Raw genomic sequence first — 104,020 nt, forward strand, 5'->3', positions numbered from 1 at the left:
ATTTGTACCTTCTTCATACTATAGTAACCTTTATTTATAACTTAGAAAAATCACTTTTTACAGTGAAGTGCTTTGTCATGCAACTTGTTGGAAAAGCTTATTAAAAAAGCTGACTGGAACAACTGTAATTGACACATTTCTGTCCTTCTAGAATTATCAATAAATGGCAAAATAATGACTGTTTTTAAACAGGTTTCCACAAATACTCCCCCATCTGCCATTGGCCAATAAAAAGATAGCCCCGCCTCAAACTCACACCATTGGCTGAATTGATTATTTTGCTTCTTTTTTTTTACTGGCCCTCTATAATATTCTGAAAATATAAAAAAAAATGAGAAATGATACATACACATCTACGGACTGTTGGGAGGCTTATGGGATATAAGAGCTTTCTCTTTCTTTCTTTCGCCCTTTCTCTCCATCTCTGTTACTTGTGTAGCTCTCAGGGAGTGAAAGAAAACACATGAGAGGGGGAGAGGGGGACACGAAAAGTGAGAAGGGAAGGGGGGTAGGGGGGGACGGTGTTCGTGCTCTCATCTGGTTTCTAAAGCAGTAGGCAGAGAAAGAGAGAAACGGAGGGTCATGGGGCCACAAAAGGAGAGAGAGAGATAGAGAGAGAGAGAAAAGGGGAAAAGGGTGATATGAGAGTGGGGGGAGGAGGATTAAGGAACAATGAATCCCAGACCCCAAACTGAGGGCTAAGAGTTCTCAAGTTGTGGGCCGTTAAAATCATGTCTCAATGTGAAGACCTCGTCGTGCTCCGACTCAACACAAACATTTCGAAACATGCTTGTTTTCAGATCAAGATTCACTAGAGGAGTCTTTGTCAACTTTGTCTTCTGAACTCCCTGCTCAGTGAGGCTGTACTGAATGCCATTTAGCATAATCATTAATAATGTTTATCCTTAGTAATTTGCTCCTTCAAAAAGAAAAAAGTATGACTTTTTTTTTACTTTTGACATTTTTTTTTTTTAAATCAAGTGCACTCACATGAGATGACAAAAGCAGTTTTATTTTACATGGAGAGGGTCGCCTCATGGGGGCTGCCATATTGAGATCAAACGTCTAGCCAAAAATTACTCACTGACTATTTTTTTTCTCACTGAATAAATTAGCAATAGCTTACAAATTAATCAGTATGGCTAGATCTGATAAATACTCTGCACAACATACAAATAAAAAAACAATGAATGTAGCAATTATTATAATGATTCCTTTTTAAACTAATAAATATGATACTACAGGAACATTGTAAAATAGATAAATAAAAATTGAAGTTGTAAATAAAACAAATATTATTGCAGTATGCTTTAAAAGAAGGTACTATTTCAGTCTTTATACTTCTTAAACAATTCTACGTTTATTTCAGCATTACTTGCCATTCTTTGTTATTCATTGTTAAATTCACTATCAGTTGTTTTTCTGCATTCTAAGAAAAAAAGCTGTCACTGTGGCAGTACCTTTTCAAAAGGTGAACTTTTGAACCGTTTAGATACTAAAATGTACCTTTAAGATACCATTATGAACTTTTAGATACAAATGTGTACTTTCTGAAGAGGCTCCGCCCCAGTGACAGCTTTTGTACAAACAATTTCAGCTTCAGCGCAGATAGTGAGGAGCTAAATTATCTCTGCTTCATTACAGTTTGCACATATTTTTTTGTTGTGAACGTTGATCTGCCTTTATATGGTAAAAAAAAAATGGTAAAAGAGTTGCACGTTAACGTGCGTCATCACTACGACTTTACATCCTTTACTGCATTGGATCTGGCTTTTGTTCACACAGAGCTCATTCTGGAATAAACCAGGCATTAATGTTTCTAGAGCCCCTATTACACTGCACGTTGGTCCCGGAAAATTGCCGGAACATTGCTGGATTGCCTTCTGTGTGAATGCAAACACGTCCTGGGATTGATTCAGGGAAAAAATATGTGCAAACTGTAATGAAACAAAGATCAATTAGCTCCTCACTATCTGCGCTGAAGCTGAGATCGTTCGCCAGCTTAAGTGAAAGATTCCAGATTCCAGGAAATCACTGGCTGTGTGATCGCATTACCAGTGTATTATCTGGAATCTCAGTGTGAAAGGGGCTCAGGTCCCCAACCTGGGATCGATTCCGGAATCAATCCTGGGATGTGTTTGCGTTCACACAGAAGGCAATCCGGCAATGTTCCGCCAATTTTCCTGGAACAACATGCAGTGTGAAAGGGGTTCAAGTGTTATATACACAACATAAGATTACCTACATTAAATCTCATACACAAAATATTTCCTGATTCATGATTGTTAATTGTAAATTGTTAATTTACTATTTTTCTGTTTAGCAAGTTTAAAGAGATGAAGATAAACAAATCTGTCATTATTTACCATCACATAATTCCAAACTTTATGTCTCCAATGTTATTTGCTTACCAACATTCTTCAAATTTCTTTTTTGTCCCACATAAGTAAAAGTCATACAGGTTCAAAATGATGTAAATTATGACAATTTTCATTTTGGGGTGAACCGTCCCTTTAACAAAGCAAAATGAAAATGTTACCCCCTGAAATCTACTTAAATATCCCCTGGGCACACTTAGCCCTGCTCGGGAATCCCTGTACTAGAGGACGTGAAAGAGTGAAGAGAAATGAAAGAAGGAAAATAAGCATGGAAGAGGAGGGGTAATAGCTGGGAAGTAGACAGATGTGTCAATCAGACACAATTGTAAGCAGATGGACACAAAGACACCAACAGCCTTCCATGCAGTTTAACCGCACTCTTTCCCACCGCAACTTTGTATTAAAAGTTGACCTAAAACAAATGAATGAAGGGGAGGGGAGTTACTGAGATAATGATACAGGATTCTTCATCTCATATGAGTTAAAAGCACCTTTCTAATGCATTATTACACAAAAGTACATCAGGAGGAAATACAAAAGCATCCTTTTTACTGATGTCTGAGGATCAAGACATTATAACAATTGTACTCCACAGCAAGACATCTGTCTTTGGTTCAGGACACAGACTGTGAGATGCAAGTGAAGAGTTAATATTTAAACGGGCTGGTTGCTGGTGTGGAAGACGGGGGCGGAGCCACAGGATGGACTTCCATTGAGAATTGAGCTGCCTGAGATTGAGCTGAACTATTCTGGGCCGCGGGGGGAGGGTCTCGTTCTCACATTTACCTTCCTGTGCATGTAGTGTTGAAAATGTCCCATTACATATATTTACTGGTAGTCGTTACTTAAAAAATAGCTGTAAATGTGTGAAAACTTTCTCTGTGCAGGTGTAACGTCAAAACAATAGTTGAAAGTAATCCTATCACCCCTATGATAGTATTCCCAGCATCAATGAATGGTGGTAGATTTATAGGCTGGTATGTAGAAAAATACACTGTAGATTATCATAAAAGACCAGGCTATTAAAAGAAACCTTGGAGGTTTGTAATGAGTGTGTTTACGATTTCAACAACCTCAGCTGTCGTAAAACGGCAATATCGTCAAAGCAATTAAAGTTGTTTATGAAATGCAAACTTCCTTTTTGGTTTTGAGCCACAATCCTATCCCATCCAGACTTCGTATAGCAGCGATGCTCTTGAATCTGTTTCGCTACACTTTAAGATGATTCTGCACCAAAACTGATCTCGAGTCAATCCAAATTGAGCTGTATTGCTTCAGTCAATCAAACGCTTAAATTTGCTTTCATTTTCACATTAAAACCTCTTAACCGTTCAGCTTCACTAATGTTCAAAAGTTTGGGTTCCTTTTAAAGAAGTCAACACTATGTCCTTTCTCTTAATTTAACGTCACACTAACACCCACAAAAACAACAACATTATGTTAATCTTAGCATTAATGTAATAAACGATACCAAATGGGCCAGTCAACAGTGTTCAGGGCAAATCTGATTTACTGGACAGAGTAAGCTCAAAATGAGGCAGTTTCTAGCTGTCATTTAGACAATCGAGGCAATTGTATCCAAACACATTCCACTGCATTACAGGCCACTGCACATTTGGACAGTGTCCAGACAACGCTGTGAGACTTCATGCTGGCCGGGATGATCGCTAACATGCCATCAGCAGAACTCCACAGCCTGAAGGGGAAATGCAGGAGACGCAGGACGGCTCTGGGTGCGGGACACACATGGGATGGCAGATGCATCAGCAGGCGTTCTCCTGCTCACTATGATAACACGCTGTTTCATTCTGAATGCTGGGACACCACGTCCAGCACTGAAGTCAGGGGGGGCAATGCCATGGCATATGTCTACACATATCATAGGAGCCTTGGAAAGAATGTGCACTGCTTCAAGGAATTACAAGGCAAGAATATTTGATAATGTTGAAGTATAATCTAAAAAAAATTCTGTGTCTTATTCACTATTCTTTGTCTTCTTACAAAATAAAAAATAAAATATGTTTTGTCTTATTTTCCATTAAAATATGTATCTTGAATTAAGCCACCAATTTTTAACTTGTTTTAAGCATAAATATAATTGAAATTGAGTGACCTTTAAAACAAGCAGTGCTGGGCAATGATTAATCACAAATAATCGCATCCAAATTTAACATTTGTGTGTACATAATATGTGTGTGTGCACTATTTATTATGAATATCTAATTAAACACACATGCATGTATATATTTAAGCAAAATGTTAAGTTTATACATTCTATATATTTATATATAATTTATATGAATTTAAATGCATGTAAATATTTTCAAAATATATACTGTGTGTGTGTCTTTATATATATGTATATATATATATATATATATATATATATATATATATATATATATATATATATATATATATATATATATATATATATATATATAAACATTTATTTTGGATGTGATTTACCATGATTAATCATTGCCCAGCACTAAAAACAAGAATGAAAAAATTGCATATGGTGTAAGAAAAATATGTAAATTTATAAATATATAAATTTATGCATTTAGCAGACGCTTTTATCCAAAGTGACTTACAGTGCATTCAGGCTAACACCTGGGAATCGAACCCACAACCTTGCACTGCTAACACAATGCTCTACCACTTGAGCCACAGGAACACTAAGCTTTATCTCAACATCTTACAAAATAAAACTAGATCTTGTTTAGTGATGTTTAGACAAAAATACTGATTAAGTGCAGTTGATTTTTGCTTTAGTGCTTCCTGCACTCATCCTCAAATCCCGGTTTAAACACTTCAAGGGGAAAAATGACTACTAGATATTTCAAAGAGCTGAAGCCTTTTCCAACTCATTGTATCTTTGATATTAGATGATATAATGATCCTTAGTGCCCATATTGGAGCAGACCTTCTTTTGACAGAAATTAAAGAGCAACTTTTACCGTCACAAAATTTCTATCTATTAAGGTAGTTGAATTTGCCTGGATGAAGCAATAACGGCTCTCATTCTGGACTGCCGTCACAATTACTGTAGATCAGGGGCCGTATTAGAGATACTTCCTTTCTTAAGTTAAGACCTGACAAGTTCTAACTCAAATCGCCATAGTAACTAAACAGCTAAGATAGGATTTTAAACTTAACAAGCTTCTTTAATACGGCCCCAGAGGACAAGGTTTCTAGTTTATAGTATACCACCTTGACTTGTGGTGTCAGATATGGGAGACTTGTTTCACAGAGAAGTTGTCACATGGGTTTTATCTTAGTATATAGGGACAAAAGTGCAATTTCATGCTAAAACACAAATATCTGAACAGATTGGGGTCAGATCTTTTTTATGATTTTCGAAAGAAGAATCTTATGCTCACTGAAGCAGCATTTGTTTGACTAAAAATATAGTAAAACCTGTAATACTGTGAAATTTGATTACAGTTTCAAATAATTGCTTTATATTTAAATATATTTTTACATTAAATGAATTTCTGTGAAGCACAAAAACGTTCCCTAATGCAACATTTGTGTTCTTTACACATTATATAAAGGCTACAGAAGGAGGAAAATGATCCTCGGATTTGGAAAGAATCAACACTGTCCTAAAGGAGCTGCTCACTGTCATCATATAGTCTCTTATAAATCAATTATTTAATAACAGCACACTGATTCTTGTGGATCTGTTGTTTTCTGTTGCTTTGGTATTAATAATAGCAACAGATGAGACCATAATGTAAATAATTGATGTTTTCTTGCATTATCCAGACAGAGCATGCATTTTCTTCTGCATTTTGCTTTATCAGCTGAAATATATAATCGATAAAACTGTGATAGCTGTACTGAAGACTGAGTGTCCCCTTGTGGACTTTTTGAGGATATGCATTAGGGTAGATCAGCAACATCGATTTTAGGCCACAATTTACTCACACGCTACCGTTGTTGACAAAACGACTCTCTTTACAATTACTATTTTCCACATTTTAAATGATTACAGCTGTTCTTTACTTATGGGGAAGTATTTGAGTGTCTATTTTTAACACAAAACAGCATACTACCAGATACAGAGTCAATACAATCTTGCTTCCTCAGGGACTAATTTACTTGCTATCTTTTTGAAGGGCACACTTGAATGAATCACTGTGTTAAGACAGCTAAACCGTGTTCAATTATCTTGAATAAAATGAAGCTAAATGCCAGCTTTATGGATAGTTTTCCAGAAAAGAGATGGCGACAAGAAAACCATGAAACAGAAAACTGTCTGTGTGTTCTCAACACCTCCTTATATACCATTCTCACAGGCCTAGTACACGTTGAGATGGATTGATGTGAAGTGCAGGGTAAATTTGAGCTGGCTGATAAGCCTTAATCTTGAATAACTCCACTAATGCGACTCCATTAAAATCCATTTTGAGACCTGGATCTGGGTCGGCGTGTGGACCATAAATCAACATGCAATATTCAGAGGGAGCAAAGATCGAAGAGAATAACATAACCCTCAGGATACTACTTAATACAAAACACTGAATTTGTGAGAAACTGACCTTTCTAATTTTGCAGAAGAAAAAAATGTCCTGTTGTGACCGTCTGGCGACTTCAGGATAAGGTCTGGGTCACTTTTCAAGACCATTTCATATTTGCCTCCATTAAGATTCTGCAGAAACGAATCTTATAAAAGTGGGAAGTGTTTTGAATGTCAGAACATTCCAGATTGGTTTGGATAAGACACTACACGAAGGTTCTAATTAGATTCAAAAGAACTTTTTACTTCCTAGCTCCTTAAATCATCATTGGAACCAAGAAACCAATATGTTGACAGCAAAACTACTGTAATAATGTCACTTTTAAATGTTAATGTTTCAAAAGAATCATACAGTCTACTGAAGAACCATATATAGTTAAGGACTTTTTGTTTTAAGTCAAAACTTTTAGTGTAGCAAGCAAGCAAGCGCAAGGTTGGGGGTTCGATTCCCCGGGAACACATGATATGTAAAAATTGATAGCTTGAATGCACTGTAAGTCGCTTTGGATAAAAGTGTCTGCTAAATCCATAAATTCAATTTAATTTAATTTAAATTTAAGTAATCAACAGTCTTTTCCCCCGTACTTTTAAAAATGTACAAACTTCAGTGTAATCTTTTAGTCCTTACCAGTTTGTTTTGATGGTCCATGCAGAGATCTTGGTAGAAGAGACTGAATAACACAACATCTAATCTGGCACAGGCCTGGACCTCTTGACCTGACAAGACTGCGACACCCAGAAGGAAAAGGATTTTGACAGATAACGAAAACTGTGCACTAGATACAAGCTCAGCCTGGAGCTTATAAGCTTCAAAAATCATTGTAAACGACTCAAGCACTATAAAACCGAGTCATGCTGGCTTTGGGAAATGGATCAAACAATTCACACAAATGATCCAACTCAAAAAAAAAAGAACTGATTATCAAACTAGCGTTACTAGCGTTACTAAGTCTCACATGAACTCTCAAAGTGAGCTATAGCAGGATTTTCAGTGAATAATGGCTTTAATTTTGGCTTGTTTTGTAGTTTGGCTTCACAATATAATGCATGAGTCATATGGATTACTGAAATTACCAACTTTTTGGTTCTTATTTGTCATTTTAGAGCTTGACAAACATAGATTCTATTCTTACCTAGAAGGAAGAAACGAAGAAGTTACAACTATATCACATGAACTACATCAAATCACAGTATTAACCAGGGCATGACACAGCCATCACACTGCCCTCCAAGAGATAACATCTAACTCTGGCAGGGCCAGTGTGATATTTTGGTAACCTTAGGCATTTAATGAGCCTGGTTGCAATAAGACAATCACGTAAGCTTCCCAAGAGTCGTCCATTTATAACACGGACAGTTGTCGCATGAAATTCGGCCTCTCCATCAGCTGGTAGGTAAGTAGTAAGCAGATTTGGCATCTGCCGGGACAGTTATGCCTGCCTAGGGCATTGTATTACGATTCAGGAAGGAAAGAAAATCTACACCACTGATCCAAAGTTTGAGGTTGGTGAGACTCAAAACTACAGTAATATTGTAAAATATAATTACAATTTATAACTAGATAAAAAAGTTTGTCAAGACAAACTTTAAGTTGGCTTGAGAAAGCCTGACCAGAAAGTCTGAAAAAGTTAGAAAAGTTTGAAAAGTTTGAAAAGATTGAAAAGTGTAAGAAGTTTAAAAAGTTTTAAGTTTGATGGTATTCAGTGTGAGATAGATAGATAGATAGATAGATAGATAGATAGATAGATAGATCTAGGGTCCCCAGGAGTGGTTGCTAAGGTGTTGCTATGCGGTTGCTAGGGTACCCTGAGTGGTTGCTAAGGTGTTGCTATGCGGTTGCTAGGGTATCTGGGATGGTTGCTAGGGTGTTGCTATGCGGTTGCTAGGGTACCCTGTGTGGTTGCTAAGGTGTTGCTATGCGGTTGCTAGGGTATCTGGGATGGTTGCTAGGGTGTTGCTATGCGGTTGCTAGGGTACCCTGAGTGGTTGCTAAGGTGTTGCTATGCGGTTGCTAGGGTATCTGGGATGGTTGCTAGGGTGTTGCTATGCGGTTGCTAGGGTACCCTGAGTGGTTGCTAAGGTGTTGCTATGCGGTTGCTAGGGTATCTGGGATGGTTGCTAGGGTGTTGCTATGCGGTTGCTAGGGTATCTGGGATGGTTGCTAGGGTGTTGCTATGCGGTTGCGAGGGTATCTGGGATGGTTGCTAGGGTTTTGCTATGCGGTTGCTAGGGTACCCTGAATGGTTGCTAAGGTGTTGCTATGCGGTTGCTATGGTATCTGGGATGGTTGCTAGGGTGTTGCTATGCGGTTGCTAGGGTACCTGGGGTGGTTGCTAAGGTGTTGCTATGCGGTTGCTAGGGTATCTGGGATGGTTGCTAGGGTGTTTCTATGCGGTTGCTAGGGTACCCGGGGTGGTTGCTAAGGTGTTGCTATGTGGTTGCTAGGGTAACTGGGATGGTTGCTAAGGTGTTGCTATGCGGTTGCTAGGGTACCCTGAATGGTTGCTAAGGTGTTGCTATGTGGTTGCTAGGGTACCCGGGGTGGTTGCTAAGATTTTGGTATGAGGTTGCTAGGATACCCTGGGTGGTTTCTAGGTTGGTTTGGATAGTTGCTACAGTGTTGCTATGAAGATAGATAGATAGATTAGTTTTAATATAGATAGATGAGTTTGATGATAGATAGATAGATAAATAATAGATAGATAGATAGATAGATAGATAGATAGATAGATAGATAGATAGATAGATAGATAGATAGATAGATAGATAGATAGATAGATAGATAGATAGATAGATAGATAGATTAGTTTTAATATAGATAGATGAGTTTGATGATAGATAGATAGATAAATAATAGATAGATAGATAGATAGATAGATAGATAGATTAGTTTTAATATAGATAGATGAGTTTGATGATAGATAGATAGATAGATAGATAGATAGATAGATAGATAGATAGATAGATAGATAGATAGATAGATAGATAGATAGATAGATAGATTAGTTTTAATATAGATAGATAGATAGATAGATTAGTTTTAATATAGATAGAAAGATTTAAATAGATAGATAGATAGATAGATAGATAGATAGATAGATAGATAGATAGATAGATAGATTAGTTTTAATATAGATAGATAGATAGATAGATTAGTTTTAATATAGATAGAAAGATTTAAATAGATAGATAGATAGATAGATAGATAGATAGATAGATAGATAGATAGATAGATAGATAGATAGATAGATAGATAGATAGATAGATAGATAGATTAGTTTTAATATAGATAGATGAGTTTGATGATAGATAGATAGATAGATAGATAGATAGATAGATAGATAGATAGATAGATAGATAGATAGATAGATAGATAGATAGATAGATAGATAGAATAGTTTTAATATAGATAGATGAGTTTGATGATAGATAGATTAGTTTTAATATAGATAGATAGATTTAGATAGATAGATAGATAGATAGATAGATATAGTTTGAATATAGATAGATAGATAGATAGATAGAAACAGTAGATAGATAGATAGATGAGTTTGAATATAGATAGATAGATAGATAGATAGATAGATAGATAGATAGATAGATAGATAGATAGATAGATAGATAGATAGATAGATAGATAAATAATAGATAGATAGATAGATAGATAGATAGATAGATAGATAGATAGATAGATAGATAGATAGATAGATAGATAGATAGATAGATAGATTAGTTTTAATATAGATAGATGAGTTTGATGATAGATAGATAGATAAATAATAGATAGATAGATAGATAGATAGATAGATAGATAGATAGATAGATAGATAGATAGATAGATAGATAGATAGATAGATAGATTAGTTTTAATATAGATAGATGAGTTTGATGATAGATAGATAGATAAATAATAGATAGATAGATAGATAGATAGATAGATAGATAGATAGATAGATAGATAGATAGATAGATAGATAGATAGATAGATAGATTAGTTTTAATATAGATAGATAGATAGATAGATAGATAGATAGATAGATAGATAGATAGATAGATAGATAGATAGATAGATAGATTAGTTTTAATATAGATAGATAGATAGATAGATAGATTAGTTTTAATATAGATAGAAAGATTTAAATAGATAGATAGATAGATAGATAGATAGATAGATAGATAGATAGATAGATAGATAGATAGATAGATAGATAGATAGATAGATAGATAGATTAGTTTTAATATAGATAGATAGATAGATAGATTAGTTTTAATATAGATAGAAAGATTTAAATAGATAGATAGATAGATAGATAGATAGATAGATAGATAGATAGATAGATAGATAGATAGATAGATAGATAGATAGATAGATAGATAGATAGATAGATTAGTTTTAATATAGATAGATGAGTTTGATGATAGATAGATAGATAGATAGATAGATAGATAGATAGATAGATAGATAGATAGATAGATAGATAGATAGATAGATAGATAGATAGATAGATAGATAGAATAGTTTTAATATAGATAGATGAGTTTGATGATAGATAGATTAGTTTTAATATAGATAGATAGATTTAGATAGATAGATAGATAGATATAGTTTGAATATAGATAGATAGATAGATAGATAGAAACAGTAGATAGATAGATAGATGAGTTTGAATATAGATAGATAGATAGATAGATAGATAGATAGATAGATAGATAGATAGATAGATAGATAGATAGATAGATAGATAGATAGATAGATAGATAGATAGATAGATAGATAGATAGATAGATAGATAGATGAGTTTGAATGAGTTTGAATGGGTTAGTAATAGTACACAGAAGGGAAGTCTGATTGAGTCTAATGGGCTTCAGTGTGTTTAGATTTGAATTTTTGACAGTTGGAGTTCACGGAATGTTCAGATGAGCAGAGGCTTTTCAATGCAAGTCTATGGGATTTTTATGATTTTTAATCTTCAGTTTTATGAAAACCGTAAGTCCGATCAGTTAGAAAAGATATAGCACACCCGGCGAGATCAGTCTGAAGAACTGGGCTGAGTTTGGAGTCTGTAGAGTTAAAGCTCTAGGAGGAGTTAGAGTTGATAATTTTAGTCTCAGAAGAATAATAATAAGTTTAAATAGAATATCAGTAAGTTGGCTTTCTCAAGCCAACTTAATAACCATTTTAATGCATTTTAAAATGTAATTTATTCCTGTGATGCAAAGTAATAATTATCAGTATTGAAAACAGTAGTGCTACTTAATATTTTTGTGGAAACACTGATTTTCAGGACAATAAATAAACCGTTCAAAAGAAAAGTGGTTATGTGAAATATACATCATACCGTATTACATACTGTAATTTTTTATGTTTAATGAAACCCTGAAGATTAAAAATATATATTTTTTTTTTTCAAAAAATTAAAAATCGTACTGACCCTAAACATCAGTTTACAATAAACGGTGTATGGCACTGGAAAGATCAGTACACACATCTGGGACTGAGTGAGAAAGGTCATCAACTCATGACCTTTAATGCATGGGGGTATTTATTCATTTATAAAGATACTCCCTCCCTGGCAGAAGAACTGACTGTGATGGGAAAAATAAAATAGGCCTTCTAATGATTAGGTCACATCTATAGATTTTACTTTCAGCGCAAATGGATGTAAGTCGATAGGTCACTGCTGAGTTCACAGTGTACCTTTATTATGTATTTAGCGGAGGATGTCTTTAAAATGAGATTTGATTAATAGTGAGAGTGACAGTTTAAGTGGTAGATGGGTATGTGTTGAGGTCAGAAATAAGACAACTGATACGTGTGTAAGGAGCAAGAAAGCATACAGTATATAGAGGTCATAGTGGAAAAGAACCTAATTAAATCTATGATAAATGAACATCTAGTACCAGAATGTGAACAGATTAAGTCTTTTTTCATGGGGCAGGTCAGTTCAATTGGTTGTGCTATTTTCTAGGCATGCAGCTAGACACAGCAGCACAGACACGATTTAATGCTTTTTATACAAACATGCTTAAATAGTTGCTTAATGGCCAAACGTCAACATATCCAACCCTAAACAATATTGCTATTAACACCTAAAACTAAAGCTACTAAAATATTTTTTGTTAAATGAAGTAAAGCATAAAAAATATATAAATATTACATGAAAAAGTTCAACTTAAAAAAAGGCAACTAAATGACACAACATATTTAAGTTGAAGTACTTCAGTTAAAAAAAAAACTATTTTAGTACCTTTAGTCTTAGGTGTTAACATCAACAGTTTAGTCACTCGTGAGAATATTGCTCTCCTCCATTTGATGATAAAACCGGACGTGTAAAAACAATACCATCAATAAGCTTTTTGCTGATTGGCTTGCGCGACAAATCGTCATGCGACTTTCCCCAGAAGACACATTTGTGGCGAAAATCGCATGTTTGTGGCGATCATGATGTCCAATTGATTCGCGTCATTGCATTCACTTTGTATGTAGCTAATCTACTCCCGCAAATAATTCAATTCACTCTTTGTGTGCACACCATAAAAATAAAATAAATCTACAATTAAGTCTACTGTAAATAGAAGTATTTAAACAAATAAAAAATGGTAAAAGCACATAAACAAAATTACTTAAATGTACAGAAAATTTTAAATATAAAAGTAGGCTAGTCTATGAATTACACTATAACAAATCTCCCTTTTTTTTTACCCATTTGCATTCTTTTTGAATAATGAAATATAACTCGAATAATATATGCCATCTTGTTCATCAGCTCCATTAGCTCATCCTGTCACTGTTGCACCTCTCCCAAGTTACTTTCCTCTTCCTCCTGCTCTTCTTCATCATCAGCATGACCTTCGTGAAGCATCACCCCTTTCTTCTCATTTTTCAGGGGCAATTCAATTATGTGCTCCGCAGCTGAACTGTATTCCCTCCCTGTCCCAGATGATGCATCTCTTTCACATGCGGCGGGCCCCTGATGCGACTCAATTCCTTCCATCATGCCGCACTCGGCTTTGCTCACGAGTGTGTCGGATAGAGTGAGAGGCTTTCTCTTCTCATTCAAAGCAGGCCAGTGTGTCTGAGAGGAGCGCTCTTGAGGTGAGGTGAGAGAGGGGACAGGAAAGGATGGCGTCACCTCCATCTGTGTTTCTATGACCGAAAACTTCTGTTTTGCTCTAGAAATAGTGAAATAATACAAACAAACCTTAATGTTATATAAAACACGTTTGTGTAGAAATACAAATGAACAAACACCTGTTTTATTATTCCTACCTTCTTAGAGAGTTGGAGACAACAGTTTTTTTGGTTCATAAAATGAAAGTCGGTTGGGTTTAATGTTGTGGACTTTTACTGTAGGCACAAAAGCAGTAGAAACATTCTTAAAAAACTTATTTTGTATAGGAAAGAAAGTCTTGATGATGACCGAATTTAAATTTTGGGGTGGACTATCCCTTTAAGGCTTGAATGAAGTGTGAGATTTTAAAAGAAGAATTGAATTTACATTGAAAAGTAACATGTTTTACTACCTTTCAAACATTTGGGGTCAGTAAGATTTGTATTTTCTATTTAATTGTATTATTTATTTTTTGAAAATCATTTTATTTATTTATTTTATTACTAATTTCATTTAATAAAATATACATTAAACTGATCAAAAGTCACAGTATGGACATACATAATGTTACAAAAGACTTCTATTTCATATTAATGCTGTTCTTTTGAACTTCATCCTAGAATCCTAAAAAAAAAATCAGTTTCCACTAAAATATTAAGCAACTGATTAAAATACTGTATCTTGGGCACCAAATTAGAATATTTGAATGGTGTTCTGGTATTCTTAATAACATCATGAAACAATCAGTAACAGTGACAGAATAACTTACTGGGGTTTAAAGGGTTAAGGGTACAGCTTCCTCTTTATCCTCTAGTTCTTCCTCAACCAAGCAGCTTCTGTGTAGAGTTTAGAGTAAGGTGGCAGTGAAACTAACAATACGTATGTTGAGAAAGCCAGCAAGAAGATAGGCATTACAAAACAAAACACGGAGAAAGTCACTCAGTGGAAAATGACTTTTAAAAGTAATGCATTACAATATTGTGCTATACTCCCTAAAAAGTAACTAATTGCATTACATAGTCACTTTTTATGGAAAGTAATGCATTATGTTACTTTTGCTTTACTTTTTGTCACCTGGGCTGGGTTTGCGAATTTGTTTTTGTTTTTTAATAACAAAAAAAAAAAAAACAAAGTTATAATTTTGAAATTATAAAGGCCTTACACACAAAAAGTGAAATAATAAGCCTTGGGCTGAAGTAAGGGCCTCTGCATGTAACTCCCAATTTCTATCAACAATGGGACAGGAGAGGTGTCAGTTAATAAAAAGAAAAACATTTGTCACTTATTTGAAAATATATTTTCTTTTAAATTTAAATGTAATGCATTACTTTACTAATAACTTGAAAAAGTAATCTGATTATGTAACTCACATTACTTGTAATGTTTTATCCCCAACACTTTTGGGGATTGGAACAACATAAGGGTGAACAAATAATGACAGATTTTTTATTTTTGATTCAGCTATTCCTTTAAATTAGCTAGAAATGTCTTTTAAACCCTGTGTTTTTTTGTTTTTGTTTTTTGGTTACTGACAGGTTATTGACAGCAATACTCACAACACATCCTCTATTCCTACAGCGCACTTTGGGTCCTCTTTCTTTCGTTTGTAGCGGATTTCATTCCAATACTCCTCCAGCTTTATGCATGATCTTCCTGTACAAAATAGTGCCTTTCCATCAAAGTAACCCAAGGGCATGATTTGGGGTAAATACCATCAGAGTGATAAAACGCATTTGTTGAGCGCACCTGTATTTATCGGTGTCATCAAAGTCTTGTTTGTTGTGAGTGGGCTGAAGGAAATTGCACTCCATAACACCAATAAAACCCACACCTTTTCTTTCGGCCTGTTATAATCACAAACCATGGCTTTTAGTACTGAATTTATGGGTAAAGAAGGCAGAAGAAACATGCAATCATTTCTGGTTGCCTTACAGCTCACTTTCAAATATGGCTTTATCAGTCTGTTCTTATGGTACATCATTATCCCAAAATGTTCTTTGCTTTTGGTGTTGTATCCATATTTGCCTCTTTTTAAGAAAAACAAAGAAATGATAATGTATATTTCTACCAATGATTGCATGTCACATATATTTCCATACTACACTCTTGCTCACCTGTAAGGAGAATTCACTTTCTGGGGTCATGTTGCTCTTGTCACTGATGTTCGCCCTGATCAGAATGTCATACATATCTGTGTCAAAGTCGAACTCAGTGTCGCCATTTGTGGTCCTGAAAAACACACCATTTACACACTAGCTACTGTTTAAAAGTTTGGGGTCAGTAAGAGTTTTTTAATGCTTTTGGAAAAAGTCTCTCATGCTCAACACCGTTTTTGCCATGGGAAGAAAAGATAGAAACTTTTTTTGTCACATTTCTGAGTTTAAATCTCACAAACTTGTTTTCTTTTTTCTTTTTTGTTTTCTTTATGGAATTTTACAAACAGTTAATTGGGTAATTGTGACTTTATATCTCACAATTTTTCACACACACACACACCCACACACATTCAGACTTTTCTTCTCGGAATTGCAAGAAACAAAGAATTGTGTCACACTCTCAGTATTGCAGGAAAATAATAATAATTATAAGAATCAAAGTTGCATTTTTATTTTATTTTTCAGCAGAATCAGCATCTAGTCTTCAGTGTCACATGAGCCTTCAGAAATCATTCTAATGTGCTGATTTGCTACTCAAAAAAGTAAAAAAGGTAACTGCAGTTATTTGAAAGAGAATTATTCTGTAACACTAAAAATGCCTTGATGCCACTTTTGATCAATATAATGAATAAAAGTATTTAATATATATATTAAATACTACCAGACCAGAAAGACTTGAGTAATGAATGCTTTGGCATCTAAGAAATGAATAACATTTCATAATATTTGAATATGAATACAATTAAACTTAGAAAATATTGTACCACCCCTAAACGTCTAAACGGTACATCCACAGCAGTGTATCACACATCTGATCATATACTTTCATTAAGAGATTACTTAACCTGGTCGAAAGTTTTCACTAAAAAGCAGCTGCATTCATTCAGAGCATGATAAGTATAGTGACTACAAGAAGCCAATTAGCTGTCCTTAATTATTCTGGCAGTGGGCCCCAGCACTTCAGTGTTGGTTTAATGTTATAGGCTTTTAGTGCTAATGACATAAGACCACTGTGAATCCCTTGAATTAACTGATTAAGAGTTCTTAATTCTCTGGCATTTATAGCAACCAGTAATTACAGGTCCATTTCAAACCCTTTTTACTTGCTGTAGCTACTAAAAATGAATAATAAATTAGCTTAAGCGAAGGGACATGCTTTAAGGCTTTGTACCTGAGCATCTTATGTTGTCTGGCTCTGGTCAATCCCTCCCTGTTATCCATAAACGAGAGGCAGTCGAGTCCTCTGATGCTTGCTTGTCCAGTCCAGATCTATCCGGCATGAACGTCTGGGTCATAAGCATTATCTGCAACACAATATTTCATCTGACTGGAATATCTAATGAACTGTTTTGAACTACGGCAACACCAGAATGAGAAACCTAAAATTTTAACTTATTGACTAAACATGTTTTATCAAATAAGTCGACATACTGTAAGAGAGGTTTAGACAAGATAAAGCCAGGTGTGGCACGTGGAATCAGCATGAAGAAATTTTGGACTGATCTAAATGAAGAAAATGGGATGCTGAATGGAAAAATGCTAAAAATGTCATTTAAAAGTAATATGTCATTGCACGCATTTTGCTAGTTATTTAACATGAATCTTGCAATTTCTACACTGATTTTTCAGTAAAAAATTGTATAAAATAATAAAGATTACTGTATATTTTTCTTTGTACTTCATAATTTCATGTTTAACTCGTGTTACTTTTTATTTCTTCGTAATTACTAGTACTAACAATTTTTAAGTCTAAAAAATTTCTACTCATAAAAATAATTTCTATACATTTCATTATTTCAGTATATTTGTATGTAGTTTTAAACTATGAATATTGTCATAGAATTAATTTTTTTAGGTAAAATTTAATAACTAATGATTTTAAAAAGGTTTAGTTTACAAAATATTTCAAATTACAATAAAAATGCAAAAAAAAAATTTTAATATAACATTGTTTAAAAAAAAAATACAAGATTAAAACTGTAGCATTCTTTCACCTTTTTGAATCCAGGAAAAAAACTGACTTCTAAATTGGTTCCTCACATAATTTTTCTGAGCAATAAATGCTGGTACGAATGTGTAACCTGACACATCTTTATTTACTTCTTGGAAATGAAGCTTTTATTTAAGGTACTTTAAATATCAGTGTATATACTGTACTGCAGACATGACGAGAATGCTGGATATTCAGTGGCCTCTTCCAAACTTTGCAGACATATTCATCAAATGCATTTCAAGAAGAAGCAACACAACTAGGTGAGAAATATCATGGAATTTTATTTTTGTAATTCAGTTTTCTTTTCCAGATTAATTACATTTATAACAGTATTATTTATAAGTACAACACTTATCGGTTCCAACCCAACAAGATGACTGTTACAATCAACTGAGAAAATGAATTATTAATTTAGATTAAACGTTTGTATTTATGCATTTTGCATCTTCTAATATTTAAGTAGGAGTTCTAAACTACGAGTCTCAATCTTGAAAGGATAGCTCACTGAATTATGAAACTTTGCTAAAGATGTACTCACCTTCAGGCAGTGAGTTTGTTTCTTCATCAGAACTGATTTGGAGAAATGTATCATTACATCACTTGTTCACAAATGGATCCTCTATAGCGAATGGGTGCCGTCAGAATGAGAGTCCAAATAGTTGATAAAACATCACAATAATCTTCAAGTAATGCACATGACTCTAGTCCGTCAATTATTGATGAATCTCGAATAGCTACATGTTTGTAACAAACATAAAGCTGTTGGACTCTCATCATTACGGCACCCATTCACTGCAGAGGATTCATTGGTGAGCAATGCAATGCAATGCTAAATTTCTCCAAATCTGTATCAATGAAGAAACAAACTCACCTACAACCTGGTTGACCTCAGGTTGAGTACATTTCTGCAATTTTCCACTTTTTCGGTGAACTATTTCTTTAAGACCACATATTTTTTGGTAGTTTGCTGATATTCAATTTGTCAATTCACCAAAACTTTGATAAAATTTTAAAGCTTTTTGTGTAACATTTACAAGAATGCCCATTGTAACTTTTTGGAATACCTGAAGTCTTCTGTCAAGGGTTCAGTCTGAATTAAGCCCAAAACTTTCTAGAAATAACCTGTCTAAACCTTGATGGTTCACTCTGGTGTGTCTGAACTTGAATCTAGCTTTGCAACACAAACACACACAGCTCCTCTTTCTAGCTCTCACCACGGCTGCACTTTCTTCTCCGAAACAAACTGCCCATGGGGCTCTTTAGCCCCCGCAGGCAGCAATGCCAAGTACACTGGAGTGATGGCGCCCTCATCTGGTGACTTGGTTGCATTTGGTCCAGCCATGTCGGTCCTGACCCATCCTGGACAGCAGGCATTGCAGAGGATCTCATCTCCAGGCCTCTCTTTTGTCAGATTTCGGGCCAGGATTCTAGTCAGGGTGGTGAGGCCAGTTTTGGAGACTCCGTATGCAGTGTTAGGCCAACCTCGCTCTGCGTGAACCCCTTCCTGAGCTTCACGGACGAATCGCTCCATCAACCCAACTAGCTCTTCCTCTGTGATGTCATCGCTTCGGAAACGGGCCTGGAGTTCAGGACTGCAGCGGCTTAAAGCCACCGAGCCCATTCCACTGGAGACATTCACCAGCCGACCTAGAAAGAGATACGAGTGTTTGAGAGAAGAAAAGAGACAACACGAATCACCAGACGAGCAGGTTTAACTGACATGACTTACCTCCAGGTTTGATAATGGGCAGGAACACATTGCACATGTCTCTAGTAGCAAAGAAATTAGTCTTCAGTGTCACATCTGCTTGGATGCCAAAGGGGGTTGTGTCTGCCACTGCCATGAAGAAATAAAGCATTGTTTAAGTTTTTATTACACATAAGACAGTATATGATTGAATTTTGTTATTTCTCCCACCAGATGCTACCAATCTGCCTTCTATGCATTGGATTTAAACTACATTTACTGTTTTTAAATTATATATATTATATTTGTGTGTGTACACAGATGAGCACTGTAAAGTGCCGTTTAAATGTTTCTTCTAAACGGAGCATTTTATCTGCTTCTATGTGTAGGTTCAGTAATTTCACTTCCGTGGTAATGAATAGGTTCATATTGTTTTTTTCTGAATAAACCTCTTACTCTTGAAGGCGATGCCAGCGTTGTTGACGAGCACGTCGAGGCCGCCGTACTTCTCCGCGAAGAAGTCGCGCGCGGAGCGGACGCTGTCGGGGTCGGTGATGTCCAGCCGGTGAAAGAGCGGTGCTAGTCCCTCCTTCCTCAGACTGTCCAAGGCAGCGGTTCCTCGACCGTCATCCCGAGCTGTCAGGTACACGTCTCCGGCGAATTCCTTGCACATGGCCCGCACGATTGCGAACCCGATGCCTTTATTTCCACCAGTGACCAGAGCTACTTTACTGCTGCTCATAGCTGCAAGTGTCTGCAGTGGGAAAGCAACTGAAAATAAGACAATTTCCGTGACATAACAGCAGCCTAATTAATAAAATAACGCGATTAAATGCGTTTGGGAAACGTATGCATGATTAAAAGAAAACTCGTACTCGTACCTGTTCTACTCCGCGGTGATCAATTCACTTTTGTTTTTTGATGTGCGTCGCTTCTTACTGCGCATGCGCTGAGGAATAGCCTTGCATAAAGCAATGACATCTATATCATGTGCACCAGGTTCTGTGTGCTGATATAGCAACATGTATAAGCTGTAAATCCTGTACGTACTGCGATTGGTTCGAAGACAGTGACGTAACGACGGATGAAGCACGTGACCCGGCTGTGTTTTTGACCATGTGGATGTGTATTTTGTTTCTAACTGCGGTATATAATGACATTACACCCGATATAAGCTTTAGGTAGCGTCTTTATATGGAAACTTTACTATGAATAAACCTGGCTGCCGCGCTGGGAGAAGAGCGAGGGAAAAAAGACGGAAAAAAACACACGGATGTATACAACGGTAGCTATTCAGTTTCTATGCTGATCACTGTAACTTTGTAGTATAGTTTATGAAGTTTAAATGAATTTATCTGTGTTAACAAATTTATCTGTGTTTTAATTCTGTAGTGACTCTGACTCACGAAGCCCAGTTTGTTCTTTTGAGGAGATGGCTAAAAGAGAAAGGATTCACCTCACAGTCTCTCATCCCTGTCGACTTCCAAGGCAAGCAGATCGTTGAGAGCTTGAATAATACTTTTTCACACATAGTAGTTACTAACTCTTATATTTTTCCTCCTTAGATACTGGAAGGGGGCTTATGACAAATCAAACTATCAAGGTAATTATTTGTATGAACTTGTGTGGGCATATATATGTATATATATATGTATGTATGTATGTATGTATGTCGCGTGCATGCATGCATATGCTTATGTGCATACTGTAAATCCAAAATCTGAAAGCACATTGAAAATATGTTTATTTGTTACCTTTGCAGGCCAAAAACAGTGTGATTTCCCTGCCTGAGAAATGCTTACTGACAACTGAGACGGTTCTCGAGAGTTACATGGGTGACTATATAAAAAGGTATTTGGACTGATTGTTATATTGTATTACGTTATATTTAAAAACTAAACCAATATCTCTCTCTCTCTCTCTCTGTCTCTCTCTACTTACGTACATACATACAATTAATTCAGAATGCAGCAGCAAGATTAATTTTTAATGAGCCAAAAAGAATACCCGTCACACGTCTGTTTATCAGTTTGCACTGGCTTCCAATAGCTGCTCGCATAAAATTCAAGGCATTTATGTTTGCCTACAAAACTACCACTGGCTCTGCACCCATTTACCTAAATTTGTTACTTCAGACTTATGTGCCCCAATAAAATTAATTAGTTTTTGGTTTCTCTCTTTTTACTTGTAGATGGCATCCTCCTGTATCTCCTCTTCTTGCTCTTTGTTGTTTCCTGATTGCTGAGAGACATCGTGGAGATGCGTCAGAGTGGAGTCCCTACATTAATATCCTCCCGAAGACCTACACATGCCCGGTGTACTTCTCTGATGACATCATTGACCTTTTGCCAAGGAGTCTCCAGAAGAAAGCCACAGAGCAGAAAGAACAGTTTCAGGAACTCTACTGTTCCTCACTGATGTTTTTCCGCTCCCTCCAGCCACTCTTCACCCAGCCCACTGAGGAGCTGTTTACCCAGGATGCACTGCGGTGGGCTTGGTGTAGCATTAATACACGTACGGTGTACATGGAGCATGATCAGAGTGAATATCTCTCCAGGGAGAAGGATATCTATGCGCTTGCACCATACCTGGACCTGTTGAACCACTGTCCTAATGTACAAGTAAGAGCACCTAACAAAATACACTACTGTTCAAAAGTTCAAGGTCTGTAGAATAATGTTTGTTTTCTGAAATCTCTTATGCTCACCAACATTGCATTTATTTGTTAAAAAATACAGTAAAAATCAATGATATTGTGAAATATTATTGCAATTGAAAACAACAGATTTTTATTTGAATATAATTTAAAAGTTAATTTATTCCTGTGATACAAAGCTGAATTTTCATAATCTTTACTCTAGTCTTCAGTGTCACATGATCCATCAGAAATCATTCCAATATGCAGATTTGCTGTTCAAAAAAAAAAAAATCTTATTATCAATATTGGAAAAAGTTGTGATGTTTAATATTTTTGGTGTAAATCATGATACATTCTTGGATGATTGTAAAGTTTAAAAGAACAGCTTTTTTAATTTATTTACTGTTACTTTTGATCAATTTAATGCATCCTTGCTGAATAGAAGTATTATTTTCTTTCCAAAAAACAAAAAAACAGACTTTTGAGTGGTAGTGTACTTTCTTACAAAAATAAAATTGTATAGTTATAAATAAAGACAAAAAAACTTTCAAACTTTACAAACTTTCCTTGTGCAGGTTGAAGCTGGCTTTAACAAACAAACTCGCTGTTATGAAGTTAAAAGTGTTCAAGGATGTAAGAAGTTCCAGCAAGCACTAATCAATTACGGCCCTCATGATAATAACAGACTACTTCTGGAATATGGCTTTGTTGCCTCTGGTAACCCCCACAGTGTAGTATATGTTGATTTAGGTAAGGAAAATACATACAGATATTTAAATATTCTACATGCAAATATTAAATACTATTGAACTGCATTGACCGCTGTTTGTTGTTATTGTAGGAACTCTACAATTATGTCTAGATGAAAAAGACAAACAGCTAACACAAAAACTACTTTACTTAAGGGACAACGATTTTTTAAGGCAAGTAATATCAAATATTGCACGCTGTTGTCCTTAAAATTGTATGTGTAATGTTGCAGTTCATGATAAGAGGTCATTTTAAAACTGACTTAAATTCACAACAAAAATCATGTTCCATATGCTTCCACTCTTCAACAGAAACTTAACGTTTGGGATGGATGGCCCTTCCTGGCGACTGATGACTGCACTGAGACTGCTGTCCTTGAAACCTGAGCAATAGTGAGAAGTTCACATCCCAAACACATTATTTGCATGCCTGGAATTTGACTGGATGAAAATGCAAAATACAATGTAATATTTTTGCTTTTACTTGCATATTGTTAATTTTATGCCAGTTTAAAACTGACTTGTTGTCTGCAGTTCTTGTTGGAAGAGTGTCCTATTGGGGGCAGCGGTGAGCCGGGATAGAGAAGAGTGGTGCATTCACTCTGCCCTAAAGCTTTGCAATAACCTCAGCGATGACAATGTCAAGGCATTAGAGACTGTAAGTCTAATTAAATCTATTCATTCTTAATGCTGCCTGTGTCTAATTAAAGATAAAAAACCACTTACAGTCTGAGTCTTTTCATTTGTACAGCTATCAGAGCTCAAACAGGGTGCGAACCTGCCTCTCCTTCAACAACTGTGTGTGGTGGAGAGCCTGAGACAAGAGGAGCAGAGGATTCTGGAACACACACGAGTGGTTCTTCAAAACCTCCGGGGACAATAGTCACTGTGGAAACAGTAGGGCATTCGGAAAACACTGGGAAACCAGAAGCTTCATGCTGTCACTGCCAAGATTCAAACACAAGCAAAGAGCAAACAGATATGCTCCAACTCTGAACCGAATCACCTCCAAAACTGCAGGGAGTCAAAAATACGTCAAGTAATATTTCACTCAGAACTGAACATTCTGTCATTTACTCACCCTTATGACTTTTTCTTCTGTGGAACACAAAAGGAGACATTTTGTAGAATGTCCATGCTGCTCTTTTCTATTATTGTTGTTATTAGAAATGCTGCAATGGCCAACAAACAGAAAATGAATTGAAGTTCTAAAATGACTAAAAATGAAAATAAATTAAAACTGTCAAAAGCACATTGATTAATAAAGCTCAAGCTAAAACTTAAAATATAAATTAAAACGTGTTTTCCCTGCATGGAAATGATCAGCGTGAACTTGTTAGCAACATCTCCTTTTGTGTTCCCTGAAACAACACCATACAGATTGGGAATGACTTGTGGCTGAATAAATGAAGAGAGGTGAAATATCCTATATAATGCTCCACAGTATGGGATTTGTAAGCTTCAATCATTGTTTGTCTCCTAGATTGACAGTTAGGGGCATATGGTGGACAGGAGGATGATGGGACATTTAGGACAATGAGACCTTAACAAACACAAATCTTCTATTGAAAGCTAATGACCTACATGCTGTGTTTCTGGTAGGAGACTATCAACTGTATACCTCTGAACAATGATGCCCAATTCTAGGTCAGCATCATCCAGTCTTTTTTATACAGATCTGGCTATATTAATAAGCAAAAGAATTGTGATCAGATGGTTCTGTTAATAATCCATTGGGAATGCTTGACAAGGGGAAAATCACATAAACAGCATGTCATAACTAGGCCAAAGTTCCCAAGAAAAAATGTTTTTATGTAAATAATTTCAAGTTTATATACACACACAGACACACACATTTGTATCATGTAAATACTATTTGCTTTGAGATTTTTGGAATTGTTTTTTGGAATGACCTGGTTTCCATTTAAAGAATTTTCATGGTTTTAAAAACAAACAATCCATTAAAAGTTCAACTGACAAAAACATGAGCTTTATAACAACAACCCAATTTGCAGAATTACAGAAAACACATTTTGAGTCCTCTTCAAAGCTTGACAGCTATTCTTTTCCTCGTTTGCTTTCTCTGTACCATTTCCATGGAAACCGTAGCTTCATATAAAGGCACAGGGTCCTCCAATTGCGGCCTGTGCAGAGACGATAGTCAAATTCAACAGCCTTTCACACTTTATCTGTATTACAAACACGGCCCACATACGTTCAGTTTTTTGGGTAATTCTTACTCTTTTTGTACAGACTCTCCTACACACAGTCTGTTTAGTCTCACCTGAAAGTCCCTGTGCAGAGTTTATCCATCACATCTTTCAGGATATCTGAGAGAGAGAGAGCAGACTAAAGGCAAATAACCCAGTTACAAACAGGAAACCATGTGTCCTATGTTGTTGACAAGGTCGTTCCAGTAGCCTGAGGACACTGGGAGAAAACCCTGAGGTCTCAAATACATCAAACTGTCATGGACTAGCCATATGCACACTCAGGAACCCAGTGACCTCATTGCAACATATAGCACTTTCACAAAAAATGCCTCTGATACCATCTAGTCTGATCTCTTTTCTGCATTCCACTGGAGTAAAGCAGTGTTTTGTGTAAAGAATAAGGCCAGAGTCATTTTGATGCGTCTGTGTTGAGACTTGCCTTCATGGCAAGTAACATACAAAACAAAATGTGCCTTCTGTATAAGACACTTTAGATAAAAACATCATCTGTTTAATACATTAATACAAATTAAACCAGTCTGAGCTGATGAACAAAGCTGAAGCTTGAATTGTTTGTAATACAACCGGACCAATCAGAAGGCAGTGTTTCCTTCAAGACTAATGTAGTTTAAAGTAAAAGATACGAAGATATCTGCCCTGCTTGGCACGGGACGTTGTCCACACCTCGTCATTAAGGAACGAGAGAGATGCTGCTTTCAGGAAGAGAATGTGGCTGTCAGGAGGGTCCAGCTTGGAAAAAAAGAGGATAAAAATGATGTCAATAAATGTATGTGTAAAGATCGATTCTGCTAGCCAATATTTGATTGATATAATGAGGACAAAAAAGAAAATGCTGAATGTTTAGGTATACAGAAGAGATTGTTTGAATAGTTCCAACCTGTAAGTGTTGTTCTGTGGTGACCCAATGACCTCCAACTGAAAGAAGGGTCAAGAGGTCATGTTTATGTGGGCACTGCCTCTGTGTTTCTGGCTCCTCATCATAGAGTCTCACTGTTTGAAAAAAATCAGAGACCGCTGATTGAAAATGAACATGTACGCCATTTGAACATTTGGGGTCAATACAATTTTTAAAAATAAAAATAATACATTTCTTCAGCAAGTAAAGGAAAGGTCTGTGCTTTTATGTCAATTGTTACAAAAAAACTCAATTTCAAATGAGTGCTTCTCGTTGTATCATATTTGTATGACGTTTCCACAAAAAATATCAAAGCAACTATATTTATTTAATAAATAAGCAGTTTCTTCAGCATATTTAAATAGTTTCTAAAGCATCATGTGATAGTAAAGAATGGAATAAAGGCTGCTGAAATGTCAGCTTTGCCATCACAAGAATTAATGGCATTTTAAAACATTAAAACAAAATGTAAAAATTTTCACAATATTACTGTTTTTACCGTAGTTTGATTAAATAAATGCAGCATCCATGAACATAAGAGACTTCGTTCAAGAGCATTAAAAATATTACCAACAACATTTTGCAACACAATAAATTGATATTGCTTAATGGACAGAAGATCAGTATTAATATAAATCATTAAAAGCACATATGGAGACGTCTTTGTTGAAATGGTTACAAATGTCATGTAAAGTGATGGTAAACCTCCTGAATCAATGATGATGTCCACTCCAAGACCTCCAGTTTCTTCAAGACACGAGTCGACCAAATCCTCCTTTGAGTCCCACACTCCGATCACTCGAGCTGAAGGAAGAGACACAATGCTTACAATAAATCCTAACAACATTGATTAAGCCTATCGAGCTGAGAGTGAATATACAGAATGACTATTCTCAAAGAGGCTTATGTGAATATGTTAGCCTGAATGAATACTTCTAGAAGAGACTGCTGCCATAAATAACTTACCCAAAAGTGATTCCTGCACACCTTTAGCAAGTGCAAGAGGCACAAGGAAGAAACAAGATGAAAAAGAAAGTCAAATAGCAAAGCAAGAAATAGCACAAGAAGATGCTCAAGGGAGAAGTGGAAAGATGAGAAAGGCACTATCAGAAAAAGTTTGGCAATCAATATGAGTGAGTTTAAAGAAAGACAAATGAAATCGGTTTTGATTTCCAGAGCACTTTGAAAACTTTGAACTGCCAGCATTACAACACAACTTTGAAATATGAGAAAATGCCCTCGGCAACAATCAAAACTTCGATTTCTACTTTGGATTTTAGACGTTCCACTTGTACATAAAATGATACCAGTGTGAAGCTTTTCATAAGCTCAGGAAAGAAGTCCACATTGCGTACCGTAAATATGAGAGGAATACTTTACAAGAGATAACAACTGAAGATTAAAAGGGAGTTGCTTCATTTGGCATTTCAGTTTGTTTGGAGTTCATCAAGGATTTTCAGAACAACTCATGCAAAGTGTTTAATAAATCTACACTGCCAGTCAAGGGCTTAGTCAAACCAAGATTGAACTTTATCCTAAACTGACACTTCATGAGGAAAATGTCTTCAGTGTCATTCCTCTCCACAATGCTTCACTTCAGCACTCACCCACACTCGGACGAAGCTCTTCCAAAAACTTCTGGTCCTCCGGAGACAAAGCTGTAGCCAGGACCTTCACACCGTGATAGTGGGCGAGCTGAATGGTCAGAACTCCAAAGGGCTGCATGCACACAAAACAAGAAGCTAATGATAATAATTTGAGATTAAAAGAAGGGAACCAAATAATGCTCGTAGAAAAACCATGTTGATTCTGATGTGAGAAAATAACTAAATAATAACAACAAAATGCATTTTCAAAATATCAGAATGACAAAACTGACCAGATTCAACAAATATATTCTACTCTTCAAACATTTGGAGTCACTCAGTTTTTATTTTTAAAAGAATTAAATACTTTTATACAGCTAGGATGCATTAACCCATTAACTGTCACCCCGTCCCGAATACGGGACGCCTAGGTTTACCTTACTATATTACAAGGAAATCTAATCTAATCTTGACAAACTATATATCGTTGGAAAGGACTAAGACTCCCAAATATATATTTTACCAATGTTTTTTTTTGTTTTGTTAAAAATGATGTAGGAAAATTAATAGATTAATTTATGACAAGAGTTCACCCTCAAAAATCTAAATTATAACAGGAGTTTTGACCTTTGTTTAAAAAAAAAAAAAGACTTTGTTGCCTCAAAATTCATCATTTAAAACCCATTTTAAAATCAGACATTGCATTACCATGTAAATGGTACATCAATATCATGTTACAAAATGTTTTCAGTCATGAATTATAAAAATTTAGGTTTGTATCATGCACATTCAAGTCTATCTTCAAAAACGTGTGACAGTGACCTATAAAAGTGACAGCAAATATTATGTTACTGTCTTTCCATTCTGAAAATAGCATCACAGTTTCCACAAAAATATTAAGCTGCACAACTGTTTTCAAAACGTATCATCATCAGAAATGTTTCTTGAGCAGCAAATCAGCACATTAGAATGATTTCTGAAGGATCATGTGACACTGAAGACTGGAGTGAAAATTCTGCTTTGCCATCACAGGAATAAACGACATTTTAAATGCATATTAAAATCCCAAAGTTATTTTAAACTGTAATAATATTTCAAAAATATAAAAGCCACAATATTAATGTAATAATTATTTTAAATAAAAAAAATAATGCAGCCTTGGTGAGCATAAAAAACTTTTTTCCAAAAAAAAAAAAAAAATTCTGAACAGTAGTGTATATACAAATAGGAGGCAAGCATCAAGAAGGTGTTGCCCTTTTGACCTCTGCACAGATACCTACACCTGCCCCATCCAGCACCAGTACAGTCTGACCCACAGCCATCCGAGCCAGTGTGTGGAGAGCAGTGTAAGCCCTGAGACCGTCTTTAATTACTGCTGCAGCTTCAAACCAGCTCACTTTCTCAGGCTTCTGAACTGTTATTAAAACAGAAGCATATGGGAAATACAAAAGGTAGTGCATCTTTAAGGAACTAGGTAGGACTAATGTCTAGAATATTATAATGTGTGCAATACCTAAATTATATTCATCCGTAACCACAACAGAACAAAGGCCAGACTGCTCAGCCTCCAGAGGAAGAATCCCTGAGAAGACATGCAAATGTTTATTTGATTATACACATATAAAGCAGACTCTGATAAAAATGACCGTCTCATAAAGTTCTTACCAACAACCTCATCATCTGGCTGGAAAAAGGTCACTTTGGGTCCAACTGGAAAATGATCACATCAGATTTCTCAGTCAAATTTATTTGATTAATAATAATAATAATAAGTTTTATTTATAGAGGCTTTCCAGAGCTCAAGGAAACTTATTTAGTTATTATTATTTACACTTATTATTTATTTGATTAGATGGTAAATGCTAATGGTGTCAAATATACAAGAAATTATGTAAACCTTGAAGAACAACCCCAGCAATCTCCCTTCCGACTGGGACAAGTTCTTTCTCAAGCTTGAGGTCCTCATACAGCTGAAAAACAGATCATGAATGCAAATATTCAGAATAAAAGTGAAATGAGGGTGTTCTTTGCCTAAAAAATTTCCATATGAGACACATGCTTTGAGATTTGCTAATATATATCTAGTTGCTTTTCTTCAGGTCATTCACATCAAATCCCCAGATGTTGTTCAAGATCTTGTTGACTGTTAAATTACCTTAAAATCAACTGGACTTAGTGCACAGCTTTTCACTTGAACTTTGACCTGATGGTTGCCAATGTTAGTGGGTACATTCTGTGAAAGAAAACAACAGACATCATGCAATTAGTACGAATGGCTTACTACAAATTTCTCCAGGAAACTGTGGATATGTAAATGCATGCAACAGAATATGCAAAAGCATTATCATGTACTCTCACCGTCTCCTGTGAGACAAACTTTACAACACCCTGGTCTCCTGGTTTGCAGTAAAGTCCCTTCATAGCAATTCTAGCTGTTCTGTAATCAGATGAAAGATTAACACAGGCAACAGCAACAAGCTGAACTGAATACTGTATTAATACTATTATAATAATATGCAATAACAGAACACTCTCTAAAGAAATTCATCACATTTTGTGTGTGAAATTTGCACTTGAACTGTGCAAGATAAATAATATAAGATCCAAATCATGCAGAATACGATTGCATACCAACTGAGCAATATCCCTATCGCGATTATCTGTTTAAAGCATCAAGATCGGTGTTTTAATATGTTCTTATGTTATGATATTTAATATTTTTGCATGCAGGAGTATTTTAGAATCTAACAACACAGAGACGACTGCGGTAGTGTTTCGTTCATTTCCTGCACGTGACTCCTCCTCCTGTGTGACGTAGGTGGAGTAGAAATAGAAACGCATAGAAGGGAAGCGAGATCATCTCACAGCACAATCCGATGTGAGGGATTAGGTTAGATAACCACTTATTTATTTCCACTAAATATACGTCCACAGTGAACAGGCCCGGCTGCAGGATGAAATGACTGAGGGGGCATGTGAAATTGTTAAGGGGGCTTAACTTTATTACACCATCAAAATGCTTTGATGGCTGTCATGTTCATCAGCTGTACTCTCAATCACACTTTCAGTGTCCTTTTTGTGGTCTGAAATACGCTGCATATACTTTCTTATGTCCATTTTTGAATATTAATGATAATTCACATTTTAGCTGAAACTTAATTGCTGATTTTTTTTATTTTTTTTATTTTTTTTTAATTGCTGATAATATCACAAGTTCATATATTTGCTCGACAGAAACCGAATGGCGCGGGGTTGGATAAAACCACGCCCCTTGTTTTAAATTTAAACAACTGTATTTTCCATATGTGACTTAATACCCACATCAGGAAATCACACAGTCCACAAAAGATAAGCCAGCTTCATTTATTATGAATAATTAACCCTTTTACACTTAAGTTTAAAATATTCTAACTGACTCCCAAGAGTAAAATTTTTCAAGGCGACAGTTATTTTAGAACGTTCCCCCTTAATGTTTCCATGGCAACGCGTCATATTTGTCACGTGACACCGCAGCCACAATAATAACACTGTATAACAGATGTAGGCTATCCTTCATTTCGTTTTTCCTTTTTTATTCGAAATATTCACAAACTTACTTACCATGTCATCCACTATCCTATATTCCGATTCTCAAATATGTGTAAGTGAGTGTGTTTGGTCGTTTAAAAATCTTTATAACAATAGAGTAAACTTTATAGTTAGCATTCTTCCACTGTGTTTTATCTGATATGAAAAACACACGTCGTCAAATTATATTTGAATATATTGTTTTTGCTGCTTTCACAGACTCCAAATGTAGCCTATTGTTTTACCAGTGCTTATGTGTAGCCTATTTAAATATATGAAATCTAAAATAAACATTATGAGGTTGAAAACACTGCATAGTTGTGATATATGACAGCGCTGAGCTCGTCCGTCTCTGGCTCAGCGCCAACCAACGCGAAAGACGTTTGAATCTGGCAGTAATGTCACGAATCACAACACTGAACATTCTAAATCCCATGGGGATAAGGTTAAATTATTATTTAACTCAAAAGGTTGACCATTTATTTTTAACCATGAATACAAAAATGAAACAGGGGGGGCACAAGTCAGATCTGAGGGGGCATTGCCCCCTTTTGCCCCCTCGTGGCGCCGGGCCTGACAGTGAATATATAGAGTCCGAAGTAAACGAAATAATATCAGTTAATTTTAAAATCAACAAATAATGAATTGTAAAAAACAGCAGCAGTAACGTCCTGAGAAGTCGATGGGCTCAGTTTTCTGAATCGTAAACGAATCATTATTATAAAGTGCTCCTATCATGGATTTTTATTATTATTATTACCTTTCATGTAGTGTGTAACACAGCTCCACGTGAATGAAAACATTCTGCAAAGTTTTAAATCTGAGTGCACACTATATAAAGTTATTGTCTCTCAAAAGAAAGAGTCGACTCTGAATCATTTAAAGAGTCGTTTTTAAACGAATCCCAGATCAGTGATCCCAAGTCGTTTCATGTTGACGTCAACATGAAATATTAGCATCTTGTCCGCCCACTTTCTTTTGGAGTGGCTTAAATAGCGGTTAGCCCGGTAATGCTGAACAAAAAGCATCACTGCGCTCAAAAAAGCTGCTTTATAACGCATTACAGGCAATGGAAATGAGACCAATCCCAATTGAACCAATCACCGCAGATTACCGTAATGCAAAGGAGGGGTTTGGGAAAATGAATCTTTGAGCGAATTAAGTAGTTGAGCAAAAATAAAGGTAAAAAATAAATGAATATTATAAGGTGTTTATTTGACCTTGCATGCATGTCAACCTGTAGTTGGGGACACCCAAAACCAAAATATGAACCTTTCATCACTCATAATAGGGGGATTTTAAAATTAATCTGTTTGAATATGTCAAGGCCATTCTCCAGTCGACTCTCACAGTGAAACACGGACTGCTTCGTAATTAGCCGAGAATTAACTGCTTTTAAGAGCAGAGTGTGCTGATTAAGAGACACTTAAGAGTAACTTACTTTAACAACCGTATGAATATTACAAATAAAACTACTGAAAATATGCTTCCTACTTTATATCTATGGTGGTTTTTTTATTATTTTTTCCATTCCATTAATGTAGACGCATCTAAATCTACAAACAGTCTAAATAGTAGTCAGCACATTGAATATTAGTACACTACGGACTTTCTATTGGTTTGGGCCCTGTTTTCATAGTCTTTGTTTGGGCCGCATTGCGCCCCCTGTCTGCAGTGAACGCGCAGACACGGATGCCTGAGTGACGTGGGCACGTTACATTTTCCCCCTTTTGACTTCACTACAAGCGAAGCTGCAAGGAAAGAAACGAGGAGCCAGAAGGAGCAACGAATTAAGCCTGGAATTGATCTCGCACGTAAAAAAAAACGGACAGAAGCGTCCTCCTCCTGTCATTCCATGCTCCTCTAGCGTCTTCCCTCACACAGTTCAGGAGATATAATGGAAACTGAATGATGAGGTAAGAGGGGTTGTGTGTCTCGGGCCGATTGTCCTTTTGACAGTGACTGCGGCCGCTGCATTTCAGGGCGCGCGCTGCTTGCGAATTTACGTTACCAGTAACGTTATGCTGTTTAGCGCAACGCAGCGGTCACTTCAACGGTCCTTTCGGCTCGGTAACTGTAATAATACCCTCCTCTAGTCGTTTATTCATGAAATGAGGCCTCTGTAAGCTCTCCTTCCACGCAGAGATTGCAGCTAAAGCTCAGCTCTGATTTACTGGAGTAACGTTAGTTAGCACACGGCTAACGGTTGCTGCTGTATTATTATTAACTGACAGCAGGGTAAAAACTGCATTTCTGAGGTAAAACTCACCGATCTAGAGGACTCTCTGGACCTCGAGAGGGCTGAGGTAATGTGTGTAGGGTGTAGTAACAGTGAGTTAGCCAACTGTGTGATGTTATTGCAGACTAATGCAATATCTCCACACATGGCTGAAGGTCTCATCTCTACATATTTTAGTTTTTTACTGTTACTTTTCCAGCCCAGTCAGTACACGTGTGTTCATGCTGGCCTGCAGAAGCAGTGGTTATTATCCCGTGATTATGTCTGAAGGAAGGTGATTAAAAGGTTCAGGGTGCTTTGTCTTAAAGCCACTATCATATAAACACTGTCTGATTTGGGGGTCGGGGGTTTACAAGATCTTATGACCAATGCAGCTGGAGCCATTTGGTCCGGGTCAGTCTGGTTGTAAACCAGGTTAGGTCCTGGTTTATAAAGGCACTCCTTGATCACAAGACTAAAGTGTAACGTTACAACCTGCTTTGGCAGCCGTCCTGAGAAATACTCTTAAAATGTGATTTCACAATAAATGATACAAGATCTCAAGTTGCTAGGATCTACAAACATATTCCAAGATGTAGGCATCTGAATGAGCGCAAATTGATCTAAATATCATCATTAACCTGATTATTGAAGATGTGTTTCTGTAATTTACTGGTTAAATGTACAATATTATTGAAACATTAATCATAAGTTGGTCATATTGTGATTTTAAAAGTATAAACACACTAATTAATTAAACAGATACTCCGGTTTCTAGAAACCTAGAAGTCATTTTATGGCAACCTTCAGAAAACCCACCATCAATGAATCCAGTCAATTTATATTTGCCTGTAGTTAAACCACAGTAAATCTGAGTAATATCAGATAGTGAGTGATATTTTATTTTACTAGTAGTTTTACAAATATTTACTGTTATTTTACCTAACTTGCAGATGAGTAAGAATTAAGGGGTTGATGAGATTGCCGTTTTAAAATGCCTGGAATTCAGCATAAAATGTAAAGAGCGCCTTCATTATTTCCAGCCCTACAGAGTATGAACGGATGATCACACTTTGACATATCGATCTTCTTTTAGTCACACTTATTCATGTGATATGAATTCTTTCACTAGACTTGACCTTTGAAACACAGCGAAAGCTTGTTTCCGGTCTTCCACATTGGCATGTGTATAAATGGAAAAGTGCAGTTTGCTTGCTCCTTCAGTTTGTTCTTAATTACATTTATTTAGGATTTTTCCAATGGCTGTTGAGCATGTAAATGTATTTTTCGGATGAAAATTTAATCAGAAAATGGCCTTTAATCTGAAAGTGATATTCATGTAAATGTTGTGGCGCTCTCAGCCTGGTTTAGATGAGGATAATGGAGCATTTGAAAGCCTCTGTTTTAAGTGCAGGCTCAAGAGGAGCTTATTGTTAGGCTGCTCAGTTCATGAGTCATTAGAGACAGTTTTTTGGCAACCTCAAGTTTATCTGGCCATTTTCTCTCTTTCATCCATAGATTCACCATTTTCTATTCCCCATCCCCCATGGGTGTACAGCAAAGATTTAGTCTGGGGTGTGAGATAAAAGAGATCTGCAATCCACTGTGCACCGTGCGGTCTCAGCAGGATGGATGATAGGCCAGCTATGTGTGTGTGTGGGTCTGCTCTTTTTTTTGTTCATCGCTGATATGCGCGCTGCCCTTTTGCTGCTCACTTTGAAATTTGTTTCTCTTTGTACGATCGTTGGCTCAGAAGCAGCTTTTTGTCTAGATAATTAGGTTAACAGGAAGAGCGAGGGACCCTCAGTCTCTCAGCCCAGTGGTCTGCTTCAGTAGGCCTGAATAATTTCAGTCATTCCTGTCTGCTTTTTGCTAAACAAATTGTCAATGGGGGTATTTAAGTGTATTTGCTTTGCTGCCGGATTTAAACTTTGAGTTTATAACTTGTGTATAGGCCTACGTGCATGGAGATCAGGGACGATGATTTTTGAAATGCACAATTAAGGTGAAATAATTGGGGATGTGCGGGTCTAGTAAATTATAATAGATTAATTTTAAAGCGTTTCTGGGCGGAAACTACATTTTTACCTCGGTCAGTTATAGCGGACTCAAAAATGACCGCACGAAAGACGAGCAAGGTGTGGAATTACTTTGAATTAGAAGGAAACTGAAAAGTTTTGTGTAAACTCTCATGTCAAATTGGCTTACAGGAACTTTACTGGAGTGATGCGTAATCATGTTCAATACAGGCACGTAGGCGTTCGCTTTTACTTAGAGGCTAGGGCTGGCCGATATATCGAATATTAGTGATAATATCTTAATTCTGACGACGATGTAAAATTTAAAAATATCGGAAATATTGAACATTACAAATTCAAGCATACTTTCTCAAAAGAACATGCCGAATCAGAGAGGTTGCCAGATAACAAGAGCTTAAATCCCCGAATCAGAGCTTCGCTGTTACAAGGATACATTTTCTGCCCGGTGTTTGCTTATTTTAAGGAATCTGGCAACCATGCGCACGTGCTTACTCTTCATAGCGGATGGGATGATCTTAAAACACTAATAAGCTGGAGTTTAGTGATTTAATGAAAGCGTCGTTCAGCCGGTCAGTGTTCTGTCATTATTGTTTGCGATTGTGATCACTGAATAAATGCACTTACTCGACCGCTGATGTTTGAATAGAGAAACATAGACTATGGCCATTTGGAATTACTATTAGGGAATTTCACTGTTATATTTACCAGTTTTCATAATAGAGAGAGAGAGTGCAAAAGTCTTTGGTATTCATTTATATATATTTTTATATGTAAGAAATAGCTACGTGCTTCAGCAACTAGCTCCCCATCTAAGAGGGTTTTTAGTGTCAGTAGGAGAATAGTTTCATGCCACAGAGCTTCTCTTAAAACCACAGTTGACAGACTTGTGTTCTTAGCTAAAGAACTTGTATTTTATTTTTTTTAATAAAATACTTATCCCAGTTGCATAGTTTAAATTGTGAATTGCATGCACAAAAAAGTTGACAATGCACTTTCTGTACTTGTTTTGCACTGCTTCAGTTACATATAGGCCTACATGTGTTCATTTAACAATATTGAGACCCTATTAGAGGCTAGCCAACGCCTTCGATAATGACCTTGATAAAGCGTAGCTTGTCAGTGAATTATGTTTCTGTATAACTGCCGCTCCATTTGAAAGCAAGTGATGGGGATTTACCACTTATCATGGAACCGGCTTTACTGACGAAATGCACATGATTATATCGTTCGATATATTGTCCAGCCCTAATTTTAGTTCATAATTTGTTATTGTTGTAAACACCGTTTTCTATCAATATTTTTGCTGATTAGTTATTAAAGTTAAGTATTATTTTGCATTTTATCTACACTGTATTGATTAGCCATGAATCTTTAATCTGGCTATGTGTGGCATTTTTGCACAGACTAGTGACTATAACCTTCTAATATTGGACAGAAGTATAACGATACATGCTCTCTTCTGGAAGCTTTTATATTATATTATATTTAGTCTAATGGGTGATTCATTCTGTTCCAGGCTCAGATTCTGCTCCGACAAAACCGGTAAAATCCATTGAAGATGTACTGTCTGCTCTCACTGTTACAGCTACCTCAGCTGCAGAGAAAGCTCTTCTGCTTCCGTGTTTATGACCTTTCTTAAATGCTTCAAGATGGAACCGAACAAATGAGTCGAAATCTGATTTTGGACTGAGTTTTTGTGTCTGTTTAGGCAAGCAGGTTGTGATACTGAATCTTTACTACCCTAGCAATGTGAAACAGCTTCAGCATGTTTTAAAAGATCAGTGATGATGAAAGCTCAGGGTTACATTTCATTTTAAGCTAGATTCATTGCTCTGCATGTGTCTGGACTGCATTACATTTGGGTGGCCTGCAGAATGTCTGTTTTGTTGAGTGGTGAATGGAACAGTTGGGGGGGGTCAGTGGAACCGTAAGCATCTCTGAATATCATTGGAACGCTGTACGACTCTTTGCAGTGTACGACTCTTTGCAGTATGCTGCTCTTCTTAAATTGCTGTTATTTCTGGTACCGTATCAGGTATTGATGTTAAGGGGGTCGAAATTGTATTAATTCTGCCACCGTTCAGGCTCAAATGACTGCTTGTGCATTGAAAGTGACCTGTGGGTAGAAGTTCAAATACACTGTTTACTCTCTGCTTATGTTCTGCAGTCGCAGCCAAACGTGGTCCAGGAAAGACTGTTGTGCCTTTGTGAGGAATGCAAACGTGTGTGGGTGCGTTTGGCTGAGTTGTTCACGTAGAACCCCAAGCTTTTTTGAAAGGAATGCAGACAGGAGTTTAAGTGTGATGTTAACACTGTTAATACGCACACTCTCTAGTTTGACCCTTGGCTCTCATGGCACCTGACTAATGAATCCACAGCTGGATGTGTTTGAGTGTGTCTGTGTTTGTACATGTTTTTTTTTTTCATAGTGTCTTCATTTGGTTCAGCGAGTAGAGTAATCTTGAGGAAAATGTATCAACACACTCCAGATATTTATCATAAGTATTGATATCATTCAAAAACATGTTTGTTTTATTAATTAATAATATTTCCAACTATTCCCTAGATTAGGGATGTGTGAGTAAATTCTGCTGCATCTTGTCAAAATTGTCATTTACATGTTTATGTTTTGCCTTATATTTTTATGACATTTTACACTAGCACTGAAGTGTATAGAGAATATGTTACAAATTACTGCCATGTTAATGGTACATTTTAAAAATAATGTAATTTTTTAAAGTGTATATCTGGAGCAGAAGACAAAATCACTTCACCTCAGAGCTTGCAGGCATTTGTTTTCTCGGTGTGAAGCAAGGTGAGATAGGCTATCATTTTGACATAGAAGAAAACAGACAAGTTAAAAGAGTCAGTACCAAAATTTCCATTTTAACAATTAAATAAGTTGTGGCTCACACCCCTGGTCTAGATATAGATATAAACTGCTACATTTCCACTGAAAGTTGTCTTGGTGTTCAAACACATTTGGTCTGTCAGGCAATAAAAACTTACATTGAGGAACCGGAGCCTTCAAAAAAGTCATAGATGTCCTGGTATTGATTCTTTTCAGGAGATAAGTTAAACCAGTTGTGATTCCAGAATAAGTTAAATCAGTTTGTGGAAGTTCCTCAGCAATGACCTGCCTCAAATTTGACATTTCTGCTCTAGCATCACATTAGGTGTGTTCGCAGTGCTTTCATATGTCTGAAAGAAATGCTGACTCAGACAAAACGTGTCATTGGAGAAGTGATAGTGGCCTTCTGAAAAAAAAATTTAGCTGAAAAAAATATATTAAAAAAATTGGCGGATCACTGATTCAGAAAATACAGGGGTTTTGTTTTATGCTCAAAGGTTTTTTTCTATACTCCCTTTGGAATTCACTCTCTTACACTAATACTGAAAGATTTGTGTACTAATACTGCAGAAGTGTAATTAATCAAAGAGTATGAAAAAAAAGTCTTACCTAGTGTCAGCATTCCTGTTGTATGACATCACCTCTGTCTTGCTTCAGTGGGACCTGGATCAGTGAGGCAGGGTGCTCATGAATAAGAGTAAAGCTCAGGTCGTCTAAGATAGTGTTGGGCGATATGGTCATTTTTCAGATCGTCATATCGTCAGCGCGTGAGATCAACGATACACGATATGATCGTGCATGGGTGGAGAAAGAGAGAGACTATTTGTTCCTGTCATAGCATAACTATTTGGTGTTTTAAACCGCACAGGTGCGCGAGAGAGCCTATGGAATCACCAATAATAAAAAAAATAGACTTTAAAACCTACTGATAAACTAACATTAAATATAAAAATAATGAATTTAAAACAGCTAGTTCATATATTGTCATATTGCGCATCCGGTGACAAATCTGACGCATCTGCGCACAGAAGTCATCAGTCTAAATGTTCTGCAAAATCATTCAACAGGGAAAATCAATAGAAAATTTCATTTAAAGTCCAACAGTTTAACACTCATATTGGACATAAACGAACACGTTAAATATAAAGTATTCAAAACCGGTAAGTTGATATATTTGGAGAAAAGTTGAATTGAACGGATGCATCAGTCATACATCACTCCGGATGATGAGACCAACGCACTGCCACAGAAACAAAACTGAGATGCATTCTAACATAACTGTGACATTAAACTCAGTTAGTGAGGGCTCGTTTAAAATATTGCACATATTCAGGCCATTCAGATTACTTGTTAAAGTGCAATTAAATACCTTCTATCTGCAGACAATGTACGTCTGTTTATGGATGGAGACTTTGTAACGGCCAAAGCTATGTATTTTGCATGCATCACATTATAGTGAGGTGTGCATGAAAATAATAACAAGGCAGCACTACATAGTATGTGTTATAAGTTGCGTGATCAGTCTAATCCTCTTTTGCGTACGTGCGCGCGCGTGTGTGTGTTTTTGAGATGCGGTGCTGAAGTGAAATAGCTGGGCAGTTTGATAGCCGAATTATAATAGGCCGCCTAATAAAAATAATAATAGTTATTATTAGCTATTATAATCTAATACATTAATAAGAGAGTGAGTCTAGTATCGTCTTGACTATCGACAGAGAAATCAGCTTATGTCGATATCTGACTATCGTCGATACACGATTCTATCGTCTATCGGCACAACCCTAGTCTAAGACGTGCAGATCTTCTGAAAGCGTTTGTTTATTTGTGTTTCTAGTGTGTTCTGCAGAACATTTCCCTTTCCTGGTCTTTCATTCAGAACGGCTGTGTTCGAGAGTATTGTCCCTAGGAAAAGCTTGATTAGAATCAGAAGAAGGGTGACAGGAAAAAGTAGGTCAGATGCTCAAGACACACACACACACACACATATGGTCATTAGCAGGGCTGTGACGAGGGCCGGTTCTTCTGTGTGACAGTGTCACTAGCGTTGCAGTGTTTGACACTGTGCTCTACCAGTGAGAGAGAGCGTGTGAGTAATCGGGGAACTGGATATTTTCAGTATTGAGTCAAGCTCTCTGTGAAGGGCTTAGTCCTCCATCTTGAGAAATACCCCACTGCTTCAGATTAGACCTCAGACAGTAAAAACACACCCTGGGGCCAGTGCTATTCAGACATAATGGATTTCTGCAAATAGTATGTTCACAGTAAAACAAGGAAAGTTTGCACGGTATAGAAATTGCTCCACAAATGACATAGCTTATGATGCTTAAGATTAAGGTTGCACAATTAATCAAATTTCGAATTGCAATTACAATTATGGATTCCACTATTACGTAATCGTTACAAGTGGCAATTAATCGCTCTGTGTACTTAAGATGCGTTATTTCTTTCTACATGTTATCGTGAGTGTTTTTCCCATTATTTTAGTTTTAGTATAACATTTATAATAGCATTCATATTTTTACTTTTTTATAATTTAAAGTAAAAATATTTTGTATATTAGTGTATTTTAGTGCCAACTCTAAAAGTTCTGTTGATCATGAAACTGCTTCTCATTCTGATGTCAGATGTATCAAGTGCAAAACGAAGCATTTTTGTGAGTCTGCAGACGGGGCATTGTGATCGGGTGGTCAGAGTGATGCAACGTGAGTGTGAAACATCATGATTTCCTCACACCTTCAGTTTCTGCACTGCTCTCTGCCAGACCTTCAGAAGAACAGACATTAAAATCATATCTGTTTTCATCATCTTTTTTTTCCAATATGTTGTAATCTGCTATTTTTCCATAATTCAATTGCTGTACTACCAGTATCCTCTCACACCTTTAATATCATATTTTCATTTCTAGCCTTGCTAAATGAAATGTGTAATTGTCTTTTCCTTCCCTATTGTGACATATCTTAGTGAAAACAATTTAGGATGGAATGGTTTTGTTGTTCGTTGGTTGGATTTTTAAATCATTGTCATTTACCAATTTTGCTGTGATCTCATGGTACACACGTCATCAGAGTCACAGAAGAAAAAGGGATGTTCTTTTTATGTAAAGAATACAAAGACATGTTTTAAATAATAATGATAGCACAGATAAATCATTTATAAAGAAAACACTGAAATATTCCATGAAAAAACATTTTTTGTACTACATACAGTATAACTACAACATATTTTCCCAGTGACTGGATTAGCAAGTTTATTTGAGTTTTATTTGTAAAAAATCTTTCAGTTTGTGTTGTGATCGGACCATGCAGAGACAGAGCAATGAATTCCATTATCCAGGAACGGAAAGGAAGAAAGGGGTGGAGGAAGAGTGGGGGAAATACAGAGAGCGAGAGATGGAAAATTCTGGCAGTGATTAAAATGCTTTGGCCAAGGTGCCCCGGGTGTCTCTGCTGGAGTTTGTGTGTGTGTGTGTGTGTGTGTGTGTGTGTGTGTGTGTGTGTGTGTGTGTGTGTGTGTGAGTGTGAGAGAGAGAGAGAATTCTCGCAGGGCGTTTACACAGCTGGGAGATAACTAGTCCCAGACTGAGGCCTTCAGTGTCCAAGTGTGTTACTGAGGTTACTTTCAGGCTTACTGTAAAGGACCACAACAAACTCAGTTTAGGGACGTAGACATATACTAGCTGGTGGGCTGCGTGGGTTACACAGTTTTCTGAAAACGTTTACCATGCAGTTCATTCTGGAGAATCAGGTTTAAGCGTTTGGATAAATTGTTCACAATAACATCTAAAGCATGCATTTACAAAACACCAAAACAAAATACCATAAAAAATTTTTAAATTATTTATCTGTGCCGTCACGCTCATTGTTTTTAAATTAATGTGGCCTCATAATCTTTTAACAAAAACATTAATTCCTCTCACTTTTGCAGTGACTTCCCTTCTCGAAGGTCTGAGCAATAATCCCTCTCCTCCAATAACCTGTCAATCACATGAGATCACAGCAATTAGCAAATTACAATGCTCCAAACAATTCCCAATTGACAAAGTCAAGTCCTGCCATACATTTTTTTTCTCAATCAAGAAACCGTTTCTCAGATAAACGTCACAATAGAGAAGAAAAAGGTGATCGCAATTTCCAATGAAGGCCAACTCTAAAGCTTTGCTGTATAAAATATTAAGGCTAAAGCTAAGTAAGAAAAACATCAAGATGAGTTCTCAGCAGGTGAATAATTAGTCAAAATCCCTATCTCTTACTCAAGTCAGTTTTGTGTGTGTGTTTAAGTGAGAAAGTGGGAGTCTTATTTGCAGGGACTCTGTTTTGTCCTTCCTCTCACAGGAAGTTTTCTGAAGGTCAGAAGTGATTCACTCAAATGTCTCTTCCTCTTTGTCCCTGACAAGAGTGATCTTGTGTTTCAGGATGATGAACAAGTCAGTTATGTTGTTTTGTCAGAGGTTGAGTGAGTGTTCGAGTGTACGAATGAAAGCTCATGGTTTCTTTGTGTTGGTTTGCAGGAGTTTGTGGCTGGACGGCAGCTGACGGACTGAACCATGGCTCAGTTTCCCATGCCCTTCGGAGGTGAGTTGATTCTTTCACTGACTGACTGACGTGTGTGTGTTTGTGTGATGGAGGCTGAGTGGATGTGTATGGAGTACTGTGTGTTTGAGAGCGAGAGAGGCAGAGAGAATGAATTCAAGTGAGTCAGTGAATGTCTAAAAGGATCAATGGATAGAAGATAAATGCCCTCACACAACTGCTGTCACTTTTTTTTTTTATTCAGCCGTTTGCAAGCTTATTTTCTGTTTTCCATTTAATCTGTATATTTATATACAGTCGGATTTAAAAGTTGCTTTGCATTTTGCAATATAAGTTTAACAATTAAAACTTTAACAACAGATAGAAAATAATTGATAATTATCCATAATAAGAGGAATAACCTAGTGCATTATAAGTGTAATATAATTACGATGTTGTTCACATGAGTAAATATATGTTCCTCATACAAGTTAACATTTAGTCTGTGATTGCTTTGAATTTAATATTGAATTCAGTCATTTCTCAGTGATGTTTTTATGCAGTCAAACGTCTGTAAGAGTTGATTTACCAGTAGATGTGTTCTGTCCTTTGATAAAAATGTTAGCAGGTTAGACACATTTAAGCGTTATTCTGCTGTCTGATATCTTCTCTATCTCTCTCTCTCTCTCTCTCTCTGTAGGAGGGTCAGATACATGGGTAATATCTGTGGACGAGAGAGCCAAACATGACCAGCAGTTCCACAGTTTGGCCCCCACACCTGCTGGCTTCATCACAGGTAATCACCTCTGGTTTTCTTGCTGTGAGAAAAGTGCAGAACGCTCATTAGTGCTGACATTTGCTAAAACCCTTTGGAGTTTGATGTTGTCTGAAATGCAAGAACAAATCCCTTGAATTCTGTGCAATTGAAAATGACCTCCCGCAGTGCTGTCAGTCATACATCTCTGGTAGGCAGACATGTTATGCCTATTATTTCTCTGTTGGATACACAGAGAGACGGAGCAAATGAACTGAAACTGAAAACCAAAAGCAACCGCCTCTTTCCCACCATTCTATTTTTTTAAATGCATTCCCCATGCAAAAAATAAATGCCATGGATATTCTTCTTGACCGTTTATTTAAAGGGTTAGTTCACCCAAATAGCAAAATTATGTTCTTAATAACTCACCCTCATGTTGTTCCAAACCCGTAAGACCTCAGTTTATCTTTGGAACACAGTTTAAGATATTTTAGATTTAGTCCGAGAGCTCTCAGTCCCTCCATTGAAGCTGTGTGTACGGTATACTGTCCATGTCCAGAAAGGTAAGAAAAACATCATCAAAGTAGTCCATGTGACATCAGAGGGTCAGTTAGAATATTTTGAAGCATCAAAAATACATTTTGGTCCAAAAATAGCAAAAACTACGTCTTTATTCATCATTGTCCTCTCTTCCGTGTCTGTTGTAAGACTGTTCAAAACAAAGCAGTTTGTGATATCAGGTTCGCGAACGAATCATTCAATGTAACCTGATCTTTTTGAAACTTTGAAATTGTTCGCATCCCCAATATGCATTAATCCACAAATGACTTAAGCTGCTAACTTTTTTAATGTGGCTGACACTCCCTCTGAGTTAAACAAACCAATATCCCAGAGTAATGCATGCACTCAAACAGTACACTGACTGAACTGCTGTGAAGAGAGAACTGAAGATGAACACCGAGCCGAGCCAGATAACGAACGATACAGACCGAGAGCTCTCGGACTAAATCTAAAATATCTTAAACTGTGTTCCAAAGATAAACTGAGGTCTTACGGGTTTGGAACGACATGAGGGTAAGGTATTAATGACATAATTTTGCTATTTGGGTGAACTAACCCTTTAAACCATACCACTTCCTGTTTTCTGCCTGTAAATGGGTGGATGACTGCTTGGATTATCTCCGATCAGATTCACATCCTTCTTAACGTACTATAAGAAGTGTTAATGTAATTTTCAGCACCTCTTCCCCCGAAACAGATGAACTCTGGCACACAGTAAAAGCGTCCCACGTTTTCATCAGGCAGAAGAGCAAACATCTAAAGCTTGTGTAAAGGTTTGCGCAATGCAGATGTTTTAGAGTTCAAATTCTGAATCGCTGGAAACATTTAGTGAATGTTTCAGTTGTGAGTTGACCGTGTGTGATGTTAACAGAATCACTGACAAAACTACAGAGAAGGAAACCGATCAGGGTGTGGCATGTGACTTGTCTAGAAAAGGTCGATTCTCTGTCATTTTTTGCTGATGCTGTTTGTTTCTAATCTCTAGTTGAAGCTTTGACATGTTTGATCCTGTTATAGTTAGCCCGTCTTTCTCCCTGGACTCTCTTTGGAGACATTTTGCCAGTCTGAAGAAGATTCTGGAACTTTTCATACATTACATTGAAAGAAATGTTCAAAGTACACAAAACACATATTATGGTCTCATTCTGCAATCATACATAGATGTGAAATTAACCTCCAAAGAGCTAATCAAAATCACAAGACCGAAACCAGCTTGTCCCAGCTGGACTTTGGACATCTACTGAAGAGATGGTACTTGTGGGTTTCCTGTTGACCAGTGGATCTGAAAGAGGCTCTTTGTGTTGACTGAAGGGCGGCTGAAGCAGTGAGTGGCTCACAGTCAGGCAGGCATGGGGAGGGAGCCTGTTTTTGGCTCTGAGGGTATAAAGGCGTTCTGTGTGTGCACGCAGAGGAAGAAAACCGTTATCGAGAGGAAAAGTGTTTAGAGGAAGATGAAAAGGTCATTACGTGTGCTACATCACTTTGCTTTTAACATGGCAGAGACACCAACTCACAGCTCCCATTGCTTTGTGCATTGGTTGGTAGGTTGAAAAAGGGATGGTTTAGGTTATCTGGCCTGCTGTGGCATTCTTAGTTTACACTGGTATGAGATTATCATATAATAAACTATTATAGAAAACAGTAGCTGGCTGCTTTACATGCTTGTGTTTAGCAGTAGACCTATAGGCTGTCATAAGAGCAGGAAATGGTTTGATAGGTTAGATAACATATGAGCACACTGACTCAGCTTTCCTTTCTTGCTCAAGCTGTAGCCGGCAGATCACTCGCCCCAGAGGCCAATGTCACTCAAGTGCGGTCAATAAACCCTCTGCATGTTTATCGACAAGAAGATGTAAATGGGGTTACATAACTCTTAATTATGTTATCAATGTTTTATTAACATCCTAAAACAATTACATCATTTTAATGAAATCAAATTATTTGAAGACCACATTCATTTTAAGTTGTTGGGACAAGACCATTCTATTTTATTTGTTTATAGCATACAGTGTGTTTGTTTATATATTTATTTGATGTTCATATTAATTGTTTTCTCTTTCTCTCTCTCTTCAGGTGACCAGGCAAGGAATTTCTTTCTGCAGTCAGGTTTACCTGCCCCCATCCTCGCCCAGATATGGTACACCATTCCTATAACACATATTCATTTCAAGCACACTTCTTTCATAATACAATTATGTGCTTTTGTACAATAATTACTGTACATTGTAAAAAATATTCCACTGCATCTAACTTAAACACTTGCAGCTGTTGTTGTCAGAAATTCATTGCACGAAATGTTTCCAGTATTGCCAGATGAACTTATAACCATATACTTCTTTAAATAATGTTAATATACCAATTTACTGTCGAAATCTGGATTTTACCTTGTAACTTGTACTGATAACCACCATAACAATACAGGTACAATAGAAAACCACTTTATGAATCAGAAGTGTACTGTCCATAAGGCTTGGCCAATATTGGTAGATGGACCACAGGGTCACACACACACACACACACACACACACACACACAAACACTGTTAGGGTAAGACACAGGACACTAAAATAATTCAGTAAACATTTACATAAGATCAAATTTAAGATTTTGTCTGTCACTGAACAAGATACTCTGTTCATGTTTTGCAGGGCCCTGGCTGACATGAACAACGATGGGAAGATGGACATGCATGAATTTTCCATCGCAATGAAGCTGATTAAATTGAAGCTGCAGGGTCACCCCCTCCCTCCTTCACTGCCCCCCTCCATGAAGCAGCCACCCCTCTCCATTCCCCCACAGCCGCCTTTTGGTAAGACTGGCGGATGGCTTGAATGGCATGTTTTTGTTTTCTTTCTGATGCCTTGAATGAATTGTAACACATCAGCCCAAGTCCATAATGCCCCAGCGTTGTCCAGCACAATTATTCAAAGCCCCTCTTATTAGCTAAAATATTTCCTGAAAAGTAGAAATGTTGAGAGCCACTGATTTAGACTAGACAGCAGTCTTTTTAGACCAGGACTATATTAGAAAAGATTGTATATTAAATGCTTTATTCTAGATTTACAGAAGAGCATTCTTCTCTTGTTCAGGACTTGATTGTTACGATTGTGGTTCAGTCAGTTCCCTCAGAGATTTAGAGCACCTTATAGAATGTTAAGTTACAGTCACATTAAATTAGCAATGCATCAAACATGCCTTCCAACTATTTATTTACATACAAAATTCCATTCATTATTATTTGGTAATTAAATGAATGATTTAATTGATTTCCTTCATCAGGGATGCCCAGTATGGGGGCAATGCCAGGCCTGCCAGCAGTGCCGCCCATGCCCCTGCCCCCTCTGCCTCCAGGAGTGCCAGGAGTAGGTGTGTCTCCACCTCTGGTAGCATCAGTGACCCCAGCTGTACCATCCCTTGCTAACGGAGCCCCCCCTATGATACAACCCATGAGTGGATTCTCGCATCCAGGTAATGTAAACAAACACTCACACTGCCTAGACCAGCTTATACAGTTTGTTTACTTTGGCAGGATCATTTATGGATGTTTGTCTCTGTCTCTCAGCTGCTGCGCTCAACAAAACCCCTTCGTTCAATCGTTCCAGTATCAAGCTGCAGAAGGGCCAGTCAGTTGAGGCACCCAGGTACACACACATTAACACTGTATTCATAGAAATGTTATTGATGTTAAAAGCACATATTATGAATTTATCTTTCCTGTAGCGTGTAATATAGCTGTTTGTGCATTTAAGCAATCTGCAGAAAACACTTGCCTGAAATGCTTTTCTATTTTTTTCCTACGTCAAAAAGGAACTAAAACAGAGTGTTTCAGCTAAAAAGAGGTGTTGAACCAATGAACCAATTGAGAAACAAATGTTTTTTGTAGTTTTTTGTAACTGTAGATTATGTTAATGTACTTGTTCACATTGTGATGTGATTTGAAACGATTTAAGTGCAGGATTGGAAAGAACTTTGAATGTAAACAGATGTGAAAGAAAAAGCACGTGTACAGTATTTTTAGATCTGCGTGTGTTTGGTGTTGAAGAGACGGCAGCCTAATAGACACGCTGACTGTCATTAAAGTTAATCAAAGAACACAAAAAAATCATTCACTGATCTTGACTGAATATCTTTAATAATTTATTTTTATTTATGAAAAAAAACTATGCAGTGTTTTGAAACTTTGAATTCCGTTTCTGTACCTGAAATTTGGTGCAGTTGTATTTTTTTTATGCTATTGCAAATTGATTTGTTTATTCTTTTTTTTATTTCTGACTGTTTACTTGTCCTTAATACTTTAACATTTGAAATGTATATTTTTCTAGCTGTTTTTGCGGTGGTATTTTTGTTAAAGAAGGCAAAAGTTCCTCTTGTAGGCCTAAGTTTTCTGTAGGCTGCTGCTTTTTGCTCATGTTATTCAGAATGCTTTGTAAAAAGACACAGAATAAATGTGTATATATATATATATATATATATATATATATATATATATATATATATATATATATATATATATATAAAATAATCAGCATGATGTAGCCACTTTAACACACACAATGTCTCTTTAGTGCTCCAGCTGCTCCTCCACCCACTGACTGGGCCGTGCCTCAGTCTTCTCGGCTCAAATACCGCCAGCTCTTCAACAGCCATGATAAAATGATGAGTGGTTATCTCACAGGTATGGTGTCCATCACACAAAGCATGACACTTAATAATCATCAGGCAGTAAAAACTTTGTATTTTGTTTCGTTGTTCAGCTAATTTATATATCAAATTTAATTGCTGCATACATGTAGATTTTAACAAGGTTACTATTAGTTTTGTATTTTCAGTTTTTATTTAATACTATTTTCACACCATTCATATTTTCTTTGTAATAATCTAGTTTTTAATTGAATGCATTTGCGGTGCTCAAAGCTCATGTGATAAGTGACAGTGGTTACTCAGTACAGCTTAGAGGAAGCAAAGGTTGCTGACTCGACGAAGTCAACTCTTTCTTTCACTTCTCTTTCTCTTTCTTTTCTGCTTCAGGTCCACAAGCCAGAACTATTCTAATGCAGTCCAGTCTACCGCAGGCCCAGCTGGCCACCATCTGGTGCGAATCCAACACATTATTTTTCGCATTGAGTTCAGAGATTTGTATCAGTGTAAACATGAGGATTGGTATCTGGTTATTGTTCTAAGTACATCCGACTTGTGTTTTGATTTCTTTTAACATGCTGTTCTTGGGGTTTTGTGTTGCCTATGGTCCTGTTTACACTAGATGTTAACATCGGATCTTGGGTGATCTGATGTCATGTGGAAAGGCAAGATAAATAGCTGTTTTGACTCCATATAACATCCACTGTTTATCTGTATAGGAACCTGTCAGATATAGACCAGGACGGAAAGTTGACTGCAGAAGAGTTTATTCTGGCCATGCACTTAATTGACATGGCAATGTCCAGTCTGCCTCTTCCCCCATTCCTTCCCCCTGACTTCATACCTCCGACATTCAGGTGAGCGACCCTACTGATGGCCCCCATTTTGTCAATTATCAGCTTTCATGTCTTAGAATAGTCTGCCAAGTTAGTTAAAAGTTAGACTTAAGAGAACTTTTATTCTCACAATGGAAATAGGACTTAATTCTTTTGTGTTTGTTTAGGAGAGTGCGTTCTGGTAGTGGAGTGTCTGTGACCAGTATGCACTCGATCGATCCACGGTCTCAGGAGGAGCCTGAGGAGGAGGAAAAAGAGATAGAGAAAAAACTTCCAGGTGAGAACAAGAGTAAATGCTAATTAGTTTCATAAAGGAAACTCTGCTTACTCACTGATAAAATATTTCTGGTATGTAGGTGGTGGTGGGAATCTATGATCTCACGATTTGATTATGAGATTCAGAGCCCCATGATTTGATGCGATTACAGTTAACGATGCATCACAATGTTGTCATACAACCTGTACATCTATTAGGGGTGGGAATCTTCAGGCACTTCATGATCCGATCCAATTCTGATTATGGGACTCACAATCCATTCCAACATTATTTCCCCAATTAATTCTTCTGCTGTGCAAATACATATATACAACTTTACATCTTAAACAAAATCGCAGTTATATGCTTTTTGTGTATAGTTGTACTCTCTGTATGTCAGTACCGCCTTCACTGGTTTCACAATTCAGTTTAATTAGGATTATCATTATCAACTCAATATCACGATGCGTTACATTATCTGTTTTCATTATTACTGCACATGGCTACATTTTCTTATAAATTTTATATTTAATTTATTTGGTTCAAAATTAACTGTTTATTATTTTTTTTTAAATAACTTATTTAAAATAAGTGTTCAAGTGTACAGACAATAGATGAGGATTTGTTCTTTTTTCCTCAGCTTATTGCGGTTTGATTATTACTTATGAGATCATAGACGATGGCAGCTTTAACAGGCTGCATTCACTCACAGATCTGTTTCGATATCAGATGTTTTTTCCTGCTCTGAAAACATAACTGACTGTGTGTACATCAATTTAATATAAAAGTATTCGAAAATGCCAGTGCATTTAACCACAGCCGCAACAAACACAAACACAAACCGCACGTGAAAGTCTGTCAGTACGCGAGCTTCGTGCATCTAATAGTACTACTTTCCAAACGGCAGAAATGAATGCCTATCCAAAGTAAAACACGGCGGGTGGAAGCACAGATTGTCAAGCAATGTGCATGTGTCTCACAGCACAAATTATGTGCAATGAAGCCCGCTGCATCTCTAGCGCATTTCTAGTGAAATGTTCAGAATCGATTCACAATCATTGAAGAGAGAATCGCAATGCATAGGAGAATCATTTTTTTTTCCACCCACGCTTATCTATAGGCCCCACTTTGCACCTGGCATTAATGCATTTTGTATCTGGACAGTCTTTGACTGGATTTAGCTCTTTAACTTGCATTTACATCTTGCTATGAAATTCATTGTGCGATCTGATACCACTTACCAATATAAAATGGAAACCACTACTTGCATATTAGGCAACATTAATTGTAAATGTTCTGCCATTTACTGATTTTTAAAAACATTCATGGCTAATTCAAAGTGCTTCCCCTCATTTTGGCTTATAGAATACCAGGTTTCTGGTTACTTTTACCTTCATATACATGCCCATTTAATAAATGTATTGTACATAATACAATATATTTTTGTATCAAATGGGTAAAAGATGTTTTAATGCTCCCCTCTCAAAATAATGCATCCCGAGAGAGATATTAGTGAAGGTCTGGGGTGACAAAATGTTCTTTTATTTGACCAGATCACAAGAGGACATAAAAGTAGGGCATCATAGAAATTTTACAGCCCTGCCTTTCAAAATGACAGTTCATTTTTTTGTGTAGAGCAACCTTTGCATATTTTTTGCGTAGTTAACAAATTGCATTAACATTTTCATTGAATGTGGTGAGAACCTGTTCTGACAGTGATCTGAATACAAGCACTGTTTATGTGTTTTTACATGTGGCTTTGAATGTGGTCAAGTGTATCACCATAAACACATGCTAGGTGTAAAAGAGTGCCAAAGGTTACTACTTTGTTTTAAATGTAAAAATCTGTCTTAAAACTTTTCTGTATTTCCCCTCAGTAACATTCGAGGATAAGAAACGAGAGAACTTTGAGCGTGGAAACCTGGAGCTGGAGAAGCGTCGGCAGGCCCTGCTGGAGCAGCAGAGGAAAGAACAGGAGCGACTGGCGGCGCTGGAGAAAGAGGAGCAAGAGAGGAAGGAGAGAGAACGACTGGAGCAGGAGAGACGCAGACAGCAGGAGCTGGACAAACAACTGGAGAGACAGAGAGAGCTGGAGCGACAGAGGGAGGAGGAGAGACGCAAGGAGATCGAGAGAAGAGAGGTGAGTTCAAACATTCTCCGAGTCCAGTGCATGTATAACACTATCAGCATCATCTGTAACCTCTTGAGTGTGTGTTGTGTGTGAAGGCTGCTAAACGGGAGCTGGAGCGTCAGCGGCAGTTAGAGTGGGAGAGAACACGCAGACAGGAGCTGCTCACCCAGAGAAACCGAGAGCAGGAGAACATCGTCCTGCTCAAAGCACGCAAGAAAACGCTCGAGTTTGAACTGGAGGCTCTGGTACATGCATTTCCATACACTTGAATGTTTTAAGTCAAGACAGTGAATAGGGTTAAAATGTTGACTGCATTTAAACCTGCAATTAAAACATTACAGGTTTTAACAGAGGGAATTTTGGAATCTCTTTTTATCACCAGTCCATAAATCAGAAAATACAACCATGTTTTTAGGAATAAGATCAGGTGAACGGTACATGAACAAACCCCTTCAGAATATATATGGGTGTAGAGTTTGATGTGTGTCAGTGCTACTGAAGTAAAGATTTCTGGCTCAGTGTATTAAAAAATTGTCATTGTGACAAAACAGCCTTAAAATAAGTAGTGTTATTGAAATCTACATATGTTATTAGATAATAGTGCAATATAATACAAAAAATTAATAAATGATGAAAGTAGGGCTGCCCTCGACTAAGGATTTTTCTGGTTGACTAGTAGTCGTTCATTTTAAGCATTTGTCAACTAATCACATGTTTATTAATAAACCATTTAAATCATTATAATGATCCTTTAATTACTTACAAAGGCCTAATAAACCACAGTGCACCGCAAGGCTATGATAATGAATGTCAGGGAAAAACAGTAACATTAACATTTGAATAATTCACTGATAAACAAGTGTTTTCTCGTCATCTCCACAGTAGTGGATTTTAAGATCAAGTGAGCGCACGGGAGCCTCCATCTGTCATGCAGTGAGCGCCACGGTTCAGTTTCACAAACAGGATTTCTCTAGGTTAACATTAGATTGATCAGCCATGTAACATTGCAGCTACTTACAGATTTCAGATGATAAGCTATGTTTGTGTTGGATGAATGATATGCAAGAATTTAGATGTCCTGTCACAAACTATCTGTGTGACTTCGCCAGTGTGGACATTTTTTTTCATGCACTTTCCTCTGCACGTATTTTCATTTTTGGGTACCCCTTTTATAAGGCTGTTAAAAAAGACTAATTTTGAAGCAGCATCAAAACGGAATTGTAATCTGTTGGAGTGGTCCCATATGCATATTAAACCAAAGTTAATCTGATTCTGAGTTTAATAGTTTGACATCTGTTGTTCTTTTTGGCTCTTCTCTAGAACGATAAGAGGTCACAGCTGGAGGGTAAACTGCAGGACATTCGTTTCCGTCTATCGGCTCAGAGGCACGAGATCGAGAGCACCAATAAGACGCGAGAGCTCCGCATTGCTGAGATCACCAGCCTACAACAGCAGTTGCAGGTGTGCACTTCTACCCTTGTCTCCATCCTCATTTCTCTCTTCTTTCTTCTCACTCGCCTCTTACAGAGGCATCATCAGCATCGGTATGATTTGAATTAATCTCTACTCTCCAGTTTGGGGTGTTTTTGAGTTTGTGGAGGAGAAGAGGGAGTTTAAACCCCTCACGGTAGACTATGCATATCTTGGTCATCTACAATTATGGACTATAAAAGATCAGTTTTGTATTGCTCTCTGTTGAAAGTAAGCAGAATATTTCATGTGTTTGCTCTCACTCTTTTGTCTCCATCAGGAGTCTCAGCAGTGGTTGAGTCGATTGATTCCTGACAAACAGTGTCTGAATGACCAGCTGAAGCAGGTTCAGCAGAACAGTCTGCACAGTAAGAACATTTTCCTCAACACTGCTTTAAAGATCTGGTTAGATATTATCACGCTAGACATTTTGGTGCAAACCAGAGTCCATTTGATGTTGGAATTTGGCTGGAATGAAAGTGTATTCCAGACTCTGAACTTTGATGTTCACCAGCAAATTCAGCCTAACGTAAGTATATTTTGCATCTTTTCTGCTTCTCTCACTCAGTTTAGTATGTCTTTCTCTGAGTAAATTGCTTTTGGATATGTTTGCATTGTCTAAAACAACAAACCCTAGTGCTATTGTGTGTTTGTGAAGTATTCATGATCCAAAGTGACAATAGTGTAAATTATACAGTTTAGTTTATTATACAGTTAAGCTTATGTTGTTACCTAATTAAAGGTAAATTTCCAACATTAACGTGAAAACAACACCTTAGGTCGCAGAGGAAAGACAATAGTCAAGATCTTATATAATCGGATTGGTGACCTAAGCATTGATAATAAAAGCCTCTTTTTGTTTTTATTGGAGTAGAGAAGCGAAAAATGAAGTGTTCTGCAGATTAGTTCATCTCTCAAGGAATGCTCTTTAATAGTAGGCTGATTATTTCTGCTTTGTAGGAGACTCTCTGTCCAGTCTTCAGAGGGCCATTGAAATGAAGGAATCCACCAAACAGCAGCTGAGAGAACAGCTGGAAGCTGTGGAGAAGGAGACCCGTTCCAAACTATTGGAGATAGACTCCTTCAACACACAACTGAAGGTACTGAAGCCCTGAAAGACCTAAACACACTTACACAAACAGACAGATCATTTGGTTTTAGGTAGTATTATTTGTTTTAGTTATACTTAGCATTTTTGTACTTTATGTTTTGCATTGTGAGAGTGCAGGGTGCAAAATTAACATTTGTGCAAAATGGAAGTAAAATTTCCCTTAAATAAATGGATAAATAAAATTGAATAACTCACCAGTTTGTTAGAACTACGACAATACATCATAGAAATACATTTTCTGGAATTGTGATGCAAGTGATTCAAATAACCTTCTATTTAAATAAAAAATACACATTTTAAATATCATCTAAATACTTAAAGCAAACAGTTTATCATATAAAGCTGTTTCGTGGCCACATTGACAGTTGGGGCAAAATGTTCATTTTGGACCCTGTGTTTTTCTGCGAATGAAAGAGGAAGTAAGAGAGAGTGCATTTTGAGACCTCATTGAGTTTTCACCCAGTGTATTTAATAAAACCAACACAACACTCTTAATTTTGTTTTAATGTACCTTCAGAATAAGATAAATCGAGTGTGAGATAAAGTAGAAGCATTTTAACAGCATCACACAATCTCTTGTTCCTCTCTCACTGTTTCTGCCTGCTGCTCACTCTGTCACCCTGCCCTTCATCCTCCTCATCCTCCGTTCATCCTGGCCGACTCCCTCTCAACCCTTCCCTCCACCATGTTTATACGGTTTGGCTGGCCTTCTTTGTTCTGACTTGACCATGCTTCACCCCGCTTTACCCTTCGTGGTGGTACAGTCCTTGGGCCTGTTCTATCAGACCCACGCTGCTAGGATGGAGAACCTGCAATCGGAGCTACTTATTGAAGAGCAGAGGGGGCGACAGGTAGACAACCTGATAATGCTGTTAACCCCCAGAGAACTACCACCAAACTATTACCCTTTACTCACAGCACTGCGCTCTCTGTTTCCCTGTATAAGGGGACTCAGAGTAGCACACTTCCAGTTGTGTCTTGTCTTGATTACTTCCCTTTACTAAGGCATCAACAGGGCTCTACTTTAAAGAGTTTTTATCTGCTCAGATTATTTACTTGCCGTTGTTACATTTTTATTAAAAATGACTTAAAATACTGCAAAACACCTAATAATAATAATTTATAAATAAAATAATAAGTTGATTTGAAAAGTTTATTTTAAACTGATTCAAAATACGGCATAGATGTATTTAGAAATACATGCGTTGTTTATTGCTGGGACACTGATCCATTGGAAAACCATTTCCTTCTGGGTTTTTTTGTGATTCTGCAATATAATCACAGTACTACTTAAAGTTATAGACACATTGGTATGATAAAGATGTTTAAAAAAAAGAAAAAGTTAAATGCATTAAATCGCGAAGTATACTTAGTTGCGGTACTTATGCACTGACTGACACATACTCAAAAGCATGCATGCAGAAATCCGTCACATGCTTGAATGGTCAAATACACACAAAATGATGTCAAAATGCCCGTCTTGCAAAGTATTCATGGCAGTTAAGTGAACATAAATAGTTGGTAGAAAATCAGATGTGTATCATCACATGGGTATGTGCATTAGGTGTTAAAGTTACAGCAGCTGCTGTCTGTGACATTATTATTAATGAAACAACAAAAGAAAAATGACACACTGCGGAATTTAGAAGCTTTAATAAGGGTTATTATATTCAAAATGATATAGAATTATATTAAGTATACTCAAAATTCTGGAAATTATTTTGTCAACTGGAAATCCTTGAAACTGGAAAACAAGATGTGTACTAGTTGTCATGATGACAGGAGAATTTTAGTGTCTTGTACTGACCCCGTGACTTGGGTCCATCTTTATTGTTGAGCCCTGATGAATAATATTCCTGAAGCAACAATGTTGGAGATTAAATTTTCTTTCAAGCCTGTAGCTTGCACTAATTAACAGCGCAAAGGCTTCACTGCCTTCCTTGTTCGGATGTCATGTCAGGTCCATTTGTTTCTCGCTCTAAACGTAAGAGGCTCTGCATTGTGTAGAGCTGAGTACACATCAGAACTGAGTGCAAACACGATGATATTGATGATGGTGTGTGACCTTTGACCCGTCACCATATGGGTGGCTCTGTGTCTCTTGCAGTCAGGGAGCTCTGTGGACGAGGTGCTGTTGGACTGTCTCGCAGCACTGCTGGCCTGTTTGAAGCATATACACTTCTACTTCCAGGTCATCCCACCCTCTCCCCCCTGATCTTTAATTTCACCCTACACCACGTCCCCTGCTTGTCTGTCTATCTGCACCTCCTCCAGCTCCCTTTTGGCACTTTTCCACTGCATGGTACGGCACGGTACAATTCAGTACGGTTCAGTTTTGGGGTTTTCCACTGGGTACAGTACCTGGTACTTTTTTCAGTACCACCTCGATTGAGGTCCCAAGTGAACTTTACCGTTAATAAAGCGTGACGTAAACTCTGCTGATCACTGATTGGCTGAAGAGAATTGTCACTCCCTGCGTTACTGAACTTGCAACACGAGGCACAACAGAACCACTAGATTTACATCGGCACAGCTAGTAAAGGATGGAACGCGACTGTTTTGAACGAGCGCACCTTTTTTTTTTTACAACCAAAAAATGGTTGTTTCATTGTCTGTTGAGGAAGTACAGACATTTCTCTCGTTGATAGCAGAGGAGCGGATCCAGCGAGAGCTTGATGGGGCCACGCGGAATGAAAACGCTTTTCAGGATTCCTGGTAGTAGAGGGCAGCTCAACTATAACAGCATATAATAATCCTGTCCACTCTAAAGCGGTCCTAAACTGCAGTGTAAACGCAAATAGAGCCGTGCCGTGCCATGCTGCATTGAGCCATGCCAAGCAGAGTCGTACCACGCAATGGAAAAGCACCATTTGAGAAGCCCATCAAAGGCATCACTGTAGCTATTCTAAACCTTCACGTATCAATAGAAAGCTAAGCCTTTTTGTGCACTGATCTGAGGCAGATCATCATATTTATGCGCAAGGTTGATCGTGCTGCTTTTTTTCCCCCCAAGACATGCGTCAATTAAAGGTTCACCCAAAAAACTAACATAATTGTCTTATGGATAGTGTTGTCAAAAGCACTTACTTTGGTACCAGTCAGTACTGAAATTTTAAAAAGTCAATTTCCTACTAAATTTGAATGCTCTTGACTGAGCGCTCACACAGAAGCACACAAAGTGTTTGAAAGCCACGTCTGTCAGTGAATTCGTCTTTGTGCAGGCTCAAACACTCCTGTGTGTTTTTGTTTGAGTGCTTGGTGATGAGTGAAGCGATGATCATTGTAGACAATCACAGTCATATATGTTGATCGTGTGAACACAGTGGACAATCAACGGTGTTTAAGAATTGGCTCAACAGCTCTCAAATGCTAGCTGGAGATGGACATTATAAAAATTTCAGTACCAAAGTCGGTACTTTTGACAACATTACTTAGGGGTCACGAGTAATTACTGACAGAATGTTTTATTTTTGGGTTAACTATCCTTTTAATTCCAAACCCTTATGCATGAACCTGGACAATAAAGTTTTTTTTGTGCTTTGAAATCTCTTAGTAGCCATTACAGAATTATTTTGCATCATTTTGTATTTACATTCTAGTCACTTTTAAGGAGAATATTTATTTTGAGCAGTTTCTGGACTTTCAGTTTTTAAACAGAGTAGCTAGCTTTAAATTCCTTGACATCGTTTTGACCTGCATTGTAATGCAGTGATCTGTCTTTCGTTCGATTGGCTGGAATTTTAGCATTTATATGATTAGTTGGTTTGTTGGATTCTGAACAATTCATTTTGGATTTCAAACATTGTTCAGAAATTAACGAACATGCAGGCAGTGGATATAATCTTAATAGTTTTAGTTCACATTATTGTAATTAAAAAAAAAAATTTTGTAGGTTCATGTCGTTTAGTTACATTGATCTTCTTGTGGTCAAGTAAATTCTATACAGGCTTTCCCGGCCTTCGAAAGAAGAAATAACTTGGTTACAAAAAGAAGCAAACCTTATGTTTTCAGTGTGTAGATTTACAAATGCATTAAAAAGTGCATGTCTGGTTCATGAAATCTAAATTCTCACACCCTTTTACACTGGTTTGTGTGTGTATATGTGTGTGTTTTTCAATTGAATGCCTAACTCTGTCTTTCTATAGCCTGTCTGTTACCAAACTGCTTGCAGTGATCTTTCTTGATTGTATAATTAAATTTGTCAATTGTGCTTATGTGGCATTCAACGTTGAACAGAAATATCCCTTCAGGAAGAGAAACATACTCTTCAGTAATGAGTATATTCTATCAACAGATCTTTCAGTTTAATATCTAACAAAGAAATACCATATGACTCCTTTGCCATATCCTTATGGGGTTTCCCGAAGCTTGCTTATTGGTTAAATGGCCTGGCATTACATTGGTCTGCTAAAACAGTCTGTAGTTTCCTCTCTTGAGACTTCTGTGGTTCATGTGACATTACCCAGCAGGCATTGCAGCCTGCCATCATGAATGCTGTTGCTATGCAGTTTGCACCATGTATCATGCAAGTGTACGATTTACACATACAGTATTGAAATATAAATGCATTGAGTTTGTCGTCAGTCAGTTGTTTCATTAGTGAATCATTTGCCAGCCATTCATGGACATGGTAACATGTATCATACAGTCAAGCACATAAAGTGTGTATGCTGCGTACTGTTTTTACATTTTCTCTTTTCCAAATGAAAACATTTAGAGATAGCAGAGAGTATCAAATTGTCTGGCAAAGACGATTGAATCTTTCAATATTTAAGATGACCATATATAAGCTATAGTCAGATATATGATTCCTGTATAGAAATAAATGGAGACTATGAGACTTGTCCAGACAGCACTTGCAGGGCACATCTGTGAACATGTCTGAGTGTGAGAGAGAGCGCAAACAGAGCCCCCTTGCCCCCTATAACTCCCCCTTACCTGTCCTCCAATATCCTATCATGCATTTCAGGAGCTGAGAGAAATCCACAACAAACAACAGAGGCAGAAACAAAAGGAGCTAGAGGCTGACATCACCCAGCCGTCGCATGACAGGAAGTCCACAGAATTACAAGAGTCTAGGTATTTTACATCCTTCCATGGCTAATCTTTGCAGGGAAAGAAAAAAACAAATGATTTGACTTTTTTTTTTTAACACTCATTCTTTTTGTCCCTCACTTTCCCTCAGGTTGTCGGGGACAGAAGATGGTGTGTCTCCTGCATGGAGAGATGATGGGCTGGGTAAAGCTCCCACTCCTCCTGTGACTCAGGCTTGGATAAGCCAAGTGAGAGAAGAGGAGAACCACAGCAGAGGCGAAGTGCAGGATAACCTCTCCAAACTCTTCACACAGCATCCGCAATCAGGAAAACTACAGACTCCGTCCCCCTGGTCGATGGCAGGTGAGACAAAGATGCTTCTTGAACCAGACAGACATGAGCGTACTGTTTTGCAGCTGCTTTTTGGTTATTTTTTCATACTGAGACATGTTAAGCTCACCCTAAATGGAAAAATTCAGCACTTTTTTTGGTTCCTGATATAGAGAAGATTCCAGTGTCTGGCTTTAATCAGGAGAGTGTAAAGGTGGTCTACTATAGAGCCCTGTATCCCTTTGATGCCCGCAGTCATGATGAAATCACCATCCATCCTGGAGATATAGTGATGGTAAGCCATTTTTAACATTCTTGAGCAGATTTGAGATATAAAAATTATTTCTGAAGGATCACATGACACTGAAGACTGGAGTAATGATGCTGAAATTTAGCTTTGACATGACAGGAATAAATTACAAAGAAATACATATTAAAATAGAAAATGGTTCATGTAAAATGTGATAATACTTGACAACATTTTTACTTGGTGTCTTGGTGTGTGTAAATTACTACTTTTAAATTAAAAAATCTTACCAACCTTCACTTTTGAACTGTAGTGCATATTGAAGATTTTATGCAATAGGAATCCACAATTAGTTAATTTTATTTATATATATATATATATATATATATATATATATATATATATATATATTTGTTTGAAAATGAACTGCACCAAGTTAAACAGCCATGGTTCTGATGTGTGCTTGCCAGAGAGTGTGCGTTTGTCTTTGCTTTGTGTGAGACAGTAAAGCCTATATGTGTGCATTTACTGACCTCTGACCCTGCCTCTATGCTCCCTTTGCTCTCTCTGCCTGAAGGTGAAGGGAGAGTGGGTAAGTCGTGGATTCTGCTCCATGTGCACTTTTATTCATTTCGAGTTTTTTCTAATGATGTTCTCTGTTTTGTTCCACTGTCACTGAGTTGAAACAGAACCTTGTACAGAGATCATAATATGCGGCTACATGTCTGTGTCTGATGTTGAGTCTTTTGCAAGATTTCAGATGCTTTGCTGCGTTTGCCATTAGATCACTCAGAGATGATGCCATGACCATTGAATCCATTTCCTGTATTAAATCAATGAAATAAGTCCTTTGTTTCATCACATACAGTCAGAGTGCTCTGTATATTCCAGTTCATGTTTTTCTGATGTTTATTAAGATGCTGTGGTCCCCTGGGATTCTTTACCACCCAATTATTTGTGGTTATTGTTTTGTCACATCCCGTTTTTTTATGTCTCTCATTTGCTTTTTCTTGTGTTTCTGTTCTGTCAGGTGGATGAGTCTCAGACAGGTGAACCTGGATGGTTAGGAGGAGAGATAAAAGGGAAGACTGGCTGGTTCCCTGCCAATTATGCGGAGAAGATTCCAGAATCTGAAGTTCCTCTTAGTTTAAGAGCTAGCGCTGCTTCTAGTTCTGCCCCTAAATTGGGTTCCCATGTGTCATCTGCTTCAATAACCACAGCCGCACCCTCGCAGTCAGTCTCCACAGAGTCTGCATCGATAGCCCCGCCCTCCTCAGCCCCTGCCCTTCCAGGCCCCGCCTCCTCCTCTTCCTCAACAACCGGTAACTGGGCAGATTTCAGCACTACGTAAGTAACTTGTCCAATTAAAAAGAAAATTTACTAGCAAAGACATTTGCAGATTTCTTTTTTTTTTTCAGTTCAGGTTTATCTGCATCCATTTAGAATCTGTGCTTTTTTGACTTTAATTCAGATGGCCAACTAATTCTGCAGTGGAGAAGCAGGACAGTGATGGATGGGATGCATGGCCGACCCAGCCCTCTCAGCCGTCCCTCTCAGTGCCCAGTGGAGGGCAGATCAGACAGCGCTCTGCTTTCACCCCAGCCACGCTTTCCGGCTCCTCACCCTCACCTGTGCTCGGCCAGGTACATAAACTCTCTGAAAAACTGATTTGTCCATTTTAAGGAATTTTTTGCATTGGAGTTCTTATATTTTCCTAACTACTTACATTGAATAATTTATAATTAATGCATTATGTGAGTGCATTACTGCTGATCTTGTATTAGTTTCATTTTTGCTGTCTGTCTTGTTTACAGGGAGAAAAGGTGGAGGGTCTTCAGGCACAGGCTTTGTATCCATGGAGAGCCAAGAAAGACAATCACCTAAACTTTAACAAGAATGACGTGATCACCGTCCTGGAGCAGCAGGATATGTGGTGGTTTGGGGAGGTGCAAGGGCAGAGAGGATGGTTCCCCAAATCTTACGTCAAACTCATCTCTGGGCCCGTCCGGAAATCTATGAGGTGTGTATCTTGGCGATATATCATTACCATATTTGTTCTTGGCTAATATTGGTGATTTTTGTTGGATGTTAACATATTAAAATGTTCATTTAGTTTTTTTTTTTTTTTTTGTCAATGCATCTTTGCAAAATAGCATGCATTTATAGTATTATATTTATATTGTAATAAATGTTTATCACTATTTTAGTGTAACATCATAAACAGTTATGACCCTGTTATGAAATACCAGTTTCATTACAAAAAGTGATGTTGAACACCCAGTTAGGCGTTTCATCCAGACTGTGATTTTGAGTTTTGAGTGCCATTGCTCTGTTTCAGTATTGAGTCTGGCTCTTCAGACAGTCCTCCCAGTGTTAAGAGACCCAGCCCATCTCCAAACAAACCCACAGATCTCGGAGAAGGTCAGATAACCAGCGACAGCCCGATAGCTCATGCGTTTCTCCCTCTCTCCTTAATCATTTTGTATCTGAAAGTCTTTGTATGATTTTGTCTAATCACAGAGTATGTGGCCATGTATACATATGAAAGCAGTGAGCAGGGTGACTTGACCTTCCAGCAAGGTGATGTCATCACGGTCATAAAGAAAGAAGGAGATTGGTGGACTGGGACTGTGGGCGGGAAGACTGGAGTCTTCCCCTCAAATTATGTCAAGCCTAAGGAATCCGAGGTACTTTTGATACAATTTGCATGAATTTTTTTTTTTATTGTAGTCAAATATGCAACATTTTCAACCAGAAAAATCATAACAATATAGCATTCTTTACACTTGTTTTCTAGGGTTTGGGATCTGCTGGAAAAACAGGAAGTTTAGGGAAGAAACCAGGTGGGTGCTGATGTCCCCATGCTATAACTCTCTCATAAATCTTGTACCATGTGACTTTTATGTTGGCTTAGTTGATGTTTGAGAGAGTATTAGTTGTAAAGCAGCAGTTTTTTAGCCTTCATGATTACACCATTACAGTATTTTATCAGTCAATGGCTCTTTACTCTAGTTTTTTCTGATTTACCTGTGTTTTTCGTCTCGGTTCAGAGATTGCCCAAGTTATCGCTCCGTACACGGCCACCGGGGCAGAGCAGCTCACATTAGCACCAGGCCAGCTCATTCTTATCCGCAAGAAAAACCCAGGAGGATGGTGGGAAGGAGAACTTCAGGTCTGAATAACACAGATGCTATTTAATACACCAACACTTTCTACCACTATAACACAAACCTTAAACATTTATAGTAACTCTAGTTATAGAAGCAAAATATATTTGGTGCTCTGTAATGGTACCTCTGCTTATTTGTGCTCAGATTTACTTAATTTAATTTATGACATCAGTACTTGTACATATTATAATAATATAATATGGTGGTACCAATGAGATGTTGTTCTTCCTAAATTAGATTGTATGCAAAATTTAACATCATTTTCATTTTAATGGCCCACTGCTGTTGCTTTCTCCAGGCAAGAGGAAAGAAGCGTCAGATTGGCTGGTTTCCAGCTAATTATGTAAAATTATTGAGCCCCAGCACCAGTAAGACCACACCCACAGAGCCCAACCCACCCAAGCTGCCAACACCCAATCCAGGTACATGTAACTTATTGTGCGAGAAACTGGATGCTCTTGGCACAGATGAAATGTTGTCTTTTGTACTTTGCTCTTTTTATAATTAACACGTTTAAGCATTCAAGTATGTCAAGTTTGAGCATGTTGCCTCTTTGTCATTTAGTACAGGCTGGTTGTATAGTGCTGCTTACACACCACCATCAGCTCTGTTTTCCACAGTATTTGCATGTCCTGATGGTTGATAAATAAAGGCGATCTTCTGTGTAGCTAAGCAAATACTCCAGTAATCAGGAATAAATGTATTATATAATATATTCAAGAATAAATATTGAAATAGAGATTTCAGAGAAATTAATTTGTCAGTAGTTGGAATAACTGTGAAGGTGAACTACAGTTTGTTTCCCCAACAGTGTGCCAGGTGATTGGCATGTATGATTACACGGCTCAGAACGATGATGAGCTGCCTTTCGGGAAGGGCCAGATCATTAATGTTTTGAGCAGAGAGGATCCTGATTGGTGGAAGGGAGAGCTGAATGGATCCATTGGTCTTTTCCCATCAAACTACGTTAAGCTGACCACCGACACAGACCCCAGCCAACAATGTGAGTCGCGAACGTTTTCCTGTATCTTATACAAGCACTCACACTGATCCTCTCTCTATCCTGCTCGAAGAAATTAGAGATAACACATAAATTCTGAGAGACAATTGGCTTGAAGCGTCACCAATAACATCCAGTTTAATGGACTGTGCCAACACAGTCATTTCTTTGAAATCTTTGAGGACCTTCTCCAAAATAGTTTTATTATGTCCTCACAATGTGGTGAGTAATAGAGCGTCCAAAGTCCACACCGAAGCCCCTCCTCTTCCTGTTTCCACTCAACCTCTCACCTCATGTTGTAGAGCATAAAGTAGACTCTCATCTCTCTTTCTCTCTCTCTCTGCCTGCATGCTGGTGTCTTTGTCATTTTGTGGCGTCCTGTGAAAAGTGTCTTGCAGAGTTCATTTAGTTCTCCTAGCTCGTAAAGATTTTGCACATTGTGGTTTTTCTTTAATTTCCTTTTTTTATTTAGATCCCCCCCCCCCCTTTTTTTGGCTTATGTGCTGTGTTTTCCTCTTTCTAGGACTCTTATGTTGCCCATATCCCACTCAGCCTTGAAAGTCCTCAAAGCGACCCACTATCCCTTAAACCGTGCCCAGCGGGATGATGGGAGATGGAACATTGATCATGTGACTGCCCCCCCTTCCCCCCACACACAGCTGGCTTTGTGGCCAGAAGAGACGAATACGACAGAGAGCAGTCGTTAACCTCAATATTCAGAACCGTAGACTCTTGGGCAAAATTGCCAGCCAGCATCCTCCTCATTAAAGCAATTAAATAAACAAGAATGCCTAATTTTGGAAGGATCTCTTTCCTTTTTCCTATGACAAATTCATGAAATTAATCATTCGCACTGAATTTGTACATTTGAATTTAAACACTAATCAAAAAAAACTAAAAGAGTGCTGGATAGTGGGTCCTTTTGTGGCTTTCTGTGATCTCGCCCAAAAAGGTTGTGGGTAAAAAAAGCTGTTATGAAGCAACCAATCAAAATGTGATTCCATTCAGTGTTAAGTTCCACCGCTTCATCCGACTAATGCACGCTTTCGCTCCTCCAAGCCCCGCCCCTGGGTTTCTCATTGGACCATGGCACCACAAAATGACCCACTATTCATGAGTCATGACGTAACGAGGTGCAGCATCAAACGTGTCATAACTGACGTGTTTACTAGTGTCATTGCCAACTCATCAAAGCTCTAATATGTGGAATTAAGACATAGCGATGTGCTCAGCATATCCGACCAATTAAAATATCAAGATGTCATACCTTTCAGATGCCAAAGTGTGTCTAAAACAAGTCAAGTGATCTCGAAAACAAGTATATACCATGTCAAGTGTCCTCAAATGGTCGGATATGAGGACTTCATGTAGAATACTATTGTGTGTCATTCAGAACAACCCCTTCCAGTGCACACAGGTGCTGTCAGTCAATCTGATGGACAGGAAGGGCGTCTCAGTTCATCCGGTCCAGTCACATGCCTCTCTCTGTCATTGTTTCTTACACGTTCATACCAAAACAGTGGATGAATTGATTTGTGTTTGTGTGCTTGCTGGTTTCTTGTTTGTTTGTTTGTTGTAGTTGTTTTTGTTTTGTTTTTGATCGTTTGTTTCATTGTGTTTGTGTGATGGGGTTGAGAATTGGTTTTGCTAACCAAAAAGAAACTGCACAACTGTCATTTAAGGATAATGGTACAGTGATAGAGAGAGTGCGTACATGTAAAAAAAATATTGCTGGAAGTGACGTCCTCTTGAAGGGTTTCCTTACATGGTTGGATTTTCAGAGGGTTAATTTCCCGTATAGATGGATGAATGCTTTTGTTTTGTATTCTCAATCGTTTGCTGTCATCATTCTGTCCTGTTGATTGAATTTGCAGTTATTTTTTTTAAATGTTGTTGACTTTTGAGAACACTAGATTTCGAGGTGTTCTTGATATAACAGCTCACTATTTTTATAATGATCAAAAGTTATGCATAGTGTTAAAAAAAAAAAAATCCACTGCAGTATGTACACCGTCCTTTACTGAAAAACAAAAATATGAAAGTACAAGTAGTGAATATGAGCATTTAGAAGTCCAGTTTGATGAACTTGAGTTGTCATGCTTTGAATGAAACCCTAAATGGCATTAAGGAAAACATTCATGTACTGAATATAAGCTTAATACCCTTTTAACCACAAATGCTTATAAATAAATGGACATCTACAAGTGAAACATGAAAGACTGGAATTTTCTCTGAAATATAAGATCAAGAGACTTAGTTTTACGGCCTTTTAGATCATCCTCTGTTGTTGTTTTTTTTGTTTGTTTTTTCTGGTTTTTAGAAAGCCAACAAAGCATGGCATTAATTTGTACTCCTACAGTATTGTACTGGCAACACAGAAAAGTTTTTTTTATATATATATATATATATAATTTTATTTTATTTTTTCATCTGCCTCATAACAGTGTTGTAATTGCTGAGAAACAAGACATGAAATGATGTCTGTGTGGTTCTTCATTGATTCCACAGTGTAAAATTATTTGAGATTGCTGCTTTATTATCGGCTTGATGGACTGTCCATCATGTCCAAAATCAGTCTTTTGCAACATTTTTGGTTTTGTTTTTATTTTAAGTGAACATACCCATCCTCAGAAGCACGACTGCTTCCTTCCCATTCAGTACTCTGTAATACAATGCATTTGTTCTGAATATTTCACCAAAATGTCCAAAACATTAACCGTTGTACTTGACTATTAAAGCATTTTATCCAAATAAAATGAATGTACAGTTAAAAACTCAACAATATACAACAATCCTAGCTTTAAACAAAGTGTCATACCACCTTTATAACAAATGTGTAACCATTAAAAAAAACTTCATGGAAACTGCAGACTGGCTTTATTTATTTATTTTCAATCTGCTGCCAGATGAAGCAACTGTGTCAATATCACATGCATAATGTTTTTGAAAGCACAATTATAATTCAATAAATAAAGATGCCTGCATGCATATTCTATAGAAGCAAATGAACATTTAGTTACACAGCTGTCTGGAAGAATTGATTCTGATTGGGCAATCGCAGCATTCTGCGGTCGAATATTTTTGTATGGTTGAAGTGTGTTCCTACAATAACTGCCAGTTATGCCTCGAATCACCCCGTCATCTCTTTCTTCTCACATAATAAAGTAAGTTCAATACAAATCAATGTTGCATGTCCAGATATTTATTTGATAAGTGTAATACGCTTCATATCAGGCCCTTTGTTTTGCAATAATCATGATATAGTGCTTGCTTAATGCAAAGAGAAAATACACTCAGCTTTTAATTTAAAGTATTATTCTTACCAAAGTAATACAAGTTTGTTATAAGTGCTTGATTTTTGTTGCTTGAATTACAACTGAATTAATGTACTAATGTTTTATTAATCATTTTGTAATGCATTAATGTAAGCGTGAGATGTGACTGCATGACGTCTGTGTGTTTCACAGGGTGTGCCGACCTCCACCTGCTCGACATGCTGACCCCAGTGGAACGGAAGAGGCAGGGTTACATACATGAACTTATTGTCACAGAAGAGAACTATGTCAATGACCTGCAGCTAGTCACGGAGGTAAAACACAAAAGACGCCAGTGATGCATTAATATAATCCATATTTGGTGACAAAATATTGTATTTCTTTACATTCACCCAATGAATATTAGCTGTAATAGCAAATACTATATATATTTATATTTGTTTTCAGACGTTCCAGAAGCCTTTGCTGGAGTCAGAATTGTTGACGGAGAAGGAGGTAGCCATGATCTTTGTCAACTGGAAAGAGCTGATCATGTGCAACATTAAACTGCTCAAGTATGCCACCTACTGATTGAAATCCTGACTCCATCATCATCAGTTTAAGCTCCAGTTGTGTTTATTCTACAATAGAAACTGCTTTCTAGCTGTTAATGAGAATGCAGGGCATCAGTATGTATTAAAGTAATGCAGCATGCCAGCTTATTTTATTTTCACACTTCACAGCTTCATGAAAGTGATGTTAAGACAACTATAAGAATAGATCAGAAGGAGCTCAATATAATGAGCATTATGTGGCTTACCCAGTTTGCCTCTCTGACTGTCTGCAGGGCGTTGCGAGTGAGGAAGAAGATGTCGGGCGAGCGCATGCCGGTGAAGATGATTGGTGACATCCTGACGGCTCAGCTTCCTCACATGCAGCCGTACATCCGCTTCTGCAGCTGCCAGCTCAACGGCGCCACCCTCATTCAGCAGAAAACAGACGAGGTGCCCGAATTCAAAGAGTTCGTTAAGGTGAGACTATGCCTTAATCAAGCTTTTTATTAAAATGTCCCGTTTCTGTTTTTGGTGTGGTATTGTAACGAATTTTAATTGTAATAACAAGTAATTTTAAATCATGCTTTCACAACAATTTTATATTGTTTGAAGAAAAGCCACAATGTTAATTGATTGTTAATTCATCATCTGTATTGTATAATCTGCATTGTATAAAGGGCTAAAGAAATTGATTGATTGATGTATGTTTGCATGTTTTATAGCGGTTGGCGATGGACCCTCGCTGTAAGGGAATGCCCCTGTCCAGCTTCCTCCTCAAACCCATGCAGAGAGTCACCCGATACCCCCTCATCATTAAAAACGTAAGCTGATGATCAACTATTTCATAACTACTGTATTAAGATCCAGTGACACACTGAAAACCAAACTCTATGTGCTAAATAGCAAATAAAGGAGCAATGTATTCATCGCCATCTGTACTTACTTCCCTTTGGCTTTTTGTATCTGGAGCCATCGTCTCTTGTTTCTTCTCCATCCATGCACAGATTTTAGAGAACACTCCAGAAAGCCACCCGGACCACAGTCACCTGCGGCTGGCTCTGGAGAAGGCTGAAGAGCTGTGCTCGCAGGTCAACGAAGGCGTGCGAGAGAAAGAAAACTCGGACCGGCTGGAGTGGATCCAGGCACATGTGCAGTGTGAGGGGCTTTCAGAGGTACCATAACACAATCCTGGCGCATAAACAGTCCACAGACTTGTTTTCACTGGATTCTATTTAATTAGCTTTTAAGAAACCATTTTCATATGCACCAATAAAAAAAAAAAAAAAAACCTAGGAAAGTGTGGTGCAATATTTGTCATTAAACTACAGAATCATTCAAAACTTACTAAGTTTTTTGCTTTAAGTCTTTTGCTTACTAAAGCTGCATTTATTTAATCAAAAATACAGTAAAAACCAGTAATATTGTGGAATGTTATTACAATGTAAAATAACTATTTTCTATTAGAATATAGAAATGTACAAATGTAATTAATTCCTTTGATGCAAATCTGAATTTTCAGCATCATTCCTGCAGTCTTCAGTGTCACATGATCCTTCAGAAATCATCACTGTTGAAAACCGTTAAATGCCTAATAACATTTCTGTGGAAGCATTTTTAAGAATTCTTTGATGAATAGAATGTTTAAAAGAAAAGCATTCGTTTTGAATCGAAATCTTTTGTAACTTCTGAACAATGAACATGCTTTCTTAAAAAAAGACATTTTTTACTGAACCTTAGACTTTGAACATACTGTTTTGTCAAGTTGTTTTCTCATGACAATATAGATTAAACCTCTGCAATAAAGGTTGTTCTGTAATGAGTTTTCCCTCAATAAACTCCTAATTTTCAGATGTTAATAGTTATTAAGGTAGTTGTTAAGTTTGGGTATGGGTAGAATATTAAGGAATCTAAAATATGCTCATACAGTATAAGGTATTAATATGTGCTTTTATAAGTACTAATAAACAGCCGATATGCTAGTAATATGCATGCTAATAAGCAAACCGTTAATAGCGAGAAAAGTGATCCTTAAAATGAAGTGTTACCTAAAGCTTATTTCCTCTCTTTTTACAGCAACTTGTGTTCAACTCGGTTACAAACTGTCTGGGCCCTCGGAAGTTCCTGCACAGTGGAAAACTCTACAAAGCCAAAAGCAACAAGGAGCTTTACGGCTTCCTGTTTAACGATTTCCTGCTCCTCACGCAGATCATCAAACCTCTGGGCTCGTCTGGAACGGACAAAGTCTTTAGTTCGAAATCCCACCTGCAGTATCGCATGTACAAAACGGTGAGACATTCTTAGAAATCGTGTTTCTTTGCAATCCGTTTTTGACCTTTAATAGAATACTCATTCCTTGACCTTTAACCTGACTCGCTGACCTCTGCAGCCCATCTTTCTCAATGAGGTGCTGGTGAAGCTGCCCACCGATCCTTCTGGAGATGAACCCATATTCCACATATCTCACATCGACAGAGTCTACACTATTCGGGCTGAGAGCATCAACGAGCGGTATTTTCCAATTTCTTGCCTATTTTTTAAATCTATACCTATTAACCTACAATACCCACGCTCATAATAATCTTGACCATCCTGCAGGACAGCTTGGGTGCAGAAGATCAAAGCGGCTTCTGAGCTCTTCATTGAAACGGAGAAGAAGAAGAGAGAGAAAGCCTACTTAGGTTTGTCTCGCGTCTTTCCTTACAAAGCCCTCGCTGATTTAATAAAGCTGTGAATGCTCTGAGTGTTTGCTAAGCACTGGTGTTGTGTTTCTGTTGTGTTTGCAGTGAGGTCTCAGAGGGCCACTGGTATCGGGCGGCTGATGGTGAACATTGTTGAAGGCATTGAGCTGAAGCCCTGCCGCTCGAATGGTAAAGACTGAATACTGCTTATGAGGGTAGAAGCATTTTAGTATTTTATTGATCGTGTCATAAATGGCCGTTGTGTGTGTGTGTTTGTGTGCAGGGAAGAGTAATCCGTACTGTGAGGTGACGATGGGCTCTCAGTGTCACGTCACGAAGACGCTGCAGGACACACTGAACCCGAAGTGGAACTCAAACTGCCAGTTCTTCATCAAAGACCTGGAGCAGGATGTGCTGTGCATCACTGTGTTTGAGAGGGATCAGTTCTCCCCGGACGGTCAGTATACTCATTCACTGTATGTACAGTATGCTCCCACATTTAATCAAACGTATCAGGAGGTATATTTGCTGATGTGTGGGATCAGTAAGATTTAGAACATTTAAACGTAAAAAATTACTTTTCAACTATAAGTCGCACCTGAGTATAAGTCGCATCAGTCCAAAAATACGTCATGATGAGGAAAAAAACATATATAAGTCGCACTGGACTATGTCGCATTTATTTCGAACCAAGAACCAAGAGAAAACATCACCGTCTACAGCAACGAGAGGGCGCTCTATGTTTTCAGTGTAGGCTACAGGAGCATTGAGCAACAGAGAGCCCTCTGGGGGCTGTACACGGTAATGTTTTCTCTTGGTTCATTTCTCTCGGTTCATGTCAAATTAATTTTGATAAATAAGTCGCAGGACCAGCCAAACTATGAAAAAAAGTGCGACTTATAGTCCGGAAAATACGGTAATCTACTTAACAAGGCTGCAATGCATTAAAAATAATGAAAATAGTGATATTAATATACTTTCAGATATGATTTATTTCTGTGATTTTCTTCAGTGTCACGTGATGTTTCAGAAATCATTCTAAATTACTGATTTATTATCATTTAGTATAAATGTTGAAATCAGTTATGCTGTAAATTTTTGTTTAGTTTTCAGGAAAATGTGATACTTTGGGGGGGATTCTTTGAAGAGTAAGATAAAAAGAACAGCATTTATTCAAAAAAGATAAATCTTTTCTAACAATGTAAGTCTTTACTATCACTTTTTATCAATTTGATACAACCTTGCTGTACAAAACTATTAATTTCTTCCAAACATATTTTTTAATTATGGTGAAAAGATGGTAGTGTATATTGTTACAAAAGATTTCTATTGCATAAGGGAATAAATTACATTTAAAAGTATATTCAAACAGAAAATCTTTAAGAACATTAAAAAATCTTAATGCAGTATATATGTGAAAAGAGTATATATGAAGAGTTTATTTGCAAAAATGGATGACTACGTTTATAACAATTTTCAAAAATCGAATTCCAATTTCAATTCCAATTAATCTCAATCAAAAAACAAAAAAATACAACTAACTAAAACAAAAAACACAATAAATACATGTTTAAAATAAAAAAACATGACTTTTGAAAAAGTTAAAAAAACTGAGTTATCGGTTTTTGAAAATAAACTTTTTGGGTGTGTGTGTGTGTACATACAAAAAATACATTTCAAATAATGGCTGCTAGCCATTCAGCTTTGCCATTACAAGAATAAATTACATTTTAAAACTGAGAATGGAAACTGTTATTTTAAATTTGTAAAAATATTTCAGAATATAACTGTTTATACTGTATTTTTGATTATTTTTTTAAATGCAGCCTTGATAAGCATAAGATACTTTTTTTTCCTAAACCTTTTAAAATCCGACTCCAAACTGTTGAAAGGTAGTTTATAATCATAACCACATCGAGTTTTTCTTTCTCTCTCTTGGTCTTTGTAGATTTCTTGGGCAGGACGGAGATTCGGCTGGCCGACATCAAGAAGGACCAGGGCTCTAAGGGGCCCATCACCAAGCGTCTGCTTTTACACGAAGTCCCTACAGGAGAGATTGTGGTGCGACTGGACCTTCAGCTCTTTGATGAACCCTGACCCACGTTGTCTGGCCTGACCTTTTGACCCCCCCCCAGAATCCATATCCACTACTCCTCCGTGGTGAAAGCCCACCAGCCTAATGTGACAGTCCCACTCCACCCAGCATCATGAATCCCAGAGTGTGAATGTGTGTGTATTTGCACAAGCCTTTGTGAGTCTGCAAAATGCTGTAACCGTCTAAATCAGTGATCCCGACTGGATCTTTATTGTCCTTGATAGCTTTTCAAAGTGTGTGAGAGAAAATGAAGGATGTGCTGTAGAGGGAAGCTTTCAGTTCCCTAACGATGTGAAGGATGTCTCAGGATGCTGTTGAAGTCTTAAAGAGTCAAACATACAGTAGTTGTATTAAACACTCTAATGACCCGGGAACAGTTATGCCATTTGAAACGATATTCTTTTCATTCTAGAATGATGACACGTTCCAAATGAAGTGCCGTTCCAGTGAAATCCGTCATTGGGGGTGAATCTCATGAAACCTTATTTGCATAATTCAAAAAATATATAGAATTCTCATAACTGTAATGTGGAAAAACTAATGCTGATATATTATTTTAGTTGTTGTGTATTTATACATGCTGGTAATATTTATTGTACTGCTTTTAATTTATGCAGGTTTACATATGAAAAACCGTTGTAATTTAAAAAATAAAACTGTTCTATTACAGTAATGAGAATCATAAAATAGAATGGTCCTGAAATATTTCAAATTTTTAGATGTTTTTGTGAGATTCATCCTAATAGTCTTACTACTGGCTGTTCAACATTTGATTCTATAATTTCAGTCATTAACACTAAAAACTAAAACCGGGTTTTGCTGGCAAGCCTCTCTAGTTTCAACCGACTCATTTATTTCTGTTCAGTTTTAACTGAAAGTTGTTTGGTGATCGTTCAACAACTGAATGAATGTAGTCAAGATGTTTTTTTGTTGTTGTTGTTTTTGAGGGTTCATTAAATGTGAGCATATTCAGGGAAATTTTCAGCAAGTCTTGAAAAGATACGGCCACAAATGCTCCATGGAAAGACTAGTATAATATAAACAAGGAATTGTGTTTTTCAGCATTTAATTTTATGTAGCTTTTATTTATTTTTATGCTATTGAGAACAGGACACATCTTAGAGGCCAACTGAAATATCATAGCAGCTTTTTAAAGGTGATCAGAAGCATTTTCTAGCAGAAACTACAATAAAATAAATCAATAATCATATTTATCAAATGTCCCTAAAAGGCCCCACAAAAATCTATGTTCTTCAGTTCCCTGATGTTCTTAGTTTTATTGTGGTGCATCACAAAGTAAACTACTTAATATAAAGTACTATATTTAAGTTTGATACTGCATTACTAATAAGTTCAGTTTTTGATTTATGTATGTTGTTTTTTTTTATTCTTGTGATGTTGTTAGGCATTAGCGATCAACACTGTGGTTATGTCATATTTAAAACAGTTCATGTTTTGTAGCCGTGTTCTTATTTGCTTTTTTGTTGTTTATTTGCGGAAAAATGGCAAAATGGTTTGTAGTGTTAAAGGTTTGGAAATTGCAGCGTGTAGAAACGATGTTGAAACAATGAACCAGTGAGCAAAAGGGATCAATCTTCACCCATATTTGCTGCAAACGTCTTCAGATATGTCTTAGAAAGAGTGCACTGTTTTTACAGATAATGAAATATGTTGAATTTGTGTGTTTTCCTGTCTAGATGCAATACACACATTAATATTCCACTGCTGTGCTAGTGAGACGCCAGAGTGATCAAGGAAAACAGCTATTGTTGGGCCAGCAAGTTATTCCTCTTGGTTTTTCTATGTGTGTATGTGTGTATATATGAGAGAGAGTGATTCGTAGTGCTTTGAATGCTTTCTGCCGGGTCACTTTCCCCAAACCTCATCTCAAAGAATATTCCAGACAATGCAAGGGGTCGTGGTCACACATCTTTTCTTTTTTTCCTCTCTTTTATCCCCTCTTTTCTTTCTCTCCTTCCCTCATTTCTCATCACGCACACTTGTACATTTCAGGCCAGAAGTTTTGCCCGTACCTTCATTATTTTTTAATGAGCAAAGCCCCATTGAACAGTAATATATGTGTCTATGTTTAAAACTTTGAATGGAGTATAATATATTAAAAACTGAGAAGTAAATATGTTGATGACAGCGTATTGTTATCAATGTAGAAGCAGTGGTGTTGTCTTAATGTTGAAAATAAAACTCAATTGGACCAAGATGTAATGCAAAGTTTGAATTGTTATTTTTTATTTTATTTTTTTTTTTTTGCAAGCCGTTTATTCAGTTAATTAAGCTTTCGAAACGGTAAGTATTTAACCTTTTGCTGATGGCAATTAATTTTTTTCAACATTGTAAAAATAGAGAAAGCGACATACTATGGATTGCGTGTCATTTAGATTATGCAACGCCTTTAAGCTTCACTGAACAATTAAAAAATGAATTATACTTGTGCATGTTTTTTTCCTTATTGCACAGTAATAGTGTTTTTTTTTTTTTTCGTCTATATATGCGTTTTTAAATGAGCATCTTTGAATCCAGTTTTAACGACCATTGAACACTATGTCCTGATTTGTAAACAAGCGGTGTCTATGAAAAACAAATGCCTAATTGTAATCCAAAAGTCTCAGATTCATGGAAAAGTGCGGAAATTACCCTCTTATTACAAGAATATGTAGAGCTTTGTCCATTTCTTTACAAATGTCTTGTTCAGATGTCAGCTATAGTATTATTCAATAACTTTGTGGATCTTTAATTCAGTTCATTGGCTGGATAGTTGGATTCAAAAGAACGTTCCTCCACTGACACCTCTCTGCACCAAAGCCAATAATGTAAAGAAGCCTATTAGATATAGTAGACGTTATTGTGATTTTTATTGCACTTTGACTTTTTGCTGTGTGGTGTCTTATTTTAGGAATATTGAGGCACCTCTTTAAAATGTTTCCTTATTGGCATCATCTATGATTCCCTTCCAGCACCCTTCCATCAAAAGATGCTGTGGATAGTAATACAGCAAGTCTGCATAATAAAGCACACACTGAAATGTTGAATACAAAATATGCTGTTGAATCATCCACAATGAATGCTCCACGAGAGGCTTCAGCTCAAGGAGAGATGACTACAAATATCAGGCAAGCTTCAGCAAACCCCTCAGAAGTCAGAAAACTAATGAAGCAGTTTACATGCCTGATGTTATGGTGGCTTCCAAAGGGATGACATCTCCTGAAGTTTCATCTGCGCATAAGAACGGTCATTTGGTAAACTCCTCACAGCCTCAATCCACTCAATTTAAAGACTTTCTAGCTCCCACTTGGTCTTCAAATGTCAAAGCAGACAAACCATCTTCTGGCCAAGTGAGCATCCTAACAGATGGTACAGCTAACTCCATACTAGATATTTCCAGTGCTGAAGCTAAGGCTGTTGCCTCAGGTGAAGTTCCAACCCAAACCAAAGTTTGTCATGAAGAAGCCATTCAAGTCTATAGCATCATCTCTTTACCTCAATCAACTAAGCATCTTCCTGTTGTTGAGACCACATCAGCCTCTCTAAGTAAAGCTGTGGATGCTACAGTATGTCAGAAATGTTTGGTGATGCTTAAAGATCTATCAATCTAATGACACAGTTCTAGTGCAAACCAAGGTTTTAGAGGAAAGTCAACTGAAGAGTTAACTGAGGGTACATTTCACGCTTCCTACATTCAATACCTGCATAAATCTTACACAAAATAGGAATATTTTGTTGTTGTTTATGCACCCTCCCTATTTTCTGTTTACAGTTATTTGTGGGACATTACTCCAAGATGTTGCAAATGTTATATTATCATAAAGTTAAAATTCATAAGCTCTATGCAGTTTTCAGAAATGCATAATTCATTGTTGATATACATTTACCTTCCATAATTACTTTGCATTCGTTTTTATAGTGCAACAGACTCATGTATAAATCTTAAATTTGTATTTATGGATTGTTTCTTGTCATGTTAGGCCTAACCCTAAAACGACTTTAGTTATACTCAGTTTTAAAGTTCCAAAGCTATTCTGATCTTTACCACAAGAGGGTGGACTGATGTCTGTCTCTTGACATCCTTCATTATGGATCAGTTTGTTTTTCTTTTTGCTTTTTTGCTTTTCATAATGCAAATACTTTTACTGTGATGTTAAAATTGTTATCAAAGCACATAGTAAAAGCATTCTGGCTGATATTGACATTTAAGAACTGCATATTTATGTGTAACAACTAACAGGGATTTCTCTCACATCTGCAGCACAGCTGGATCCAATACAGAAACTCTTTCTAGAGAAGATAAGGGAATATTCCACAAAGAGCCAGTATATACTACATAAATCAAATACCATTAAAACATACCATGCACTCCAATATATATATCAAACTTCTCATATATTTTTAATAAACCTCTGTGTTGTCCATAGAGCCTCTGGTGGCCCTGATGCTGGACCAGAATATGAGAAAGCTTTCAGTGAAGAACTTAACAAACTCCAGAGACTCTATGGGGGTGGAGACTTAACTGAATTCCCAGAATTTAAGTTCTCTGGTGGTTATATATATTTTTGCCTTTGCTCTGTTTGAGTCACCCCATTTTGTTGCGCATTTAGATTGATTATAAAATTTCAGATTAATTTTTTTTAAGAGACTGATATGGGTGAAAGCAGCTCAAAATGAAAAGCTCTAAGAAGCATGCCATTAAATTACGTCAGTTTATAAATAGCTGAATTTACAAAAAAAAAAAAAAAAAAAAAAAACAAGAAAGGGAAAGCAAAAAAATAAAGTAGTTGGAACTTTAACATTTTCACACTGTGCTTTATTTATTTTCTTTTATTTAACGCTCTGAATGACCGTTTAAAAATCAACCGTACCGTATAAAACTCTCTTTTGTAATAATATGCATGCAACATTGCCCCTACAGACAGAAGTCTCAGGGGGCGAGCGCTTTTCCTCTATACCGTAATGTCTCCTCCCACCTCATAAATATTCATGAGCAAAGTTGCCTGCGTGCCGTTACGCTGTGACGACATGGAAGAGCAGCGGGTCCCGATTGCTGCAGCCGCTTGTCATTGTGACGAAGATTGGCACGAAGGTAAGCTGTCACTCAAAATCTTCTTTTCCGACTCCCTATCAATCAAGCGATCTGGGCCGCGCGCTGAAGAAGCACTCGGCGCTTCCGTGGGAGGCGCGCGGTCTGGACGGTTTTGGGCTGAAATCGGATATTTGGACGGCGGTTTCGGGAGATTTTCTGGCTCGACTCGCAGTCAAGGCCCAGCTCTTTTTTTATGATCTTTTGTAGAAGTGCGAATGGCGGCGGCGCTGGTGGGGAGGGAGAGCCCGATGTCCCTTAGATTGATTGATAGGCGATTATGGGCAGGCTTTTTATTATATTTAAAGAGACAGAGACGATGTTTTTAATAAGTGAGCGAAAAGTCAAGGCGGTTTGTGTTTTTGCAATGTGACGTAGGTTATGCAGTTTAATTGTATATTAATTTCGCCAAAGGTTCTCGTGGGTGTCTAACGTTTCAATAAAACCCTGTATAGATCTGAACAAATAAGCAATGGGTTTGAACAGAGACTCCGTCTACAAACATGGCGCCTACAGTAATAGAGAGGATGAGATACAGTCATCTGTGGCTGAAGAAAGAAATAAACCATGACGGAGATATAAAACCACATTACGGGAATATAGTGGTTGACAAGCAAGTCGATATTTGCAGTTGTTCCAAGCCCATTCAAAGCTCACTGAAGTCATGTTGCAGTACAGATTACATCACGGCGATGCTACTATTTATATTCGCGTTTGCAGAGAGCACTGCAGATGTTCGTCACGTTTAGCGAATAAGTTCAGTTTTGAAGCAAATGAATGTTAATGCATCAAATCAAACAAGACTTTATGCGTCGTTTTCTCACTTACATGTGAAGTACAAAGTTTTGATTCACGGCAGCGCATGCAGAAGAAAATACAATAGAAACTGATTTGCGTTTTTAAACTATACAGGTGTTTATAGAGCAAGCCAGGTGATTCATTACATGTATATTGTTGATTTATATATATATTATATATATAAATGTGTGTGTGTGTGTGTGTGTGTGTGTAAAATGAAATGTGTAATTAAACAGTTATTTTACAAACTATTTACTGTGTGATGATTTAATAATAAATAAATAAAAACACGACAAAAAATGTTATTAAGTCATTTTCATAAGCGTGCACGGTTGGTTCTAACGTTCAAATACAAAAATAATTTTGACAAGTAGTTTTAAATATTGATTAATTGGCCTGACCTATATTTGCATGTAAATAAACTACTATATGACCCTTATACAATACAGCAGCAGAATCAGCTGTATTGCCAAGTACTGTGGGTATACATGGTGAAGGAATTTGTCTTGGTGTACTGGGAAAATACAGTTAATGATAATAATAACAATAAGTTAAACATTTTAAGGTAATAGTAAAAAGAGAAGAGTAAAGAGTTAGTAATGAAGTTATGAAATGAGCAGAAATAAATAAATAAATATGCATATACATAGTAAATGTGTGTGTGTGTTCTTTTTTCTGGAGCCGTTTTGCAGTTTTTAACATGAATCTTTGTCTTTTTTTTTTTTACTGTGTCAGTTCAGTGGAGCTGAAGATCAGCTTTATAGGATGCTCAAGTGTTGTCCACAGCAACAGTAACTATGATGACATCCCCATCGGTGTCCATGGAGGGTTACCAAGAGGCTGAACAGGTTTGTGTTGCCAAAGATATAAAAGTGTATTTAATTGCCCTTTTAAAAAAAGCAACAATCGGTCATCTTTATATTGTACAAAAAATTCAGTAAACGTTTTATAAGCATGCAAGTGTGACATCTCCCAATCTGAGATTGATGTCTTGTGAATTCTGGGAAGTTTGATCTCTGCGGCATCGGATGGAGAGATAGAGAGACTCGAGACTAACCCAAGATTTTCCAGCAGTCGTGAAATATTTTTAACATTTCCCCCTTTTCAATCAACACTATTGTTGCGCTCCGTCACATGCACTCAATCATGTGGGCCTGTGCCAACTATAAAGTACAAAGAAAAAAACTGTATGTATGAGAAAAGAAACCAAAAGAACTGTTGGTTCTTGGCTTGCTGTATATATTTTGATGTCCAAATAGATTATTACACAAGACATCTGCATATCTTGCATGTTGAGTTGCCTCAATGTGCTGGTATTTCTATATTCACATTGTTATTCTGCTAAATAGTCTGAAACTAACGTGAAAAACCACTGTTAAATCTGTGAAAGCTTTCTAAATCTGACAGAAGAAGATGGAGTAGTCTAAGGACTGAGAGAGAAGCCCCTTTGTGTGAAATGATGCTTTGAAACCCCATGTCAGCCCTCGGGGTCTGTGACAGAGAGCTGTGTTTCTCAGACATCCCAGCTGACACTGCTCACTTCCACATACCTCACACATCTTCATTCTCGGCCTCTCTGTCCCGTGCAGATGCAAGTGGGAGAGCAGACGGCGGGACAAGCGGAGGAGAGTTTGGAGGAAGAGGAGAGCAGCTCAGCACCGTCTGAGCCACAGACTCCTATGGAGGTCTACAAGACGGCCATTTACAGGTAGCTTCTTTTCTTTTGTCTTGTTTTTGAAGAAGCGTGGTTGACTGTGTGTTTGGTGTGTAAATGATGTGTTTGTTGACGGTCAGACACCCCTTGTTCCCCCTGCTGGCGCTGCTCTTTGAGAAATGCGAGCAATCGACTCAGAGCTCGGAGTGCGTGACCTCGGCCAGCTTCGATGTGGATATCGAGAACTTCGTGCGAAACCAGGAGAAAGAAGGCAAGGCTTTCTTCAGTGAGGACCCCGATTTGGACAATCTGGTAAGTATCTAGGTTTTCAGTGTTAACACTAGTGTAAAAAAAAAAAAAAAAAAGTATCAAATCATGCAGATCAATACTGCATTTTTGATAGAATAACACAATGTAAATTTTTTTTTTTTTAGTTGAATATATGTTGAAATTTGCAGTCTCCGGTGTCTCACGATTCTTCAGAAATCATTTTGATATGCTGAATCGCTGCTCAAGAAACGTTTATTATTATCAGTGTTCAAAACAGTCGCTGCTTAATATTTTTGTATGCATGACACTTGTTTTCCGGAATCCTTTGATGAATGGAATTACAGCATTTATTTAAAAACAGAAATACTTTTAACAACGAGTCTGGTCAATTTAATCTATCCTTTCTGGAATAATGAATTTGTCGCAGAAATAAAACCATTTTACTGATCCCAGCCTTTTGTATAGTAGTGTAAAATATAAAATATAAAACACAAAGAATTTAGAACTTTGTTCTTTGTTAATAATTTATTCTAATATATTAACCTAATAAGTAATAATTTATGTAATTTAATTAAACACAATTTACTTGATGAAGTAATCTTTTGTAAATGTACCAGCCGTAACATTATAAATTATCTGTTGCTGAATATAACTCTTAATAAAAAAATATAAAAATAAATTCTGACCCCAAACTTGATCAGCAGTGTGCATTCAGTAATGCATGATATATAATATGTCAATATTAAAGATTGAAACAGCATCAGTTGATATGGATTTATAACTGTGCATACTATTTTTTTCTAACACCCACTTTAAAAACACCAATAATAATTAAACAACACTTCAATGTAATCTTTAGAAAATCTCAATTAACTTATATTTTTATGCTTTACATTGTAACCAACTGTATAGCATCTAAAACAACTGGTTTTGTTTTTTTGTGCTTATTATCCTTATTGTATTAGCCATAACTTCAGTATTTATATTGAATGGTGAAGCGGCGTTAGGTTGCTGCCTAATCAGCTACCTAACATGAGGATCTAAAACATTATAATAATAAATATTACAATTTGAACACATGCATTTGAGCATCCATCTAGATCTGCATGATTGGTGAGGAAGTGGATGCAGCATACAGTGGGCTGGATTCATCTGAATGCCCGTGCAGGCCTGTAACCGCTCAGTAAGTTCAGATGATGACTGTACTGTGCTCTCAGATGGTGAAGGCCATCCAGGTGTTACGGATTCACCTGCTGGAGCTGGAGAAGGTGAATGACCTGTGTAAAGATTTCTGCAGCCGCTACATCGCCTGCCTCAAGACCAAGATGAACAGCGAGACGCTGCTCAGCGGAGAGCCAGGAAGTCCCTACTCCCCAACACACACACAGGTACTCTCCAAAACACCCTGTCTCCATTAGCTCCGCTCGGGAAATAACCCGCTCTGCACACGTTCTCCTCACAGCCACCGAGCTCGTTCTCTGGAGCCATGAGTCCTCAAGGTATTGTGGTGCCAGCGGCGGCTTTACAGCAAGGCAACGTAACTGTCACAGCCGTAAACCCCACACAGGTGGTCACAGGTCTGTTGAGTGTTTTCCTCCTGCTTTCTGATTCGGTTTTCTTCCTCGTTCTCTCATTTCATCGTATATTGACTGTGTGTGTGTTTGTTTGAACCCAGGTGGGACGGTGTATCAGCCTGTTACAGTTGTTACTCCACAGGGGCAGGTGGTCACACAGACGCTGTCACCTGGAACAATACGCATCCAGAACTCACAGGTGAGACGCCGCCAACAGACATGCTCCGTTCATATTCAGCAGCACATCTTCATCATCTGTTATGCATTAGCAAACACACACACACACACACTCCTGACAGCCATGTCTGTATTTCCCACAGCTTCAGCTGCAGTTGAACCAGGATCTAAACTTTTTCAGTCAGGAGGACAATTCGTCTAAGGCCAAGAGAGGCATCCTTCCCAAACACGCCACCAATGTCATGCGTTCCTGGCTCTTCCAGCACATCGGTGTAAGTGTTTTATGTCCTTCACTGTTTAATAGTGTTCACTGAAAGAGTGTTTGATCACAAAGAGTCCTCTAATTCTTTAAACCTCAGCCTTACATTTAAAAAAAAAAAGAAAATAAATGGGTTACAAACTGCATTTCATGTTCACTTCAGTGAAAAATACAGTTCAGCCAATATCTCAAATGTGCAGGATATAAGTTAACAGTGGACCTGGATTGGGGTAGTAGAAGTAATGTATAATAGGAATATTTTATGGTAAAGTCATAATATGATTGGTCTGCTGTTATCAGTAATAATAATTATTATATTTTATTATTAATGATTATAATGGCAAATAATAAAAAGATTCAAAGTGGGTTTATAATAGATGTATTTTACTATTTAAGTTTTGAGTTGCTAAGATTTTTTTATGTTTTTGAAATAAGGCTCTTGTGCGCTCTAAGGTGATATGTATTTAATAGAAAATAAAGTTAAAATTGTGAAATGTTATTACAAATTAAAACACAGGTTTTCCGTTTGAATATATTGTAAAATTTAATTTATTCCTGTGATGCAAAGCTGAATTTTCCGCATCATTACTCCAGTCTTCAGTGTCACATGATCCTCCAGAAATCATTCTAATATACTGATTTGCTGCTCAAGAAACATGTCATTATCATTAAAAAAATATTTTTTCAGGATCCAGAATATCAAAACATTTATTAAAAAAAAAAAAAAAAAGCTTTCAATTGTCACTTTGGTTAAGTATTTTATATATATATATATATATATATAGATAGATAAATATATAAAAATACTTTTTAAAAATACTGACCCTAAACTTTCAACCAGCAGTCCATATTAAACAAAACTTTCCTATGATGCAAAAAAGATACAGATTTTTTAACTGTAAAATCTTTTGTTCTTTGTAAATATTTTAAGTATTTTCATTGAATAATCTTTATTTCATATCTAAATTTTATTGAAAACGATTTAAGTTGTAGTGCTGAAATAAAATGAAAAACTACTTCTTATCAGACCACAGAGCTACTCTGAGAAAAATAAATTGATGTCTAGATGAATTAAGAAATGTAAGCAGAAATGTATTGATGAATTAAGTGAGCTGTTATGTGTTGAAGACTGGCTCCAGAAGCATTTTCACTCTCACAAATAGCTTCTGCTCATGTGACGAAGCGTCTGGAGAGAGCGCTGATCGCTGGAGGTTTTCTGTCAGGCGTCTGTTTAGGCGATCGGCCCACAGAGACACATTGTTCAAATGAAGCGGAAAAAGACACAGTTAACATATAGAGACACTAACCTATAGAGAGAATAATTTCTGTCCCCTGCCAGCACCCTTACCCTACAGAAGATGAGAAGAAACAGATCGCCCTGCAGACCAACCTCACCCTGCTGCAGGTTAACAACTGGTGAGTTATCAGACGTTGATTCATACTGTATGCAGGTCAGTGTAGTCGTCTGGATCGCCTCTGACTGACTCGATGTCTGCAGGTTTATTAACGCACGCCGACGGATCCTTCAGCCCATGCTGGACGCCAGCTCCTCGGACACACCCAAGAGCAAAAAGAAGACCCCCCAAACACGCCCCCTGCAGCGCTTCTGGCCCAACTCCCTCGCCTCCTCTGTGTCCCAGCAACAGGTCACCATGGAAGACGGTACGCCCATGAGTTTAGTTTGATAGGATGATTGCCAGGGCATTGCTGTGTGGTTTCTGTGGTGTTCTGCCTGGGTTATAGTACACAGCTGTATGGTTGCTCTGATAATGTAATGCTTGCCAAAGCAGACCAGACTGATTTGTTTACATGGGTACATTTTCTATTCAATTATTCAAAAATACATTGAAAAGCAATTTAGACAGAATGACTTGTATAATACCTCTTTTATGATTAGTATATTTTTAATATAAGTCAAATAAATTTTGATCTTGTAGGAAGGTATACAATAAAACTTGTTTTGACATCATAATGAAGAAAAAAATAAATTCTTGAATATTTCTTTAGTTGGTTATTATTAGAAATAACCAAAATAGTATTAGTAGTAGTAAAATAATACTTTAACAAAACAATTTTGTCATGTGATGTGACCACCATGTAGAAATATGCAGAAAAAAATATATAACATAAAATATGAAAAGAAATTATGGATGCATAATTTATCATTTTTGTAAATATTTGTAAGTAATAATAATTTTGTGTCCTAATTTAATAATTCTTGTTTAAAAATCATTTTAGTTCTTATTTTTTTAACTGGTTAATTAATTTATAATTGAATACATAAATATGTTACGACATTTATGGAAGAATAATGTATTAATTCAACTGAATAATAATTGAATTTGTAATGTTGCTTTAAGTAAAAACATTTTCATTAAATATACTATACATAAACAAATATTTACTGATACAGTGTGTGTGGATCAGTAATTCATGAATTTAGTAATTATCTTCAGTTAATAATTTCATTTATTTATTTTTCGATTCATTTAATTATTATTATTATTTTTTTAATGCTGCTAACAAGTAAATTTAATTGACAACATCCAGATCTGTAGAGCAGGGGTGGGGAACGTTGATCCTGGAGGGCCTGTGTCCCTGGAGAGTTTAGCTAAACTCTGCAGGACAGTGGCCCTCCAGGATTAACATTACCCACCCCTGCTATAGAGACTGAATCTAGTAAAATATAAGAAAAACTATTAACATTTAACTATTAACACATTATCTATCTATATATAAGCTAAGAAAAAAAATTTCTGAAAGGTTAAATTAATGTTGTTTTTGTTTGTTAAAACTGATCAAAGCTACAGGTTGTAGGACCTGCCACTAGAGGGCGCACTACCAAAACAATAACAATCGTGTGGTTTGATGACGCTAAGAAGGAGTGTGCAATGATGGGATTTGTTGTCTTCTACCCAAAAATACAGCAAATATAATTTGACAGTAAATTATCAGATTAATTGATTACTGTTTAGTCAGATGAAATGAAAACGATTACCACTTGTTTAAAAAAAAAATAATAAACACTGTTGTACATTCAAACACAATAATTGGGCATACATAGCAAACGCGAGTTCAACGATTTGCGCGAGTAGATTACATACAAAGTCAATGCAAAGATGCGATCAGACGCATCCTCGCGCGGATCTAGAGAAGCGATGCCCCGTGTTTGGTGTGTATGCACCATAATGCTAATCTTAATGCTAATGCTAAAACATTTTCTGTAAAGATATGAATCAAGCAACTCACCTGTCGAGTAAAACACAAGCGAGATCGCCATCTCTTTCTAGTTGAAGTTTGTCGCGAAGCTCTCTCCATCTAGAAAATGCAACACCGATATTGATCCTCGCTCTTTCTCTCCTTTTGTCCCAAACTCTTCTTGGGTCGTTTGGTTGGCCCGTACACTTACGTTTACGGGAGCTGTCCTTGTCGACAGAACCAGCGGCAGACGGAAAACAGTAATTATGTTCCATAAATAAGTAACACAATCCACCATAAAACGTGCAAGAAGAAGTAAATAAGTAATGCTTGAAGCAAGCTAGTGGTTTGCTGGACGCTAGACACTACTTCCACATTTGTCCACGGCACTGTTGTCATGTGGTTTCTACATCAGTAAAGGCGGTAACAAAGGGTAACTAAGTTTTTGTTTACATAGTATATGTGTATATTTATTATATATATATATATATATATATATATATAAATAAATACACTCATTTACAGTATATATTTTGAAAATATATACATTAATTTACATGTATATGTTTATATTAATTTGACATTTTATATGAATGTATTTAATATATAAACATAGCATGTTTTCTTAAATATATACATGCACGTGTGTGTATTTATATTTACATAATATACGCACATATATTACGTAAACAAACTTTCATTTTGGATGAGATTAATCCCGAATAATCGTTTGACAGCACTATTAATAACTCATGTTATTTTCAAAAATAATGATTAAGTGTTGTAATTGCCTATGTTTATCAGTTTTCTCCAGATTCGAAGCGTTGTGTTTGTCATACTCAGGTACTATGGTAACAGTCGGTGTGGGTGAGGATGGCCTCCAGACGCTCTCATCAGATGGAGCTACGCTGGCCATGCAGCAGGTCATGATGGGAGGTCACAGCGAGGAGGAGGAGGAGGAGGACGAAGAGGATGAAGAGGACGAGGACAATGATCCTTCCCACTCCGACATGACCAGGCTGGGCCTGGAGACCAGCGACTCGCTGTAGTAGGACTGAACGACACACACACACACACACACACACACACCGTTTAGAGAGAGACATTTGAAGAAAGTGACATCCACACAAACACCTCGGCTGACATGTTGAAGGTTACAGAACGTCCTCAAGCTGTCAAACAGCTCGTCTGAAGCACAGAGAAAGGGCTTAAAGCCACACACACACCGAAACAACCCAAACACACAGGTCAAACTGAAGACACAAGCACAAGTCTCTCTCACGGCGGAACGCACGCATCAGTTAGCCGGGTGCACTTTTTGTATGATACTGTAAACTTTAAAGAAAGTGTTCAAAGCACATTTTGAAAGAGCTAAAAGGAAGGAAAGTAAAAAAGAAAGATGTTGATGCTGGATGATGCAGTTGTACTTATCCTCATGGTCTGGGATTTGGTCTCTTGCATGCCTGTGTTTGCTTTAATCAGGCACCAGGAAAAAAGAAGGAACTATTTTTATAGTACACTGTCACAAGTGACCGGTGCCAATTTGTTTGTTTTCTCCATTTGTTTGTTTTGCTCTGGTTTGCTATGTTTTGTAAGGAGTATTTATGTATGAAAAAGACAAAAACAAACACTTTTAACGTGCTCACCCTGTTTTGGAGGGATTGTGGTAACTACTTAGTACAAAGTACAAAAAATGACTATCCGCTGGAGGCATAGACTCTGAAGCCTTATGTTTTTACATTTCTAATGCCACAATGTGAGATGCTGTCATATTTATGGAAGCTTATTTCTGCTACAAAATAAAAGAAAATTTAAAAGGTTATTGCGACTTTAACTTACATTTTTTATACTATTTTTCAAAGGATTGTGAGCTTATATGTCATAAATCTAGAGTTTATATCTTGCAGTTTAGATTCTTTCTTGTAATTCTAAATTTATATCTTGCAATTCTAATTTTTTCTTTTAATTCTAAATTTATCTTGCAATTCAGATTTTTTTCTTGTAATTTAGATTTTATTCCTCAGAATTTTCTGTTTATAATTTGCATTTGCAAGTTTACATCTTGCAATTCTGAGTTTATATCTGACAATTCAGATTTTTTTCTTGTAATTCTAAATTTATTGAGAATCTATTGAAAATCTATTAATTGAGATTTTTTTTCTCACACTGCAATTTTTATTTCGTAATTCTAAGTTCATATCTGACAATTCAGAATTTTTTCTTGTAATTCTTAATTTATATCTTGAAATTCAGATTTTCTTTCCTCAGAATTGGCCATTTATATCCTACATTTGCAAGTTTATATCTCGCAAATTTTGATTATTATTTGTTAGTTTTTTCAAAATTCTGTATTTTTTTCTCACAATTCTGAGTTTAAACCTAGCAATTCCGGGTTATTGTCTCTCAGATCTGATTCACGTTTCTGATTTTTCTCGCGGAATTGTGAGTTTATATATCGCAATTCTAATTTTATATCTCTCAATTCAGTTTTTTTTTTTTTTTGGCAATTCTGAGTCTATATCTCTCAATTCTTCAATTATTATATAAATTACAAATAGTTTATATCTCACAATTCAGACTCTTAATTCAGATTTCTCGCAATTCGGAGCAAAAAGAGCAGAATTGTGAGAACAAAATGTCTGAATTGAAGTTTGAGATATAAACTAATTTTGAGAGAAAAGTTGTAAGTTAAAGTTAGAATTATAAGGTTAAAGAGTCACAATTTCCTTTTATAATTCCTCGGTGGAATAAAAAGAAAAATAGCCTAAGCTTCCATACATATCTGATGTCACTTCCTGTGCAATCGGCATGAATACCGTGTCTAATAATGAAATAATTGCAAGGTTGTGATAATGTTTGTGAAATTCAATGCCTGTAATTGTTGTACGAGAAGAAAATGTGCTTTTTTTTAATGATTATATTGCAAAAACTCAAAGTGAAACAGAGAAGGACATCAACAAGTCTTTGTATTTATGTATAGCTATTTTTTGGCAAAGGGACTCATCATTGATGTTAAACCCCTTCAGCTCAAACATTTATAACAGATTTTTTTTTATTATTGTTCTGCGTTATTATGGACAGTTCAAAAAGTTTTTGCAGGAAAACATGTTTTTTTTTTAAAAAGTGGACAAAACAAATGTTTTCAGTATTTAACAGTTGGTTGCATGTGTTTTCATTTATTATTGTAAAGAAACATACAATATTATTTTTTGAAACATAACGTATGCTCACAATAGAAATACAGATCTATCAGTGTAAACCCAATGAGATTGGTACAGTTGAGCTGTTGATGGTATATTTCGATTACAAATAAGACAATATAATATATATTTTGATTGAAATTCTTCCATTTTTGGCTGTCACTTGATTGAGCTCATATATCCTGTTTTGTGCTTATTTAATGTGTTCAGTATGTGCTGTAGGCTGTCTGTACTGAGCGGCTTTTCATTTGCAGCAGTAGTCTTGTGATGCCATCGGTCAGATGACCAACCCGAAAAGAGAAACTCTTTTAACTTAAGCATGGGGAGGTTTAAACGCTGCACTTTTCTCTTTGCATCTATAATCGCTTCTCTCTTATACACACACACACACAAACACAGATTTGCCTTTCACACTCTTGGTTTTGTAATAAAGAGCACTGTACCTGAAGGACACTCTGTTGTGTGTGTGTGACTGTATTTGTGCATCCTGTAGTAAGACATCAGAGATCATGAGCTGCATTCCTATCAGGACCCAGAGAGTATTTTTAGTGTAACCTTCACTCAGTCTGGTGGGTAAACAGATAAATCATTTGACTTGGGGTAAAATTGCAATGTAGTTCATGGAAAGTGGACAACGCTGGCTTTTATTTAGTATTATTGTTGGTCTTTTTCTCTGGATTCTTTGGTTTCGCATTTAGTATTTTCTGGAACACTTTTTGTATATTAAATCCCAAACACAAAGGAAGTGAAAGCAAGAATACAGAGATTCAGATGGAGCAAAACAGATCATTTTAATATGCTAACTAGATAATAAATGCATCACATGTTAAGCTCAGATACATTTGGCCTTACATACAAAAATATGTTTGGATAAATGAATGATAAATAATTGAGCACAAATAAACAATTGAATAATTTACAATAAATAGATAAAGTTAACAAATATATGTAAATTACGTGTGTATAATATATGTAAAATAAAGTGTGTGTGTGTATGTATATATATATATATATATATATATATATATATGGGTCATTCTATAATTTAGTGTACATTTAATTTCCATTGATGATAATTGTACTTTTTTCCTAACAATTTTCTTAAGAAATATCATATTTTATCATGAGAATGCATAGTATAATCTCAATCGTATATTTTGTATACCGTTTTTTTTTTTATTTGCTCTCTCCACATTACATAAAGCTTAATTTAGCCCTTATATCCCTTAAATTACAATTTTTGCAATGTTCACTTTTTTAATTGAGTGGGTCCTGAGTTTAAAAATAATTAATGAAGACTATCTATATTCTATATATCTATAACATTTCTATAATCCAAATACCTAAGAAAAAAATAAACATTTGGAACACATTTGATCTTCAGTGACCTATAACCCTTAGTTAATATATTGAGAAAGATTATTGTTTTTCCTGACATGAATTGTATCCGAAATTATAGAGTGAAAACTTTAGAACGAATGGTATATTAGATATATTCTCCTTTATAATGTTGGATGTTATGCATTGAAATAGAAGCTCATCCACTGTGAGATGCTCAGCGACGCTGATCCTCTTCTTTCTGATTAAAAACAAACAAACAAAAAAAAACGATTATTTGTATTTTCAGAAGGAAAAACCGCTGAGGCACACAGGCAGGTATTCAAAAACCATTATCAGTCCATTTATCAGTTGGTTACATTTTGAATGCTGAATGTTATATTAATGTGAGTAAATATAGGATTGTGAAAAATTTATATTGAATGTCTGATGAAATTAAAACTAAATGTAAAGCTTGTGCTAATATCAAATTCTGTGCTTGCTCTGCAGTTCAGTGGAATGCAGAATAGTCGAGAAGATGCAGTGTTTTTTACAACACATGCCGCTATAGATGACTCCAGTGTCCCAAAAACCTTTTCAAAGGTCAAAGAGACCCCGAGGAGCAGGAACTGTGTCAGTTATCCATCAGCCCCAACACAGTTAATGAAATATAAATCAGAGTGTTAACTAGCCAATGAGAATAAAGTTCTCTTGTCATCCTGTAACTCAATATCACTCCGCCAACGCTCCTTTAATTACTCAGAGGCCTAGGTAACTATGACTAGTGTGTCTGGTCATTATTAAAATATGGTTTGGGTTTGGCAGAAGAAAAAAAATATTACTTGAAAAATCTCTTGTCTCTTCTATCTGGAATAACACTTATGTCATTAATAGTTATTTTTTTTACTTTTTAAATAATTATTTAAATGTTTTATTATTTTTTTAACTACATTTTATATATATATATATATATATATATATATATATATATATATATACAGTATTGTTCAAAATAATAGCAGTACAATGTGACTAACCAGAATAATCAAGGTTTTTAGTATATTTTTTATTGCTACGTGGCAAACAAGTTACCAGTAGGTTCAGTAGATTGTCAGAAAACAAACAAGACCCAGCATTCATGATATGCACGCTCTTAAGGCTGTGCAATTGGGCAATTAGTTGAAAGGGGTGTGTTCAAAAAAATAGCAGTGTCTACCTTTGACTGTACAAACTCAAAACTATTTTGTACAAACATTTTTTTTTTCTGGGATTTAGCAATCCTGTGAATCACTAAACTAATATTTAGTTGTATGACCACAGTTTTTTAAAACTGCTTGACATCTGTGTGGCATGGAGTCAACCAACTTGTGGCACCTCTCAGCTGTTATTCCACTCCATGATTCTTTAACAACATTCCACAATTCATTCACATTTCTTGGTTTTGCTTCAGAAACAGCATTTTTGATATCACCCCACAAGTTCTCAATTGGATTAAGGTCTGGAGATTGGGCTGGCCACTCCATAACATTAATTTTGTTGGTTTGGAACCAAGACTTTGCCCGTTTACTAGTGTGTTTTGGGTCATTGTCAACCATTTCAAGGGCATGTCCTCTTCAGCATAGGGCAACATGACCTCTTCAAGTATTTTAACATATGCAAACTGATCCATGATCCCTGGTATGCGATAAATAGGCCCAACACCATAGTAGGAGAAACATGCCCATATCATGATGCTTGCACCTCCATGCTTCACTGTCTTCACTGTGTACTGTGGCTTGAATTCAGAGTTTGGGGGTCGTCTCACAAACTGCCTGTGGCCCTTGGACCCAAAAAGAACAATTTTACTCTCATCAGTCCACAAAATGTTCCTCCATTTCTCTTTAGGCCAGTTGATGTGTTCTTTGGCAAATTGTAACCTCTTCTGCACATGCCTTTTTTTTAACAGAGGGACTTTGCGGGGGATTCTTGAAAATAGATTAGCTTCACACAGACGTCTTCTAACTGTCACAGTACTTACAGGTAACTCCAGACTGTCTTTGATCATCCTGGAGGTGATCATTGGCTGAGCCTTTGCCATTCTGTTTATTCTTCTATCCATTTTGATGGTTGTCTTCCGTTTTCTTCCACGTCTCTCTGGTTTTGCTCTCCATTTTAAGGCATTGGAGATCATTTTAGCTGAACAGCCTATCATTTTTTGCACCTCTTTATAGGTTTTCCCCTCTCTAATCAACTTTTTAATCAAAGTACGCTGTTCTTCTGAACAATGTCTTGAACGACCCATTTTCCTCAGCTTTCAAATGCATGTTCAACAAGTGTTGGCTTCATCCTTAAATAGGGGCCACCTGATTTACACCTGTTTCTTCACAAAATTGATGACCTCAGTGACTGAATGCCACACTGCTATTTTTTTGAACACACCCCTTTCAACTAATTCAACTAATTGCCCAATTGCACAGCCTTAAGAGCGTGCATATCATGAATGCTGGGTCTCATTTGTTTTCTGAGAATCTACTGAACCTACTGGTAACTTGTTTGCCACGTAGCAATAAAAAAATATACGAAAAACCTTGATTATTCTGGTTAGTCACATTGTACTGCTATTATTTTGAACAATACTGTATATATATATATATATATATATATATATATATATATACTTTTTATTTGCAGAGATTTAAACATTTGTGTAGGATCTAACAAATATGAAAAAAATCTATAATAATCTTAATAATTGGATTTTGTTAATCCTTGCATTTTTATTAATATATATATATATATATATATATATATATATATATATACCTCCATTTGTTGCTGAATCCATGTGAGAGCTTCATTTATGCTGGTGTAAATTCCTGGTTTGTTTGCTTGTCCACAGCTCTCAGCCCAGCTGGCTGCCCCCACCAATGTCCATCCGGACCCCTGACAGGCTAGCGGCCCTCCGCTGTCCCCCTACAGACAGGAGACTAGGGGTTCAACTAAGGTGCATATACATTTCAGAGTGCTTGCTTTAATAACAGCTATTGTAGTTTATTGTGATAACACTCAGATGCAGTACCTGACATGTTCCAGCACCACCCTCTGAGAATCCTGCACAGATGTTCCAGGAGGTCAAACCCCGTCTGCGGCAGTCTCTGCTGGACAGTAATGGGACCTGAGCGGTATGTAGGGACAAACTGGCCTCTCCTGCGCGACACACACATGTATTCTGAAGAACTGACTTAAAAATACACTCATACATTCAACTTTTTCTCTATTATACTCACCACCATCCACTGTGGCTCCCCAGCCTGAGATCAAACACATCTGTCCATCCTCAAAGCTCTCGCCATTACTGGGCAAACAGATGGGTACTACTTGGTCTGGAAAGGGAGAAAAAGGAGATGTATTGTAGTAAAGCTATGATTATATTCCCATTTAAATGTCTGTATTTACAAATAGTTCAGCCCGTGACGAGAAGCAAAATCTTACCATTGAAAGACAGAGGTAGCTTAAGCTTTATTAGAGCTATGTTGTAGCTGAGTCCTCCTGGCCTGTAGTTGGCATGGTAGATGATTTTCTCCACAGAGAGACCTCCAGTTCCACCCAATGGCTGGTCTGTTATCCCAGCATACACGGCCCATAACACTGGCTGAGCAAACCTTGAAATAATCACAAATTACTGGACCATCATAAACGAATCTGGACGAGGCTAGAGCTGGTATAAACTCAGATGGATCAATATCAGATCAACATAAACTAGTCTGGACCAGCACAGAACCCGTATAAACCAATTTGGACTGGTACCAGATCAGGATAAATAAGTCTGGACCATTAAGAACCAGCATGAGTCTAAACCAGTATTGAATAAGTGTAAACCAATCTGGACCAACATAAGTGGACACAAAATCAGTATAAACTAGCCCTGATCACCATCAGTCCTAGTGCAGAACTAGTATAAACCAGTCTGGACCAGCACAGAACCAACATAAACCAGTCTGGACCAGCATCTAATTAGCATAAAAAAATCTGGACCAGTGTCAGAACATTATAAACCAGTCTGGACCATCAAAGAACCAATATAGACCTGTCTGGACTACCATCGAACTAGCATAAAACAATCTGGATCAGCATAAACCAGTCTGGACCAGCACAGAACCAACATAAACCAGTCTGGACCAGCATTTTACTAGCATAAAAAAATCTGGACCAGTGTCAGAACATTATAAACCAGTCTGGACCATCAAAGAACCAATATAGACCAGTCTGGACTACCATCGAACTAGCATAAAACAATCTGGACCAGCATAAACCAGTCTGGACCAGCACAGAACCAGCATAAACCTGTCTGGACCAGCATCAAATCAACATAAACCAGTCTGGACCAGCACAGAACCAACATAAACCAGTCTGGACCAGCATCTAATTAGCATAAAAAATCTGGACCAGTGTCAGAACATTATAAACCAGTCTGGACCATCAAAGAACCAATATAGACCAGTCTGGACTACCATCGAAATAGCATAAAACAATCTGGACCAGCATAAACCAGTCTGGACAAGCACAGAACCAGCATAAACCTGTCTGGACCAGAACCAGACCTTTATAAACCAGTCTGGACTAGCATCTGACCATCATTAACCAGTCTCGACCATCACAGACCCATTATAAACCAATCTGAACCAGCACCAGACCAATATAAACCCTTCTGGACCAGCACAGAAGTAGTACAAACCAGTCTATACCAACACCAGATCACCTTAAACCAGTCTGGACCAGCACAGAACCAGCATAAACCAGTCTAGGCCAGAACCAGACCTTTATAAACCAGTCTGGACTAGCATCTGACTAGCATAAAACAGTTTTGACCAGTACCAGACCATTGTAAACCAGTCTGGACCAGCACCAGACCATCATTAACCAGTCTCGACCATTACAGACCCATTATAAACCAATCTGAACCAGCACCAGACCAATATAAACCCATCTGGACCAGCACAGAAGTAGTACAAACAAGTCTATACCAACACCAGATCACGTTAAAGGGGGGGTGAAATGCTCGTTTTCACTCAATATCCTGTTAATCTTGAGTACCTATAGAGTAGTACTGCATCCTTTATAACTCCAAAAAGTCTTTAGTTTTATTATATTCATAAGAGAAAGATAGTCTGTACCAATTTTTCCCGGAAAAACACGACCGGCTGGAGGCGTGACGTGTGGGCGGAGCTAAAGAATCACGAGCGCCAGTAGGCTTTTGCGTTGAGAGCGTTTGGAAGCTATGACAGCTGTGAAGGCTGAAACTGAACGAGAGCAGCAGCAGCAACGACTCGCTCCGAGCGGGGCTCGAACCCAGGTCTCCGGCATGGGAGGGGACGCACTAACAAGGAGGCAGAGATATTTTAAGCAGTTTTACTCACCGCCTGCGGTTCCAACACACGATCGTGACCCTTTTTCGTTGGGATTGCATTATCCGTAAGAAATAAACAATACGCAAATCCGTCGTCAAACTGGGCCTTGTTTGGAAAACAAGCATCTTCGAAATGCAGGGAACAAACAAAAACACTTGCACAACTCCGTTGATGCTCTGTAAAAATAAACTCCATCCACTGGTCCCTTAATGCTGTTTTTTTTTGGTAATCTGTGCAGGGTTGTCTTGCCCTGGCAACCAAAAACACACTCCTTTTGTGACTTTTTGCGACGCTCTCGCTCTGATCAGTGAAGTCTGTTGTGCTCTCAGTGCTCTGCTATACGGGAGCGCGCGCTCTTCCGGCAGAAGTGCCCTTAGGACCCATATAAGGAAATTCCGCTCCATCTAACGTCACACAGAGCCATACTCGAAAAAAACTTTCCGAAACTTGTGACAAACCGGAAGGAGTATTTTGGGAACAAAAATACTCCTTCAAACGTACAACTTAATTTTGGAAACTCAAGTTTAGCATGGGAATCCAACTCTTTAACAGTGTAAAAAACGTATGCATGAAATAGCATTTCACCCCCCCTTTAAACCAGTCTGGACCAGCACAGAACCAGCTCGGACCTGACTTGATACTCACCCGTACACACAGTGCGCAGCAGTGAGAATCCAGCGCTCACTGATGACTGATCCTCCACACAGATGCTGGTTTTGGTAATGCAGGCTGACCTGCCACGGGACCAGCCCAGACCTCGACACGTTCCCTCCCACAATACGACTGCGGACGGCTGGCCTGGAGCCACACTCTACACCACAACACACAAACTGGATCTGAGTGCAAATGTCACCAAAATTACGTTTTGCATTACAGGAAAATAGATAAAATTCTATTATAAAATTGCAAAAGAATTTATTCATGTTCACTGTATTTTTTAATTAAAATAAATGCAGCCTTGGAGAAGAGAGGTAGGAAAAAAAGAAGTCGTCAAAACAGTATCATCAAACACTCACCTATACACTTGACTGCGGTTACTACACCAGAAGTGCACTGAGTTTTTCTGGAATAATAGAAAATACACTTTTAGTGCTATCTTTCTCTCTATCTGAACTACACACAGTTAACTGTGCTTTCATTCATTTCTATGCTTCCATTTACCTTTGTATTAAAAAAGCAAATCAACTCTGTCTTGTTTAATTTCAGTGTACTCCACACTGACATAATTGATTAGCTTTTTCCAAGATGGCTTTCTTAAAGACAGAATCTGCTCAAAACCTCTTCTCAGCTGCCAAAAAAGGCCGTTCAGGTGTTCATACATCTTTCAGCTTTGAGACTCAGAGGCGGTCCTGACTGCTTTATCAGGAACTAAAGACATTTGTGAACATCAGTAGATCTACAGAAGTACTGTACTTCAGATAGTTTGGAGTCAGTATTGAATAATCTGCCATGCCGTGTGTCAGTCACTGGACTGATCTTATTTGACAGTCTTTGGCCTGAATAACTCTTCCTCAGGCTTGAGTCAATTTGATTTAGATCTGAGAAAAAGAGTGATCGTAATGCTCATTTTTTAAGCTAAGCCACAAGTGCTGTCAATAGCAGTTGATAATTTTTTTTAATTACATGCATGTTAATTAAAACATTATTTTGAATTGGACATTAATGAAAAATGACTCAGTTCAGTAAGGGAGTCATTTCCTTAGTAATGACTCTGACACTGGCTGGATGGTTCTGATTCAAATCACTTAAAGGAATAGCTAATCAAAAATAATGTTTTTTCGAGAAAAGTTGCTCAACCTCAGGCTATTGAAGATATAGAAGAGTTTGTTTCTTCATTGGAACAGGTTTAGAGAAATTTAGCTTTAAATCACTTGCTAATCAACAAATCCTTGCAGTGAATGGGTGCCGCCAGAATTAGAGTCATTAGAACAGCTTATAAAAACATCACAATAATCCACAAACAATAATTCCAGTCTATGAATTAATGGCTGGTCAAGCAAAAACCTGTTTATAAGAAACAAATGCATTTTAAGGCATTTGAACTTTATGACCACAATACGTCCATAATCCATAACACTAAATCCAAAAAAGTATCCCCCGCTGTCCTCTCACATTAACATCCACAGACATATTTGTTTAGAACTGTTTTAGACTGTTTTCACTTGTAATTCATACATGGTCTGTGCATATTTCATTTCTGATTCAGACAAGATCACATTTCCACTGGAGAAAACATTAAATATGGGTAAAGGAGACGTATTTTGATTGGAAGCAAAGGATTTAAGTTAAAAATAAATCTTGGTGGATTTTTTATAATTCAAACACACAGCTTGTTACTTCACTAGACTTTAACTGATGGACTGGAATCATGACAATTACTTGTGAATGATTGTGATATTTGTATCAGCTATTTTGACATCCTGATGGCACCCATTCACTGCAGATCATTTAATTTTGTCTAATTCAAAATGAACATTTGCAATTTATTTCTTATTCTCGTAATGTTTCATTATTCTGACCAATATGTGTGACCATTTAGTTTTGCCTGGAGTCGTGAAAACTAATTTTTTTACATTTTGGAAGGGTGCATGTGGTTTCTTTTGCACACAGAAGTATAAGTGTGGCCAAGTATAGTGTCCCATACTTGGAATTTGTGCTCTGAATTTAATTCATACAAGTGCACAGCAGTGAATAGTGGCGCACACGCACCGTGAACACCCCAGATCAGTTCGGGGAGCAGTTTGGGGTTCAGTGGGTCTCACCTCAGTTGTGGTATTGAGCACTGGTCATTCACTCCCCCCACCTACAATCCCTGCCAGAACCGAGACTCGACCCGCAACCTTTGGGTTACAAGTCTCTAACCATTAGCCCACGACTGTCCCAAAAGAAGGTTTACCTGAGGTGTGAAGAGTTTTGGATCTTGAAGTTGTCTTGAAGGCCTGTTTGGTTGATATTAAGAGCCACTAGATTATTCTGAAACACTGCTTCAATGGAGGAGACGGGAACATCAGTAGTGCTCACAAAGCTACAATCAGACAACAAAAGAGCAATCATTAGTCAAAATAAATTTCCTTAAATAGCAGACATGCGAGATAATAATTCCAGCTCCAATGTTTGTCAGTGGAGACGAAGAGAAAAATTGCAGACCAAGGATCTGAAGTTACTGAGAGCTGTCCCACTGACGGCTGATACTGTAAATAGCAGAACCCTTTGAAAACGACACTACATTTGTGCTCATTTGTACACCAAAAATGCCATGCAAATTATTTAACATTGTATCATGTACCTGTTGTATCCCAGTTGTCTGCAGGCTACAGAGCCCAGGTGAGAACCCCAGCCTTCAGAGCACACAGTCCTCCACGAGCCCCTACTGAACACCTGCAGCACAGAGCTCCTGCCACTCACACGCACTGAGAGAGACACTGAGAGCTTAGGGTCGGCTTGTGAAAGATTTGCTCATGGGGTCAAAGTTGGTGGTATATAATTTTTTCTTTGGAATAATTGTGTATGGATCAACAGAAATGTGTACTGAAACAATAAATAGAGTCAATGTATATGGTCTATGTTGATTTGAAGGTCAAGAAGAGAAGGACAGGATCAACCCACCACAGCTGAGCTCGTCTTCTCCATCTCCACAGTCCTCGACTCCATCACACACAGCATTTCTGCTGATACACTGAACCGACGACAAACAGCGGAACTTTCCTGAGCAACTCTTCAGACCCACTGGAGAACAAGAGGTTGAATGCATGATGGTGTCACACACACACACACACACACTGTCATCATAGAGCAGGGTGGAGCTCATTAAACATTTACCGTTCCCACTACTCAGGATGAGTTTCATTTAAAAAGGAGGACACTTACGTACCTTCACACGTCTAATGTGAATTGCTTTCGACTTCTCTTGTCTGTTACTAAGCTAATACCATTTTTTCTATTTATTTTAACTTTTAATTTAAGTTATTTCTGTGTCCCTAAAGGCAGGTTTGGTTAACTTTAAATAACCTCTGGAGGACAGTTTTGCTCCCATATTACAAACAAACAAACAAAATTCACAGACTCACCTCCCAAACCTATTCCTAGCACCAGAATCAAGACAATTAGCAATCCCAAGATGATGAGCAGAGCCAGCAATCTGCGAGGCACATACGGCCAACACAAAGACTTCAAGTCTGACAGTCTTTCTCCTGAGAGAGAGAGAGAGAGAGAGAGAGAGAGAGAGAGAGATGGCTGAATCAAATCAGTCTGTTAAGGCCAGAGCAGCCAGCGGAGGAAGACTGATTAGATCACTGTAAGCACCTTAAGTGTCTGTCCTCTAACCCCTGTGTAACTGGCCGTGTAAAGCACACGCTGAAGCCATTTTAGATTGTAGCTACACACTGTGAGACACCAAGAAAGCGAGAAGCCTGCTTACCGTGCAAGAAGGGCTGGACCTTGATGACGGGCACACCTGGGCTGGGTGGGATCTGAAGGTTATGGGCTTTATACACAGGCAGTGGAGCGGACGCCACGGTGGGCAGCTCAACAGGGACGTGAGGGTCCTGCGTGTCTGGGTCGTAGAAGTGACTGGAATGGCTGTTATCACTGCTGAAGGAGCTCACATTGAATGTGGTGGGCGTCTCAACTACAGGAAGGTCCTCTTCTGTGATGGAGACTAACTCCAGAGCACCAGATTCAGTGCCCTCCTCCACCGCATCCTGAGCACGTGCGAGAACAATCACAAATATGAGACACTTAAATCATCCCAAGGAATGTATATTATTATTTTGAAAGAAGTCATCTATGTTCACCAAGGGTGAATTTATTTGATAAAAAAAATACGGTGAAACAGTAATATTATTAGAAAATATGAAAATAACAGGTTTTTATTTTAATATGCATGTTTTACATTTTAATTTATTAATGTGATGACAAATGATGTGAGTTTTCAGCACCATTCCTCCAGTCTTCAGTGATCTTTTAGATCTTTTATCTTTTTAAAAGAATTTTAATTGTATTATCATTATATGAAAATGCCTCTACTTATTCTTTGATAAACACAAAACTCAAAAAGAACAGTGTTTATTTGAAATAGAATTTCTATAAAATATTAAGCAACACAACTGTTTCCAGTCATGTGATCATGTGACACTGAAGAAATAAAATTAATCTCTGCCATCACATGAATAAATTGTATTTAAATAAATAAATAAATGGAATAAGAGACTCCTTTCAAAACATTAGAAATCTTAATTATTCCAAACTTTTGACCAGTAGTGTATATTTATGGGGGGGGGGGATAATGATGTTTTGGTGATGATAAAAAAAAAGAATGAAAAAAAAATTCAGCAATTAAAAGAACGAGTTTTGTTAAAAGTCTTAAGTACCAAGTTGTACATGCAAATGTATTCATTGTTTAATGACAAAAAAGCGAGTGCATGGAAAGCGTTTCTGCAGAGGATGTGTGAGAGCTGCTCAGATAGATTCACCTTGTCAACCTTTATATCATTTAAAAGTGTCTGAGACACAAGGACACCTGCAGACACAGTGAGATGAAATACTGCTGCTCATGCTCTCTTACCCTCTCCTGTCGGCTTCCTCCCTGTGAAACGGGCCGCTCCGTCTCTCCTGCTGTCTGTGAAGAAGCCATGACTCTGCTCTCGTCCTCTCATCTTCACTTCATCTTGGATGACAGGGACACCGATCCACTTAGGAAGTGAAAAAGTGATACTGGGAATCCAAGGCCTTCAGTCGGTTTAATCCTTGTTAGAAAAAATGAAGAATGAATTACTTCTCAGCTAGTCCAAATCCAAGTAACTGCCTGTGAAATTAGCTTTTGAGAAGTTGAGAAATGAAGGGGATAATTTGAAGGTGTCTAACTATAGCGCTACAGATCTGTCCTTCTGAGTGACTTCATCTCTTATTCCTCTCTCTCTCTCTTTCTCCGCCACACCTGAGTGACACCTGAGCAGGTGTGCAGCAGTGTTTTGTCGTATCACTACAGCTGTGGATCAGGTAATGTTGGACAGACTCAGCTTCTGAGGTCTGGTTACACTCAAAGGTCAGACTAGGAGTGCCAAGCACCAAAAGGTCATCAGTCTTTAGGCTGTTCCTTAACTGAACCTCCAGAGCCCATGATTATATTCATCAAGGACCTTGTGGTTGATATATATAGATTCAAACCAATTTCAAGAACAACTTTTATTGTGAACATAAATGTTTAGCTTCTGAAAATTAGTTTTGATATTCTTATAGGAAGTAAAGTAAAAAAATAAAATAAAAAAAAACATGGGCGGACTAGTAAAGAAAAAAGTAAAAGACTGAAATTCTTAAAAGAATTAAATAAGGAACGGAAAATACCCAAGATGATATTCATTAAGAACACTTGAGTTGATAGATAAGTAATATAATTAATAAAAAAAAAGTTTTATTAAAAACATGATAAATATGATAAAAACTATTTTTGAAAATGTATTTATTTATTTTGTGTGTGCTTAAAGTAAAATATACCTAGGCGATCAGAGAATGGTGAAAAACTCACAATTTTGTTCATTTTCTACACAATTTTGTTCATATCAAAGAGTTTCTCAATGTATTTTCTATTCTATATAAAAAATAAAATACATTAAAACACGATTCAAAGCAAAGTAAAATCATCTATATGTTCACATATAAAAAATGTTTTTGAAATATTTTAAAAGCAATACTATTGTACATTTTCTATATAGATGCAAAACAAAACTAAATAAATTAAATAAGTAAAAGTAAAAAAAAATGTACGTTTGTAGATTGTAATAAAAGAAAAACATCTTGTTAGAAGATTGACATTTTTGAAGACAAAAAAAATGTTTGTTATAATGTATTAATGTATAACATAGTAAAATAAGCAGTAATAAATATCCACCAAATAAAAACCATTGTTCAGTGTAGAAAGCCATTATATTGTATAGGTTTGCAGAAATGTCTTCATCTCAAATAAATACATACATCAATAAATGTTTGGAAGCTTGATGATTTGAATTGTATTTTTCTTTTCTTTTCTTTTTTTTTGGTCATCAAATGAAAAATGATAAAATGAGATTGGATTTATTCAGGTTGTTCATTATGTGGGTGACACAGTTAACGGGTGTCATTGCATCAGTCTAATACCGAGAACCCTTGTTAGTTTTCCAGCATGATCTGAGAGCTGTATCTGGTGTCCTGGTGTCTTTCTTACGCCGTGATGTCGATCGATGTGTTTCTGAGATGCATCAGAACTTCCAGTGATTCTGGTACCGTCGCGTTCTCACCAGCAGATGACGCTAAAGACTCTGGCGTTCCATGACGCAACGCTTTTATTTAGGCAGCTGTTCATGAGTCAACTGTCTCAACGAGTGTAACGGGTGAAGTGGGATCTGTTGCAGTGATGATTCACATGTTTGTGTGTTAAAGGGACCGATTTTTGCGCAGTTATAATCCGTTCCTCCCTCTCTCGTGCGCAGTCACGACTGCTGGATAATCTCAGATGCGTTTGACTGAGCATAGACTGACAGAAACAACACCATGATCAGTCAAAAACTAACTATTGCCTCCAGTGGAAGCACAACTAAATCCAGATCATTCATTTTCAGCCATGAACAACACATTGACCAGTGGTCTGTTATAAAATATAGCCTAAATTATTCATCTCTCATCATGAAAATAATTGACATGTATATTAGGATTCGTCCTATTCATAAATAATAAATATGACGCCTTCAAATTCATTATTTTTGTATGAGAAACAGTTCGTTCAGCCTTGAAATGTTTCTGATCACTTATTCAAATTATTTTACAAATACATATTTGTAGTCCATATTATGTGGGAGTGTGTTT

General features: G+C 37.1%; 6 protein-coding genes across 13 annotated transcripts; 3 read left to right on the forward strand and 3 right to left on the reverse strand.

The window, feature by feature from the left end:
* Nucleotides 1-18,428: 18,428 nt before the first annotated feature.
* Nucleotides 18,429-20,869, reverse strand: LOC113098224 (carbonyl reductase [NADPH] 1-like). Of its 2 annotated transcripts, none has more exons than XM_026263228.1 (4): nt 20,736-20,869; nt 20,311-20,608; nt 19,897-20,004; nt 18,429-19,814 (listed from the first exon to the last, which is right to left on the reverse strand). In XM_026263228.1, the coding sequence occupies exons 2-4, from the start codon at nt 20,594-20,596 to the stop codon at nt 19,378-19,380; spliced, it is 831 nt and encodes a 276-aa protein (XP_026119013.1). In that variant the 5' UTR covers nt 20,597-20,608; nt 20,736-20,869; the 3' UTR covers nt 18,429-19,377. The 2 variants fall into 2 exon arrangements, with proteins under 2 accessions (XP_026119013.1, XP_026119012.1); XM_026263227.1 differs by having other exon boundaries at nt 20,311-20,625; nt 20,736-20,858.
* Nucleotides 20,870-20,924: 55 nt separating this feature from the next.
* LOC113098225 (SET domain-containing protein 4-like) lies at nt 20,925-25,177 on the forward strand. The gene is made up of 10 exons (XM_026263229.1): nt 20,925-21,129; nt 21,238-21,342; nt 21,420-21,457; nt 21,617-21,705; nt 22,046-22,475; nt 23,068-23,242; nt 23,334-23,415; nt 23,554-23,634; nt 23,776-23,899; nt 23,993-25,177. Exons 1-10 carry the CDS (start codon nt 21,063-21,065, stop codon nt 24,122-24,124), a joined length of 1,323 nt encoding a protein of 440 aa, XP_026119014.1. The 5' UTR covers nt 20,925-21,062; the 3' UTR covers nt 24,125-25,177.
* On the reverse strand, nt 25,033-33,835 carry LOC113098222 (quinone oxidoreductase-like protein 1). Of its 3 annotated transcripts, none has more exons than XM_026263225.1 (14): nt 33,793-33,835; nt 30,315-30,393; nt 30,112-30,189; nt 29,854-29,926; nt 29,622-29,666; nt 29,470-29,538; nt 29,237-29,370; nt 27,978-28,089; nt 27,337-27,357; nt 27,076-27,174; nt 26,353-26,465; nt 26,099-26,204; nt 25,526-25,571; nt 25,033-25,385 (listed from the first exon to the last, which is right to left on the reverse strand). In XM_026263225.1, the coding sequence occupies exons 2-14, from the start codon at nt 30,375-30,377 to the stop codon at nt 25,286-25,288; spliced, it is 1,059 nt and encodes a 352-aa protein (XP_026119010.1). In that variant the 5' UTR covers nt 30,378-30,393; nt 33,793-33,835; the 3' UTR covers nt 25,033-25,285. The 3 variants fall into 3 exon arrangements, with proteins under 3 accessions (XP_026119010.1, XP_026119009.1, XP_026119011.1); XM_026263224.1 differs by lacking the exon at nt 33,793-33,835 and adding an exon at nt 30,588-30,762; XM_026263226.1 differs by lacking the exons at nt 27,337-27,357; nt 33,793-33,835 and adding an exon at nt 30,588-30,762.
* LOC113098221 (intersectin-1-like) lies at nt 33,240-75,479 on the forward strand. 4 transcript variants are annotated; one of them, XM_026263222.1, is made up of 40 exons: nt 33,240-33,439; nt 43,139-43,202; nt 43,840-43,935; nt 46,531-46,594; nt 47,106-47,266; nt 47,737-47,925; nt 48,020-48,098; nt 49,023-49,132; nt 49,486-49,549; nt 49,815-49,952; nt 50,099-50,208; nt 52,065-52,327; nt 52,414-52,563; nt 53,639-53,779; nt 54,069-54,156; nt 54,749-54,888; nt 59,869-59,978; nt 60,085-60,296; nt 60,437-60,558; nt 61,088-61,102; nt 61,541-61,857; nt 61,982-62,153; nt 62,325-62,530; nt 62,849-62,931; nt 63,031-63,197; nt 63,308-63,353; nt 63,561-63,682; nt 63,979-64,102; nt 64,492-64,683; nt 68,148-68,269; nt 68,403-68,509; nt 68,782-68,965; nt 69,211-69,309; nt 69,493-69,660; nt 70,562-70,774; nt 70,875-70,996; nt 71,084-71,166; nt 71,272-71,355; nt 71,450-71,623; nt 73,115-75,479. In XM_026263222.1, exons 2-40 carry the CDS (start codon nt 43,175-43,177, stop codon nt 73,261-73,263), a joined length of 5,214 nt encoding a protein of 1,737 aa, XP_026119007.1. In that variant the 5' UTR covers nt 33,240-33,439; nt 43,139-43,174; the 3' UTR covers nt 73,264-75,479. The 4 variants fall into 4 exon arrangements, with proteins under 4 accessions (XP_026119007.1, XP_026119008.1, XP_026119004.1 ...); XM_026263219.1 differs by lacking the exon at nt 33,240-33,439 and adding an exon at nt 55,664-55,750 and having other exon boundaries at nt 43,175-43,202; XM_026263223.1 differs by lacking the exon at nt 61,088-61,102 and having other exon boundaries at nt 33,241-33,439.
* Nucleotides 75,480-78,248: 2,769 nt separating this feature from the next.
* On the forward strand, nt 78,249-87,917 carry LOC113098191 (homeobox protein PKNOX1-like). Of its 2 annotated transcripts, none has more exons than XM_026263172.1 (11): nt 78,249-78,353; nt 79,884-79,996; nt 80,738-80,856; nt 80,943-81,114; nt 82,290-82,460; nt 82,535-82,649; nt 82,748-82,845; nt 82,967-83,095; nt 84,422-84,498; nt 84,581-84,744; nt 87,124-87,917. In XM_026263172.1, exons 2-11 carry the CDS (start codon nt 79,946-79,948, stop codon nt 87,327-87,329), a joined length of 1,302 nt encoding a protein of 433 aa, XP_026118957.1. In that variant the 5' UTR covers nt 78,249-78,353; nt 79,884-79,945; the 3' UTR covers nt 87,330-87,917. The 2 variants fall into 2 exon arrangements, with proteins under 2 accessions (XP_026118957.1, XP_026118958.1); XM_026263173.1 differs by lacking the exon at nt 78,249-78,353 and adding an exon at nt 78,374-79,282.
* Nucleotides 87,918-90,673: 2,756 nt separating this feature from the next.
* On the reverse strand, nt 90,674-102,328 carry LOC113098230 (transmembrane protease serine 3-like). Its single transcript, XM_026263233.1, has 13 exons — nt 101,748-102,328; nt 100,602-100,884; nt 100,252-100,374; nt 99,791-99,910; nt 99,471-99,594; nt 99,081-99,209; nt 97,201-97,247; nt 96,830-96,995; nt 94,269-94,438; nt 94,064-94,159; nt 93,856-93,983; nt 93,600-93,749; nt 90,674-91,059 (listed from the first exon to the last, which is right to left on the reverse strand). The coding sequence occupies exons 1-13, from the start codon at nt 101,814-101,816 to the stop codon at nt 91,036-91,038; spliced, it is 1,629 nt and encodes a 542-aa protein (XP_026119018.1). The 5' UTR covers nt 101,817-102,328; the 3' UTR covers nt 90,674-91,035.
* Nucleotides 102,329-104,020: the final 1,692 nt, after the last annotated feature.

This window comes from Carassius auratus, unplaced genomic scaffold (genome assembly GCF_003368295.1).
Source record: "Carassius auratus strain Wakin unplaced genomic scaffold, ASM336829v1 scaf_tig00216437, whole genome shotgun sequence".
Taxonomy (NCBI): Eukaryota; Metazoa; Chordata; class Actinopteri; order Cypriniformes; family Cyprinidae; genus Carassius; species Carassius auratus.

What these genes read in the sequence shown, in the direction of transcription:
- LOC113098191 (XM_026263172.1), top strand. Translation starts at nt 79,946, where the DNA reads ATGATGACATCCCCATCGGTGTCCATGGAGGGTTACCAAGAGGCTGAA. An exon ending in GTTACCAAGAGGCTGAACAG is followed by an intron (nt 79,997 to 80,737) that starts GTTTGTGTTGCC and finishes TGTCCCGTGCAG; the next exon opens with ATGCAAGTGGGAGAGCAGAC. An exon ending in TACAAGACGGCCATTTACAG is followed by an intron (nt 80,857 to 80,942) that starts GTAGCTTCTTTT and finishes GTTGACGGTCAG; the next exon opens with ACACCCCTTGTTCCCCCTGC.
- LOC113098224 (XM_026263228.1), bottom strand. Translation starts at nt 20,596, where the DNA reads ATGAGCAGCAGTAAAGTAGCTCTGGTCACTGGTGGAAATAAAGGCATC. An exon ending in CGCTGGCATCGCCTTCAAGA is followed by an intron (nt 20,005 to 20,310) that starts GTAAGAGGTTTA and finishes TCTTCATGGCAG; the next exon opens with TGGCAGACACAACCCCCTTT. An exon ending in GCCCATTATCAAACCTGGAG is followed by an intron (nt 19,815 to 19,896) that starts GTAAGTCATGTC and finishes ATCTCTTTCTAG; the next exon opens with GTCGGCTGGTGAATGTCTCC.
- LOC113098225 (XM_026263229.1), top strand. Translation starts at nt 21,063, where the DNA reads ATGAATAAACCTGGCTGCCGCGCTGGGAGAAGAGCGAGGGAAAAAAGA. An exon ending in CATCCCTGTCGACTTCCAAG is followed by an intron (nt 21,343 to 21,419) that starts GCAAGCAGATCG and finishes TTTCCTCCTTAG; the next exon opens with ATACTGGAAGGGGGCTTATG. An exon ending in TCCTTGAAACCTGAGCAATA is followed by an intron (nt 23,635 to 23,775) that starts GTGAGAAGTTCA and finishes TGTTGTCTGCAG; the next exon opens with TTCTTGTTGGAAGAGTGTCC.
- LOC113098222 (XM_026263225.1), bottom strand. Translation starts at nt 30,377, where the DNA reads ATGAAGGGACTTTACTGCAAACCAGGAGACCAGGGTGTTGTAAAGTTT. An exon ending in CATCATCATTGATTCAGGAG is followed by an intron (nt 26,466 to 27,075) that starts GTTTACCATCAC and finishes TTTTTCAAACAG; the next exon opens with TGAGACTCTATGATGAGGAG. An exon ending in CAAGCAGGGCAGATATCTTC is followed by an intron (nt 25,572 to 26,098) that starts GTATCTTTTACT and finishes TCTCTCTCTCAG; the next exon opens with ATATCCTGAAAGATGTGATG.
- LOC113098221 (XM_026263219.1), top strand. Translation starts at nt 43,175, where the DNA reads ATGGCTCAGTTTCCCATGCCCTTCGGAG. An exon ending in GATAGAGAAAAAACTTCCAG is followed by an intron (nt 50,209 to 52,064) that starts GTGAGAACAAGA and finishes ATTTCCCCTCAG; the next exon opens with TAACATTCGAGGATAAGAAA. An exon ending in TCAGCAGAACAGTCTGCACA is followed by an intron (nt 54,157 to 54,748) that starts GTAAGAACATTT and finishes TCTGCTTTGTAG; the next exon opens with GAGACTCTCTGTCCAGTCTT.
- LOC113098230 (XM_026263233.1), bottom strand. Translation starts at nt 101,816, where the DNA reads ATGGCTTCTTCACAGACAGCAGGAGAGACGGAGCGGCCCGTTTCACAG. An exon ending in GAGGAAGCCGACAGGAGAGG is followed by an intron (nt 100,885 to 101,747) that starts GTAAGAGAGCAT and finishes GCACGTGCTCAG; the next exon opens with GATGCGGTGGAGGAGGGCAC. An exon ending in AGACAACTGGGATACAACAG is followed by an intron (nt 99,210 to 99,470) that starts GTACATGATACA and finishes GTCTGATTGTAG; the next exon opens with CTTTGTGAGCACTACTGATG.